This window comes from Salmo salar, chromosome 03, assembly GCF_965601325.2.
Source record: "Salmo salar chromosome 03, fSalSal1, whole genome shotgun sequence".
NCBI classification, from domain to species: domain Eukaryota; kingdom Metazoa; phylum Chordata; class Actinopteri; order Salmoniformes; family Salmonidae; genus Salmo; species Salmo salar.
This window is the reverse complement of record NC_138293.1, coordinates 75,733,938-75,876,040: the sequence shown is the minus strand read 5'-3', so window position 1 is coordinate 75,876,040 and position 142,103 is coordinate 75,733,938. Positions and strand designations below refer to the sequence as shown.

Below are 142,103 nucleotides of genomic sequence, written 5' to 3'. Positions count from 1 at the left end.
GTCCCTCTGCACCAAGCCTTACACAGTGACCTCCAGACTGGCATGGGTCCCTCTGCACCAAGCCTTACACGGTGACCTCCGACTGGCATGAGTCCCTCTGAACCAAGCCTTACACAGTGACCTCCAGACTGGCATGGGTCCCTCTCAACCAAGCCTTACACAGTGACCTCTGACTGGCAAGAGTCCCTCTGAACCAAGCCTTACACAGTGACCTCCAGACTGGCATGGGTCCCTCTGAACCAAGCCTTACACAGTGACCTCCGACTGGCATGGGTCCCTCTGAACCAAGCCTTACACAGTGGCCTCCAGACTGGCATGGGTCCCTCTGCACCAAGCCTTACACAGTGACCTCTGACTGGCAAGAGTCCCTCTGAACCAAGCCTTACACAGTGACCTCCAGACTGGCATGGGTCCCTCTGCACCAAGCCTTACACAGTGACCTCTGACTGGCAAGAGTCCCTCTGAACCAAGCCTTACACAGTGACCTCCAGACTGGCATGGGTCCCTCTCAACCAAGCCTTACACAGTGACCTCTGACTGGCAAGAGTCCCTCTGAACCAAGCCTTACACAGTGACCTCCAGACTGGCATGGGTCCCTCTGCACCAAGCCTTACACAGTGACCTCCAGACTGGCATGGGTCCCTCTGAACCAAGCCTTACACAGTGACCTGGGTCTGTCAGCACCAAACCTCCCAGCCCAAGGACAGGGTCTCTTTATTGTAGCATCTCAATGTCCTAAAACCAAGGCTGTGAAAGAGCATGAAAGAGCTAATAAAATGACTCTCTATCCTTCCTTCCCCCCATCCCTCACCTCTCCTGCTCTCCCTCCCTCTCCTCTCCAGTTTTACAGACAAACTCTCAGACAGACAGATATCGCTCTCCCTGGAGCCCCTCACAATCATATAAAATCTGGTCACACTAGGATACTACACTCTCCTTCCCTCTCCCCTCATCACTGTTCCCTCATATAGCATCTGATCACACTAGGATACTACACTCTCCTTCCCTCTCCCCTCATCACTGTTCCCTCATATAGCATCTGATCACACTAGGATACTACACTCTCCTTCCCTCTCCCCTCATCACTGTTCCCTCATATAGCATCTGATCACACTAGGATACTACACTCTCCTTCCCTCTCCCCTCATCACTGTTTACTTTGATTGTCTCGCTCTGTTTCTTTGTATTCTCTCTTTCCTCCTCTCTTGCTCTCTCTCCCTCTCTTAGGGCTATCCCTTTCTCCATCTCTTTCCTTCTCTCTCGCTCTCTCTCCCTCTCTCAGGGCAGTCCCTTTCTCCATCTCTTTCCTTCTCTTTCCCCCTCTCTTAGGGCTATCCCTTTCTCCATCTCTTTTCTTCTCAATTTCCTTTTTTTCTATTTAAGGGGCTTTATTGTCATGGGAAACATATGTTAACATTGCCAAAGCATGTGAAATAGATAATAAACACTTAGTGAAATAAACAATACAAAATGAACAGTAAACATTACACTTCCAAAAGTTCCAAAATAATAAAGACATTTCAAATGTCATATTATGTATATATACAGTGCTGTAATGATGGGCAAATATTTAAAGTACAAAATGGAAAATAAATAAACATAAATATAGGTTGTATTTACAATGGTGTTTGTTCTTCACTGGTTGCCCTTTTGTTGTGGAAACAGGTCACACATCTTGCTGCTGTGATGGCACATTGTGGTATTTCACCCAATAGATATGGGAGTTTATCAAAAATGGATTTGTTTTCGAATACTTTGTGGGGCTTTGTGTGTAATCTGAGGAAAATATATCTCTAATATGGTCATACACTTGGCAGGAGGTTAGGAAGTGCAGCTCAGTTTCCACCTCATTTTGTGGGCAGTGTGCACATAGCCTGTCTTCTCTTGAGAGCCAGGTCTGCCTACGGAGGCCTTTCTCAATAGCAAGGCTATGCTCACTGAGTCTGTACATAGTCAAAGCTTTCCTTAAATTTGGGTCAGTCACAGTGGTCAGTTATCCTGCCACTGTGTACTCTCTGTTTAGGGACAAATAGCATTCTAGTTTGCTCTGTTTTTTGTTAATTCTTTCCAATGTGTAAAGTAATTATCTTTTTGTTTTCTCATGATTTGGTTGGGTCTAATTGTGTTGCTGTCCTGGGGCTCTGTGAGGTGTGTTTGTGAACAGAGCCACAGGACCAGCTTGCTTAGGGGACTCTTCTTCTCTCTTTCGCCGTCTCTCTCCCTCTCGTAGGGGTGGCACCATTACCGTTTAACCGTGAGACCAACGGTTACGGATGAAGCCCGTCATTAAAATAAAATAACCGTCAAAACCATTATTTTCTATTCAAACGATAATAACAGTGACCGTGGTCATTTGGCTGACCAATAACTCATCCAAAATTCCATGACCGTCACAGCCCTACACTCTCTGTCTCTTGTATCTCTCTGTGTGTCTCTCTCACCCTCTCTTTATCTATCGCTCAGTGCCAGAGACATGCTACTGTACCAGCCATAATGACTGTCTCCTCTCTCTCTCTGTGTCAGATACATGCTACTGTACCAGCCATAATGACTGTCTCCTCTCTCTCTCTGTGTAAGATACATGCTACTGTACCAGCCATAATGACTGTCTCCTCTCTCTCTCTGTGTCAGATACATGCTACTGTACCAGCCATAATGACTGTCTCCTCTCTCTCTCTCTCTCTGTGTCAGATACATGCTACTGTACCAGACATAATGACTGTCTCCTCTCTCTCTCTCTCTCTCTCGCTCTCTCTCTGTGTCAGTTACATGCTACTGTACCAGCCATAATGACTGTCTCCTCTCTCTCTCTGTGTCAGAGACATGCTACTGTACCAGCCATAATGACTGTCTCCTCTCTCTCTCTGTGTCAGATACATGCTACTGTACCAGACATAATGACTGTCTCCTCTCTCTCTCTGTGTCAGATACATGCTACTGTACCAGCCATAATGACTGTCTCCTCTCTCTCTCTGTGTCAGAGACATGCTACTGTACCAGCCATAATGACTGTCTCCTCTCTCTCTCTGTGTCAGATACATGCTACTGTACCAGCCATAATGACTGTCTCCTCTCTCTCTCTGTGTCAGAGACATGCTACTGTACCAGACATAATGACTGTCTCCTCTCTCTCTCTCTCTCTCTCGCTCTCTCTCTGTGTCAGTTACATGCTACTGTACCAGCCATAATGACTGTCTCCTCTCTCTCTCTCTCTGTGTGTCAGATACATGCTACTGTACCAGCCATAATGACTGTCTCCTCTCTCTCTCTGTGTCAGATACATGCTACTGTACCAGCCATAATGACTGTCTCCTCTCTCTCTCTCTCTCTCTCTCTCTCTCTCTCTCTCTCTCTCTCTGTGCCAGAGACATGCTACTGTACCAGCCATAATGACTGTCTCCTCTCTCTCTCTGTGTCAGATACATGCTACTGTACCAGCCATAATGACTGTCTCCTCTCTCTCTCTCTCTCTCTCTCTCTCTCTCTCTCTCTCTCTCTGTGTCAGATACATGCTACTGTACCAGCCATAATGACTGTCTCCTCTCTCTCTCTGTGTCAGATACATGCTACTGTACCAGCCATAATGACTGTCTCCTCTCTCTCTCTCTCTCTCTGTGCCAGATACATGCTACTGTACCAGCCATAATGACTGTCTCCTCTCTTTCTCTCTGTGTCAGATACATGCTACTGTACCAGCCATAATGACTGTCTCCTCTCTCTCTCTGTGTCAGATACATGCTACTGTACCAGCCATAATGACTGTCTCCTCTCTCTCTCTGTGTCAGATACATGCTACTGTACCAGCCATAATGACTGTCTCCTCTCTCTCTCTGTGTCAGATACATGCTACTGTACCAGCCATAATGACTGTCTCCTCTCTCTCTCTGTGTCAGATACATGCTACTGTACCAGCCATAATGACTGTCTCCTCTCTCTCTCTGTGTCAGATACATGCTACTGTACCAGCCATAATGACTGTCTCCTCTCTCTCTCTGTGTCAGATACATGCTACTGTACCAGCCATAATGACTGTCTCCTCTCTCTCTCTCTGTGTCAGATACATGCTACTGTACCAGCCATAATGACTGTCTCCTCTCTCTCTCTGTGTCAGATACATGCTACTGTACCAGCCATAATGACTGTCTCCTCTCTCTCTCTCTGTGTCAGATACATGCTACTGTACCAGCCATAATGACTGTCTCCTCTCTCTCTCTGTGTCAGATACATGCTACTGTACCAGCCATAATGACTGTCTCCTCTCTCTCTCTCTGTGCCAGAGACATGCTACTGTACCAGCCATAATGACTGTCTCCTCTCTCTCTCCGTCAGATACATGCTACTGTACCAGCTATAATGACTGTCTCCTCTCTCTCTCTCTCTCTGTGCCAGAAACATGCTACTGTACCAGCCATAATGACTGTCTCCTCTCTCTCTCTGTGTCAGATACATGCTACTGTACCAGCCATAATGACTGTCTCCTCTCTCTCTCTGTACCAGAGACATGCTACTGTACCAGCCATAATGACTGTCTCCTCTCTCTCTCTCTCTGTGTGTCAGATACATGCTACTGTACCAGCCATAATGACTGTCTCCTCTCTTTCTCTCTGTGTCAACCTTCGACCCTCAAAAGACAGGGGGAGCAGAAACCTGCTGCCATCAAAACAGAAACCTTGGAGACAGTGCAATCACTTAAATTATAATTTGTCTCTCTTATGGTCTCTCTGTCGTTCTTTCTTTTCATCTCACTAAAGATGTTTTACAAGAAAGCGAAACAGATAGAAGTGGGGAAAGAGATGACTTGCTAGATTTCCTTTACTGTTGGACAGAACAGAGTAAACAGGCATCACTGAACAATGACCCAGCATGTATCCAAACACAGCTAGACACAGACACACACACAAACTTGACAGTCAAAATAGAAGAATGAATACACATTTAAATAAGAACGGAGCTTTCAAAACAGAATAATGAAAACAGCAAGCATTCAAATAAAGCCAAGAGAACATTCACAACATTTCTTCTTCTTTGCTAAAACAGAACAACTAAAATTGAGTCATTTCACCACAGCTGGCCGCAATGCTGTGTTTGCATAGTGTTAGCAAACCTTCATTCATATTAATGCACACAGTGAAGTGTTTGGGGCTTTGTAATTGAACGAATTTGATTACATTAAGAGTATTAAACGGGTCCCCATAACTGAGCCGCTGTCTGAGAGCTGGGGATGGATCCATTATACTCTGTATTTGTAGGAGGAGAAACTGCTGGCAGTGGGGTAGCCATTACGGCTCACCCTCCACAGCCATGATGTTCTCAGGCCTGAGGCAGGGATAGATGGATATGGCTGTTTCTCTCTACATAGTGACTTTTGACCTCTGACCTAAAGCCTACATATCCTCACAGAGTCAGCATAAGACCTATGGCAGCTAAAGTGGGCAAGTGGAATACAGGGAAAGTTACACAATATGGAGAAAATTCAGAAAATATATGATACTGTTTCACACGAATGGTAAAGAAGAAAAAATTATCAGCAGGAGAGAGAAGGGGTACGGGAGAGAGAGAGAGAGAGAGAGAGAGAGAGAGAGAGAGAGAGAGAGAGAGAGAGGGGCACAGGAGAGAGAGAGAAGGGGCACAGGAGAGATAGAGAAGGGGTACACGGGAGAGAGAGAGAGAGAAGGAAGGGGTACGGGAGAGAGAGAGAGGGAAGGGGTACAGGAGAGAGAGAGGGATATAGGAGAGTGAGAGAAGAGGTATGGGAGAGAGAGATAGGGATGCACAATATATCTGTGAACATATCGGAATCAGACGATATTAGCTAAAAATGCCAACATCGGCACGATGTCTAGTTTAACGCCGATGTGCAAAACCGATGTTAAAGCTGACGAGCATACCTAGATAACCTAGGTAGATGACGTAATGACACCATGAAAAATACAGCGCTACACAGAACAAAAGCAGAAAAATACAGCGCTACACAGAACAAAAGCAGAAAAATACAGCGCTACACAGAACAAAAGCAGAAAAATACTAAGCGCACACTTCAAACAACTAAACAAGTTCAAGTCCAGCAGTAATTTGAAAGAGTAAGACAATTTCAGCTAGACAACTCAAAGACGAAATCTATTAACGCCAAGATAATGGAATTCATTGCCCTTGACAATCAACCCTTCTCTGTTGTGGATGATGTTGGCTTTTGCCAACTGGTTGAGCACCTCGAGCCCCGGTACACACTACCAAGTAGGCACTATTTTTCAGATGTTGCCCTACCGGAGTTACACAGTATTGTTGAAATGTACATCTATGAGCTCACTGCTATTAGCTTCCCGACTGACATTTGGACAAGCGATGTCAGCCCCATGAGCATGCTGAGTCTGACAGCACAGTGGGTCGACAAGGATTTCGTACTGAGGAAAGCGGTATTGCATGCTCAAGAATGTGCTGGTTCTCATATCGCTGCTGCCATTTCAATGGCATTTGAGAACATGTTTGAAACTTGGAAACATGAACACACTCCTAGCGCCATTCAAACAGCTGACTGGAGAAATAAGCTAATCAACTGTGTCTGCAGCAGACGTGATGCCCTCTGTCATGGCATTGAAACGCTGCTCAACAGCTGCCGACAGACCGTGGGGTTAAAACTTACAAAAGTACTCAAGGCTGTGAACAAGCAATTCGGTGGCATTCTCTCTGAGCCTCTTTACTGTGTCGCCATCAATCTTGATGCTAGGTACAAGGACCGCTACTTCGATGCAGACAAGAAACAGGGTTTACGTGAAATGTTACATACACAGCTGGACAAGATGGAAACGGACACAGTGACAGTGCGCACCGAGGAAGAGAAGCCACGGACAGATAGAGCTGAAACTTCACTGCTTGACATGTATGATGAAATCCTGGTTGAGACTGAACAAATGAACAATGAAACAGCACAGCAAGCAAGTGAAAGAAATAGGTTGTGATTATGTTTTACTAGTAATGGGGACATACGTAAATGCCAACAAAATAACTTTTTGGTCATTGTGTGTATGGTTTGTGTGTGTGTGTGTGTGTGTGTGTGTGTGTGTGTGTGTGTGTGTGTGTGTGTGTGTGTGTGTGTGTGTGTGTGTGTGTGTGTGTGTGTGTGTGTGTGTGTGTCACATGCTGTCCCTCTGCTAGTGTTTCGATGTTACATAAGAAGGGATGCAATGTGAATATTCTAACACAGACTTCCATCGCCAGCTGAGAGCCCAGACACTCACACACTATCTTTATCTCTCTCGCTCACACACACACACACACACACACACACAAACAAACCCCGCAAACACACTCACTCTCCATCGTTCTCATTCGCCCTCTCCTCCACTATTCTCTCTCTTATCATGCAGTCAGCCAGGCGTGAGACGGCACCGCTTTGGGTGTCAGGGGCTTCCTGCCAGCCTGCTGTAGCGTTAACACACGTCCAGACACAGCATGCGCTGCACTGCTGCCCGCCTGGCCTCTCATACAGCTGGTACATCCACATAGACCCAACACATCCTACTACAGCAACCCAGACATCCCAGCCAGAGATCATCACTGTTAACACCATCACTAAACACTAACAGCAGACAGGCACACACGTCTACAGCACCAACAGGAAAGCTAAGGATAGCATTAGGCCGTCATTGTAAATAAGAATTTGTTCTTAACTGACTTTCCTGGTTAAATAAAGGTTAAAAAAATACATACAAAAATAAATATTAATAATAGTAATTAGGTCAGAGCACTTAACTCTGGCTAGTGCAGCACCGCTAGCATTAGCATCAGTAGCATGACCAGAAACACCAGTGTCTCCAGTAGGCTAATCTAGACATGGCCGCTAACCTAGACATGGCTGCTAACCTAGACATGGCCGCTAACCTAGACATGGCTGCTAACCTAGACATGGCCGCTAACCTAGACATGGCCGCTAACCTAGACATGGCCGCTAACCTAGACATGGCCGCTAACCTAGACATGGCCGCTAGCCCAACGGTGCTGCCTGTGGGTATTTTGGGACTTGTTTGGATCCAGGTCCATGGATCTCACAGCCACACAGCCTTGAATAATGGATGGGAGGGGAAACGATGCCACGACTCACAGACGAGGGATGAGTGTGAATGCTAAACAGAGGAACTGGGGGGGGGGGGGGGTTAATCTTTTTGAATATGTTTGCCTGTATAGTGTGCATATATGTAAACTTAAGGCTGTTGCCTTAGCAACCCCAATGCATTCATGTATTGATTTCTGACGGCTCTCAACAGTTTTAATGAACACAATGTGCAGTTGTAATACTAATCATTTGAATAACTTATGCAGCATACTATCTGCCAAGGTGGGATACCATACATACTAAAGGATTCATAAAGTCTCTCTCTCTTTTGCCTCTTAGGTACACAGACTATGGAGTACGACAGCAAGAAAGTAACTAGAAGGTAATTAACATCACATTTGTCAGAAACCCTATTGGAAGCAGAATAAAAGCCTATGGGCGTGTTTACCTCACCAGAGTGGTCTTTACAAGAGAGGACCTCTAAGAAACATCAGTGAATTGATCAGAGTAGGCATTACATCCCACACTCACACTACCAATTCAATGCAGTGCCACCGCCGCCCAAACTACTTTTCTCCAGACTGAAACACCAGTAGCAGTAGTGCCCTTATGGATTTACTGGTGTTGTTTAGTCCAGCTGTCCCAATGACGACAGGCTTTGAGCTGGTATTGAGTCAGTCAGATGTCTGGGGGGGCTCTGTCTGGATACAAACCCCAGGGGAAGGAGAGAGGGAGGAACAGAGATCGAGAGAGAGAGAGAGAGAAAGATATATATATATATATATATATATATATATATATATATATATATATATATACACAGTGAGGGGAAAAAGTATTTGATCCCCTGCTGATTTTGTACGTTTGCCCACTGACAAAGAAATGATCAGTCTATAATTTTAATGGTAGGTTTATTTGAACAGTGAGACACAGAATAACAACAAAAAAATCCAGAAAAACGCATGTCAAAAATTGTAGAAATTGATTTGCATTTTAATGAGGGAAATAAGTATTTGACCCCTCTGCAAAACATGACTTAGTACTTGGTGGCAAAACCCTTGTTGGCAATCACAGAGGTCAGACGTTTCTTGTAGTTGGCCACCAGGTTTGCACACATCTCAGGAGGGATTTTGTCCCACTCCTCTTTGCAGATCTTCTCCAAGTCATTAAGGTTTCGAGGTTGACGTTTGGCAACTCGAACCTTCAGCTCCCTCCACAGATTTTCTATGGGATTAAGGTCTGGAGACTGGCTAGGCCACTCCAGGACCTTAATGTGCTTCTTCTTGAGCCACTCCTTTGTTGCCTTGGCCGTGTGTTTTGGGTCATTGTCATGCTGGAATACCCATCCACGACCCATTTTCAATGCCCTGGCTGAGGGAAGGAGGTTCTCACCCAAGATTTGACGGTACATGGCCCCGTCCATCATCCCTTTGATGCGGTGAAGTTGTCCTGTCCCCTTAGCAGAAAAACACACCCAAAGCATAATGTTTCCATCTCCATGTTTGACGGTGGGTATGGTGTTCTTGGGGTCATAGGCAGCATTCCTCCTCCTCCAAACACGGCAAGTTGAGTTGATGCCAAAGAGCTCCCTTTTGGTCTCATCTGACCACAACACTTTCACCCAGCTGTCCTCTGAATCATTCAGATGTTCATTGGCAAACTTCAGACGGGCATGTATATGTGCTTTCTTGAGCAGGGGGACCTTGCGGGCGCTACAGGATTTCAGTCCTTCACGGCATAGTGCGTTACCAATTGTTTTCTTGGTGACTATGGTCCCAGCTGCCTTGAGATCATTGACAAGATGCTCCCGTGTAGTTCTGGGCTGATTCCTCACCGTTCTCATGATCATTGCAACTCCACGAGGTGATCTCTTGCATGGAGCCCCAGGCCGAGGGAGATTGACAGTTCTTTTGTGTTTCTTCCATTTGCGAATAATCGCACCAACTGTTGTCACCTTCTCACCAAGCTGCTTGGCGATGGTCTTGTAGCCCATTCCAGCCTTGTGTAGGTCTACAATCTTGTCACTGACATCCTTGGAGAGCTCTTTGGTCTTGGCCATGGTGGAGAGTTTGGAATCTGATTGATTGATTGCTTCTGTGGACAGGTGTCTTTTATACAGGTAACAAGCTGAGATTAGGAGCACTCCCTTTAAGAGTGTGCTCCTAATCTCAGTTTGTTACCTGTATAAAAGACACCTGGGAGCCAGAATTCTTTCTGATTGAGAGGGGGTCAAATACTTATTTCCCTCATTAAAATGCAAATCAATTTATAACATTTTTGAAATGCGTTTTTCTGGATTTTTTTGTTGTTATTCTGTCTCTCACTGTTCAAATAAACCTACCATTAAAATTATAGACTAATCATTTCTTTGTCAGTGGGCAAACGTACAAAATCAGCAGGGGATCAAATACTTTTTTCCCTCACTGTGTATATATATATATACACAGCTCTGGAAAAAATGAAGAGACCACTGCAAAATGATCAGTTTCTCTGTTTTACTATTTATAGGTATGTGTTTGGGTAAAATTAAATTTTTTGTTTTATTCTATAAACTACAGACAACATTTCTCTCAAAATAAAAATATTGTCATTTAGAGCATTTATTTGCAGAAAATGACAAATGGTCAAAATAACAAAAAGATGCAGTGTTGTCAGACCTCTAATATATTTTTTTTGTTTTTATTTCATCTTTACTTAACCAGGTCGGCCAGTTGAGAACAAGTTCTCATTTACAACTGCGACCTGGCCAAGATAAAGCAAAGCAGTGCGACACAAACAACAACACAGAGTTACACATGGGATAAACAAAAGTACAGTCAATAACACAATAGAAAAATCTATATACAGTGTGTGCAAATGGAGTAAGGAGGTAAGTCAATAAATAGACCATAGTAGCAAAGTAATTACAATTTAGCAAATTAACACGGGAGTGATAGATGTGCAGATGATGATGTGCAAGTAGAAATACTGGTGTGCGAAAGAGCAGGAAAAAAGTAAATAAAAACAATATGGGGATGAGGTAGGTAGTTGGATGGGCTATTTACAGATGGGCAGTGTACAGCTGTAGCAATCGGTAAGCTGCTCAGATAGCTAATGCTTAAAGTTAGTGAGGGAGATATGTCTCCAACTTAAGCAATTTTTGCAATTCGTTCCAGTCACTGGCAGCAGAGAACTGGAAGGAAATGCGGCCAAAGGGGATGTTGGCTTTGGGGGAGACCAATGAGATATACCTGCTGGAGCACGAGCCAGTGGGTTTGGCGACGAATTTGTAGCGAGGGCCAGCTGATGAGAGCATACAGGTCGCAGTGGTGGGTGGTATATGGGGCTTTGGTGACAAAACGGATGGCACTGTGATAGACTGCATCCTATTTGCTGAGTAGAGGATATTTTGTGAATGACATCGCCGAAGTCGAGAATCGGTAGGATGGTCAGTTTTACGAGGGTATGTTTGGCAGCATGAGTGAATGAGGCTTTGTTGCGAAATAGGAAGCCAATTCTAGATTTAATTTTGGATTGGAGATGCTTAATATGTGTAATATATTGAAGGAGAGTTTACAGTCTAGCCAGAGACCTAGGTATTTGTAGTTGTCCACATATTCTAAGTCAGAACCGTCCAGAGTAGTGATGCTAGACGGGCGGGCAGGTGTGGGCAGCGATCGGTTGAAGAGCATGCATTTAGTTTTACTAGCATTTAAGAGCAGTTGGAGGCCACGGAAGGAGTGTTGTATGGCATTGAAGCTTGTTCGGAGGTTTGTTAACACAGTTTCCAAAGAAGGGCCAGATGTATACAAAATGGTGTCATCTGCGTAGAGGTGGATCAAGGAATCACCTGCAGCAAGAGCGACATCGTTGATGTATACAGAAAAGAGTCGCCCCGAGAATTGAACCCTGTGGTACCCCCATTGAGACTGCCAGAGGTCCGGACAACAGGCCCTCTGATTTGACACACTGAACTCTATCTGAGAAGTAGTTGGTGAACCAGGCGAGTCAGTCATTTGAGAAACCAAGGCTATTGAGTCTGCCGATAAGAATACGGTGATTGACAGAGTCGAAAGCCTTGGCCAGGTCGATGAAGACGGGTGCACAGTACTGTCTTTTATCGATGGCGGTTATGATATCGTTTAGTACCTTGAGCGTGGCTGAGGTGCACCCGTGACCAGCTCGGAAACCGGATTGCACAGTGGAGAAGGTACGGTGGGATTCGAAATGGTCAGTGATCTGTTAGTTAACTTTGCTTTCGAAGACTTTACAAAGGCAGGGCAGGATGGATATAGGTCTGTAACAGTTTGGGTCTAGAGTGTCTCCCCTTTGAAGAGGGGGATGACCGTGGCAGATTTCCAATCTTTAGGAATCTCGGACGATACGAAAGAGAGGTTGAACAGACCAGTAATAGGGGTTTCAACAATGGCAGCGGATAATTTTAGAAAGAGAGGGTCCGGATTGTCTAGCCCAGCTGATTTGTACGGGTCCAGGTTTTGCAGCTCTTTCATAACATCAGCTATCTAGATTTGGGTGAAGGAGAAGCTGGGGAGGCTTGGGCAAGTAGCTGCGAGGGGTGCAGAGCTGTTGGCCGGGTTGGGGTAGCCAGGAGGAAAGCATGGCCAGCCGTAGAGAAATGCTTATTGAAATTCTCGATTATCATGGATTTATCGGTGTTGCCAAGAAAATAAGTTCATATTCATTTTTTAACAACACAATACTAATGTTTTAAATTAGGAAGAGTTCAGAAATCAATATTTGGTGGAATAACCCTGATTTTCAACACACACACACACACACACACACACACACACACACACACACACACACACACACACACACACACACACACACATACATACATACATACATACATACATACATACATACATACATACATACATACATACATACATACATATACAGTACCAATCAAAAGTTTGGACACACCTACTCATGCAAGGGTTTATCTTAATTTTTGCTATTTTCTGCATTGTAGAATAATAGTGAAGACATCACAACTATGAAATAACACGGACTCATGTAGTAACCAAAAAAAAGAGTTAAACAAATCAAAATATATTTCATATGTTAGATTCTTCAAAGTAGCCACCCTTCGCCTTGATGACAGCTTTGCACACTCTTGGCATTCTCTCAACCAGCTAAATGAGGAATGCTTTTCCAACAGTCTTGAAGGAGTTCCCACATGTGTTGAGCACTTGTTGGCTGCATTTCCTTCACTCTACCTAGTGGTTAGAGCGTTGGGCCAGTAACCGAAAGGTTGCTAGATCGAATCCCCGAGCTGACGTGGTAAAAATCTGTCGTTCAGCCCCTGAAAAAGGCAGTTAACCCACTGTTCCTAGGCCATCATTGTAAATAAGAATTTGTTCTTAACTGACTTGCCTAGTTAAATAAATGTAAAAAATAAAAAAATAAACTCTGTGGTCTAACTCATCCCAAACCATCTCAATTGGGTTGAGGTCGGGTAATTGTGGAGGCCAGGTCATCTGATGCAGCACTCCATCACTCTCCTTGGTCAAATAGCCCTTACACAGCCTGTTGAATATCAAATTATAGTCCGACTAAAGAGCAAACCAGATGGGATGGCGTATTGCTGCAGAATGCTGTGGTAGCCATGCTGCTTAAGTGTGCCTTGAATTCTAAATGAATCACTGACAGTGTCTCCAGTAACAAAAAAAACACACCATCACACCTCCTCCTCCATGCTTCACGGTGGGAACTACACATGCAGAGATCATCCGTTCACCTACTCTGCATCTCACAAAGACATGGCGGTTGGAACCAAAAATCAAAAATGTTGACTCATCAGACCAAAGGACAAATTTCCACAGGTCTAATGTCCATTGATCATGTTTCTTGGCCCAAGCAAGTCTCTTCTTCTTATTGGTGTCCTTTAGTAGTGGTTTCTTTGCAGCAATTCGACCATGAAGGCCTGATTAACAGTCTCCTCTGAACAGTTGATGTTGAGATGTGTCTGTTACTTGAACTCTGTGAAGCATTTATTTGAGGTGCAGTTAATTCTAATGAACTTATGCTCTGCCACAGCAGTAACTCTGGGTCTTCCTTTCCTGTGGCGGTCCTCATGAAAGCTAGTTTCATCATAGCACTTGATGGTTTTTGGAGCTGCACTTACCCTTCAAGCATTTACCCTTCAAATGTAGATCAATATCAGCTAATCTAACACTTTCAATACATGGTGAATTTTAGGTTTGAGGACTCATATTTCTTCCCCAAAGTACAAAATATATTATAAATTATTGACTTTCTTGACCACCTATCACCCGCTGTAATGGATTAGTTGAAAAACCAGTCACTGAATAAAGAGTTTAGCTACAAACTCAATATGGGTGTTTACCAGAATGGTGTGACTTAGATGTGGTCCTGTTGGGAGGCTATAGTGTTTACAGTGAGCTGGGATGGCCTCAGCCCACTGAACTCCAGTTAACAGCAGTTTAAAGCAGCTAAAGACCCTAACCAAGGAGAACAGGCCCACAAGGCCCAGAGCATGCAGCAGCCCAGGTGAGGACCAGCAGCGAGATCAAAAGAGCGGCTGGCTGCCATACAGAGATTAAAGAGAGGGTGTGTAGGTGTTGTAGTGTCTGTGTGTCTGTAGTGTGCATGTGTTTATGTCAGTCGGCCTGTATGTGTACATGTGCGTGTGTATCCGTGTGTGTATGTATGTGGTCAGATGAAAGTTGGCAGGGTAACAAAGGGAAAGAGAAGGCCATGATAGAAAAGGGGGTAGTGGGAGAGAGAAAAAAGGGAGATAGAGGTAGAGAGGTGAAAGATAAGGCATCAGCAGCTACTGCACACAGGAAGGAAATGTTACGCATCCAATATGCTAATAAAGAAGAAGACATCTACATGTTATGATACAGAGGCAGCACTATTTACAGTTTAGCATCCATCTGGCTATATATATCACATTAGTGGAAACCAAGACTGTTCTCAGGGCAGGTCTGCCGGTTTTGACTTGCAGAAGTGACTTTTCGTAGCAGGTTAGGAGATCTTATGCAGCAGGTTAGGATAATTAACGTGGCAAGTTATAAGAGTTAGGTTAAGGTTAGGAAAGGGGTTATCAAAAATTGTCCATGACGCATATCTAGCTACAACCAGGCATGCCCTGAGAACAGTCTTGGTTTCTACTAATGCGATGCACTAATGCAATGCTGCATCCATCTGTGTCTATATAGGAAGAGTGAGAAACATCAACCAAAGCTGTGAGGTAGTACTAGCACCCTTGGTCATAAAGGCTGAAAAAGGACAAATTGACTAAACTGCTTACGTGGGTAACAGATGCAGCCCTGAGTACTGGATTACTGATTTTAAAAAATAAGCCATTTTTAGAACAAGGGCATCACTGAGAAAAAAATGTGTGCATTTACATATATGCCAACAGTAAGCAACAATGCCAAATGTATCATAACCGTTACAGATAACGAATCCTAATTGCTAAATTGACTCATATATTCAGTCAATGTAAAAACAAGTGCAATTTAAGATGAATGTATTGAACCTGTAATATCAACTGGTTATATTATATATTGGAACCTAATCTTCAAAAAGGTAGTAACCTCAGCTGTGTGAGGTTTACCTGTAGAAGCCTATGGCTGTGTAACGGCACAGCCTTCTTTTGTTCATTTAGCAGACAAGAAGCTCGTATTTCCAGAGCCCTTGTCACAGTCTAGACAACTATTGTATAGTAAAAAACATGATGTAATATAACATAATAAAATAGAACAGAATAGTGCGAAGTAATTCACATCTCGCGTCTGGAACAGTTATTCTCAGAGTGATCATTTGAAATGGGGCTCAATTTAGCAAGTTGAAAGAAACATTTTTCATGGTTACAAACCAAAATCTGTCTTCTTTTCGATATACAGACGTTCTATTTAGTTTATTATGCCAGTTCCTTGGAATTTTCGAAAATGATCAACATTTCTACATTGAACACTGCATAGGGATGAGTTATGGCCAGGGCATCTGTTTGGTGAGTAGGGCTAGGTTTAAAGATTCTGATGAAAATATGGTCTTTGTCTTCATCAAACTAATGTTTTTGCATGTTTTCAGTGTGGAACCTGTCTATTTTTAGGGGAGGTAATAGCCTAGACCAGGTATTCCCAAACTGGGGTACGGGCAATGCCGTCTGGGGTACGCCAAATATATATATTTTTTTATAATACTATTGTAAAGTGGTTGTTCCACTGGATATCATAAGGTGAATGCACCAATTTGTAAGTCGCTCTGGATAAGAGCGTCTGCTAAATGACGTAAATGTAAATAATATATTATTTTTTAAATAATATAATTTTAGATAGATTTTTGTAAAAAAAAAAAAAAAAAAACATTTTCAAACAGTCCATGTATATTTTTCATCGGGGCTATACATTTGGGTGAGGTTTTTTTTCTCGCCTGAGAACCCTCGTTACACTGCCAAAGATAAAATTAAACCATCTAGTGTTCCGCGAAATAACAACACAATGTCAAATACAGGTAGCCTAGTCAAATAATTAACATCCAATCACATTAACCGTTACTCTCTCGCGTGAATTCCACTAACGGTCCGTATGTAGCCAAACGTAGCTGCTGCTCATATTGGTATCTGTACTGATGGTGCAAAAGCCATGACAGGGAGACATTGGGCTGTACTCAGAGTATCCTGCCTTGGCAAATCGTGGTGTTAAGACACTGATGCCCTTTGCAACCACATACCTATGTGAAAGTGGATTCTCGGCCCTCACTAGCATGAAAACTAAACAGACTGTGTGTGGAAAATGATTTAAGACTGAGACTCTCTCCAACACAGCCCAACATTGCAGAGTTATTTGCATCCTTTCAAGCACACCCTTCTCATTAACCTGTGGTGAGTTACTCACAATTGTCGATGAACACATAAGGTTTTATATGTGAGATGGTTAAATAAAGAGCAAAATTATTGAATATTATTATATTATTATTTGTGCCCTGGTCCAATAAGAGCTCTGTCACTTCCCACGAGCCGGGTTGTGACAAAAACTCACACTCATTCTTATGTTTAATAAATGTATTGTATCGTGTGAGGCAGGCTTACAATGATGGCAAAAAACAACATTTGAGAGTGCGCTGACCCTGGTGCTAGAGGGGGTATGTAGCTGGTGGTTGAACGTTTGAAGGGGTAGGGGACTATTTAAAGTTTGGGAACCACTGGCCAAGACCAACCAATTCTAAATGCCACTAGCAGTTCGATAAGTAGGATCATCACTAACATTAGTTACCACAGCCACAAAGTCCTAAACCATGCCTGTTTCTGCAATTACTCTTCTTATAATCAGATCAAAATAACCCTAACATTAACCCCTGTTAACCTAAATTAAGATCAAAAAGTTAATTTTTGTTTTAATGCATTATGACTTTGTGGATGTGGTAACTAATGAAACCCGCAAAGTAGCCTAGACGGAAAATTACCCAATTATTCCAAAACTGCAGCTCATTGTTGGAACACACATTTATTTCTCGACATCAATCAACCAGTCTATTTTGAATTTGTGCTAAAACTGTTGTCGTTTTGTCAAGGAATGTAGCTTGTATATCCCATCAGTTAGATACGTGTTTCTAGTTTTATAGGTCTGTATCTGTAGGTGCACACAGCACGCTTGTGTAGATGGAGCGGCCGGAACGCAATTGAGTGACTGAGACAAGGTGGGTTTATTTTCTGCTGTGTCCCACAAATGAACATGTACTAATGGAACCCTGGAGTCAAAGCAAATTAACGTTGTCTTCAAGACAACATTTTGATCAAATAGTTTTACAGTATTTGAATAAACATTGATCTCTGGTTAAAGATGGAGTTTTAAAGACAGTTTGAGTACTCATGTCCATCCCGAGCTGTGATCAGTCACTCAGAGCACACACAAATATACAGTACGTGTTAGTAATGTGCAAACTAGCACACTCGCATGCATGCACACACACATTGACACAAACACACACACACACACACACACACACACACACACACACACACACACACACACACACACACACACACACACACACACACACACACACACACACACACACACACACACACACACACACACACACACACACGTCTTGAATAAGTAACTCTGTGGGGACACCCAATTCAGTCCCATTCACAATCCTATTTTCCCTAACCCTTACCCTAACCTTAACCCCATTTACTATTATTGTGGGGACTTCTGGTCCCCACAAGTATAGTTAAACACGTCCATGCTTACAGCAACAGGAGCCAACCTCTTAAGGATCGGCCACTTTTTTTCAATTTTTACCTAAAATGACATACCCAAATCTAACTGCCTGTAGCTCAGGACCTGAAGCAAGGTTAACCCATTAGGGCTAGGGGGCAGTGTTTACACGGCCGGATAAAAAAACGTACCCGATTTAATCTGGTTACTACTCCTACCCAGTAACTAGAATATGCATATACTTATTAGATATGGATAGAAAACACCCTAAAGTTTCTAAAACTGTTTGAATGGTGTCTGTGAGTATAACAGAACTCATATGGCAGGCAAAAACCTGAGAGATTCCTTTACAGGAAGTGGCCTGTCTGACCATTTATTGGCATTCTTTGACATCTCTTTCCAAAACAAAGGATCTCTGCGGTAACGTGACACTTCCCACGGCTCCTATAGGCTCTCAGAGCCCGGGAAAAAGCTGAATGTTGTCATTCCAGCTCCAGGCTGAAACACATTATCGCCTTTGTCAAGTGGCCGATCAGAGGACAATGGGCTTAGGCGCGTGCACTGGTCGCCCCCGTCTTTCTTTTTTTTCCTCTATTTACCGAAACGCAGATTCCCGGTCGGAATATTATCGCTTTTTTACGAGATAAATTGCATAAAAATTGATTTTAAACAGCGGTTGACATGCTTCGAAGTACGGTAATGGAATATTTAGAATTTTTTTGTCACGAAATGCGCCATGCTCGTAACCCTGATTTACCATTTCGGATAGTTTCTTGAACGCACGAACAAAACGACGCTGTTTGGATATAACGATGGATTATTTGGGACCAAACCAACATTTGTTATTGAAGTAGAAGTCCTGGGAGTGCATTCTGACGAAGAACAGCAAAGGTAATAACATTTTTGTTATAGTAAATCTGATTTTGGTGAAGGCTAAACTTGCTGGGTGTCTAAATAGCTAGCCCATGATGGCTGGGCTATGTACTTAGAATATTGCAAAATGTGCTTTCACCAAAAAGCTATTTTAAAATCGGACATATCGAGTGCATAGAGGAGTTCTGTATCTATAATTCTTAAAATAATTGTTATGCTTTTTGTGAACGTTTATCGTGAGTAATTTAGTAAATTGTTAGTAAATTCCCCGGAAGTTTGCGGGGGGTATGCTAGTTCTGAACGTCACATGCTAATGTAAAAAGCTGGTTTTTGATATAAATATGAACTTGATTGAACAAAACATGCATGTATTGTATAACATAATGTCCTAGGGTTGTCATCTGATGAAGATCATCAAAGGTTAGTGCTACATTTAGCTGTGGTTTGGGTTTATGTGACATATGCTAGCTTGAAAAATGGGTGTCTGATTATTTCTGGCTGGGTACTCTGCTGACATAATCTAATGTTTTGCTTTCGTTGTAAAGCCTTTTTGAAATCGGACAGTGTGGATAGATAAAGGAGAGTCTTGTCTTTAAAATGGTGTAAAATAGTCATATGTTTGAGAAATTGAAGTAATAGCATTTCTAAGGTATTTGAATATCGCACCACGGGATTAGACTGGCTGCTGCGTAGGTGGGACGATTTGGTGCCACCTACCCTAGAGAGGATATGCATATTCTTGATACCATTTGAAAGGAAACACTTTGAAGTTTGTGTAAATGTGAAAGGAATGTAGGAGAATATAACACATTAGATCTGGTAAAAGATAATACAAAGAAAAAACCAACCGTTTTTTGGTAATTTTTTGTACCATCAATTTTGAAATGTAAGTGAAAGGCCATAATGTATTATTCCAGCCCAGGTGCAATTGAGATATTGGCCACTAGACAGCAGCAGTGTATGTGCAATGTTTTAGGCTGATCCAATGAACCATTGCATTTCTGTTCAAAATTTTGTGTCAAGACTGCCCAAATATGCCTAATTTGTTTATTAATAACTTTTCATGTTCAAAACTGTGCACTCTCCTCAAACAATAGCATGTGATTCTTTCACTGTAATAGCTACTGTAAATTGGACAGTGCAGTTAGATTAGCAAGAATTTAAGCTTTCTGCCAATATCAGATATGTCTTTGTCCTGGGAAATGTTGTTGTTACTTACAACCTCATGCTAATCGCATTAGCCTACATTAGCTCAACCGTCCCGCAGGGGACGACCAATTAATATAAAGCACACATACATGTATTATGTGAACAGTACAGAAACACACACTCTGTCCCATACTTCTGTGTCCATGATGAAGCACGTCTCCAGGCAGGCTGCTGAGGTAATGGGCCATATTCATCTTCTCTCTCTCTCTCCTCTCTCTCTCTCTCGCTCTTCCTGCTGGCTTTACCACCTAGTCCAGCTCTCTCTATTCCTGCTGGCTTTACCACCTAGTCCAGCTCTCTCTTTCTCCCTGCTGGCTTTACCACCTAGTCCAGCTCTCTCTTTCTCCCTGCTGGCTTTACCACCTAGTCCAGCTCTCTCTTTCTCGATGCTGGCTTTACCACCTAGTCCAGCTCTCTCTTTCTCGATGCTGGCTTTACCACCTAGTCCAGCTCTCTCTCTCTCCCTGCTGGCTTTACCACCTAGTCCAGCTCTCTCTTTCTCCCTGCTGGCTTTACCACCTAGTCCAGCTCTCTCTTTCTCGATGCTGGCTTTACCACCTAGTCTAGCTCTCTCTTTCTCGATGCTGGCTTTACCACCTAGTCTAGCTCTCTCTTTCTCGATGCTGGCTTTACCACCTAGTCTAGCTCTCTATCTCTCTCTCTCTCTCTCTCTCCCTGCTGGCTTTACCACCTAGTCCAGCTCTCTCTTTCTCCCTGCTGGCTTTACCACCTAGTCCAGCTCTCTCTCTCTCCCTGCTGGCTTTACCACCTAGTCCAGCTCTCTCTCTCTCCCTGCTGGCTTTACCACCTAGTCCAGCTCTCTCTCTCTCTCTCTCTCTCCCTGCTGGCTTTACCACCTAGTCCAGCTCTCCATCTCTCCATGCTGGCTTTACCACCTAGTCCAGCTCTCTCTCTCTCCCTGCTGGCTTTACCACCTAGTCCAGCTCTCTCTCTCTCTCTCTCTCTCTCTCTCCCTGCTGGCTTTACCACCTAGTCCAGCTCTCCATCTCTCCATGCTGGCTTTACCACCTAGTCCAGCTCTCCATCTCTCCATGCTGGCTTTACCACTTAGTCCATCTCTCCATGCCTTGACATCCCATTTTCTCTCACCCTCTCTTTACTGACTGACTGGGGCTTCATCACGTTCTCTTTTTCGCTCACACCCCTCCATCTTCACTGACTCAAGTGCTCCCCTTCTCTCTCTCTCTCTCTCTTCGAAAACCGCACCACTATCCAGAGACCACCATAATTCACTACTTCACATTATCCACACTATTGCAGTGTCTTTTAAATAAACAGCAGGACATGCACATTTCAAGCCAGGCCTCACCCCAGGTTTATTCTGCTGAACAGGTTGCTTTCCTGTCTCTGGGGTGTTTTAGAGGGGCGGACCAGGGAGAGTGAGTTAGCAGTGGTTCCCGTGCCCTTTAACAGACTGAGCGGTGCCCTGTAGGGAACGTAAAATGGCTTCGTAATGGCACATTAACGATGAATGGATCCATTCACATTAAGGATGTAATATGATGCATGGGGATTTCAAATGGAGTGAAATGCACAATTTTAAAACAAATTCCATTTTTAGTGAGAGGGAACATAATGTAGCCTACCCCCTACCTGTTGGTGTTCTGTGCTGCTCTGATGGTGGGACATTTTTACATTTTAGTCATTTAGCAGACACTCTTATCCAGAGCGACTAGGGTTAAGTGTCTTGCTCAAGGGCACATCGACACATTTTTCAGTCGGCTCAGGGATTCGAACCAGCGACCTTTCGGTTACTGGCCCAACACTCTTAACCTCTAGGCTATCTGACACCCAATAAACTTACTTCAAGTGAATATATCCCTTCATAGGGATCAAGGTTAAACTAAACACAGACACAACAATGTAGACATAGGCAATTGGCCATGTAGCTAGACTAATCTATTACAGCCAACCAGTCACATGAGGCCACAGGTAGTGTAGTGCATAAATGCGGTGCTGAAAATACACCATTGTGGTTGTAATCCTTGGCCTGGCTGGGTCAGATGTATTGCTAATTAGCATCGGTGTGATACAGAGCACCTAGTCTGGCTGCTATCATCAGGCCATGCTGGCTGGCTCTCATTAAGGTTGAGTGTGTGATAGGGCCCACCCTGGCATCAATCTGAGGGGATGCTACTGTAGAACTATCACATTGAGCTGCATTCAGTCTGGCAGACACTGATGTAGCCTGTCACTGTGATCAATCAGCGTTTAATCAGGGCTGTAATAATCACACAGAGGGAGCATTACTTAACACAATCAGAATCACATTCACACATTATAAACACACACACACACACACACACACACACACACACACACACACACACACACACACACACACACACACACACACACACACACACACACACACACACACACACACACACACACACACACACACACACACACACACACACACACACACACACGGCTCCAGCCTCACATATAGGCTACACAGACTTTTCAATTATTCAAATGTATTTACATTTAGAATCTAACACTCACACAAGAGCAATCTGTTATTCACATGCGTAAATACATTTGAAATGTACACAAATACACTTTCACTACAATGGAAAAACACATTTGTGCCTTCTCTTTTGTGTAGTATTCTATTCTGTTCCAGTTCCATCCGTCACATCACGCTGACGCCCATGTTCCCACAATCCTCCCTGCGGTCATTCGTCACAATGTCACTCAAACTCTGGTCCCTGGAGTGTCATGGTAATGCTCCAGTGTGTGTGTGTGTTTCTATTTCTGTGAATCTTTTTGCCTTGGTAGAAGGATATATATTTTTTGTGACAAAGGCAGGGGGAGAGTGGAAAGAGAAAGAGAGAGAGACCAAGGAAACAGGCAGTGGGCAGAGATTATGACAGTGCATTCTCTTGTAGACTGCCAACATGATTCAGATTCAGAGTGTTTAACAGTCACATGTACAGGGTTGTAGGTGTGATTGCAGGGTACAATGAAAATCTTAGGCTCCAAGCTCCAACATTCTCCCTGACACAGGTCAACTGCGAGTCACAAGACAAGAATAACTCAAAAGCCACTGAGAGTATATTACTCGCTAATGTTCAGTCTCTGGACAATAAAGTAGACAAGCTCAGGGCAAGGATCTCCTTCCAGAGAGACATCAGGGACTGTAACATACTCTGTTTCACGGAATCATGGCTCTTTCCAGATATACTGTCCCCGTCCATACAGCCAGCTGGGTTCTCAGTTCATTGAGCAGACAGGAATAAAGAACTCTCCGGGAAGAAGAAAGGTGTGGTTGTATATTTCATGATTAACTACACACGGTGTGATTGTGATAACGTACAGAAACTCAAGTCCTTTTGTTCCCCCGACCTAGAATACCTCAGAATCAAATGCCAACCGTATTACCACCCAAGATAATTATCTTTGGTTATAGTCACAGCCAAACTGGAACCCATATATCCTGAGGCTGCATTTATTGTAGCTGGGGATTTTAACAAAGCAAATTTGAGGAAAACACTTCCAAAGTTCTATCAACACATTGACTGTAGCACTCGCGCTGCTAAAACACTAATGACTCCATTTTGCTCATCCCTTCCTATAGGCAGAAATTCAAACAGGAAGTACCCGTGCTAAGGTCTATTCAATGCTGGTCTGACCAATCAGAATCCATGCTTCAAGATTGTTTTGATCATGCGGACTGGGATATGTTCCGGGTAGCCTCTGAGAATAACATTGATGTATACACTGACACGGTGACTGAGTTCATCAGGAAGTGTATAGCAGATGTTGTTCCCACTGTGACCATTAAAACCTACCCAAATCAGAAACTGTGGATAGATGGCAGCATTCGCGCAAAACTGAAAGCGCAGATCACTGCATTTAACCATGGCAAGGTGACTGGGAATATGGTCAAATACAAACAGAGTAGTTATTCCCTCCGTAAGGCAATTAAACAGTCAAAACGTCAGTACAGAGAGAAAGTGGGGTCGCAATTCAATGGCTCAGAGACAAGACGTATGTGGCCGGGTCTACAGACAATCACGGATTACAAAGGGAAAACCAGCCACGTTGCGGACACCTACGTCTTCCTCCTGGACAAGCTAAACACCTTATTTACCCGCTTTGAGGATAACACGGTGCCACCGACGCGGCACACTCCTAAGGACTGTGGTCTCTCCTTCTCCGTGGCTGACGTGAGCAAGACATTTCAACTTGTTAACCCTTCTTAAGGCTGCTGGCCCAGATGACCTCCTTAGCTGTGTCCTCAGAGCATGTGCAGACCAGCTGGCTAGAGTGTTTACGGATATATTCAATCTCTCCCTATCCCAGACTGCTGTACCCACTTGCTTCAAGATGTCCACCATTGTTCCTGTACCCAAGAAAGTAAAGGTAACTTAACTAAATGACTATCGCCCCGTAACTCTCCCTTCTATCATCATGAAGTGCTTTGAGAGGCTAGTTAAGATTAATTTCACCTCTAACTTACCTGACACCCTAGACCCACTTCAATTTGCATACATCCCCAATAGATCCACAGACGATGCAATCGCCATCGCACTGCACACTGCCCTATCCCGCCCCCAGGTGGTGAAGGTAGGAAACAACACCTCCACATCACTGATCCTCAACGAAGGGGCCCCACAAGGGTGCGTGCTCAGCCCCCTCCTGTACTCCCTCTTCACCCATGACTGCGTGGCCACGCATGCCTCCAACTCAATCATCAAGTTTGCAGACGACACAACAGTTGTAGGCCTGATTACCAACAATGACGAGACAGCCTACAGAGAGGAGGTGAGGGCCCTGTCAGAGTGGTGCGAGGAAAATAACTTCTCCCTCAATGTCAACAAAACGCAGTGGAGAAGGTGAAAAGCTTCAAGTTCCTTGGCGTACACATCACAACCATCTGAAATGGTCCATCCACACAGACAGTGTAGTGAAGAAGGCGCAACAGCATCTCTTCAACCTTAGGAGGCTGAAGAAATGTGTCTTGGTCCCTAAAACCCTCACAAAGTTTTACAGATGCACAATCTGCACAATCTGCTCTCCAGAGAGTGGTGCAGTCTGCCCAACGCATCACCAGGGGCACACGGTCTGCCCTCCAGCACACCTACAGCACCCGATGTCACAGGAAGGCCAAAAGGATCATCAAGGACATCAACTACCCGAGCCAGGGCCTGTTCATCCCGCTATCATCCAGAAGGCGAGATCAGTACAGGTGCATCAAAGCTGGGACCGAGAGACTGAAAAACAGCTTCTATCTCAAAGTCATCAGACTGTTAAATAGCCATCACTTGCCGGCAACCACTCTTTTACTCAACCCTGCACCTTAGAGGCTGCTGCCATATATACATAGACATGGAATCACTGGTCACTATAATAATGGAACATTAGTCACTTTAATAATGTTTACATCCTGCCTTACTCAATTCATATGTATATACTGAATTCTATTCTACTGTATATTAGTCAATGCTACTCCGACATTGTTCGTCCAAATATTTCTATACAGTACCTGTCAAAAGTTCGGACACACCTATTCATTCAAGGTTTTTTCTTTATTTTTACTATTTTCTACATTTTAGAATAATAGTGAAGACATCAACACTTTGAAATAACACATATGGAATCATGTCGTAACTAAAAAAGTGTTAAACAAATCAAAATATTTTTCAACAATGACCCAACACACCTCCAGGCTGTGTAAGGGCTATTTGACCAATATGGAGAGTGATGGAGTGCTGCATCAGATGACCTGGCCTCCACAATCACCTGACCTTAACCCATTTGAGATGGTTTGGGATGAGTTGGACTGCATAGTGAAGGAAAAGCAGCCAACAAGTGCTCAGCATATGTGGGAACTCCTTCAAGACTGTGCAAGGTTGTCATCAAGGCAAAGGGTGGCTACTTTGAAGAAACTCAAATCTAAAATGTATTTTGATTTGTTTAACACTTTTTTGGTTACTACATGATTCCATATGTGTTATTTTATAGTTTTGATGTCTTCACTATTATTCTACAATGTAAACAACAGTAAAAATAAAGAAAAACCCAAGAATGAGTAGGTGTGTCCAAACTTTTGACTGGTACTGTATTTCTTAACTCCTATCTTTTACTTTAGATTTGTGTGCATTGTTATGAATTGTTAGATATTACTGCACTGTTGGAGCTAGGAACACAAGCATTTTGCTACATCTGCAATAACATCTGCTAAATATGTGTATGTAACCAATACAATTTGATTTGAAGAAACGTCACCAGTACATAAATCACTACAGGGACTAGCAAGTATGACTACAGAGCATTCTTAGGTCAATATTTACACCCAAAGGATCCAACAGAGTTAACAGGAAATTACATATTGTCCAAACAGAGATTCCCAAAAGATTACTAGGTTACAGATTCACCATTGAAGAATGACTAATTCCTGACAGAATTATAAATGAGTCACTGAGACCACCCCAATAAAACCAGTGAAGCTATTACATTACACATCACTGTTGCCTTGCCAGTTAGTCTTTGTGCAGTGACAGTGAGTGTGTCCCGAGATGAAAAACCAAGATATGAATCCATCTGTGACTACAAAACTGGGCGACCTGGAAGCCTCAACTCAGACAATCTACAAGCTGCCAGTATGCTAGTTTAGACAGAGAGTGATGTCTTTGATATTCTCCTTTAATGATAAGAATGATTACACTCCTCAAAGGGAACCTCATCAAAGCAGATCAGAGCCTAAAGGCATGTCTACAGCAGGGCCTATGTGTGTGCTATGGCTCTATGGCTACAAGACAAAAAGCACTGAGGAAAACTCATTAGCAGCAACCTGTACATATACTACAGCCTGTGCATGGTCTGGAGAACTTGTGGGCTACAAACTGTAGCTGGGTAAGAGTTGTAACTGGGCAAGAGCTGTAACTGGCCAACAAGACCTGTACGTGGACAAGGGCCGTAACTGGCCAACAAGACCTTTACGTGGACAAGAGCAGTAACTGGTCAACAAGAGCTATTACTGGGCTACTAGAGATGTCCCTGGGCAACTAGAGATGTCCCTGGGCAACTAGAGATGTACGTGGACAAGAGCTGTAACTGGGCAACAAGAGCTGTAACTGGGCAACTAGAGATGTCCCTGGGCAACTAGAGATGTACGTGGACAAGAGCTGTAACTGGGCAACAAGAGCTGTAACTGGGCAACAAGAGCTGTAACTGGGCAACAAGAGCTGTAAATGGCCAACAAGAAATGTAACTGGCCAACAAGAGCTGTAACTGGCCAATAAGAGCTGTATGTGGACAAGACCAATAACTGGGCAACAACAGCTGTAACTGGGCAACAACAGCTGTAACTGGGCAACAACAGCTGTAACTAGGCAACAACAGCTGTAACTGGCCAATAAGAGATGTAACTGGCCAACTAGAGCTGTATGTGGACAAGAGCTGTAACTGGGCAACAACAGCTGTAACTGGGCAACAAAAGCTGTAACTGGGCAACAACAGCTGTAACTGGGCAACAGGAGATGTAACTGGCCAACTAGAGCTGTATGTGGACAAGAGCAGTAACTGGGCAACAACAGCTGTAACTGGGTAACAAGAGCTGTAACTGGGCAAATACAGCTGTAACTGGCCAACTAGAGCTGTAACTGGGCAAATACAGCTGTAACTGGCCAACTAGAGCTGTAACTGGGCAACAACAGCTGTAACTGGCCAACTAGAGCTGTAACTGGCCAACTAGAGCTGTAACTGGGCAACAACAGCTGTAACTGGCCAACTAGAGCTGTAACTGGGCAACAACAGCTGTAACTGGCCAACTAGAGCTGTAACTGGGCAACAACAGCTGTAACTGGCCAACTAGAGCTGTAACTGGCCAACTAGAGCTGTAACTGGCCAACTAGAGCTGTAACTTGGTAACAAGAGCTGTAACTGGCCAACTAAAGCTGTAACTGGCCAACTAGAGCTGTAACTGGGTAACAAGAGCTGTAACTGGGTAACAAGAGCTGTAACTGGCCAACAACAGCTGTAACTGGCCAACTAGAGCTGTAACTGGGCAACAACAGCTGTAACTGGCCAACTAGAGCTGTAACTGGGCAACAACAGCTGTAACTGGGCAACAACAGCTGTAACTGGGCAACAAGAGCTGTAACTGGGCAACAAGAGCTGTAACTGGGCAACAAGAGCTGTAACTGGGCAACAACAGCTGTAACTTGCCAACTAGAGCTGTAACTGGGTAACAACAGCTGTCATTCCATGAAATCTGAAATGATATCACATGTGTTCAGCCCAAAGACAAACTACTTATTCCATATTTATGGGGACTATCAAGAGACTTGTAGCACAGACTGTCAAAACCCCAAGAGCTCTCCTGTGGATGAAATAAAGAAGATAATAGCAGGACAGCTGCAGAGTGTGTGCTTGCAGTACACAATCACTCAAAAACAACCTGTAGATGGAAGCACAAAAATATCAAGAGAAATACACAGCAGGGGACCCAGTGCACAGTAGCATGGGAGGAAACAGCCTCAGCTACCAACATACATCAAGACAACTCAGAGGGAAAAAACCTCTACCAGTCTTTGAAAACTTGTAGACCATATCACAGAACACACATTAACACTTGACAGACAAAGCCTTCTGAGTGAGAGACTCAACTGCGCTGCAGTAGCAGCAGATCTGACCCATGCCAGACCTGAGCAAAGACAGGGAGACTATGAGTAGACTTACGATTTTGAAGTCTTTGTGGCTGCACTCCTGGCCTTGGTATCGGCAGTAGAGCATCATCTCCTTAAGGTCGTGGCCCACCCTCTCGGTGAACTCACGCATGCTGAAGGGCTTGGGCCTGTAGGCGGTGAAGTTGGCCTTGTCTGTGAGGAAGGCCAGGACGTGGGGCTCGGCCAGCTGGGGCTCAGGGATCCTCAGGTGGACGTCCAGCAGGGCCAGCAGCTCCCCAGCGTGGTACAGGTCATTGCGGGACAGGCGGCTGAAGCGGTAGGCATTGAGGTTGCACACGGTGACGGCAGGGAACACCAAGCTGCCCGACATCACGGCATCCACGCTCGTCACATGGGGGTAGGAAAGGAAGTAGGCCAGGCGCTCGGCACTCTCCAGGGCCAGGAGGCCCAGGCAGGCCAGCAGAGCGGCGGCCCAGAGCAGGCGGCGAGGTGTTGGTCGGCCGTAGGGGAAGATGAAGCGCAGGCCGTGGAGCGTGCTGGTGTGGGAGAAGGCCTGCCAGGAGGACGGGTGCAGACTGGAGCTCTCATGGCTCCCCTCACTGCCACAACTCTCCTTTAGGTCCATCATGACCCCTCCGGTCCCACAGCCAAGGACGCCCCAATACACAGACACCTACAGAGACACACACACATACACAGAGAGAGAGAGAGAGAGAGGCAATGCAATGAGAGCCCTGAACTACCACCTAGAATAGGAACACATAATCACACGTTCAGTTCACACAGAGAAAGAGAGAAAGGTGAGAGGGGGAGTGTCCCAAACATACACACCTGCAGCACAGAAAGAGCGACAAACACAGAGACACAGAGCAAAATAAAGCAACCCAGAGAATCAAGCCAAAGACAGACCTACAGACAGAGAGAGAGGAAGAGCACATGAGGCAGAGATCTTCACAACCCCCAAGTCCTTACTCCAGATAGAAAAGAGAGAGCGTGAAGAATAGAAAGATGCACACCCAGGGCATCCCTTCCTTCCGTGCCTCCACTCTTTCTCTGTCCCTAGTTACTCTGGATGCCAGCCTCTCTGTGCCTGAACCCTCCCCCCTCCGCTCCTCCAACATCCCCCCGCCCTCTCTCCTTCTCTCAGTGACCGTTTTCGTTGTCAGGATCCCAGAGGTAAGTCCACTGTGACACAGAATGAGAGAGTCATTTAAGCCACGAGCCAATCAAAGCCGCCTCTGTGTATTCAGTGTCCCCACTTCACACACACACACACACACACACACACACACACACACACACACACACACACACACACACACACACACACACACACACACACACACACACACTCAACTCTCTGGATCTCCCTGTGCAACTAATGACAAGCCTAAGCACCTCTCGTTCAGCCTAGCGAGATGACATCCAGCCTGTGTGTGAGTGTGTGTGAGTCTGAGAGTGTGTGTGCACGTGAGAGAGAAAGGGAGAGAGGGGGAGAGAGAGGGGGAAGGGAGGGATGGAGATAGAGCCACTGATGATCAGCGCCGCCAGTTTGTCGCGCATGCCGATCCAAACTCCTCCCGTTCTCCTCTGGCCAGACGCATCCGCTGATTCCGCTCTCCCTCCTCTTCCCAGCTCATCCATGGAGCCAGTGAACAACAGTGGAGCCAGAAGAGACGCGCAAGCTTACACACGCTCGCGCAGAGAGAGAGAGAGAGAGAGAGAGAGAGAGAGAGAGAGAGAGAGAGAGAGAGAGAGAGAGAGAGAGAGAGAGAGAGAGAGAGAGAGAGAGAGAGAGAGGGGGGGGGGGATAGAGCACACACAAACACACTCCTCTCCACAGTGAAGTCTCTAATTGAATCTGCTTCTGTTTTTCTTTCCCTCTTGCTCTCATTTTTCTTTTCCGCCCGCCTGTTTTCATATTCCCCATCTCACCACTAACTGACTGATGGATGGATGCAGGACGCAGATTGTCAGGGAGACGGATGGTTAGGGAAAGGTGGAGGAGAGAGATCACGCATGAGGAGTGGTGGAGAGGGATGGAGAGAGACAGAAGGAGGGGGGGGGGGTGGCAAGGAGAGGGGAAGCAAGAGAAAGAGAGAAAGTCTCCACTCCCCCACTGATAATAAACACTGCATTTTGTGCCCAGCGGGCAAGGATTGCACAGAGATATCACACAGGGAGGTATGCAGAGACATAACCCCAAATGTGTGTGTTCTGTGTATCCCTGTGTATGTGTGTTAGCGTGAGTGAGATATCACAAAAAGTCTGTATGAGAGAACTTGTGTGTTGAAGCTACATTTGACCCAGAGATATGTAACAGTGTGTGTCGGTAGAGGGGGTGGCAGGGGTATAGCGTGGAGAGAGCAGGGCTGCATGTGCCAAGTAATACAAGGAGACAAGTGGAGACCGAGGGGGACTGAGAAGAGAAAGGAGTGTGGCAATGTGTGCAAAAAGAGAAGAAGAGACAATCGAGGGAGAGGAAGAGCATAGTAAATGGAGAGGGCTACTAATTTGATGAAATAGAAACAGACATGGAGTTAGGAGCTGGGGAGTGGTGAGAGCATGTACGTGGCTAGCCAATAAGAAGATAATTATAAACTGGTTGGTTCGAGCCCTGAATGCTGATTGGCTGACAGCCGTGGTATATCAGACCATGTACCACGGGTATGACAAAACTTTTATTTTTACTGCTCTAATTACGTTGGAAACCAGTTTATAATAGCAATAAGGCACCTCAGGTTTTTTTTGTATATGGCCAATATACCACGGCTAAGGGCTGTATCCAGGCACTCTGCATTGTATCGTGAATAAGAACAGTCCTTAGCTGTGGTATATTGGCCATATACCACACCCCCTCAGGCCTTATTTCTTAAATATAGTCCTCTACACAGGGCCGGTTCCAGGCATAAGCAACATAAGCAGGTTTTGGGAACTAAGTTGGTGTCTCAACTTACTGTTGAGAATTAGAACAGTAAAAGTTTGAAACTTGGTCGTGCATCATCAGTTTGTCTCTTGTTTTGTCAGTCACACAATTAGCAATGTGAGCTAACAATTTTTACATTTTAATGTCCAGAGAGACTTACAGTTAGTGCATTCACATTAAGATAGCTAGGTGGGACAACCACATATCACAGTCATAGTAAGCACAGTTTTTATCAATAAAGTAGCTGTCAGCAAAGTCAGAGCTTGTAAGAGGGGGAAAAAAGTCAAGTGCGAGTGTTAGTTCATGAAAGTTTTTGTTGTTGTTGTTGATGTTTTCGGAAGATGGGCCGGGAATCTGCTGTCCTAGCTTCAGGGGGGAGCTGGTTCCACTATTGGGGTGCCAGGACAGAGGGGAGCTTGGACTGGGCTGAGCGGGAGCTGCCCTCCCACCCAAGAGATGAGAGGTGACAGAACAGAGTGCACGGGTTGGGGTGTAGGGTTTGAGCATAGCCTGAAGGTAGGGAGGGGCATTTACTCTAGTTGCTCCATAGGCAAGTACCATGGTCTTCAAATGGAAGCTTCATATGGAAGCCAGTGGAGAGTGTGAAGGAACGGGGTGACATGGGAGAACTTTTTAGATTGGTAAGTTAATCTAGCCAGTTATCATGTCCAAAAACCAACCGGGCACGCATTCCCAGGGGTCTTGACCTCCAGGGGACCCCCATTGATTTTGTTAGTCACGTTCACTCAGATATCATTAACATGGCATAAGTCATGGCTGAAAACATTTCTCTCCGCCCCATGGCAAAATGTGTAGAACTGCAGAAAACTTGCATTAAAACGGCAACATTTACTCTAGACCCCATGGCAAAATGTGTAGGACTGCAGAAAACTTGCATTAAAACGGCAACATTTACTCTAGACCTCATGGCAAAATGTGTAGAATTGCAGGAAATGTACTTTAAAACATACATTTCTCTCTCCACCGTCTCCACCGCCACTGCAATGTTTTGCGTTGGGGTCCCAACCAAATCTTGCTTAGGGCCCCAGAATGCAATGTTACATTCACAGTTTTAATACCTCAATTTTCCTGTTGCCCTCCCACTAAACTAACTAGCCTACTGCTTACATGATCACTATATGGGTGGACAAGGAAGCATTCAATTATCTTTATCTAGAAATCAATAGTCTGTTTAAACATAGGCTAGGCTATAAAATGTGAGAGAGCATGGCAAAACTGGCCAACCCCTGAATGCTACAGCAGCAGCATTGTTTGTGAACAATGTAGTTGGCACCAGAGCTAATTTTGACCAATGGGTAGGCAATTTAGATATCCATTGGCTGTAGGCCAGACTTTTGCTCTTCATTTCTAAACAGAAAAATTAGGACTTGCCTGTAGACCACCCCAGGCCTGAATTAGCCTAGGTTGACTCGATTTGGTTTGTAAATCTGGGAATGAGGCAGCAGTAGACCACCCCAGGCCTGAATTAGCCTAGGTTGACTAGATTTGGTTTGTAAATCTGGGAATGAGGCAGCAGTAGACCACCCCAGGCCTGAATTAGCCTAGGTTGACTAGATTTGGTTTGTAAATCTGGGAATGAGGCAGCAGTAGACCACCCCAGGCCTGAATTAGCCTAGGTTGACTAGATTTGGTTTGTAAATCTGGCAATGAGGCAGCAGTCATTTAGACAGAGATATTAGAGACCCACTTAGCATATTATATACTAATAAAAGCCGAAGGCGTTTTATCCAAATTAACATCTATAGAGACTTACCAAAAAGTTGTGATTGTGGTGTGCTTTTTGCAAATTCCTTCCAGCTCTTAACTCTTTCCCTATTGAGACAAAATTTTGCATCCCTCTTTCTTTTTAAACCCAACATAATTATTTTTATATACATTCATCGTCAACTGTGGGACCACCACGGTTGAGACATGTAAAGTAGATATGTCGGCTCAAGCTCTGTAGGCCTATGCAGCGAAAGCGGTTTGGCTTGTGGCAAATGATGTGTTTACACACCTGAACCAAAAATGACAGAGGCAGTTACTGTAGTCATAATCTTTGCCTGAACAGAGCATCCTTGAACAACACAACTTGCATGCCTGTGTGATTCATTCTACCGCTAGGACTTTTTATGCCTATTCGCTACAGATACCTGGAACATTGACCTACCTTTGCGCTAGTGCTTTGATGATCGGTCCTTGCGTGGAGCATAAAGTGAGTCCCATCACCCCTTGTGGGGTCTGTGTCAGTAACCACGTTTCCATCCACCCATTTCATGCGGATGAATTACCTGACATTTGATGGAAACATGACATTCCAGTACAATTTTAGAAATGCCAACAGACAATGTTCGTTCATGTTGGGATCTTTTTGTGTCGGTAAAATTAATTATGCGAATAATGTCGGTGGAAGCGCCTTTATGAGCAAATATTGATAGAATAACTATCATATCGAAGTAAACTTAGAGTCAAGTGATGATGCACTATATATACAAAGGTATGTGGACACCCCTTCAAATGAGTGGATTCGGCTATTTCAGCCACACCGTTGTTGAAAGGTGTATAAAATCGAGCACACAGCCATTGAATCTCCATAGACAAACATTGGCAGTAGAATGGCCTTACTGAAGAGTTCAGTGACTTTCAACGTGGCACCGTCATAGGACGCTACCTTTCCAACAAGTCCGTTCATCACATTTCTGCCCTGCTAGAGCTGCCCCTGTCAACTGTAAGTGCTGTTATTGTGAAGTGGAAACGGAGCAACAACGGCTCAGCTGCAAAGTGATAGACCACACAACCTCAAAGAACAAGACCGCCGAGTGCTGAAGCGCATAAAAATCGTCTGTCATCGGTTGCAACACTCACTACCGAGCTCCAAACTGTCTCTGGAAGCAACATCAGCACAATAACTGTTCATGAAATGGGTTTCCATTGCCGAGCAGCCGCACATAAGCCTAAGATCACCATACACATGCCAAGCGTCGGCTGGAGTGGTGTAAAGCTCACCACAATTTGACTCTGGAGTGATGAATAACGCTTCACCATCTGGCAGTCCAAAACACGAATCTGGGTTTGTCGGATGGAAGGACAACACTACTACAAAGTGCCAACTGTAAAGTTTGGTGGATGAGGAATAATGGTCTGGGGCTGTTTTTCATGGTTCGGGCTAGGCCCCTTAGTTCCAGTGAAGGGAAAGCTTAACGCTACAGCATACAATGACAATTCTGTGCTTCCAACTTTGTGGCAACAGTTTGGGGAAGGCCATATCCTGTTTCAGCATGACAATTCCCCCGTGCATAAAGCAAAACGGTTTGTCGACATCGGTGTGGAAGAACTTGACTAGCCTGCACAGAGCCCTGACCTCAACCCCATCGAACAGCTTTGGGATGAATTGGAACTCCGACTGCGAGCCAGGCCTAATCGCCCAACATCAGTTCCCGACCTCTCTAATGCTGTTGTGGCTGAATGGAAGCAAGTCCCCGCAGCAGTGTTCCAGCTGATGAAACTGTGGGTTTGCACAACTGAAGAACTTCTGCACAAACTGTCAGAAACCGTCTCAGGGAAGCTCATCTGCGTGCTCGTCGTCCTCACCAGGTTCTTGACCTAACTGCAGTTTAACCGACTTCAGTGGGCAAATGCTCGCCTTCGATGGCCACTGGCACGCTGGAGAAGTGTGCTCTACACAGATGAATCCCGGTTAACTGTACCGGGCAGATGGCAGACATGTGGGCGAGCAGTTTGCTGATGTCAGTGTTGTGAACAGAGTGCAGCATGGTGGCGGTGGGGTTATGGTATGGGTAGGCATAAGCTATGGACAAGGAACACAATTGCATTTTATCGATGGCAATTTGACGTGATGAGATCCTGAGGCCCATTGTCGTGCTGCCATTCATCCACCGCCATCACCTCATGTTTCAGCATGATAATGCACGGCCTCTTGCCGCAAGGATCTGTACACAATTATTGGAATCTGAAAATGTCCCAGTTCTTCCATAGCCTGCATACTCACCAGACATGTCACCCATTGAGCATATGTGGGGTGCTCTGGATCAACATGTACGACGACGTGTTCCAGTTCACACCAATATCCAGAAACTCCACAGAGCCATTGAAGAGGAGTGGGACAACATTCCACAGGCCACAATCAACAACCTGATCAACTCTATGTGAAGGAGATGTCACGTTGCATGAGGTAAATGATGGTCACACCAGGCACGGACTGGTTTTTTGATCCACGCCCCTACCTTTTTTTAAAGGTATCTGTGACCAACAGATGCATATCTGCATTCCCAGTCATGTGAAATCCATAGATAATGGCCTAATTTATTTACTTAAATTGACTGATTTCCTTATATGAACTGAAACTCAGTAAAATATTTGAAATGATTGAATGTTGCATTTATATTTTTGTTCAGTGTAAAAATGTAAGTCTGTGAGCACTTGGGATACACACACAACCTGACACACTGACACAAATATCAGTGGAGGACTGGCCATCTGGAATTTCAGGCAAATGCCAGTTGGGCTGGTCCATATATAGCCCAGTGGGCCTGTTTAACTGCGCAAAATTATCATTCTCTTGCTAATACTGGGGGCCTCAAGAAAGAAAATGATCCTGTGTGTTAACAATGCCAAGGCCAATTTCTGGTCCCAGTCCTCCCCTGTATCAGTCAATCACATTTCTCTCAAATGAAATTTGCAGTGGTCCCAAACAGCTGTGGGGTTGCTGGCTCCTTAACGACTTAATTAAGCAAATCTCCCCTTTCCCATTGAAGTAATGAGCATAGTTTTACAGGGATTAGCCGTCTCCTGGGTTGGAGATGTCTTTATTTTTACCACCTTTTCTGTACAAAGCAAATGCTATCCATCTTGAGTGGATTCATTTTTCTCCATTTAGCCAACTACAAGGGATATTCTAGAGGATGCAGCAGCAGTTTCCTTACCCAAAGTCATATACTAATGCAATTACATAAAACCAACCACTCAGCCAGGATATTGTAGTCTTCCTACAGTATGCATTGTTAAATTTGCACTGCATAATGGCATTCATTTCATCCTCTTGCAGCTGTCTAACTCCTCACACTGGAAAGCATTGACATCTACCTGAAGGTGTTCATAACCTGCTAATTTAGTGATGAAAATATATTAAAAAGTTACTATCACACTATCATTTCACTCCAAGTATCAATGTATACAACAAAAAAAAATGTATGCATTCACTACTGTAAGTCGCTCTGGATAAGAGCGTCTGCTAAATGACTAAAATGTAATGTAAAAAATGTATTACTTTATTTGCTAGGTTGCATTAGCTAGGGCTAGTCGGCTGTACCGGCGCTAAAACTTCTGTATTTTTCATCCTATAGCTTGTTCTCCATCTTCTTTTTAATTAGTGAGCCATCATGATTTCAGCACTTTTATTCCATGACTGATCAACACTTTTCTCATGGCTCTCTCATCTCTCTGCAGCAGACGTGGCAATATGTTTAGAACATCGAATCGCAATATCAAATCACAATATATATATAGAGAGAATTGTGTGAATCGCAATATATATCGTATCGGGATGTCCCTGGCACTTCTCAGCCCTACCTGCCATGGAATGCGAAATACTCTGTCATCCATTTTCACTCAGAAGGCAGTGGATAAGTCCCTAAACCTCTGAGTTATGTTATTAATGTGAATCACAATCATGATGAGTCACCCTGCAAATTATAGAAAGTTAACTTCCTTTTCCACCAGAGATAAAAGGCCTCCTCTACCCCAGGGTTCGAGTGAAAAGAAAACGACCACAGAGGAGAGTATTGTGTTGATATTTTATCAAATAATTAATGAAAGAGTCCCTGATACGCTTGTGGAGATTGAACAAGTAAGTTAATTACTCTTTCATAACATAATGGCTTATGAAAAATAATACGCTCTTAGTAGAAGATAATTAGGGAGTATTAAACATGGGGAGTGTGAGGGAGTAGGAGAGTGGCACTGGTTCAATTCTACAGCAGGGTTGGGGTGATGAAGTTAAAGGGCGGATGTTTCAGCCAATGACAGATAGAGATATATCTATATATTACATACACAGTGCATTCAGAAAGTATTCAGACCCCTTGACTTTTTCCACATTTTGTTATGTTACAGCCTTATTCTAAAATGGTTTAAATAGGTTTTTTTCCCCTCATCAATCTACACACAATACCACATAATGACAATGTAAAATCTGAAATATCACATTAGTACTTTGTTGAAGCACCTTTGGCAGCGATTACAGCCTCAAGTCTTCTTGGCACACCTGTATTTGGGGAGTTTCTCCCGTTCTCTCTGCAGATCCTCTCAAGCTCTTTCAGGTTGGATGGGGAGTGTCGCTGCACAGCTATTTTCAGGTCTCTCCAGAGATATTCGATCAGGTTCGAGTCCTGGCTTTGGCTGGGCCACTCAAGGACGTTCAGAGACTTGTCCCGAAGCCACTCCTGCATTGTCTTGGTTGCGTGCTTAGGGTCGTTTATTAAGGATCTCTCTTTACTTTTCTCCGTTCATTTTTCCCTCAAACCTGACTAGTCTCCCAGTCCCTGCTACTTAAAAACATCCCGACAGCATGCACCATCATGCTTCACCGTAAGGATGGTGCCAGGTTTCCTCCAGACGTGATGCTTGGCATTCAGGCCAAAGAGTTCAATCTTGTTTCTCATGGTTTGAGAGTCTTTAGGTGTCTTTTGGCAAACTCCAAGCGTGCTGTCATGTGCCTTTTACTGAGGAGTGGCTTCCATCTGGCCACTCTACCATAAAGGCCTGATTGGTCGAGTGCTGCATTGATGGTTGTTCTTCTGGAAGGTTCTCCCATCTCCACAGAGGAACTCTGGAGCTCTGTCAGAGTGACAATCGGGTTCTTGGTCACCTCCCTGTCTTGGTGGTTCCAAACTTCTTCCATTTAAGAATGATGAAGTCACTGTGTTCTTGGGGACCTTCAATGCTGCAGAAATGTTTTGGTACCCTTCCCCAGATCTGTGCTTCGACACAATCCTTTCTCAGAGCTCAACGGACAATTCCTTTGACCTCATGGCTTGGTTTTGCTCTGACATGCACTGTCAACTGTGGGATCTTATAAAAGACAGGTGTGTACCTTTCCAAATCATGTCCAATCAATTGAATTTGCCACAGGTGGACTCCAATTAAGTTGTAGAAACATCAAGGGGTCTGAATACTTATGTAAATAAGGTATTTCAGTTTCAATTTGCAAACATTTCTAAAAACCTGTTTACACTTTGTCATTATGGGGTATTGTGTGTAGATTGATGCGGGGGGGAAAAAGAATTTAACACATTTTAGAACAAGACTGTCTGAATACTTTCCGAATGCACTGAACAAAAAAACGCAACATGTGAAGTGTTGGTCCCATATTACATAAGCTTAGATAAAAGAACCCAGAAATGTTCCATATGCACAAAAAGCTTATTTCTCTGAAATTTTGTGCACAAATTTGTTAATATCCCTGTTAGTGAGCATTTCTTTGCCAAAATAATCCATCCACCTGACAGGTATGGCATATCAAGAAGCTGATTAAACAGCATGATCATTACACAGGTGAACCTTGTGCTGGGGACAATAAAAGGCCACTAAAAACCATGCCAGCACAGTACCTCCACATCCGGCTTCTTCAGCTGCAGATTAATTTGCTGATGAAACTGAGGAGTATTTCTGTCTGCAGTAAAGCCCTTTTGTGGGAAAAACCCATTATAATTGGCAGAATCTGGTTCCCCAGTGGGTGGGCCTACGCCCTCCCAGGCCCACCCATGGCTGTGCCCCTACCCAGTCATGTGAAATCCATAGATTAGGGGCTAACAAAATTATTTCAATTGACTGATTTCCTTATATGAACTGTAACTCAGTAAAATCGTTAATTGTTGCGCTTATATTTTTGTTCAGTATATACACTACCATTCAAAAGTTTGGGGTCACTTAGAAATATCCTTGTTTTTGAAAGAAAAGCTAATTTTTTGTCCATTAAAATAGCATCATATTGATCAGAAATACAGTATAGACATTGTTAATGTTGTTAATGACAATTTTTTATGGAATATCTACATAGGCGTACAGAGACCCATTATCAGCAACCATCACTCCTGTGTTCCAATGGCACGTTGTGTTAGCTAATCCAAGTTTATAATTTTAAAAGGCTAATTGATCATTAAAAAAAACATTTGCAATTATGTTAGCACAGCTGAAAACTGTTGTCGTGATTAAAGAAGCAATAAAACTGGCCTTCTTTAGACTAGTTGAGTATCTTGAGCATCAGCATTTGTGGGTTCGATTACAGGCTCAAAATGGCCAGAAACAAATAACTTTCTTCTGAAACTCGCAGTCTATTCTTGTTCTGAGAAATGAAGGCTATTCAAATCAAATTGTATTAGTCACATGCGCCGAATACAGGTGTAGACCTTACAGTGAAATGCTTACTTACAAGCCCCTAACCAACAATGCAGTTTAAAAAAATACAGACAAGAATAAGAAATAAAAGTAACAAGTAATTAAGAGCAGCAGTAAAATAACAATAGTGAGAGTATATACAGGGGGTACCGGTACAGAGTCAATGTGCGGGGGCACCGGTTAGTCAAGGTAATATGTACATGTGGGTAGAGCTATTAAAGTAAATATGCATAGATGATAACAACAGAGAGTAGCAGCGGTGTAAAAGAGTGGGAGAGGGAGGGCCAATGCAAATAGTCTGGGTAGCCATTTTATTTTTTTGGAGGATCTGAGGACCCATGCCAAATATTTTCAGTCTCCTGAGGGGGAATAGGTTTTGTCATGCCCTCTTCACGACTGCCTTGGTGTGCTTGGACCATGTTAGTTTGTTGGTGATGTGGACACCAAGGAATGTGAAGCTCTCAACCTGCTCCACTGCAGCCCCGTCAATGAGAATGGGGGCGTGCTCGGTCCTCTTTTTCCTGTAGTGCACAATCATCTCCTTTGTCTTGATCACGTTGAGGGAGAGGTTGTTGTCCTGGCACCACACGGCCAGGTCTCTGACCTCTCTATAGGCTGTCTCATCGTTGTCGGTGATAAGGCCTACCACTGTTGTGTCATCAGCAAATTTAATGATGGTGTTGGAGTCATGCCTGGCCGTGCAGTCATGAGTGAACAGGGAGTACAGGAGGGGACTGAGCACGCACCCCTGAGGGGCACCTGGGTTGAGGATCAGCGTAGCGGATGTGTTGTTACCTACCCTTACCACCTGGGGGCGGCCCGTCAGGAAGTCCAGGATCCAGTTGCAGAGGGAGTGTTTAGTCCCAGGGTCCTTAGCTTGTTGATGAGCTTTGAGAGCACTATGGTGTTGAACGCTGAGCTGTAGTCAATGAATAGCATTCTCACATGGGTGCTGGAAAGGGCAGTGTGGAGTGCAATAGAGATTGCATCATCTGTGGATCTGTTGGGGCGGTATGCAAATTGGAGTGGCTCTAGGGTTTCTGGGATAATGGTGTTGATGTGAGCCATGTCCAGACTTTCAAAGAACTTCATGGCTACAGACGTGAGTGCTACGGGTCGGTAGTCATTTAGGCAGGTTACCTTAATGTTCTTGGGCACAGGCACTATGCTGGTCTGCTTAAAACATGTTGGTATTACAGACTCGGACAGGGAGAGAGGTTAGAAATGTCAATGAAGACACTTGCTAGTTGCTCAGCGTATGCTCGCAGTACACGTCTTGGTAATCCGTCTGGCCCTGCGGCCTTGTGAATGTTGACTTTTTTAAAGGTCTTACTCACATCGGCTGCGGAGAGCATGATCACACAGCTGGTGCTACCATGCATGTTTCAGTGTTATTTGCCTCAAAGCAAGCGTAAGTAGCTTAGCTCGTCTGGTAGGCTCGTGTCACTGGGCAGCTCGCGCCTGTGCTTCCCTTTGTAATGGTTTGCAAGTCCTGCCACATTTGTCAAACGCCAGAGCTGGTGTAGTACGATTCGATCTTAGTCCCATATTGAAGCTTTGCCTGTTTGATGGTTTGTCGGAGGGCATAGCGGGATTTCTTATAAGCTTCCAGGTTAGAGTCCCACTCCTTGAAAGCAGCAGCTTTAGCCTTTAGCTCAGTGCGGATGCTGCCTGTAATCCATGGCTTCTGGTTGGGTATGTATGTACGGTCACTGTGGGGCCGACGTTATCGATGCACTTATTGATGAAGCCAATGACTGATGTGGTGCACTCCTCAATGCCATCGGAGGAATCCCGGAACATATTCCAGTCTGTGCTAGCAAAACAGTCCTGTAGCTTAGCATGTGCTTCATCTAACCACTTTTTAATTGATCTAGTCACCGGTGCTTCCTGCTTTAATTTTTGGTTGTAAGCAGAAATCAGGAGGATAGAATTATGGTCAGATTTGCCAAATGGAGGGCGAGGGAGAGCTTTGTATGCGTCCCTGTGTGTGGAGTAGAGCTGGTCCAGAATTATTTTCTCCTCTGGTTGCACATTTAACATGCTGATAGAAATTTGGTAAAACGGATTTAAGTTTCCCTGCATTAATGTCCCCGGCTACTAGGAGCGCCGCCTCTGGGTGAGCGTTTTCCTGTTTGCTTATGGTGGATTACAGCTCATTCAATGCTGTCTTAGTGCCAGCCTCTGACTGTGGTGGTATGTAAACAGCTACGGTAGTGTGGTCTACAGCTTATCATAAGATACTCTACCTCAGGCGAGCAATAGCTCGAGACTTCCTTAGATATCGTGCACCAGCTGTTATTTACAAAAATACATAGTCCGCCGCCCCTTGTCTTACCAGATGCCACTGTTCTATCCTGCCGGTACAGCGTATAACCAGCCAGCTGTATGTTGACAGTGTCGTCGTTCAGCCACGACTCCGTGAAGCATAAGATATTCGTTTTTAATGTCCAGTTGGTTGTTTAATCTTTTGCGTAGGTCAACGATTTAATTCTCCAAAGACTGCACGTTTGCTAGCAGAATGGAGGGAAGTGGTGGTTTATTTGATCGCCTACGAATTCTCAGAAGGCAGCCCGCCCTTCAGCCCCTTTTCCTCCACCTCCTCTTCACCCAAATCACAGGGATCTGGGCCTGTTCCCGAGGAAGCACTATATCCTTCGTGTCAGGCTCGTCAGACTGGTGAATGAAAAAAAAGGATTCTGCTAGTCCGTGGTGAGTAATCGCAGTCCTGATGTCTAGAAGTTATTTTCGATTATAAGAGACGTTAGTGGCGACATTATGTACAAAATAAGTAGAAAAATAAGTTAAACGCAAATAAATGAACAAAAAAACAATCGGTTGGGGACATGTAAAACATCTGCCTTCCTCACATTTTACATGCGAGAAATTGCCAAGAAACTGAAGATCTCGTACAATGCTGTATACTACTCCCTTCACAGAACAGCACAAATTGGCTCTAAACAGAATAGAAAGAGGAGTGGGAGGCCCCGGTGCACAACTGAGCAAGAGGACAAGTGCATTAGAGTGTCTAGTTTGACAAACAGACACCTCACAAGTCCTCAACTGGCAGCTCCTTAAATAGTACCCGCAAAACACCAGTCCCAACGTCAACAGTGAAGACGCGACTCCGGGATGCTGGCCTTCTAGGCAGAGTTGCAAAGAAAAAGCCATATTTCAGACTGGCCAATTAAAAGAAAAGAATAAGATGGGCAAAAGAACACAGACACTGGACAGAGGAAGATTGGCCATAACACTTTTTTCCAGACAATTCTAAGTTTGAGGTGTTCGGATCAAAGAAGAACATTCGTGAGAAGCAGAAAAAATGTAAAGATGCTGGAGGAGTGCTTGACGCCATCTGTCAAGCACGGTGGAGGCAATGTGATGGTCTGGGGGTGCTTTGGTGGTGGTAAAGTGGGATATTTGTACAGAGTAAAAGGGATCTTGAAGAAGGAAGGCTATCACTCCATTTTCCAACACCATGCCAACAGGATAATGACCCAAAGCACAGCTCCAAACTATGCAATAACTATTTAGGGAAGAAGCAGTCAGCTGATATTCTGTCTATAATGGAGCGGCCAGCACAGTCACCGGATCTCAGCCCCATGGAGCTGTTGTGGGAGCAGCTTGACCGTATGGTACGTAAGAAGTGCCCATCAAGCCAATCCAACTTGTGGGAAGTGCTTCAGGAAGCACGGGGTGAAATCTCTAAAGATTACCTCAACAAATTGACAACAAGAATGCCAAAGGTTTGCAAGGCTGTAATTTCTGTAAATGGAGGATTCTTTGACGAAAGCAAAGTTGGAAGGACACAATTATTATAAAAAATTTTAAAAAATATATATTTATAACCTTGTCAATATCTTGACTATATTTCCTCTTCATTTTGCAACTCATTTCATGTATGTTTTCATGGAAAACAAGGACATTTCTAAGGGACCCCAAACTTTTGAACGGCAGTATGCATACACACATCTGGTTTCAGCATGGGAATACAAGGTACAGCACTGGACCTGAGCCGGCTAGACCCACCTTGTTACACCTATATATAATTGGAACATGCAGACGACAGTAGAGTTTACCCTCCAACAGCTCAGATCTTACCAGCTGAGACTTTAATAAGTCTTACAGACACACCGACACTGCCTGTAAGGCAAAACACAGCAGTGGGGGGTGAGCCACTGCCCCCTACTGGTAGTACATGTTCAGGTAAGGAAAATGGGATATATGACCAAAAGTTCCACAGGTAAAAGACCATGGTCGTGTTCGAGAGCATCAAAACAGTGATGTATCATGGGAAAATGTTGACTGACTGGTCAATATTGAGTAGTTAATTAGGATGCAAGGTGATATGATTTGTAGGTCAGTCTGTCTACAAGTGAAGTTTGGAGGGGTGGGTGGGGTAGTACAGAAAGTAAGGCTGATCTGGATATTTAGTGATGCCTCTGAGGGGTTGGTGGTGGTGAAGTTTTGGCATGGGCCTCCCATCCTGCTGTTTTAGCCCAGATAAGACCCCATTTGTCAGGCTGTGACTGTCCCAGCCGCCCAGGGCACCCACCAGACAGAGCTGGATGAATATATTTGGCCATGCAGGAAAGAAGGATTTAACTCCACAGAGACTAAAACCCCAGGAAATCCCTCCCCTAAAGTCTCTACACAATTGTAATGCATGGTAAACAGGCTGGACCAGAACAGATCATAGCCAGAGGATAGGAGAGACAGAGGAGATAGTAATAAGACAGAAATGGAGATAGAATAGCATGGTACAGATTGACAGTCAGAAGGCTCCAGGAGACAATGTTGAAGGTCCTTCACTTCAGGCTGATACTTTAGTTCACACCACGTTTCATCAGCGCCATCAATGTTTAAAATAGTGTTAGTTGACTGAAAGACAAGAAAACCGTTTAAAAACTTTAAATTGAAAAAAAGATTTGCAGTTCCAATTAATGGCTATGAACAGCAGGATACTCTGCCTCTGCAATGAAATCTTGCAACACCGGTGCCTAATTACAGCACACCACCACGATGCAATTAAACCAGAAGTGTAGATCAATCAAGCCAGGGTTTAAATGGACATTTAATTGTAATGTTTGATTTTCCATATACTGTTCCTATTAGTAAGAGCATTCTCATGCATTTTAATTCTCAATCACTCCAAAGACCGCAAATTAGAGAGACAAGAAAATCAGAGACCATTTCAGTTGTGTATAGTGTATTATTGAACAGTCTTTAATATATACATGTTTTACAAGACATTATGTGCACATACAGTAGTTAGCTATGATTTAGAGGAGTCTGCACTGTGACGTAAAAAAATATACAAAACATCAGTCAGCAGGTCTTCAAACAGGGGGATGACTGTCTATGGGATGTACCCGTAACAGTAGGGGTAGTGAAGCTTCATTCAAATTGGGGAGACGCGGGAGGGACAGTCTCTCCTCTCCCCCCCCCCACACAGCCGACATGCAATTTATACCGGTAAGATTAATGGTCACAGCACACCAAACACAAAATGATAGCACTTCAGGCGACAAGATTCTCCGGGGGAATCAGGTAGAAAGGCATCCAACGTGCAGTCAGAATGCGCCAAACTCAAATTCACATGTAAGTGACGGTTTAGTTGTCCCACATCTCCCCTGTACAAAGGTACCTTATCTGTAAGGGGTAGGTGGGCAGGTGTCAGAGGCAGTAGGACTCAACAGGCAACTCCCCAAGAAGCTCATCAAGGTCATCTGCACAACACACAGAGACAAATTCAATCAAACAAACACACAGGGTGGAGCTGCTGATTGGTTTACCAAGAACATACACTCATATGCATATCCAAGTCCCACCTGCGTCCCAGGACAGGTCCAGTGGTGCAGCAGGGGGGCCCTGTGGAACACTAGAGGAGCCAGCTCCAGAGTCTGCAGAGACCAGTGGGGCCCGAACATCCTCGTCATCATCATCATCATAGAACAACTCCATCTGAGACACAGGGACTCCTGGGACACTGGAGGACTGATCAGGTGATTCCAACATTGGCTCCTACATTCAACAGTGGAGTTAGACAAACAAATACAAAACATCTGTCAAGACACCAAGTTTTACTCATCAATGATTTGTCATTGTTAGATCAAACTCCCAACAGCCTAGGATAACAACAAGATGTCCTCCAGGCCTTGGTAGTGGTCTCTCACCAGGTGGAGTGGGAGCAGCTGGGTCTGTGTGGAGGACAGGGTCGAGCCGTCAGGAGGGTAGATTCTCAGGAGGTTGTTGGGTGTCACGTTCAGGTAGTGGTTACGGTGGGACGGAGAGAACACACCCACCTTCATGAAGAGACAACTAATTATGGGTCTACATCTAACATAGTGCAAAAATGATCAACTTTACACACACACACACTTTGTTTTTGAGATTTTATTGTGAGTGGCTCATCAATCATTTTGAAGAATCCAACAAATGATTTGCAATGAAACACCAGTAAATAGTGAGGTGTGTGGCCTGTGGAAGTCCTACCTGTTTGAGCAGCAGTACAGCCCCTGTCTTGAGCTCCCCTAGTCTGTCCTCTAGGAGGTGCCGGTGCACTGTGCCCTGCATCTCTCCTACAGTCAGTCAGACACACACATATTACTACTGTGCTCTACCGGTGCAGTCAGAGCAAAACAGCACACCTAGCCACTGTGCTTCTGCATTGCTTGCTTTTTAGGGTTTTAGGCTGGGTATCTGTATAGCGCTCTGTGACCACTGTGGATGTAAGAATGGCTTTATAAAATACATGTGATTGATTCATACCACATGGAGCACACTGATCACATTATTCCTACTAATGACAACAGTTAGTGTAGTAATCAGTGCATCCCCCTCCGGTGGTAATCTGTTGACAGGTAGCACCATGGGACACACTTCAGGAGGGAAATGCACAGATGACTGAGACTTAGTAGTCCGTGGTGATCAGCGTGTAGCTAATACCCGTTCATTTGACGCTGATCCATGATGATAGAATCACTAATAAGCACAACACTAAGGTTAAGTATCTACTATAATAGATGTGCTCAGGAGTCCTCACACTGGCTCTCCTGAGGCCATGATGACCTGCAAGGTTCAAGCAGTACTCACAGAGAAAGAGAGGAACTGCAAGAAAATGAGAGAAAGAGACAGAAAAATGGAGGAAAGAGGGCCCTAGGGGCGATGAAACAAACCAGATGTCTTCTACTGAATCACATGGTGTGTGAAGCGAATTCAGGTGAATTCTCAGTGGCGTACACACAAACCGCCAGCCACACACTCACTACAATGGCTGTGTGACCAGTTCTACCTACAAGCACAACCTTACCACCAGTAGGCCTTACCTGTGGGATCCCTGAACACAGCCTTGGCATCAGCGTGTGTGTGGAGGATGCTCTTTAGTACCACAGCCATGTTGGGGACCTTGTTCTTCGCCAGCTGTTTCAGGGCCGCCTGAGTGAGTGAGTGAGTGAGTGAGTGAGTGAGTGAGTGAGTGAGTGAGTGAGTGAGTGAGTGAGTGAGTGAATGAGTGAATGAGTGAGTGAGAGACAGAGACCTTCGTATTAGAGCACTACAAAACAAGTTCAAACAACTGCCAATCATTAACTTTAATTAATTAAACAGTTCAATTACTCATGCAGAGTTGCCATTAGCAGTGGCACATTAAGACTGTGGAAAACAACAGAATAACCATTAAGATGATTCATGTGTGATCATGATTGGGATAATAACTACTAACACCACAGGAACAGGCCTGTCATTTGTCCTGATTATACTGATAGACCGCCACCACAGAGACAAGGGCCATTAACATAGAGAAAAACTCCCCATCAACTTCTATCAGGGAGGCTGCCCTGGGTGCAAAAAAACATGCTCATGAAGTCAAATTATGCAAACGGTGTTACGCAAGTGTTACATTTTTGCACCAGTTGATATGGCATTTAAAGCTTCTAACATTAAATATGCTATGTTAAATTCTGCATATTGTTGAAGGGTACATGGCCACGCACAGCCTGAACACGGTTAGCCTTTCAGTCACCTTTCATGCCATTTACGCTACCGTAGGCTGTGTAAATTGAAGAACGCTAAATGTGCTGGTCACCTTGCGGAGGACCATGGCCACGCTGTAAGAGTGCAGAAAACAGGAGGAGTTCCTTTCGTCCAATCCCATCTCTGCCTTCATTGCTGCCCACGGACCTCCACTGAAATCCTCTTCCTCATTCTGAGAGCTGGGAACCTGGACAAGTTTTTTGTTACACACACAAACCCAGACACATCACAACACATGTTCATAAAGCAACATGATATAATAAATAATGGATAAGAAGGTTCATTAATATCATGACACATGATACATTCTGTAAATGTATAGGCTACACATCAGTGTGATAGTACCTGACTGGGCAGTCGAGCCACGGCCCCATGTGCAGGTGTCTGAGGAATGGCCACCACAATGTCATCCAGGCTCTGCCCACGGAGCTGCTTTAAGGAGAGAGAATGGAAACCCGCAGTAGCTTAGTATCACAACCAAGCACATTGCTGACTGCTGAGATTAGTTAGACTACAAATAAACAGATAGAGAGGCAGGTAGGGATAGAAGCAGAAAGAGACACCTGTTGTGGTAGGATTCCTGCAGGCCCGGGGAAGCGGCGGGTATTGGGCCGGATGTGGTCAGAACTGGGTCTCTGGGGGGTCTTGTTGGAGTTGGACACCAGCTGAATCAAGTGGTTAGTGAAGATGGGCGTGTGGAGGGAACGGGGGGTGAGACTGGGGGAAGGCATGGGTCCACCAAACCTACTAGAGGGGGCTGGGGAGATGGGGTCAAAAAGGCTGCGTCCCTGAGCCAGAGGTGTAGCCCAGGGCCTCTGTACCTGGGAAGGAAGCCCTCTGACTGGCCTGGGGGTCACAGGCCTGGGGAAGGGGCTGGAGGCCATGGTGAGGCCAGGAAACACTGGGCTCTGGGGTGGAGCTAGGAGGAAAGTAGCACTAGGATCAGGGCGGGGAGAGGCGAAGGGGCCAGGGAATGAGGACCTGTGGAGTATATTACTACTGGGAAGACCAGAAGTTTGATTAGAGGTACTGAATCCTCTCAGACCCACATTGGGCCTTGTTTGAGCACCACCACAGGCTGTGGGCCGTAGTCTTTTGGCTGGGGATACAAAGTCATCACTGGGCTTGGTTAGATCTGCAGCTGGAGCAGTTTCTCGGACCTGAGCCCAAGTGCTCATCTGTGGATCACTTTCATCTAGGTCTGCCAGGTCAACATCCCAATCATCAAAGTCATCCTGTGGCGAGGGGGCCTCTTGCTGTCCTGTTGTGTTTGACTTCATCTGTTGAGCTGGTGAGGAGCTCTGTTGGGTAACTGTACACGGTCCCCTACTCAGTGTAGGAAGGTGGAGAGGGGGAAGAGGGAACGAGGGCAGTGGTTTAGATGTAGAGAGATGTCTCAAACCCAAAGCAGCAGACTGCCCTACACTGCTCGGTGTTGCATTCTCTGACCCTGGGCCATTCGACAGGCCCCTATGGGCAAGTATGCCTTCTGTGGATGGTTGATGTGAGTTATTCTGGCCATAGGAGGCAGCAGGAGTTGATGCTGCAGTTGAAGGGAGGAAACAGGACTGTGCTGCAGAGGACACTGTGCTAGCAGACACTGATGGAGCAGACCAGTCCATCTCAAGGAGATCCTAAGACACACACACACACACACACACACACACACACACACACACACACACACACACACACACACACACACACACACACACACACACACACACACACACACAATTGTATAACTCATATTCAAAGAAAGGCAGAGGTGTTCAGACTAAATAGTTTCACAACAGTACTCTACATTACTTGTGATTTCAATCTGAGAATTTATACAGAGGGCTATAATCTGTCATAACTATCATATCAGCAGGTGATAATCACTGACTGTGTAAATCAGTTTGCAGCACCTCATCATCGAAGTCCTCCCCAACGTTAAATAATCCATTCCACTTGCAAGTCTGTCGAAAAAGAGAGACATCTTCAAATATAGCTTCGTCAACTAAGAAAGTGCTAGATGTAAATTACATTTCGCCAACTAGATGGCTGGCTAACACTGTTAGCTACGTGCCAAGCTAGCTAGAAGCTTCTCTTATTTGTAAACTTGTGGCAGCTACCGACCAAGGCGACCAAAACTAGCAAACAAACATGACTGATTCTTACCATAGCAGTCATGCGATCTCGTGTCGAATGTCTTTTCTGTCTATTTACATTGATACATAAGATCAATCGAAAGTGTAGATGTCATTTCATTCAGCCATCCAGTACTTGCTGCCGTAAAGAAAGGTATAACTTTTCAAGCAAAGAAAGGTGTTGTAAATGGGAAATTTCGTGAAATTGGCACCACCACGTTCAAGTAGAACGTAATTACGTAATCAATGTTCACGTTGCGTGACGTGACGTTCGCGAGATGGGTCGTCACTTGTCGCCACCTGCTGACTATCTCAGTTAATGCAGTTCCCCGTCTATTTATAACAGGCACTAAACTTGTATTGGGCCAACAATTTCTTGCGAAAGGACATTGGAGGTGTCTGTAAAACACGCCATGAAGTAGTCGAAAGCAAATTACATTATCCACAACAGAAAATGTACTATATTTTGTATAGTAACTTACCTGAGTTCACATGAAAACATTCTGAATTCACAGCGGTTACAAGTTCAAGGTGAGTAGAATTCTATATTCACACAACATTGATACTATGTAAATGCAATCTTCAAAGACCAGAGACAAAATAAATTGTCGTCTCTGTTGTCTCTGACTTGATTTTCGTTTAGTATTGGCCATAACAGTAGGTTTTTGTCAGTGTCTAAGTCAAATTTGCTGCACTGAGTCATGTTGTGTCCACTGTAAGCAACTAAAATTGGAACTGTTTCAAATGTGTTGCTCAAAGACCTCAGTGGGTTGCTTGAGATTCTGCTCCAGCTTTGGGTGTCATGTCCAGGGACACATTTACCTTCAACTCAGCCGCCTTGCATTCTCTGAAAGTGGATCAGGAGCTCCAGGAGTGGGAGGATAAGCGGCAGGCATTGGCTCACAGGAGGGCCATGAGCCGGCCACCTGTGTCCCGGGCCTCCAGACCCCCTCCCAGACAGCAGCGGGGCCTCCAGGAGATCCGGGTCTATGAGGCCCGATGCAGAGACACCACAATCCACAACACATTCATGTGTGGGGACATGAAGGGAGTGCACACTGTGTTAAAGGACCCCTGCATGGTCAACGCACTGATGGAAACAGTACATGAGGAGATGGTGTGGGCTCCAGAGCTGGGTAGGTGTCAAACGCAGAGAATATAAACTCACTTTTACTGTATGCTTCACTGTTGTCTTTTTGTTAGACCTATCTGTGCCTTTCTTATAGATCTTCCAATCATTCCCCAATCACTGCTCATCGACTCTCTTTTTATTCTATCCTCTAAACATTCCTAAGCCTCTCTGGCTATGAGCATCTGCTAGGTAAATAATGTACATACTCTCTGTCCCTCTGACAGGGATGTGGACCATGAGCTCCAAGATCAAGCAGACATCTGCATTGCGTCTGGCAGCCAGCAAGGGACACTCAGGCTGTGTGGAGGAGCTGCTGTTTCGAGGGGCGGAGGTGGATGCTGACCCTGGTGGCAGCACAGCCCTGCATGATGCCTGTATAGGTGGCCATGACAGCTGTGTCCAGCTGCTGCTATCCCACGGAGCAGACCCTGACCTGCTGGCAGAAGACGGCAGTGCACCCCTTCACCTCTGCAACACAGCCCAGACATTTCAGTGAGTTACAGCGCTCTTAGCCATACTGACACTATGCCTGGTGATCATTTCTATTATTTATAGATAGCGGAATGTTTCAAAAGTTATATGGCAGGTGGGTCTGTTGATGCGGGTGCTAATGAACGATAAGATTATAAGGTTGTGTCTACTCTCTTCAGGTGTGCTGAGCTGCTGGTTACGGGTGGGGCAGAGGTCAATGTGTTGACCAGTGAAACAAAGCTAATGCCCCTCCATGTGGTGGCTCGTCGGGGTCTGGAGGAGCATGTGAAGCTCTTTCTGTCCCATGGAGCTGACGTGTCAGCCAGGAACCGTGAGGGGGAGACCCCCCTCAATGCAGCCTGTGGTGGGGCTGAGAGGCCTGCCGAGGCTGGGCGGTACCTCCGCGTGGTCCAGATGCTGCTGGGAGCTGGGGCTGACCCCTGCACTGCAGGCAGGAAACACCACACACCTCTACACAACGCCTGTAGTAACTGCAGCCCACGCATTGCAGAAATTTTACTACAACATGGAGCCAAAGCAGATGTGCAGAACTGTGCTGGATACACACCCATGGACTGTCTGTTACAGGTGGGATTAAGGGTGGGTCATATGGGGGGGGGGGGGGGGGGGGGGGGCTGCTAAGGAGAGTTCTGTGGTCATAGTGTAAGATCCATTTGGACGTAAGGTTATTTAATTATATTTATAATTTTCATAATCAGTCAGTGGTAGATAAGACAGACTTATTCTCCTGTCTGCAGGTGGTGGAGGACTATCCAGACCAGCATCCTGAGGCTGTAGCACGCTCCCTCCTAAACCACGGGGCCAAGGCCGGTAAAAGCTTGGTATGTCAGGGTGGTCAATTGGAAAAGTGAGTTGGGCCAAGCTGGGTGTAAAAATGCCAGTTGGAGGCTGCATTTGGGCCGATTTAATTATATTTTATTGGGATGAAATATGTGCACCAGCAAAAGCTTGATTTTATTTCATTTAGGGGTGCAATGAAATTGTTTTAAAGCTAATTCCCTGCAATTCTACGTAGACAATATATTTTGGAGGGCATGATAATAATAACCCACAGATTTCCTCCATATAGATGCTGAAACTCTGCCTCCTCTCCCCTGCCACTCTGGAGGTAATGCTGAACTGCTATGCTGTTGTCCCTTCCTGTGAGGAATGGATGCAGTCTATCCCTCTTGAGATACATGAGGTTTGTCTTTCCTCTGTTTTCAGCTCTCTCCTTCACTGCCTGAACCATCTAATGTCCTTCTTCCCTTTCCCCCACCATCTCTCTGTCCCCAGACGCACCAGGGTTTCTTTGACTCTGTGAGGCAGATGACTAGCCAGCCCCGCTCCCTGCAGCACCTGTGCCGCTGTGCTCTGCGCCGCCACTTAGGAAAAGGTATCGACGCAGCTATCAGTAGATTGGACATCCCCAGCTCTCTGATGGAGTATCTACTACTTCGGAATGACGGGGAGATCCGGTGAATAAAGTGGAACACATGGGACAGAAGCCAAGAGGGAGAAGGATTTGCATTTACAATAACTAAAAGAATGGTTGCAATAATTTGTGTTTTCTGTATTAATAAATCAACTTTCAATTTTGCATATGAAAATGTGATACTATTTTTCTGAACTAATTTATGTTCTTGTATGAATTGTATTTGTATGGACGATTGGTAGGAATGAAAAGACATCTCAGAATGTATTGACAACAACTCAGACTGTATGACTCTTAACTACTTCCCAGGCTGCTTCATCTGCACAGGTGAAAGCAACCACCCACCACAGGTACACTATTGCTTTCATCTGTACTCTATTTTCAGCACATGAAGGAGAGAGAATGCGAGGAGAGGAAGCCACTTTTTAGTATTTTAGATTTATACCATTATTTGTTTCCTTGCTTGTGCCCGTTTGCGTGCCAGCTACACAATAGTTGGACGTCCCAAGGATCCCTGAAAGCACTAACCGACCTACGTGCTGGTGGCTTAACGTCATCTGTGTTTATGTGGCCCTCTACTCCAGTTTTATTATCGGGGCTGTGGCTAAATTAGCATGGTAGCATGTCGTCAAACATGATTTGACTACATAGCAGGTAAGCGCACCTCTTATATTCAAATGCGTATATAACTGGTGTGTGCATTTAATTAGAACATCTATAGAAAGCATTTTGACAATTTAGTGGAAGTTAGCAAACGAAGGTCGTCCTTGTTGCTATTACTAGCTAGCTAGCTTACCTAATACCTAGCTAGTTAACCTCCAATATGTCTTCTAACGTTAGCATAAACATTGAAAAACATTTTTCTTCTGTATCTAGCTAGTTCTCCAACGGATGCACAATGTAGTAGTAAACACATTAGTGACGTGTTTTAACTGGGTTGACATTAGTTAGATGGTTAGCTACGGTTTGCTAGCTAACTTTTGTGACAACATTGCCAGGCCATCACTTTAGAAACTATAGACGGTTGCTTTGAAGTAGCACTTCACCTCTGTCCCTGACAGTTGTAATACAGGTCTCTGTCCCTGACAGTTGTAATACAGGTCTCTGTCCCTGACAGTTGTAATACAGGTCTCTGTCCCTGACAGTTATAATACAGGTCTCTGTCCCTGACAGTTGTAATACAGGTCTCTGTCCCTGACAGTTGTAGTACAGGTCTCTGTCCCTGACAGTTGTAGTACAGGTCTCTGTCCCTGACAGTTGTAGTACAGGTCTCTGTCCCTGACAGTTGTAGTACAGGTCTCTGTCCCTGACAGTTGTAGTACAGGTCTCTGTCCCTGACAGTTGTAGTACAGGTCTCTGTCCCTGACAGTTGTAGTACAGGTCTCTGTCCCTGACAGTTGTAATACAGGTCTCTGTCCCTGACAGATGTAATACAGGTCTCTGTCCCTGACAGATGTAATACAGGTCTCTGTCCCTGACAGTTGTAATACAGGTCTCTGTCCCTGACAGTTGTAATACAGGTCTCTGTCCCTGACAGTTGTAATACAGGTCTCTGTCCCTGACAGTTGTAGTACAGGTCTCTGTCCCTGACAGTTGTAGTACAGGTCTCTGTCCCTGACAGTTGTAATACAGGTCTCTGTCCCTGACAGTTGTAATACAGGTCTTTGCTCATAGGCTTTCTACTCATATGTATCTATGCACTATTTTCACTTCTCTTTTTTGCTTTACCACAGACACTAAGGACAGAGATGGCGGTGTGTGCACTGACAATGGATGGGATGGGAGGCGAGGTGGCTGCAGTAAGCGGTGTGTTACTCCTGGTCTTGGCCTTGGTCCTGGCTTGGCTCTCCACGCAAGTGGCAGATCGGGGAGACCACATCCTGAGCACCATACTTACAGTCGGGGCCCACGCCTCCCTAATCGGGCTGGGGGGCCATGACAGTTACAGTGGAGGGCCACCCAGTGCAGACACTCCAGAGCAGCAAACACCTCCACCCTCCCAGGAGAACAAGCCAGAGGAGGGGGAGCCTGGGTCTGAGAGGGAAGATGGTGAGGGAACAGGAGAGGGGACTGCAGGGGCTGGAGTTGACCTGCTATTGAATATCCAGGGGAAGAAACCTCAGACATACCAGCCTGATGATGATGAGGAAGATGATGAGGATGACTATGAGGAAGAAGAGAAGGTTCAGAAGCTGAGCCCAGTGGTCTCCTGCACCAGCATCACGGTTCGTTTGAAGTTCCTGAATGACACAGAAGAGGTGGCAGTCCTGAGTCCCCAGGATACAGTGGGTCTACTGAAGAGGTTAGTATTGTAATGAAACAGCAGGGAGAAGATCTCGAACCCTCGACCTTCTAGCCGGAAGTCCAGCGTGATATCGACTGTGCCGCAAAAGCATGCTTGTGCGGCAGAGTCGATTTCCTCGCTTATAAACCCAGGGTCATTACAGTATGCTATGGCAGCTCTCATTATACATTTTCTGTGTTTAACCTTCTTTTTTGATTTATTGAACATGCATATCTCTCCCATACAGTCTTACAGAGACATTTGTTTCTCCCCTCTAGTAAGTACTTCTCGGGGCGGGAGCGTCAGATCAAGTTGATCTACCAGGGCCAGCTGCTTCAGGATCCCAAACGGACTCTGCTCTCCCTCAACATCTCTCACAACAGTGTGATCCACTGCCACGTGTCCCAGGTGCTGCGGGAGGCCAGCCCAGAGGAGGCAGCTCACTCTGGGGCTAGTGGGGGAATCAGGGCTGCAGGCCTGGCTCTGAGCACCAGCAGCCTGGTGGTGCCTGTGTTTGTGGTGATGTTAGCCGTGGTCTGGTACTTCCGCATCAACTACCGTCAGTTCTTCACCGCCCCTGCTACCATCTCCCTGGTGGGAGTCACTGTGTTCTTCAGCTTCCTCATCTTTGGAATGCACAGCCGGTGAGCGGGAGAGGAGGCAGGATGGAAGGTCCCTCATCTGGGCAGGAGAATGAGAAGGAATAACAACTGTGTCAGGAGGATGAATGGAGTCAGGGGGCCTCTGCCTCAGACACCATAGAGCTCAACTGGAATCCTTAGAGTGGGTGTGGCTGTGTTTGTGCATGCACCAGCAAATAGCATAATGTGAGATTGATTGTATGTGCAGAGATTCAAGTTATCTGGAATGTGTGTTTGTTAGTATGAAGCAGAGATAATACTGAGCTGTAATTTTGCTTCTCAGAAAAACATTGAGTGGGTCCAGCTCCTGTTGGTCCTTATAGGGCAGAACCATCAGCATCACACCCAGGACCACAGGCTGCTTTGTCCACTGTCAGCAATATCTTCTGGCCAGTTTGGCTTCACATAGCCTGTTCTGTGTTAGGTTGCTCTCAGAAATTAGGGTCTCTATTCAATCAGATCCGCTTTAGCCGACATCCGTATAGAAGTTGTGTGGGAGGTGGAACTGTGTTAGTGCTGTCAAATCCACTGAGGTATAATAAGAACTGGAGACTGTGTCCAAGATGTCCGCCTTTTGTTTTCAAGGTTATCTACTCACGTTCGCATACGCAAATTCATGTCTATATCCGGGTTGAATCCGGTTTATACAGACCAACATCACATGCACACTAGCACTCAGTGCGCACAGGGAGCAGCGCAGACGTCATCCAAAAACATGGCAGACAGATGAATATAAAATGTTGGCATCAGCTACAAATATTTGAGTAATTAAATGGATGTTTTGTGCACAAAGGTGATGACCTAAGTGTCTTATTAGGAATTTTGAAATCTGACTTATCTATGTGGTCGTGTATGAGCGTCAGTTAAACTGTAGCAGTCAAAACCGTGCTTTGCTTTAAGTGAATACCACGGAGCCTTGTTTACAAGTTCGAACAATGGAATGTGAGATGTAATCTACACCTCGATTAGGCTGATTAGAAATCTTTATTTTAATTATTTTCAATTTGAGTGTAATTTCTATCTAGCCTACACTTTCTCGTTCTGAACTTCTAATGCAAGTAGGACAGGTGTGGCTTCGTGATAATGATGAAGAGCAGCCACTCACTGATTTGACAGCTCCAACGCAGTTACACTGCCAAAAATCAGCTATGCGGGTGTCAGCTATCACCGGTTAACACTTGATCTGATTGAATCTAGACCTAGGATAATGCATTTCTTCACATCATGGCCACATACATACTCTTTTCATTATATACATGTTAACGTTCCAGAAATGTTTTGTCTTTTTGTAGTACGTGTTTGAACGAGCAATTCATTTCCTCATTTGCAACGGAAACAAAATGAAGATTATACAACTAAAGACTTGACTCTAGAGCAACTTTGAAACCACTCGCTATGTATGGAGTGCTGGTTATATTTCTACTTTCATTCCAGTTCTTTGGGAATGAGCTTTCACCTTAGTTATTGTGGACTGTAACAACTGCCTTATTGCAAGGTAAAACAGTTTGTAAGGATTTTTGTTGCTTTAATTACTTTACGCTAATATCTTAGTTATTTTAAACCATATAAGTTAATGCATGAAAATAAGCAACATGTTTGGTTTAGAAAATACTGTAAATATGTATTTACTGTACATAGAATGAATGGGATAAAACCGCATCGGACACATCAGGATTTCTGTTGGGGAATGTGACACATGACAGGGAAAATCTCTTTATCCCTTAAGTTCGATTGTTTTCCTCTGGCTTCAGTGCTGTGATTCAGATTTAAAGACATTCAAACCAATCAGTCCCTGTGTAAAGAGGGAGTATGTTAGATATTGGACAAAATGACAGAACGCAATAAATCTGAATGACACTTCATTTTACTCAGACAAAGAAACTTCTGTACACATGGGGAACTGGGATATAAAGAGAACCTAGCTGTGCATCACATTAATATACAATTGACATATTTGCACATGCACACACACGTGCATGAAAAAAGTTGTTTTTGTTTTGTGAAGACACTTTTTCTATTGCGTCATTTGTCCACACTCATATTGTTCAGAGACACACTGATACACACAAATAAACAGTTACGCAGCATTAGTAATACAGGCCATTCTTTACCCTGTCCGTAAAGAGGGACAAATGAAATCAGCCATACCCAAAATGTGTTTTTTCACTTGAAGGTTGATTCTTTTAGTGCACATCAAAGTGATGTCATACTTAATCACTGGCTGAATGTTCTAAATGAAAACTCAGGGTATATAAGATTCTCCCTAGCAAGTATAGTCTGGTGGGCCTCTCAAACAGGAATGAATAACAATATATATATCAAACTTAACTCGTTAGCTAGAGTAAAACTGAAAAGGGCAAGAATAACAGTTTGAAATATCCCATGCAACAAGTGGCGGCGGATTTGAATTCCTACAAGTGCATAGACACTGCACATAAGCAGAGACAGACTTTGAAAGCAAGTCAAGTGATGCAGATTGACCTAGAGTATTATTGAGAAAAAAGCAGGTTGACTCCACTATACTATAGCATTATTCAACAGGAAGCAATGCGAGATCTACAACTTGTATAGAGTGATATTATGATTTGCAGCAGAAGCAGGTTGGAGAAACTTCAGACTGAGTATGAAACAGTAAAGATAGACAGGGAAGAAGCATTGTTTAGCATGAAACTGTATGTATACAGTATCCAATTAAATCATGATTATTTTACATAGGTCATCATACCACATGTATCGGTATACAAAAACGCACTGGCTCACTCCATGATACATGTCAACATCTGCATTTACAATTTACTGAGTGCAGACATTAAATACAGATTCTCACTTGACATAGTCAATGTAAACCAAAAAAGTTAAATATTCAAAATAACACATATACTGACTCAACCACAATGGCACATTCAGAGATGCATAGTAATCTGAAAACAAATGAAATCACACACACAGGCCCACAACATGGAAAACAGTCAACTTTACACAACAAACATTCATACACACATGCACCCACACATACACCACTGTGCAATACAATGCTAGTACGGATAAAGCCACCATCAAGTACCCCAATACTGGTGAAACAACAAGATGTCACTGACATCCCCCACCACAATAACAAAGCTGTAGTCGTAAGGTGATGCAATTAGTCTACAAGTCCCCTCCTAAACAGAGTCAAAAATAAAGCAATGTTTTGTTTTCAGGAAAAAAACAGATCAGAGTGCAAAAAAGCGGAGTGTGATTGGTCCATGTCTGAAGCCGAAATCACTGATTAACAAAAACATAATTAAAGTGAACAATCAATGACCCATGTTTCTTTATAACTGGAATTGCTAAATATTGTCTTCAACAACAAACAAATAAGAATGGCGTTCAAATGAAGGGGTGCTGTGTCCAGTTATGAATAAAGAGAAGTTACAACCCCTGGGCTAATCAGGGCTGATATTAATGTGTGTGTGAGTGGATGTGAGTTAATGGGTTATCATCTTTGCCACTGAGAGGACATTGGTATCTGTACCTCTGTTAGGTATGAGACCATGACTTGACAGGCTGGGGAGCTGGATGAGTGGATGAAGCTCGGTTCAGAATTCCATGTCACCCTCCAGTCACCTTCCTGGGTACGGTGTGGGGGGGGGGGCAGACTGGGACTACCCTAGTTTAGGTTGTCATAGATACTGGGGGCAGGGGGAACAGGAAGCTTGGGCTTCTTCTTTCTGTTGGATAGGCCTACTAGACTACTCTGGGAGCTGCTGCCCCCTCCACTCCCACTGCCGCCCCCTCCTCCTCCTGTGCTGTTTAGGCCAAGAGACGTCTTCTTCTTCTTCTTGGGCTTCTTAGAGTCTGAGTTGTTGGTGCCTGGGAGAGAGATCGAGAGCGGTGGATGAGATGAGACCGACTTCCACTGTAATGAACGTACAGAATGTGGACCTGAATTCGGTTCTCTTACTGGCTTTGGAGGAGCCTGAATCGGAGGGGGAGATGTCTGAGGATCCGTCCCACTGTAGGCGACTCATGAGAACCTGTCCGTCTGAGGCGTCGTAGCAGTCACTCTCCACCATTGTGTCTGCATCGGGCAGAGACGACCTGACAGAGACAACAGCCGCTCAGATCAGACACTGAGACAGCAGCAGTACACATGGTGGAGCCATTCAATCTGCCATACAGCACACCTACTGTAGTACACATCCAGGCCATACAGTTGGCCCCATGAGTGCTCATACAGTAGCAAACTAACATAGTCCACCCTCAATGATAAGGCCTGTCCATCTAACTGGCACAAAACATCCACAATAAATACATAGTCATTCAATACAACTCCTCAAGCAAACACCTGTACATTTAGGGACACCACAGGTACCAATCAAGGTCGAATATATCAGTTCTAGGAATAAACCAGTCAGAACCAATGGAGGTCTGAGGGGCGGGGGAGGGGCACACTCACGCGGACGGCCCCAGGAGGAACACCCTGACGGCCCTCCTCTGTTCGTCCGTGTGCTGGGGGCACCGCTGGGACCTGGCAGGGACACAACGTGGCATTACAAACACCTGAGAAACACCTGCCCACAATGCACAGTGGCCCCGCCTACCCAGGGCCACGGCAGAGACAAGAGTGGGAGAGAGACAGAAAGACACTGCCAGTGACCAATCAGATGAAGGGTCAGGTGTCAGAGTTTGGAGGTTAGAGATTAATGTTTGCTCACTGACAGTGTCCAGTTAGTCTCTCACCACGTAAGGCAGGCAGTGTCCAATCAGGGTCTTACATAGTCCAATTGGAAAATATCTGTTGTCCAATCAAATATGAATTGATTCACTAATTTTACACAATTTGGTATTATACTGAACAAAAATATAAACGCAACATGCAACAACTTCAAAGGTTTTACTGAGTTACAGTTCATAGTAGGAAATCAGGCCCTAATCTATGGATTTCACATGACTGGGCAGGGGAGCAGCCATGGGTGGGCATACTGTAGGTCCACCCACTGGGGAGCCAGAATGAGTTTTTTTCCCCACAAAAGGGTTTTATTATAGACAGAAATACTTTTCATTACCTACCCCCCCCCCCCCCCCTCCTCAGATTATCCCACAGGTGAAGAAGCCAGATGTGGAGGTCCTGGGCTGCGGTTGTGAGGCCGGTTGGATGTACTGCCAAATTCTCTAAAATGACGTTGGGAGGTAGCTTATTGTAGAGAAATAAACATTCAATTCTCTGGCAATTGCACACTCCCTCAAAACTAGAGACATCTGTAGAATTGTGTTGTGTGACTAATCTTTTATTGTCCCCGGCACAAGGTGCACCTGTGTAATGATCATGCTGTTTAATCAGCTTCTTGATATGCCACACCTGTCAGGTGGATGGATTATCTTGGCAAAGGAGAAATGCCCACTAACAGGGACGTAAACACATTAATACACACAATAAGCTTTTTGTGCGTATGGAACATTTAAGAGATTTTATTTCACCTCATAAAAAATGGGACCAACACTTTACATGTTTAGTTTATATTTCTGTTCAGTATACATTTTCTTTAAAGAAAATTAGCCAATAACTGACCCCAATCATCTAAATACTGTATGTTATAAAGGAAATGGAAAATAATTGAGAATCATATAGAGTTGCCACTTGTGTACCCCAAAAATCAGTCCCAACTACACATGATCACAACACACCAATGAAAATGATCATGTTAAAGGTCTCACAGAAACAACATGCAGAACAGTAACCATGAGTGTCTGTTGGCAGCCTCCATAATGGAGTTGGGCCACAGGTTCACCACTTGTCCGGAACACACGTCATTCAAGTCACAGAAGACCTTCCTTACTAGCTAGTTTAACAAACACCTCTGAGAACCTGGTAAGGTCCATACTAAGGGGCAGGCTGAGGATGGACACAGGACGTCCTGACATTGACATCAAACTTCCAGGAAGATGTCTGTCTGGCACAGTACAACCCTGAATGGCTCATCATGATCATAATCAGCAACTTTGACTCAAGCTAACATCTAGTGCCAGCGCTTGAGAAACAAAAAGTATTCATGAGTTTGTGTGATAAAGGTATGTGTGTGCACTCCGTGTAGCTGAAATGACAAGACTATTAAGAGGTGCATGAGCTGTGTCTGCGTGCAGAGTAATCCCTACCTGGTGCACATCTTCTTGGTGTGCTCCGAGATCACTCCACATTGCTGCAGACAGGGGGCAGTGTAGTTAGAGACAAGCCAGTCATACACACTGCTGATAAATGTCTTGAGATTTTAGATATGATCTGATATACAGTTAGACTTGTGGATGGATGGTAGAATGGATAAATGAAAATGACTCACTGTTGTTAACAGAGACCTCAGTTCGTCAGGGCCTAAAGTTTCGTAATTGATGCCAGTGTTATAGTTGTACTGCAGTGAGGGAGAGAGAACGATAACAGACATCAACACACTAATAGATATGTAGGTGTGAACCATCAGAAAAATGGATTCTGGTTACCTTGTATGGATCTGCATTGACACTATTACTAAGCTCCCCTGAAAAAGAGAACAGCATATGATCTATCAGTCTACTTGCCACTGACTCCCAAAGACACAGATGATGCACACAACCACCACCAACCATGAAATACAGCAGTGATTACATTTAGTGCAATATCCACAATATTACCTGTCACAAACAATTGATTCCTATGTCTGAGAAAACATACGTAAAATGTACAGTTTATGACGGGATGAAGCAAAGGTCTCTCTAGCTATTGACCAGTGAGGTAAGAGAACATGATTGATTATTATGTACGTGCTGCAATTGCAAGTATATTTATGCATAAGGCAAAATATATTTCAATGGTTTAATCAATCTGTGATAGAAATTGAGCAGCACTTTAAGGGCCAAAGCAACAAATGACAGGTCGGTCAAACTGGTGTGGATTGAGTTCAGGTCATTTATTACATAGGAACATCCTTGATGCTCCATAGAAGATAGCAGCACCGTTTCATTTCAGTTCCATTTAAAGAAACATGGACAATCAGGAAATCAAGAATCAATGAAGACATGATACAAAACGACAAAAACAAAAATGCAAACAAAAGCATGAATATGTCAAGTAGATAATGGATAGGATAATGCACAGAGGACTTGTTGAGTCACCTGAGAAACTAAGATAAGCAGCTGGTCTGCTTTAGAGACATGACTGTAGTCTATCATTACTGGGACCAGACTATCATCGGACATGATTTTTTCACTCAAGTGTTGAACTAGTTAAACATATATAACACAATACAGAAAATAAATTGGATATATTACATACAAAGAACTGAAAACTGGAGGCTGAACTGTGATTTATTGCACACAATTGTCAGCTTCCTGTAAGTCATTCTCAGCTCACTAGCTTTGCACCATGATCCATGTGAAATTAAAATCATCAAGCAAACAGAAGATTGTGGAGCACGAAGAGTCGGCCTTTGCCTTATATCTTAATTGCTTATCCTCAATGCAGTTTCTGATCCTTTTCATACTGTACTACATCTGTATTCTGCTAACATTGTGCATTTGACCTGGATTTAAGCAGCAGACTCCTTCAATGGCCATCTATCATGAACAATCCAGAAGGCCACATTAACATTTTCAATAGAGGATTTTGGAGACACCCTGGGTGTTAATTTCCTTAGGAACGAAAGTTCAAACTCCAGGCACTCTTTTCCTGATATACTATCCCTAAAACGGCAGGGTTCTTTCCCAGATTCTTCTCCAGTTGACCTTTGACCCTACATTGCTGTGGGGGAGGGCATTATAGAGCTGGCCTGGCAGTAATCAGCCCCTTCCGATCACTGAGGAAATGCATCATCTCTCAACAGCACGCATGGAGCTTCCTGATCTGCAACAAGGCTTTGGCCCCAGCAATGCTGAAACGACCAGAGTGTAAAACATCCCCAACCATTCAACCAACTACTCTAAAACTTTCACGCACACAAACACACAAAGTAGGGCCATAAATTGGGTGTATTCAGGAGTGAGCTCTATGTTAGACTTCACCTACACACTTCCATTTCAAGGCTACAGAGAGTCTGGACTCTAGAACATTCCCACATTCTAATTCCTGACAAACAAAACACCATGAGACCATACACATATAATATTCTGTATATCAGAATGCATTATATAAACAAATGTATGCAATTTAGCATGAATATCAGTGTGAATTTCAGTAAAATAAATGCTGATTGAGAACTGATAGACAAATTTCATTAAAAAAAAAGGGGGCAATCTGCAGTTGCTACATCCATTTTAGGATTTATAAATTAATGATATGTACCCATTGATTCTTGAAGAATAGAACTTAAACTGTCATACCCCATCAGAACTTGTTGTACTCCAATGTTTGTTAACAAAACACTATACAGCCTCAAAACTATAACTTTGATATCACAATGGTGAGTCCTTGCATCCATAGCTCTTTCTATTAATTTGAGTGGTAAAGAACTTCTAGCACAATCCCTCCGCTTTTTATAGAATAAGGGGCGAGGACGATGCCTTGTTATTGTTTTAACTGCTGATTGCCACTAAGATTAAAAAAGAAAAATTGCATTCTAATCATGTGTTTCAATTGGAAAATCTTTACATTCCAGATGGGAAATGCATTATGCAGTCAGTATTCAGGAAATGTAAATGACACACAGCTTCTAGTTTGTCACTTCACCTGGGTTCTAAGAGGTAACGTTATACTCACCATTTTTATGCTTTACAGATTTTGATCTTCTGGGTGAATTTGGATTCTAAGGAAATAATACACAACAAGAGAAGAACTGTCAATTTAGATTCACACTGATCTACAACTAGCGAAGCATGCAACAGGAAAAGTGAAGCACACACCCCTTGATCCAATTGAATTTGTAAAAAACAAATAAAATGCTCATCCTTGCAAGCAGAAAATTAGGGCTGGGACAATATCAGTATGGCAAAAAAAATTCCATGAGAAAAATTCCAACACAATGCAGAGCAAACTATTTGGTCCTTTAAAAAGCTGCTGTTTGTAAAATGTGCACTATAGCTTGTAAAATAAATAAATGTGACTGGATAACAGCTTAATGATGTTTGCTTCCAACATTGGGGCTGTTTTCCTAAAGAAGTTTCCTTGCCACGATACTAACGAGTAACGCGATACTGGTATCATCCCGGCCCTAGCAGAATGGACAGAGGGATACCAGAAATCCTTATTTTTTTATCTATTGGCCCCCTTGCAATTACATGTGGACAAAAACAACATACAAAACATGAATAAATATCCCCACGGCAACAAAACTTACCAAAGGTACATGTTGTTTCAAAGAATGTAAAAATACCTTATCTGACTTTCTCTTCTTAGCTGTAGAGGGAAAATAGATGGGTGTAAGACAAGCATAGATGTGCTTGTTCAGCTAAAGCCACAAAAAAAAAAAATTCTGACAGGGATTCACACTTGTTTTATTCTCACCTTTTTTTTCTGAGCCATACGACCAGTCATTGTCATTGACGTCATCATTGTCTTCCTGATCACTCTCCGATTTGTTGTTCATGTTGTTACTGCTTGCTATTCTGTAGACCAATATCAAGAAAATGATCAGAATTGCCCATTCACTTGAGGAATGTATTGGTTTGTTTTCTATGTCACATTGTAGTGTAGTGCCCACTGTCCATGTCCAGTGCCCCTTGCTGACCTGCGGTTGGCGATGCGGCTGCTGTTGCGCCCCATGCCCAGGCATTTCTCCAGATGAGGGGCAAAGCGGGACGCAGCAATGCTCCGGTTGCAGTTGGGACACACACACTCCTTGTTCTTCCACTGATTGTACACTTGCCCGAAAATGTCCACTCCTGGTTGGTCAACAATTTCTACGGAGCAAGGCAAGAACATGCATGAAAGAAACTAACAAATTAAAGGCAGAGAGATGAACCAGATAACCAGACCCAGGAGAAAGCACTCTGGTCCTAACCGAAGTCCTTCATGCTTTCTTGGTCCGTGTCATCCAGGAAGAAGTAGCCCTGTTTGACAGCACGATGCACCTCGAAACACAAGCCCAAACAGGCGTCCTCCACCAGGTCCGAGTAGATGTCCTGAGCCAAGGCCTGTGAGGGCAGCAAAAAACAAAGCAGATTCACAAAGGAAAGGAAACTACATGAGCAACTTCCTGTTTTAAAGCAGGACAACTACCACCAAACATGATAGGATGGTAAAAGTGTAGTCCACTACTCACCTCTAGCTTGGTGTTGTCCAGGCCCGACAGAGACATATCCTCCATTTTCATTTGCAAACGTTTATGGGCGAATCACTGCCTTCTACATGGCACAGATATGGGGGACAACAGAGCTGAAAACAGGAAATACACACATTTAGTGATTTAAAATAACTCTGTCATTCAAACAATAAGTGATGAGACAAGAGATTATCCATTTGTTGGACAAAACCCAACAAAAGTCCCAGAGTGAGACTGAATCAACACTTACAAAGGAGCACCGACACTCAGTTGAGACCTCTTCTTCGCTAATAGTTGGCAGAGGTGACTGCCTGATATTGTTTTGGTTAGCTGTTGAAACAAATACATTTCACTGAATTAGTAAATTTGGTGTTGCGGCTACACAATACAAGACAGAACCAGAACAAAAACGAAAGTACAGCCAGAACAGTTGTATTGTCTAGAGACTAGAGTGAGCATTGAGACACGGCTAGCTACTACGTGCTAGCTAGCGCTAACGTTCGATATTAGCTAGGATAGAACGCAGTAACAACTGATAGACAGCTAGTTAGCAAACCAAATATTTTCCTAATATCTGCTACCGATAGCAAAAACATAGCTAGCTAACAAATCAGCTCATTGCACATAATCTTACTAAGACGGGTACGTTCAATGATTTCTTTACAGAGAATATCATACTGGTCAGCTCGCACTCACCATCAACGACCAATCTATGATGTAACAGTTAGCCGTTACAGTTTAGCTGGACATTGACAAGAGATTATTTTGCTACATTGTATCTAGATAGGATGATACATGTTGTTGTAGCTATTAACTAGTCATTTAAATGTGATCCAGCAAAGTCAAAGGGAAATGATAAGAAAATGTAAAAAGAGGCTGCCATTTTCCTTCCTAACAGACCTCACTAAACGATCAGCGAGGTTCTCCGTGCCGTTTTACTTGGCCTAAAGTAGGGAAAAAATGGCAGAGAAAGGAAATTAACTTCTAATCAACTCAAGTGACTGTACTTAAGTGCATACATTTAATTTATAATTGGATATGCAATAATTAAATAGAAAAAACATCGGATGTCTGGATCCGCCCCCTCTCGCGAGTGGCCATTTATGTTATTGACGGAAAGGGAAGAGGTGAAATAATCACGGTTATCGTTTATCGATTAGTTCTCACGAAACAACTAAATCATAGATTAGGGTATAGCTAGTTGTAAGTATCTGACAATTCTAATTTATCCATTTATTTAAGACACTATTGTTTGGTCGGCATTTCGAACATATTATTTGAAGTGGTCCATTATCCATTTTCAGGAGGCAATTGTCTTCAACATCCATCACATATCACCTACAACCATTTGTAAAAAATAATGAATGCAATATGTATACTTTAAAGACCAAGTTTATTTGCCAAATGCTTAAATAGCAGGGACATAACACCCTCCGCTATAAAAAACATCAAAAATGTGTCAAATGATCAGCAGTACAAATCTGTAAAGCCGTTCTCATTTAGTCATTTATACAAAGAAACCAACATGGGGAGAGATAATAACTAAAACGGACAAATACAATCAAAAAAACGTTTCCCCTGCAAGCAATGGACTCACGCCTCAGATGAAGCCACTGACAAGACTTGGCCAAATAAATCCAACTACAAATCAAAGTAATTCCACACAATACAAAAAAGCAATATTTACAAATACCATACAACAGTATGTTGTATCCCCATTGGCAACACCTTTCCCCAAATCCCTTTTCCCGAATCCAGTATGCCACCCTCCATAACATTTCCCACATTCCCTTCACCAAATCATATATAGCCCACCATGCTGGTGTTATTCAGTCAACAATTATGAGATTTAGAAATGGACTAACTCAGTCCCATTTAAAACTGGGGCCATTGTTAACCCATTGTACTGTCCTGGAAACAAGTTAAACTTATGACATAACCTGTCCAGTGGGTCATCTATCACATCTGTCCTTGCGCTGGTAACCAACAGGACAACACATGACTCGGCTTCAATAATTTTGAGAAAAGGGCATTAAAAAAATCTACATCAAGGTGTTTGTGTGGTAATGGGATGAGAAGTGCCTTCTACACCACGCAGGCACATACATCCTTCACAGGTTGCAGTCGGGTTCTGTACTCTTCTCTCCTAAGTGCAAACTCGTTCACTGCCCCACAAGGATTTAAAAGCATGTGACTAGTGTAAGAAACATTTTTAGGACCTCCGTCTAGCCCATTCTCTCACCAAGCAAATGTTTTTGAATCCTTGGGGAGTGGAGAAGTACACACATGGAGAAGGGTAGATATTCGAAGCCACAGTCAAACACAGGATGCAGACAGCACACACCAATGCAGTCGCTCTCACACAAACACATGAAGGGGCTGAACAGTTGACTGTTGACCACAGGAAGTATGGGACAGGCTTACATTAAGTGCAAAGCTTTTTTGGGATACTTCGACTAAAAGAATATCGGGGTTGGGGTCAATTTTATTTTATTTAAAAATAACTAAATGGATCCATTTCAATCTATCCCTGATTTCAAATGGAACTGACCACAGCCCTCAACATTATTAAAACAAATTCATTAAATCAGCTTTAGATCAAATAGAAGTGTAAAACAGTGGTTCAAGGAAGAAATCAAAACCAATATTAAATTGTACAACATAGACTGTTTGGAATTAAATCTCATATCTGCAGTCTGGGCAAAAATAACTACTCTGTAAGAGTAGCAAGCAAAAACTCTTAATCGATAAACGATATATTCCTTTGATACCACTAAGAAACATTCATTATTTATTCTGTTCAACAGGCCAGTGGATGAACAAATCTAAACTGAAAAATCAACATGAGAACCAACATGAGTCAAACAGAATTGTCTTGGACTTGCTCCACAAAGACCCTTGAAATTGTCCCCCAAAAAAGCTTGGACGCATTTCTATGTAGCATAAATAAATAGACTGTCAGTCACCTTTGAACTTGAACACCTGTCGAAGACAGGTAAAAGCCATTTTTCTAAATGCATCCAAATCTAACTAAAACTGTGGATGAATACATCTCCTCTAAATTTCCAGCAACAACAAGAGACATTCATAATGGCTTAATTTTTCCTGAAGATACCACCTCGTTAAGAACCTAATAATTAAAACATACACATTGAGAGCAGGAAGAAAGTTGAGAGGCGCTGAAGAACAAAAGACTAAAGGAAACATTCTCAAGAGTGCAATTATTTGGTCCCCTGCACCCCCCACCCCAAAATAATCCCCCAGACAAATAGGTTCTTTGGCTCTAGGAGGCCTGTTCACAACTCCCCGCTCCCCCCTTTGTAACCGTGGCCTCTAGCATCTGACAGACACTGACAAAGCAGGATGGGGCCAAAATCAACAGTCACCCAAAAAAAGCTAATAGAAACCTATTAGCCACAGAATATAGAAAGGAAGCCAAATGTCCCCACCTGAACCCAGCGTTGTGTGGGCTGGACAGGGGAGCAGGTCAAGGCAGGGTTGGAGGAATAACAGATGAAGGGCATGATGTGGTGGTGGTAGGGTCTTCACCCTCCTTATACAGAACACCAATGAAGAAACACAGAAGAGAGAAAGTGAGTGAGAAATGGACATGGTGGGGCAGGGGCTCCCTCTGGTGGTGGGTTGTGAGGAAAGCAGGGCCGGCACAGTGGCAGCGCTCCCTGAACTCTTGGCTCAGCGCTGCTCAGTCTCTCTTGGGTCACAACGGACCAGTGTTTCAGTCTGAATCAGAGTCCGACGTCTCCACTGAGCTTGAATCACTGCTGCTACTTCCCTCTGACTTGTTCTCTTTATCCTCCGCCTCCTCATCATCGTCGTCATCATCGTCGTCTTCCTCATTCTGCAAGAGGTGTCGCACAACAACATTAGCCTCATGTCATGTCAGTCAAGGGCACCATTATAATTTCCAACAGCAATGATGAATTTCACACAAGTCTGAAAACTAACATCGTCATCATCATCTTCCTCCTCACTGTCCTCTGCACTGGACGAATCGTTATCTGATGAGGCAGCCTCCTTCTCTTCCTCCTCGTCATCATCATCATCCTCGTCCTCTGTGTCCTGGGGGAAGATTGATTGTCAGAGATGAATGATGTTTAACTTAGAGCAGAGTAGTAAAAGTAGAGTGGTAATGATAAACTGAACAGAGCTGGGACTTACCGACTTCTTGGTTACCTTGGCCTTAACTTTGGCTGCAGTGCCTCCTGGTTTCACTGGGGTTTTTCTTTTCTGAGGAAGACAATAGGAGATTAAGATTAACACTCAGTTTGTTTACATGTTAATTTGCCAGCAACTACAGGGAGAGTTTGTGATAACTCTCACTCTAAGACATAATAGAATAGCACGGATGACTTACTTGTGAGTTGTACTCCTTGTACACATTTCTTTCTTGTGAGGACAAGCTCTGTGAAAGCAGGGACATTTTAAATTGTCAGGTCATTACAGGCACACAATTGATAGGATGTTCAATGCACTTAGTCTGTTATATCTGGAGTATTTCTCTGTCTTGTCCGGTGTCTTGTGTGAATTTAAGTATGCTCTCCCTAATTCTCTCTTTCTTTCTCTCTCTCTCGGAGGACCTGAGCCCTAGGACCATGCCTCAGGACTACCTGGCATGATGACTCCTTGCTGTCCCCAGTCCACCTGGCCGTGCTGACCTGTTGCACCCTCGACAACCACTGTGATTATTATTATTTGACCCTGCTGGTCATTTATGAATATTTGAACATCTTGGCCATGTTCTGTTATAATCTCCACCCGGCACAGCCAGAAGAGGACTGGCCATCCCTCATAGCCTGGTTCCTCTCTAGGTTTCTTCCTAGGTTTTGGCCTTTCTAGGAAGTTTTTCCTAGCCACTGTGCTTCTACACCTGCATTGCTTGCTGTTTGGGGTTTTAGGCTGGGTTTCTGTACAGCACGTTGAGATATCAGCTGATGTAAGAAGGGCTATATAAATACATTTGATTTTGACTTCGTGTCTGCAACAAATAAAAGACGGCGTACCGCCAGCCACCGCTCCAGCTCTACTTTGTACAGCTTCTGTTTCTCCTCAGCGATCTTTTTGTAGCGGTCCTTCTCCTTCTGGGGCTGCCTCTGCCAGCGGCCCCCGATCTCCCCCATGCGCTCCTTCATAGGGAGGTGGTTCAGCTCTCCGTTGGACAACATCTCCTGAGAGAACTTCTGGTAGCCATTCCTGAAAGGTACGTTTACATATCCTACATCAATATAGTTATAGGTGAACACAGTGAAGTAAGTTTATCAAAAACACAGACAGAAGCATTCCATCAGAAATACTCACGATGGGGGTTTCTTGGGTTCACCGTCAAATTTCATCTTCTTCCCTGAGGCAATAATGGTTGCAGGAGAGCGCATCTCACTTAGTTCCCTCTGTCAGCAAAAAGAGTGCCAGTAAGTCTCAAAGGGCACTTAAATCTCTGGGGCCTCTGCCTTTTAGACACACTGGATTCCACTTACCTCGTATCGTTTCTGGTCCTCAGCTGCCTTCTTGATCCACATGATCTTCTCCTTCTTCTCCATGGTGTTCCAAGTGGCTTCCATGGCTTTCTGGGCTTTTGGCCGGTCGTTCTGTAAAGCACAGGAGGAATGAGGTAGATAGTCAGGACAAGGGTGGAAGGAGGAGTTGACATGCTTTAAAAGGCAGTCCTGATCCAAGGCCATAGTTGTGTCACCCACCTTGAACCTGGCCAGGTAGTCTCCTATGACGCTCTGCTGCCAGATGTCCTGTGCAGTCTTGGGGGTGTCTGGCAGCCGGCTGCGCTCCTCGTGTCCCTTCTTCACAGACTCTGCCTTCAGGACCGTCTCAAGGCGCTTGTACTTCTCCTACAGGGGGAAGACAACGTCAGTTAGTTAGCTAACAATCACAGGTAGAGGCTGAAACCAGAAATCCCCTTTCATCGACACAAGCCGATGCCATTTAATTGATGCGGTCATGCATTGTACTGCATTTATTCTGTACCATAGATATTTATATACTGCATCTTACTGCTCAGAACCCTCCCTCAGCTGCACTATGGTAGTGTTTATTAAACTGGGGTGTGTACCTTTTTCTTATCTGAGAGCTCGTTCCACATGCGTGCCAGCAGCCTGGTGAGCTCACTGTCAGACAGGTCTGGTCGCTCTTGCTGCAGCTTGGGACGTTTCTCTTCAGAGAAGATGAACATGGCCGAGATGGGCCTTTTGGGCTTCTCTGGGCTAGGCTGCAATTTAAGCGATGGGAGCTTTTTTCAATTCAATACAACTTTATTGATCCCCTCTGAGATAATGCATACTACAGTCAATATCTATTTTGTCTGAGATTGACAAAATTTGTCATCTCCATTTCATACTTCCTTATGATTTTAATTGTGAAATATGTGGAGCTGATGAGGTGAGTGATACTGACGCATTGTGGGACTTACCTTTGCTCTGCTCTTCTTTTTGCTGCCCCCGCTGCCCTTCTTAAAGCCAATCATCTTCTGCTCCCCCAGCACACGCTGCTGCTCCTCCTCTGATATACTCTGCAGACAGACAGACACTGAGTAAATAACATACATACTGCCTCTGCTCTCATTCCCTAGATAGAGTTGAAGTCAGATGTTTACATACACCTTAGCCAAATACATTTAAACTCAGTTTTTCACAATTCCTGACATTTAATCCTAGTAACAATTCCCTGTCTTAGGTCAGTTAGGATCACCACTTAATTTTAAGAATGTGAAATATCAGAATAATAGTAGAGAGAATGAATAGCCTTCCCTGTAGCTCAGTTGGTAGAGCATGGTGTTTGCAACGCCAGGGTTGTGGGTTCGATTCCCACGGGGGGCCAGCAAAAAAAAAATGTATGAAATGTATGCATTCACTACTGTAAGTCGCTCTGGATAAGAGCGTCTGCTAAATGACTAAAATGTAAATGTAAAAATGTAATTATTTCAAATGTTATTTCATTCATCACATTCCCAGTGGGTCTGAAGTTTACATACACTCAATTAGTATTTGGTAGCGTCGCCATTAAATTGTTTAACTTGGGTCAAACGTTTCGGGTAGCCTTCCATAAGCTTCCCACAATAAGTTGGGTGAATTTTGGCCCATTCCTCCTGACAGAGCTGGTGTAACTGAGTCAGGTTTGTAGACCTCCTTGCTCGCACACGCTTTTTCAGTTCTACCCACAAATTCTATAGGATTGAGGTCAGGGCTTTGTGATGGCCACTCCAATACCTTGACTTTGTTGTCCTTAAGCCATTTTTTCACAACTTTGGAAGTATGCTTGGTGTCATTGTCGATTTGGAAGGCCCATTTGCAACCAAGCTTTAACTTCCTGACTGATGTCCTGAGATGTTGCTTCAATATATATCCACATAATTTTCCATCCTCATGATTCCATCTATTTTGTGAAGTGCACCAGTCCCTCCTGCAGAAAAGCACCCCCACAAAATCATGCTGCCACCCCCATGCTTCACGGTTGGGATGGCGTTCTTCGGCTTGCAAACCTCCTCCTTTTTCCTCCAAACATAACGATGGTCATTATGGCCAAACAGTTCTATTTTTGTTTCATCAGACCAGAGGACATTTCTCCAAAAAGTACGATCTTTGTCCCCATGTGCAGTTGCAAACCGTAGTCTGGCTTTTTTATAGCGGTTTTGGAACAGTGGCTTCTTCCTTGCTGAGCGGCCTTTCAGCTTATGTCGATATAGGACTTTTTTTTACTGTGGATATAGATACATTTGTACCAGTTTCCTCCAGCATCTTCACAAGGTCCATTGCTGTTGTTCTAGAATTGATTTGCATTTTTCGCACCAAAGTATGTTCATCTCTAGGAAACAGAACGCGTCTCCTTCCTGAGCGGTTTGATGGCTGCGTGGTCCCATGGTGTTTATACTTGCGTACTATTGTTTGTACAGATGAATGTGGTACCTTCAGGCATTTGGAAATTGCTCCCAAGGATGAACCAGACTTGTGGAGGTCTACACATTTTTTTCTGAGGTCTTGGCTGATTTCTTTTGATATTCCGATGATGTCAAGCAAAGAGGCACTGAGTTTGAAGGTAGGCCTTGAAATACATCCACAGGTACACCTCCAATTGACTCAAATGAGGTCAATTAGCCTATCAGAAGCTTCTAAAGCCATGACATCATTTTCTGGAATTCTCCAAGCTGTTTAAAGGCACAATCAACTTAGTGTATGTAAACTTCTGACCCACTGGAATTGTGATACAGTGAATTATAAGTGAAATAATCTGTCTGTAAACAATTGTTGGAAAATGACTTGTGTCATGCACAAAGTAGATGTCCTAACCGACTTGCCAAAACTATAGTTTGTTAACAAATTTGTGGAGTGGTTGAAAAACGAGTTTTATTGACTCCAACCTAATACCCTGACTACACCGCAAGCATCGCGTGCGCGAGCGTTGCAAAATAAATTTAGAAATCTATGTTATACAATTATTGCACCCACACTGCTCACGCGCGTCTGCGTTGCCCAAAGGCTAAAATAGAAGTCCTTTCTATTTCTGACGCAAATCACGCTGCAAGTCCTGCATCTCCCATCTCCTCGTTGGTTTATAGAAGCAGGTACCCAAGTGCCTTCTCCTCATTGGTTACACCCACGTGGGTGATTGAAAGACGAACTGTGTTGCCGGTCGTCGTGGTAATACTATGAAAGTTTAGATGCCAATCAACATATAAGTTCAAAGATGAAAAAGCCTGGAAGGAGGAGAGATGACTAGAAACGATTCGGTTGACCATTTTATGTGTGGATTAATTGTCGCAGTAGAGGACCTTGTGCATTTCTGGTAAAATAACAACTCAATGTTTATATCCCAGGACAAATTAGCTAGTAACAGCAAGCTAGCTAAAGAGGACAAATTAGCTAGAAAGTGCAAGCTAGCTAAATTGCCATACATGTTTAATGCTTTTTGACCTGTCCCCAAATTAATGTAATTGGTTCAGAGTTTGTTTTGATATTTTAACCTGCGTGTCGTGATCACGTTTGGTGTGGGGGGACAAAATAAATGTATGCACGATGGCACACGCTCGCAGCGGGTTTGGGTTCCGTATATGTAAACTTCCGACTTCAACTGTATATAGACACACATACATGTAGAAAAACAAACTTACACAAAGAAACCGGTTCATCTCGACTTCGTATTCTTTCTTTCTCTGAAAAACAGAATTGTGAAAACTTGAGCGCTTAAGACTTCTGACAGTATGTCTAAAAGTCAACATTGGAGTGAACAGTCCATCTGCTAGTGAAGTACAGACCTGCTCGCAGCGTTTCTGGTAGCCGTCCTTCTCATTCTGTTTCAGCAGCTTCCACTGCTGGCTGCACATGACCATGCGCTCTGTACTGGGCACGTCCTTCATACTGGACATCAACTCAGCACAGAACATGGAGTAACCATTCCTAAAACACACACAGAATACACAACACGGTCACAACCCTCGTCACCATGTCCAGTTAACAGTGTGATCACCCAGTGGTGAGATTAAAAGTGTGCTTGTGGGGATTAGTACTCACGGGGGTGGTTTGTCTGGCCTGCCATCAGATTTGTCCTTCAGATGTCTCTCAGCCTTGGTGAGGGTGGACTTGACGATGTCCTCGTTGCTCATGTTGAGCTCTGGGTGAGTCTCAATGAAGCCCTTCATCACCTCCTGTGGAAAACAAACAGTGGTCACGGGTTAAAAATCAATTAACCCTCTTGGAAATACCCAAGTCAGGCAGTAATTTGGCCATCTTCAGAGTCTTGTGCCTCATATTTGAGGATGCTCTCACCTCATATGCTTTGTGCATCTCCAGGGACTTGGCAATCCACTTGAGTCTCTTTTTGTCTGACAGCTGTGTCCACTGCTTCCCAAGACTGTCTTTAATGTCTTTGGTGGTCGCCTAGTAACAGATATTATAGATTCAAGAACATATACGTTGCTTCAGATGGACATAGTTCAACTTTAGCATGTTAGCATTGAGTGTGAACATTGTGTTTTTGTAGGTGCTAACAAACGGTCCTGAAAAGCGTAACTCACGTCTGCGTGTGTTTTGAGGAAGGCCTTCTTCTCGTGACTGTACCATAGCTGCTGAGGCGTCCTGGGTTTCTCTGGCACATTAGAACCTTTCTTTGCCATGCTCTCCACCAGGTCGGGATGGTCCTCCCTATAGTCACACAGAAACCCAATGACTACTGTGAGAGAGAGAGACAGCTGCATGTGAGCTCTCACATTTTTCAACATGTTTTTTTTAACAAAAGGATAGACTTTGATTTATCGGCAGGGACATAATGCAGGATACTACCCTCCACAGCATGGTCTTCGAACCTAAAACCTAATTTTGACCAAAATTAACCGGAGAGATTACTGCTACCAAGGTTTCCTTTTTCCAAGCTATACGGAGGGTACTCTAGCAAACAAACAGCAGAGACCTGAGGATACCGTCCAACCTGGAACTGAGTGAGTGGTGTTTGGTCTGATGCCATTTTGAAAGCCAAGAAGAAAAAAAAAAGATTAAAAAAGTACATTACAATGATATTTTACTTTATGGGGACTGAATGCTGAGTTAGGGCTGCCAGGCTTACAAGGACAGACCAAATACAACTTCAATTAGCACTGAGGTGTGAAGTAAAGGGTGTCAAGGCCTTTGGGCCCAACAAGTGGTAGGAATCTTTGAAGCGCCCTTTGAAGCCCCCTCCTGCTGTCCAAAGACCATTCACTGGCACACAGGCGTGCCGTTCATTCTTTTTCCTCTGTAATGAATACGCTATTGTCCGGTTGGAATATTATTGAAGATTTATGTTAAAAGGACCCTAAGGATTGATTGTAAACATCGTTTGACATGTTTCTACGAATGGTAATGGAACTATTTGACTTTTTGTCTCGGGTTTTGCGCTCGCGCATTATGCCTTTGGAATAGTGATCTGAATGCGCGAACAAAACGGAGGTATTTGGACATAAATATGGAGTTTATCGAACAAAACTAACATTTCTTGTGGAAGTGGGAGTCCTGGGAGTGCATTCCGACGAAGATCAGCAAAGGTAAGTGAAGATTTATAATACTATTTCTGAGTTTTGTTGTGTCATGACATTGGCCTGTGGGTAAGGTTTATGACCCCCCATAGATACCTTTCTCCCTTCCCCTCTCTTTCTGACCCTACTGAAGGACTGTTGAATAGCCTTTGTTAAATATATAGAGTCTGGGAACATCAAACAAATGGGGTAAAGGAACCATATTTTGGTAATAGAACCAGTTGGAAATATGCATTGGAACTTAATGAGTATGGATGTCAGTTCGGTTGTCATCTGAGACATTATGACTGATGACAGGACGACATAAACTGTACCTGGGAAAGTCTACACACTCTAGTTATCAGAGTCACATGGAATTGTTAAGCAATTGAAATGTTTGATAATTAAAATTGTTTGTTAGGAGATTAAATGTAATTTTAGCTTCCAATTGAGAGAATTGGGTTTTCATAAGGAAAGTGCCCTGCTTGATCAGTGACCCGCCCCTGTGAAGAGACGGGTTATAAACGATGAAACACACCCTCCTCCCCTCGCCACTATATAAGACAATGACACAATGTAGCCGTTGGGTTCCACTACGTGAGGTCTGCAGCCTCTGCGTTACAAGGACACACATCAAGTACAGAACTAAGCCAACCTCGGCGTGAGCTTTGGTTGTGAATGGTATGAACTTTGAACTTATTCACTACAGAAGTGATACTTCCTAGCCGTTGAGTTAGCAGCGGCCGCTGTAGACGTGGGCTAGGAAAGGACGGACGATGGATCCAGTCTACCACAGACAAAGATACCACCACGTATCCAATTTACCACCATTGACATTCTTCTGAGGACCGGAAGATCTGTTGGCCAACCCGGCCAGCATCTACAACCAATCTACCGAAGCGCAGCTCAGAGTAAATATTTATAGCATTTTCCTTTTCCAAATGGGCGGTAATTTAGAATGCATAAGATTCTGTATTTACGATAGCATAGCTGCTGTTTCTTTGTTCCTAAGTCTTCCCGCTCTTTCATTCAAGCCCAACCCCCTTTCGTTGTGTAACAAGCCGCCATGTCGGCTCCGTCCACCAGGGACGTTTTCTGTATGACATCATTTGTATTCTGTGTATATGTAATTCTGTGTGATTAGTTAGGTATTTAGTAAATAAATAATTAAACCCAATTTTGTATTGCTGATTCAACTTGTTAGCCAGGGTTCGTGAAGATAACCAAGAATTACCACTTTCATTATGAGACTGAAAATAAGGTGACGATTAAGATGACGGCTATCGATGTAAAATATTACTAAGTCTTTTAAGAGTTTATTCGGAAGATAACGGCTCTATAAACACGGCTCTATAAAGTCGTGGTGTCCCGACTTTCTAGTTAATTACATTTACATGATTAGCTAATCAGGTGATATTAATTACAGAGAAAGGATTTTATAGAATAGCATATCATATCACTTAATCCGGCATAGCCAAAGACACGACAGTTGACTCCAGAACTTGGGGGGTAACTCTATAGCTTGCTTTGATGGCTGAGCTCTGTACTCAGAATATTGAACAATGTGCTTTCGCCGTAAAGCTATTTTGAAATCTGACACGGCGGTTGCATTAAGGAGAAGTGTATCTATAATTCTTTCAATAACTGTTATAATAATATAATAATTTTATCAATGTTTATGATGAGTATTTTTGTAAATTGATGTGCTCATTCACCGGAAGATTTGGAGGCAATACATTTTCTGAACATCATGCGCCAATGTAAAATGGAGTTTATGGATATAAATATGAACTTTATCGAACAAAACATACATGTATTGTGTAACATTGAGTCCTGGGAGTGTCATCTGATGAAGATCAAAGGTTAGTGATTAATTTTTGCTGTATTTCTGGTTTTTGTGACACCTCTCCTTGCTTGGAAAATGGCTGTGTGGTTTTTCTTGTTTAGGCGCTGTCCTAACATAATCTAATGTTACGCTTTCGCCGTAAAGCCTTTTTGAAATCGGACAATGTGGTTGGATTAACGAGAAGTGTATCTTTAAAATGGGATATAATAGTTGTATGTTTGAGAAATTTGAATTATGAGATTTTTGTTGTTTTGAATTTGCCGCCCTGCTATTTCACTGGCTGTTGAATAGTGTGTCCCGCGGGTGGGACACTAGCGTCCCACATGTCCCAGAGAGGTTAACACTAGAAGCTTATTACCTAAAATTGATCAATTGAAAGTGTGGGTTCACAGCTCCAGGTGTGTTGGTCATTACTAAGACATGCCTAAGGAAGAGTGTTTTGAATACTGATGTTAACCTTTCTGGTTATAACCTTTTTTGGCAAGACAGATCTTCCAAAGGTGGGGGAGTGGCAATCTTTACCAAGGATCACCTTCAGTGCTTGGTTGTCTCCGCCAAGTCTGTCTCCAAACAATTTGATTTGCTGGTTTTAAGCATTAAAACTTTCTAATAGCTTTTGTTGACTGTTGCTGGGTGCTATCGTCCTCCATCAGCACCGGCCTGTACCCTACTAACTGCCCTAAGACATGCTTAAACCACCTGACCATGTCCCAAAGCAATGAGACTCCCTAAATCTTTCTCAGATTATTACCAATCCCACAAAGTATGACTCCAAACACCCAGAAAAGGCTACTCTCCTCAATGTTATCCTCACAAATAATCCTGATCGGTATCAATCTGGTGTTTTCTGTAATGACCTTAATGAACACTGTTTTACAGCCTGTGTTCGTAATGGCTGGTCAGTGAAACAACCTGTCCTGATGTGTCATAGACGCTTGCAAAAAAAAAAAAAAAACTTTAAATGAGCAAGTCTTCCTTCATGAACTAGCCTCTAAAATGGTATAGAATCAGCTTTATCCTCTGTCGAAGACACTTGGACCTTCTTTTTTTATATTTTCAGTGGTATTGTTAAACACGCACACAAAAAAATTAGAATTAAAAACAGGTTCAGCCCCTGGTTCGACCGTGATCTTGCAGTTACTCCACCTCAAGAATTGCATTAGGCGAAAGGCTCGACACACGCATACTCAGGCTGACGGGCTCTCGTTCAGGCAAATGAGAAATAAGTGCACTCAGGCTATCCGGAAGGCCAAAGTTAGTTACTTTAAGGAGCAGTTCTCTCTCTGTGGGTCTAACCCCAATAAGCTCTGGAAAACAGTTAGACATGGAGAATAAACCCTCCTCCTCACAGCTGCCCATGTCCCTTAATGTTGATGATGTGGTTGTTACTGACAAGAAGCACATGGCTGAGCTCTTTAATCACCACTTCAGTAAGTCAGGATTCCTATGACTCAGCCATGCCTCATTGCCTGTCCAACATTTCCTCATCTCCCACCCCTTCTAATGTGACTATCTCTGATGCTTCTCCCTCTTTTTCCTCTGCCCCGCTTCAAAGTTTCTCCATGCAGGCAGTCACGGAGTCCGAGGTGCTAAAGGAGCTCCTTAAACTTGACTCCAAAAAAACATCTGGGTCAGATGGTTTTGACCCTTTATTCTTTAAGGCTGCTGCCCCTATCATCGCCAAGCCCATCTCTGAACTTTTAAGCAGTCTCTCCTTTCTGGGGAGGTTCGCATTGCTTGGAAGGCAGCCACGGTTCATCCTTTATTTAAAGGGGTAGATCAATCTGATCCGAACTGTTATAGGCCGATTTCTATTTTGCCCTGTTTATCAAAAGTGTTGGAAAAACTATAATAATCAACTGACTGGCTTTCTTTTTTTTATACTTTGTTTTTATTGTAGGAACACAAAGAAAGTACAAATAAAGTAAAATAAAAGAACAATAAAAAAGATCTGGCAGTTATAGTGCACGTCATACCTTAATCATATTAGTTACATTGACATCTTTGAATTAGACCTTTTCCAAGTACGAAACCCATTTTCCCAGTATTCCTGACCTCTCTCCTATTGTGTTCTTAAAGCAAAGGTCATTCGCTCCATCTGTTGTATTTCTCTTTCAATGTCTATCCATTGTGTCACTGTGGGAGGGTCTTTTTGTAGCCATTTCCTAGTGATAGCCTTTTTACTGGCTGCCAGTAGGACTTTCAAGAGGTACTTTTCTCTATTGTGTAAGTTATCAGGTATTTCACCCAAGTACAAAGAAATGAATGTTTGTTCTATGTCAAATCCCATTATTTTTCCAATGTTAGATCTTATTTCTCCCCAGTAGGTTTCAATTGCGGTTCAAGTCCAAAATATATGAGAGTGATCCACCCTTGATAGGCCGCATTCTCTCCAGCAAGGATGTAGGGAGCCAGTCTGTTTTGATTTCAGTTTAGGTGTTATGAAGAAACGTACAGCATTCTTCCAACAGAATTCTCTCCATGACCTTGAGTTGGTGGCGCTTTGTTGAGTCTAATATGTTCAACCATGTTTCATCAGTTATTTCAATGTTAAGTTCCTCCTCCCATTTCTTTTTTATATAGTTTGTAGAATATTTCTTTGAGGATTGAATACCCAAGTAGAGATTTGAGATAGTTTTTTTTGTTACTCCCCAAGTTGTATGCATTAGTGAATACTTGGATTAATTTTGGAGGTGCTCGAGGGTCAGTCACTTTTATCTCCCTTAAGAAATAGTGTCGAAGTTGTAGGTATCTGTAAAAATCTTGTTTATCGAAGCCATGTTTTTTTACTTAGGTCCTGGAAGTGATCTAGGTCCTGAGTTGCAGGGATGAAGCTGGGGTCGTATGCGGGCCAACTCAGCAGTTTGATCTCTCTGTCTAATTTATTTTGCTTAACTACCCTAAACCATGTCTTCAGAGAGAAATTAATCTATTACCATGTCCTTATTTCCCAAAACTGACTGTATGGGTGTCTCTGTCAAAGTAGTCTCAATGTCTTTCCATATGGATTTGTATTCTGAATTGCACCAACACAGACAATTGGGCGGACACATAAATCATCTTTTAGGTTTGGTAAGGCCATACCCCCACAGTTGTTTGGTAATTGTAATGTTGTATATCTAATTCTTGGTCTCTTACTGTTCCCGATAAACCTTGATATCCGTTTATCCCATTCTCTAAACTGTTTAGGCGGGATTTCTATGGGCAGTGATTGGAACAAATACAGTAACCTCGGCAGGATGTTCATTTTGATTGTTTCAATTCTACTACTAAGATCTAAGGGAAGTGAATTCCACCTGTCTAGGTCATCATTTATTTTCTTGTTGATGTGATCGTAATTCATGCAATAAAGTTTGGGTGTATCTTTTGGTAGATATAGTCCAAGATATTTAATGGATGAAGAAGTCCAGTGGAAGTTATACCTACTCTTCAGCTCTTCCTGTGGGGTATAATTATATACTAGGGCTTGGGTCTTGTGTAAGTTAAGCACATACCCTGAATATGTTCCAAATGTTTGTAAAACATCCATCAATCTAGGTACACTTGAGCCTGGGTCTTTAACCTGTTGGGGGTAGGGGGCAGTATTTACACGGCCGGATAAAAAACATACCCGATTTAATCTGGTTATTACTACTGCCCAGAAACTAGAATATGCATATAATTATTGGCTTTGGATAGAAAACACCCTAAAGTTTCTAAAACTGTTTGAATGGTGTCTGAGTATAACAGAACTCATATGGCAGGCAAAAACCTGAGAAGATTCCTTACAGGAAGTGCCCTCTCTGACCATTCCTTGAGCTTCTTGTCTCTTTTTATTGAAGACTGAGGATCTTTGCTGTAACGTGACACTTCCTATGGCTCCCATAGGCTCTCAGAACCCGGGAAAAAGCTGAATGATATCGAGGCAGCCCCTGGCTGAAACACATTATCGCCTTTGGCAAGTGGCCGATCAGAGGACAATGGGCTTAGGCGCATGCACGAGTCGACCCCATGCTTTATTTTCTTTCGTCTTTTTACCTAAACGCAGATTCCCAGTCGGAATATTATCGCTTTTTTATGAGAAAAATGGCATAAAAATGGATTTTAAACAGCGGTTGACATGCTTCGAAGTACGGTAATGGAATATTTAGAAATGTTTTGTCACGAAATGCGTCGTGCTCGTCACCCTTCTTTACCATTCGGATAGTGTCTTGAACGCACGAACAAAACGCCGCTATTTGGATATAACTATGGATTATTTTGAACCAAACCAACATTTGTTATTGAAGTAGAAGTCCTGGGAGTGCATTCTGACGAAGACAGCAAAGGTAATAACATTTTTCTTATAGTAAATCGGACTTTGGTGAGGGCTAAACTTGCTGGGTGTCTAAATAGCTAGCCCTGTGATGCCGGGCTATCTACTGAGAATATTGCAAAATGTGCTTTCACCGAAAAGCTATTTTAAAATCGGACATATCGAGTGCATAGAGGAGTTCTGTATCTATAATTCTTAAAATAATTGTTATGCTTTTTGTGAACGTTTATCGTGAGTAATTTAGTAAATTATTAGTAAATTCACCGGAAGTTTGCGGGGGGTATGCTAGTTCTGAACGTCACATGCTAATGTAAAAAGCTGGTTTTTGATATAAATATGAACTTGATTGAACAAAACATGCATGTATTGTATAACATAATGTCCTAGGGTTGTCATCTGATGAAGATCATCAAAGGTTAGTGCTGCATTTAGCTGTGGTTTGGGTTTATGTGACATTATATGCTAGCTTGAAAAATGGGTGTCTGATTATTTCTGGCTGGGTACTCTGCTGACATAATCTAATGTTTTGCTTTCGTTGTAAAGCCTTTTTGAAATCGGACAGTGTGGTTAGATTAACAAGAGTCTTGTCTTTAAAATGGTGTAAAATAGTCATATGTTTGAGAAATTGAAGTAATAGCATTTCTAAGGTATTTGAATGACGCGCCACATGATTCCACTGGCTGTTACGTAGGTGGGACGATTTCGTCCCGCCGACCCTAGAGAGGTTAAGGAATAACAGAATGTCATCTTATGTTCACTGCTTGTTATTGTTATTCCCTCTAATATTGGGTCCGGTCTTATTGCCTGTGCTAAAAGTTGAGGTACAAGGAGAAGAGCGTGGGTGAAAGATTACAGCCTTGTCTTGCCCCTCGCTCTAATTTTATCGTTCGTGACAAATGTCCATTTATCTTTATTCTAGCGGTCGGACACGAATACAGTGTTTTGATGCACTGTATCACTTCTTTGTTGAAACCAAATCTTTCCATAACTTGGAATAGGTAATCCCATCCCACTGAATCAAATGCTTTTTCTGCATCTAGACTGATTAATATTGCACTTGTCTTATTCTGAGTAATGTGGTCCATGACATGTAGTGTTCTCCTTATATTGTCCTGTGTCTGCCTATTTTGTATGAAACCAGTTTGATCTCCGTTAATCAATTCTGGGATTATGTTCTCCATTCTTTTGGCTATTATTGATGCATATAGTTTATAATCTGTGTTAAGAATTGCGATAGGTCTATATGAACTGCATTCCTTTTTATCTTTACCCTCTTTTGGGATTACAGATATGATGGCCTCTCTCCATGATGGTGGGAGACCCCCCTGCCGCAGAGTCCAGTTAAAACAGGCCTGAAGTAGAGGTGTTAGTTGTTCTCTGAAGGTCTTGAACCATTCTGAAGGGAAGCCATCAGTGCCTGGAGACTTGTTTACTTTTAGTTGAGATATTGCTTTATTAATTTCTTCGGTGGATATTTCTAAAGTTAGTCTATCATTTTGCTCTGTCCCAATTGAGGGGAGATCAAGTGAGTTCAAAAAATGCTCTATTGTCTGTGCATCTGCCTTCTCTGGTTGCTTGTACAGATGTGTGTAATATGATTCAAATGCATTCTGTATTTCATCTAATTTGCATGTGATCTTCTTTGTTTTGGGGTCTTTTATTTTGAAAATGGTATTCTGTGCTTGTTGTTTCCTGAGTCTCCAGGCTAGTAATTTGGTTGCCTTTGAGCCTGCTTCATAATATCGTTATTTCAGGAACCTGAGCTTTTTCCTATACTTCTTCTCTAAGTCAATTTCCTGTTTTACCTTTTGTATCTCTCGTAATATAAAAGGATCTTTGTATTGACTATGAGATCGTTCTAAGTTTCTTAGTGTTTCCTGTAATTTCAGCAGTTTCTGTGCTTTAATATTTTTCTTGAGAGATGATGTGGCTATGATCTTTCCTCTAATAACCACCTTAGCTGCATCCCACAATGTAGCAGGAGATACTTCCCCGTTATCGTTATTCTCCAGATAGATGTTCAATTCTGTCTTTATTGATTCCTTGAATGCTGGATCATTCAGCATGCTTGTATTAAGTCTCCACAGAGTATTTCTTGGTTTGCTATCAAGGTGTAGAGTAAGGTAAACTCCATTATGATCTGATAAGTCGCTCTGCCCGATCCTACAATCCTTAAGCCTGTGTCTATCTACACTGTACATGAAAAAAATAGTCTAACCTGGAGTATTCAGTGTGGCGGGCTGAGTAAAAAGTATATTCCTTATCGGTCTTGTGGGTGTCACGTCATACATCGAGCACTCCTAGATCCTGCAATATCCTATTGATCTTTTTCGCAACTAGACTCATTTTCCTATTTTGATTTGTGCTGTCCAAGTTTGAGTTTAAAATTGTGTTAAAATCCCCTCCACAGATAAGAGTGCCAGAGGATTCTGTGGCAATTAAATCAAACACCATCCCGTAGAAGACCATGTCACTCCCTGGGGGTGCGTATACATTAAATAATGTAACTTCCTTGTTATCCAGTTTACATTTAACAAGTATAAATCTACCCTCCTTGTCTTTTATTTCTGACATAAACTCAAAATTAACTGAATTTGGGATCAAGATTGCAACTCTCCTTCTACCCATTTTGTAATAAAAAAAAAGTATTCCTATATCCCATTTTCTTGAGTTTCTCGTGTTCAGGTGTGGATAAGTGAGTTTCCTGCCAGAATAGTATGTCAACTCTCTCCCATTTCATCTTTGCTATTACCTTACTTCTCTTGATGGCACTCCCCAGTCCGTTTACATTGAGACTTATGACCTTAAATTCCCGATGATGCGTCGATATAAATTTTAAAAACTGTGCACCATATCTGCCTGCTTATCTTGAGCCTAAAAATCAAGAACGATAATAAAGTAAACCAAAGTGGGAAAATACTTAGGTATTTGGACTCCCATGTCAGAGGACTCTCTTGCCTCTGGGGTTTGAGGGGATGAGCCTGTCCGCAGGAGGGGCCCCTCACTTAGATATGAAAATGCGTGACGTAGTCACAAACAAGACCTGTTGGAAATTAAAATAATAAGGGCGCCTATTTCGTCACTTATACACATTGGTTAATTACAAGTGAAAACTATATCGGTCATGCGTGCATATCATGAATCCTCCCCTTGATATGCCCTTCTGTCACCCCGTTGTCAATGTGTAATTAATCCTTAGCTAACATATGTTATTAACGTGACGCTACTTAGTGTGTTCATAAAGAACACATACTTTTGGCTACTCACCCTTGTTCAGCATTGGGGGAAAATAGGGGAGATATTTAACCTATTGCAATGTCAACCGTAAAAACCCAACGTTTTAACAGCTCGCGGTAACTATTAATTCTGTTAAATCCGGTTCAGTGTCTTCCATCTTCCCGTTGGAAATGCCTGAGTCTCTCTTGGATGTGAACGTCCTCTCGCCGAGGTGGTTTCCCTCTTTCTCCATGGCTCTGCTTGTCGATAACGATCCATGGGAGAGCCTGCTTGAGTATTTCCGCCGGTGATGTCACCTTTCTCCTGGCGGTATACTCCACTGGGATGCCTCTCGACTTCAGATCCTCAGCCACCTCGTCTGCATGCTCGTATGTAACCGGGCCATTTTCCAGAAATACCTGCATTTTTGTCGGGAATGGTGTTTGGAAGCGTATACCCTTCTCTTTAAGCGCTTTCTTAATAGGGGTGTATTCTTTCCTTCTTTTCAGTATCTCTCCCGCGTAGTCATGATCAAAGAACACTCGTTGGCCTTGGAAGCTAACAGGCTTTTTCCAGCTTGCATGTAAGACTTTCTCTTTGACTGAGAATTTTAGGAACTGTACTACTTTTGATCTCGGTGGGGTGCCGCTGGGGGTTTTGAGGCCAGAGCTTGGTGTGCTCTCTCAATTCCCAGGTCAGTGTCGTCTTCAAGTATGTCTTTGAATAGACCCTCCACGAATTTGGGCATAGTCTTTTTCTGCGCCCTCTACTACGTTATAAAGTCTAATGTTGTTTCGACGTGAGAAACCTTAGAGTTCTGTCACTTTTGCCTGTAGTACGTGTTGGTTTTTCAGTGACTGTTCAAGTATTTCCTTGACTGCGGAGTTCCATGTGTCCGTTTCCCCAATGCGCTGCTCTGCGTCCCCCATTCTTATAGATATGCTGAAGTTCTAATTTGTTTTCTTCAGGTTTCTGGTTAATGTCTTTCTTGAACTCATTTAGTTCCTTTCTTACAACTTCTCGAAGTTCCTCTCGTAAGCCTGTGAGCGCCTCGCGCAATTCCTCCTTTATCACCTCAGGAAATGAGGGTTCTTATTTGCGCTAGCATTAGCCATCTCAGGTTCATCGACGATTATATCTTCTTCGGTCTTGTTACGGGCTGTTGTTGTAGCTCCGCGACCTTTTCCTATTTCCCCCTTTTCCATTTTGCTTAAGTTATTACAATGCTCTGAGTAAATACTTGAATTTAGGGGGGGAAATACCCAACCGATGTGCAGTACAAAAAAACTAGGCAGCCATTTCTTAAGTTGCGTCACCGGAAGCCCCAACTGACTGGCTTTCTTGATGTCTATAGTATTCTCTCGGGTATGCAATCTGGTTTCAGCTCAGGTTATGGATGTGTCACTGCAATCTTAAAAGGTCCTCAATGATGTCACAATTGCCCTTGATTCTAAGCAATGTTGTGCTGCGATTTTTATTGACTTGGCCAAAGCTTTGATACGGTAGACCATTCCATTCTTGTGGGATGGCTAAGGAGTATTGGTGACCCTGAGGGGTCTTTGCACTCTTTGAGAGAGGAAGTTAGCAAACCAGGCCAGTGTATAAAAGTCAGAAAATCTGCTGTCTCAGCCACTGCCTGTCACCAAGGGAGTACCCCAAGGCTCGATCCTAGGCCCCATGCTCTTCTCAATTTACATCAACATAGCTCAGGCAGTAGGAAGCTCTCTCATCCATTTATATGCAGATGATAGACTTATACCTACCGCAAACTCTGAACATTTTCATCTGGATCTTCGCAACTAGCTAACCGCAATCCCGGGTGACTACTCCTGGCTAGCGTCTCCATCCCGGAGCAAGCACCAATTAGCCTGAAGCTAGCCCGGACAGGGCTCCTGTGCTACCACCGAAGCCCACTCCTGGGCTACAATATCCGGACCCCTTCTACTGCCGGTACGGGGCACGGAACCCCGCCGATCCTCTACGACTGGAATACCGACATAATCTTCCCTGTCGATTCCAACAGGACCCTCAGGTGCGATGTCCGCTGAAGGCCCATTCTGATAACTGCGGCCTACTAGCTACCTAGAGCTACTTGGAACCCTACTAATTCCACGACTGGTCTATCGACGTCACCGCACGAAGAGGCAAAAACAGACTTACCCCCATCGCGACGTCTCCCAAAGGCTAACTTGCCTGCCCCGGTCTGCCAACTGCTAGCCCCGGTCTGCCAACCCGGTCTGCTAACTGCTAGCTTGCCAGCCCCAGTCTGCTAACTGCTAGCTTGCCAGCCCCAGTCTGCTAACTGCTAGCTTGCCAGCCCCAGTCTGCTAACTGCTAGCTTGCCAGCCCCAGTCTGCTAACTGCTAGCTTGCCAGCCCCAGTCTGCTAACTGCTAGCTTGCCAGCCCCGGTCTAACTGCTAGCTTGTTTAGCCACGGCCTACTAAATGTTAGCATCGGCCTGCTAACTGTCTAAATCGCCATGTCCCCAGTCAGCCCAACCACTCACTGGACCCATATGTTCACCTGGCTACGCATGCCTCTCTCTAATATCAATATGCCTTGTCCATTACTGTCCTGGTTAGTGATTACTGTGTTATTTCACTGTAGAGCCTCTAGCCCTGCTCAATATGCCTTAACCAACCATGTTGTTCCACCTCCTACGTATGCGATGATCATGATCATCATTACTCAATGCCTAGGTTTACCTCCAATGTACACACATCCTACCTTACCTTTGTCTGTACACTATGCCTTGAATCTATGCTATCATGCCCAGAAACCTGCTCCTTTTACTCTCTGTTCCGAACGTGCTAGACGGCCAGTTCGTATAGCCTTTAGCCGTACCCTTATCCTACTTCTCCTCTGGTGATATGGAGGTTAATCCAGGTCCTGCAGTGCCTAGCTCCACTCCCACTCCCCAGGTGCTCTCATTTGTTGACTTATGTAACCGTAAAAGCCTTGGTTTCATGCATGTTAACATTAGAAGCCTACTCCCCAAGTTTGTTTTACTCAGTGCTTTAGCACACTCTGCCAACCCAGATGTCTTAGCCGTGTCTGAATCCTGGCTTAGGAAAACCACCAAAAACCCTCAAATCTCCATCGCTAACTATAACATTTTCCGCCAAGATAGAACTGCCAAAGGGGGCGGTGTTGCAATCTACTGGAAAGATAGCCTGCAGAGTTCTGTATTACTATCCAAGTCTGTACCCAAACAATTCGAGCTTCTACTTCTAAAAATTCACCTTTCCAGAAACAAGTCTCTCACTGTTGCCGCTTGCTATAGACCTCCCTCTGCCCCCAGCTGTGCCCTCGATACCATATGTGAATTGATTGCCCCCCATCTATCTTCTGAGCTCGTGCTACTAAGTGACCTAAACTGGGACATGCTTAACACCCCGGCCATCCTACAATCTAAGCTTGATGCCCTCAATCTCACACAAATGATCAATGAACCTACCAGGTACAACTCCAAATCCGTAAACACAGGCACCCTCATAGATGTCATCCTAACTAACTCGCCGTCCAAATACACCGCTGCTGTTTTCAATCAAGATCTCAGTGATCACTGCCTCATTGTCTGCATCCGTAATGGGTCTGCGACCAAACGACCACCCCTCATCACTGTCAAACACTCCCTAAAACATTTCTGCGAGCAGGCCTTTCTAAATCGACCTGGCCAGGGTTTCCTGGAATGACATTGACCTCATCCCGTCAGATCATGCCTAGCTATTCTTTAAAAGTGCCTTCCTCACCATCTTAAATAAGCATGCCCCACTCAAAAAATGTTGAACTAGGAATAGATATAGTCCTTGGTTCACTCCAGACCTGTCTGCCCTTGACCAGCACAAAAACATCCTGTGGCGTTCTGCATTAGCATCGAATAGCCCCTGTGATATGCAACTTTTCAGGGAAGTTAGGAACAAATATACACAGGCAGTTAGAAAAGCTAAGGCTAGCTTTTTCAAACAGAAATTTGCAGCCTGTAGTAGTAACTCAAAGTTCTGGGACACTGTAAAGTCCATGGATAATAAGAGCACCTCCTCCCAGCTGCCCACTGCTCTGAGGCTAGTAAGCACTGTTACCACCAATAAATCCACTATAATTGAGAATTTCAATAAGCATTTCTCTACGGCTGGCCATGCTTTCCACCTGGCTACCCCTACCCCGGTCAACTGCCCGGCACCCTCCACAGCAACCCGACAAAGCCCCCACCATTTCTTAACCCAAATCCAGATAGCCGATGTTCTGAAAGAGCTGCAAAATCTGGACCCATACAAATCAGCCGAGCTAGACAATCTGGACCCTCTCTTTCTAAAATTATCTGCAGAAATTGTTGCAACCCCTATTACTAGCCTGTTCAACCTCTCTTATCGTCTGAGATTCCCAAAGATTGGAAAGCTGCCGCGGTCATCCCCCTCTTCAAAGGGGGTGACACTCTAGACCCAAACTGCTACAGACCTATATCTTTCCTGCCCCGTCTTTCTAAGGTCTTCGAAAGCCAAGTTAACAAACAGATTAGCGACCATTTCAAATCCCACCGTACCTTCTCCGCTATGCAATCTGGTTTCAGAGCTGGTCATGGGTGCAGCTCAGCCATGCTCAAGGTCCTAAACGACATCATAACCGCCATCGATAAGAGACATTACTGTGCAGCCGTATTCATCGACCTGGCCAAGGCTTTCGACTCTGTCAATCACCACATTCTTATTGGCAGACTCGACAGCCGTGGTTTCTCAAATGATTGCCTCGCCTGGTTTACCAACTACTTCCCTGATAGAGTTCAGTGTGTCAAATCGGAGGGCCTGTGGTCCGGACCTCTGGCGGTCTCTATGGGTGTGCCACAGGGTTCAATTCTCAGGCCGACTCTCTTCTCTGTATATATCAATGATGTTGCTCTTGCTGCTGGTGATTCTCTGATCCACCTCTATGCAGACGACCCCATTCTGTATACTTCTGGCCCCTCTTTGGACACTGTGGTAACTAACCTCCAGACGAGCTTCAATGCTATACAACTCTCCTTCCGTGGCCTCCAACTGCTCTTAAACGCAAGTAAAACGAAATGCATGCTATTCAATCGATCACTGCCCGCACCTGCTCGCCCGTCCAGCATCACTACTCTGGACGGCTAAGAGTTAGAATATGTGGACAACTACAAATACCTGGGTGTCTGGTTAGACTGTAAACTCTCCTTCCAGACTCACATTAAGCATCTCCAATCCAAAATGAAATCTAGAATCGGCTTCCTATATCGCAACAAAGCATCCTTCACTCATGCTGCCAAACATACCCTCGTAAAACTGACCATCCTACCGATCCTCGACTTCGGTGATGTCATCTATAAAATAGCCTCCAACACTCTACTCAACAAACTGGATGCAGTCTATCACAGTGCCATCCGTTTTGTCACCAAAGCCCCATACACTACCCACCATTGCGACCTGCAAACTCTCGTTGGTTGGCCCTCGCTTCATACTCATCGCCAAACCCACCGGCTACAGGTTATCTACAAGACTCTGCTAGGTAAAGCCCCGCCTTATCTCAGCTCACTGGTCACCATAGCAGCACCCACTCGTAGCATGCGCTCCAGCAGTTATATCTCACTGGTCACCCCCAAAGCCAATTCCTCCTTTGGTCGTCTTTCCTTCCAGTTCTCTGCTGCCAATGACTGGAACAAACTGCAAAAATATCTGAAGCTGGAGACTCATATCTCCCTCACTAGCTTTAAGCACCAGCTGTCAGAGCAGCTGACAGATCACTGCACCTGTACATAGCCCATCTGTAAACAGCCCATCTATCTACCTACCTCATCCCCATACTGTATTTATTTATCTTGTTACTTTGCACCCCAGTATCTCTACTTGCACATTCATCTTGTGCACATCTACCATTCCAGTGTTTAATTGCTATATTGTAATTACTTCGCCACCATGGCGTATTTATTGCCTTAACTTACCTCATTTGCACTCACTGTATATAGACTTTTGTTTTCTTTGGTTCTACTGTATTATTGACTGTATGTTTTGTTTATTCCATGTGTAACTGTTGTTGTATGTGTCGAATTGCTATGCTTTATCTTGGCCAGGTCGCAGTTGGAAATGAGAACTTGTTCTCAACTAGCCTACCTGGTTAAATAAAGGTGAAATAAAAATAAATATACTCAGCTGGCCCCTCCCCAGATTTTGTGTTAAATGCTCTACGACAAAGCTTTTAGTGTCCAACAAGCTCTCTACTAGAGGTCGACCGATTATGATTTTTCAACGCCGATACCGATTATTGGAGGACCCCAAAAAAAAGCCGATACCAATTACATCGGCCGATATGCATGTATGCATGTATGTATATATATTTGTAATAATGACAATTACAACAATACTGAATGAACACTTATTTTAACTTAATATAACACATCAATAAAATCAATTTTGTCTCAAATAAATAATGAAATATGTTCAATTTGGTTTAAATAATGCAAAAACAAAGAGTTGGAGAAGAAAGTAAAAGTGCAATATGTGCCATGTAAAAAAGCTAACGTTTAAGTTCCTTGCTCAGAACATGAGAACATATGAAAGCTGGAGGTTCCTTTTAACATGAGTCTTCAATATTCCCAGGTAAGAAGTTTTAGGTTGAGGTTATTATATGAATTATAGGACTATTTCTCTCTATACCATTTGTATTTCATATACCTTTGACTATTGGATGTTCTAACAGGTACTTTAGTATTGTCAGCCTAATCTCGGGAGTTGATAGGCTTGAAGTCATAAACAGCGCAATGCTTGAAGCACAGCGAAGAGCTTCTGGCAAATGCAGGAAAGTGCTGTTTGAATGAATGCTTACGAGCTTGCTGCTGCCTACCACCGCTCAGTCAGACTGCTCTATCAAATCATAGACTTAATTATAATATAATAACACACAGAAATACGAGCCTTAGGTCATTAATATGGTCAAATCCAGAAACTATAATTACGAAAACAAAACGTTTATTCTTTCAGTGAAATACAGAACCATTCCATATTTTATCTAAATGGGTGGCATCCCTAAGTCTAAATATTGCTGTTACATTGCACAACCTTCAATGTTATGTCATAATTATGTATAATTCTGGCAAATTAATGACGGTCGTTGTTAGGAAGAAATGGTCTTCACACAGTTCGCAATGAGCCAGGCGGCCCAAACTGCTGCATATACTCTGACTCTGCTGCACAGAACGCAAGAGAAGTGACACAATTTCACTAGTTAAAAGAAATTCATGTTAGCAGGCAATATTAACTAAATATGCAGGTTTAAAAATTATATAGTTGTGTATTGAGTTTAAGGCATTGATGTTTATGGTTAGGTACACATTGGTGCAACGACAGAGCTTTTTTCACAAATGCGCTTGTTAAATCACCCGTTTGGAGAAGTAGGCTGTGATTCAATGATAAATTAACAGGCACTGCATCAATTATATGCAACGCAGGACAAGCTAGATAAACTAGTAATATCATCAACCATGTGTAGTTAACTAGTGATTATGTTAAGATTGATTGTTTTTTATAAGACAAGTTTAATGCTAGCTAGCACCTTACCGTGGCTCCTTGCTGCAGTCGCATAACAGGTAGTCAGCCTGCCATGCAGTCTTCTCGTGGAGTGCAATGTAATCGGCCATAATCGGTGTCCAAAAATGCTGATTACCGATTGTTATGAAAACTTGAAATTGGCCCTAATTAAAATCGGCAATTCCGATTAATCGGTTGACCTCTACTCTCTACCCTTAACCTTGTTCTGAACACCTCCAAAACAAAGGTCATGTGGTTTGGTAAGAAGAATGCCACTCTTCCCACAGGTGTGATTACTACCTATGAGGGTTTAGAGCTTGAGGTAGCCACCTCATACAAGTACTTGGGAGTATGGCTAGACGGTACACTGTCCTCTCAGCACATATCAAATCTGCAGGCTAAAGTTAAATCTAGACTTGGTTTCCTCTATCGTAATCGCTCCTCATAAATTGTTCCTCTTTCACCCCAGCTGCCAAACTAACCCTGATTCAGATGACCATCCTACCCATGCTAGATTACAGAGACATCATTTATAGATCGGCAGGTAAGGGTGCTCTCGAGCGGCTAGATGTTTTTTATCATTCGGCCATTAGATTTGCCACCAATGCTCCTTATTTAACTAGGCAAGTCAGTTAAGAACAAATTGTTATTTACAATGACAGCCTAGGAACAGTGGGTTAACTGCCTTGTTCAGGGGCAGAACGACAGATTTTTACCAGCTCGAGGATTCGATCTATAAACCTTTCGGTTACTGGCCCAACGCTCTAACCAATAGGCTATCTTCCCCCAACACCACTTTCCATCAATTTGTATAGCAGACCCTCATGCCAAAATGAGTGGAAGGCTTTTTTGAAATTAACAAAGCATGAGAAGACTTTGCCTTTGTTTTGGTTTGTTTGTCAATTAGGATGTGCAGGGTGAATACGTGGTCTGTCGTACGATAATATGGTAAGAAGCCGATTTGACATTTGCTCAGTACATTGTTTTCACTGAGGAAATGTACGAGTCTGCTGTTAATGATAACGCAGAGGATTTTCCCAAGGTTTCTGTTGACGCATATCCCACGGTAGTTATTGGGGTGAAATTGGTCTCTACTTTTGTGGATTGAGGTGATCAGTAGAACACATCACTGCACTCTATACTTCTCTGTAAACTGGTCATCTCTGTATACCCATCGCAAGACCCACTGGTTGATGCTTATTTATTAAACCCTCTTAAGCCTCACTCCCCCTTATCTGAGATATCTACTTCAGCCCTCATCCTCCACATAGAACACCCGTTCTGCCAGTCACATTCTGTTAAAGGTCCCCAAAGCACACACATCCCTTGGTTGCTCCTCTTTTCAGTTCGCTGCAACTAGCGACTGGAACGAGCTGCAACAAACACTCAAACTGGACAGTTTATTCTCAATCTCTTCATTCAAAGACTCAATCATGGACACTCTTACTGACAGTTGTGGCTGCTTTGTGTGATGTATTATTGCCTCTACCTTCATGCCGTTTGTGCTGTTGTCTGTGCCCAATGTTTGTACCATGTTGTGTTGCTACCATGTTGTTCTTATGTTGTGTTGCTACCATGCTGTGTTGTCATGTGTTGCTGCTTTGCCATGTTGTGGTCTTAGGTCTCTCTTTATGTAGTGTTGTTTTGTCTCTTGTCGTGATGTGTGTTTTGTCCTATATTTATATTTTATTTTTAATCCCAGCAGGAGGCCTTTTGCCTTTTGGTAGGCCGTCATTGTAAATAAGAATTTGTTCTTGACTGACTTGCCTAGTTAAATAAAGGTTAAATAAAAATACTCAACAAGCAAATTAAAACACATTCAACACAATGGAGAAATCCACCCTTGAAATATATATTTACTGCAGTTGCAGATAACCTACATTTGAACCTTACCTGAACTTTGACATGCTGTGGCCAAACGTTTCTTTGTCTTTCTGGAAGTCTTCTAGATATTTTTTCTGTTGTCAAAAAACAAGTCAGTCGACCATGAGCAACGTCAGCAAATTACTCAGTTCAAATAAATTGTATCTACCAGGGAGGACATATTTACCCCCCATCCCAAACGTCACTATATCCCTCCCTTTAATTGCATCTCTTCCTTCCCACTCTCTCCCTGCTTCTGACCTTCTTTTTGTCGGGCAGCCCTCTGTACTTCATGGAGAGGATCTTGGTGAGGTCTAGGTTGCTCATCTCAGGGTGCAGCTTGGCATACTTGGCCCTCTTCTCAATGAAGAAGCGGAAATATGGCGTCAGGGGCTTTTTAGGGAAATCTGGATGCTTCTGTTCAGTGAAAAAAACAGAAGAACATTCGAAAGAACAATACCAAATATGAGTAAAATTACACACAAAAAGACAGTCAAATCAGTCACCAGATAACTGAATTTGCTAAGAAAATAATGTGTCACCTGTGAAAGTATCAACTGATAGTGTCTATCATAAAAAGAGGACATGCAGCTCACCTTCAGCTTCTTGCCCTTATACGGGTTCTTGATGAAGTCTTGGGCATCGAAAATCAGCTCTGTTAATGTGCGAAATTTACGGATCTGAACCAAAGACACGGAACAACATAAAACGCATTGCAGAGGCAAGATGCAGTATGTACATATTGAACTGACAAGAATTGGAAATCCACTTTTATTCTCAAATACACAATACCCCAGTCCACAGTAGAGCATAATAGAGACATGGCGTACCACTTTGGAGACCTCGTTCCACTTCTGTTTGCACATCTCTCCTGTGAATGAGTTGAAGGCCACCTTCTCCCAGTCCAGATGGGATTCCGATGTCTTGTACTTGGCCAGGTCCTTCTGGGGAAGATTGACTTTCATGGCCTCTAGCAGATTCAGAAGGTCGTCCTGCGTCCACACTATAGCCACACAAGGACACACACATCAGCTTACCTGTCCTGCAACCATTATCCTGGCTGAAGTGAAAATAAATCATGAATCTCTCCATTTTGCAAAATATTCTGAAGGGGATGGAAGGAAGAAGTTCCATGTTGTGACTATATCTCACCTTGATTGACTACTATGATCTCACGTTGATTGACTATGATCTCACCTTGGTCTTTAGTGGACGCATCCATTTCTCCATTCATCTGTACTTTCTTTAACCTGCACATAAACAAAACAGATCCTAATAAAACACTATCCCTTTCTTTTAATGGCTGTGAATAATATACAAGGTGCAGTGAGTCATTGTTAATCTTACCAACAATTTACTCTCACTACTGTGCCACCAAAAAAAAAATCTACACAGGATACATAATAGCCAAGTTACCTATGCATCCACCTAATGCGTGCAAATGTGAGAAAGTAACAGAAAACGACTTTGGCCAATGCTATGCCTTGTGATATTAGGAAATATGTGGAAAAATAATGTTTGGAGGTTAAACACATTTGAAATGACATAGGTTAGAGGTTAAAAATGTATATCATTCTACTAGTATATTGACTTGCATATTAAAATAAGTGTGTAAAATGTGATACTGAAAACAAGATTTATTGGACAGAGATTATTCAACTGCTTTTAATCATTCCAAACAAGCTATTGGATAAGAAATTCCAGCCTTTTAAAATCCTGGAAATTAAAATCGACTTCGACATGATGGTTATTAATGTTTATTACACCGCCCCTAAACGTTTACGCTACACGGTGAGACAGGCTATAGCTTGTGACGGTTTCGCATCTCAAATAACACCGCAGAAGGATACGACTAGTAATGTTCTCTGTATGTCGATTTGGAAAATAGGCTAGCTTATTCTACATTAAAGTAGCAACTCATTTTGCTTTCTGTCGACCATGTCTTCTGTCGATCGGTAATGGAGGATTTTCTCGGAGTGGTGGTGGGGAGGTTCCACAGAAGGAGGAAGCGAACGTTTAGAGGCAGCTGTAGGCAACCAGCTGACTATGGACGGGAGATCTGCTTTCGGTCTCCAACGAAGGGGAATGGTGGCCAGGGAACATTACTACCAAATGAACCACTCGACAAAACCACACTAGCAACATTGAGCTGGAATTGAAACCTGCCTCCGCCTTGAATCTCTATCGGCCGACTCTTGTGAGGGGCCAAAGAGGGATACATATTACGCTTTATAATAAATTAAATTGTTGGGCATAGTCCTCAGTGACCCGTTTCTATGCTTTAATCGTTTTAGTATCGCAGCGGGCAACCATAAACCGAAAAAGACTCGAAGAAGCAGGACATTCTTGCGCGAGGCGTAACCGATTTGGGATATGTGATGGCGACTCTGCAGTCAGCACCCCGCCTGTTGTTTACCCGTTCTTGGTGATACGAGCTTGTGTTGGACTGCCAGTGCGTTTAAGGGGGGATACAATTATCGCTGGTCTAATGATGCGTTTAAAACAGTGGTTGGACATAGTTAGCTAGTGTCCCAATAAATCAATGCAGTTTATGGGAAATTTAAAAGTAATATCCTGGTATGATAAGATGGTTTGGGGGGGTCCACATACTCCAACCGAGCCAACGACCGACCGCGCTAGCTAGTTACAACCGCACTACGCTGGTTCAATGCAATGGTTAGCTAGCTGCTAACTCGCTAGCTATATTGTGTTAGCAACCATCAGATTTACATTAATTTACAGCAATATGTTAGCCAACACGGTGGTCACCTGCGAAAATAATCAAATGACAATAATCTATACATTTTAAGGTTTAAAAGGGTATAGTAGCTAGCTAGCTACTGTAAATGTAAAATATGAAAACCACCACCAAGACCAGTCAACTGTTATGCTAGCTAGCTAAAGCTTCGCTAACTTCAGGGGATTCACCATGGATAATGATTTACGTTTTTATTTTGTATATACATTTAGGGTGCAATCAATATTGCAGGGAACGTTAACTAGATAAATGCATTTGTAATTGGTCGTTCAAAATATTACGTATTGGCCTAACGTTACTAGTTTTGCATTAACCCATAGGAAAAAATCCAGTTCCAAACGACTGCGACCCGAACACTGACCTCGTCTCCATGAAAGAGAATCATGTTTAGAAAATCATTAATCTGAGACAGACAAATTCACTGTTGTGTTTCTTGAAAACAACGATTTAAATGAACAAACTCACCGTGAAACGGTTCTATCCACCCCGACTTTTCTTTCAGCTGTTGTTGAACACGGTGTAAACCAGGTTTTGTAGCCGTGTGGCGAGGATGGGTCATGAAGACTGAGGCACACGAATGAAGAAAAAAGGAAATAAATTGTAACAATCTGTGCTAATCTTCCGAATTGAAATGAGGATACATAACTACAATCTATCATCATTCACAAGGTTTCAATCCGCGGTTACATTGTATCAAATTGACACCACACAGAATGAAATATTTGTACATCCGAGATTGCAAATGGTTCACTGGCGCGAGGATGGTTCCAGAGCCGCCATACTACAGGCAAAGCGCGAGTCAGTTAGGATACCGACCGTGACAAGCTCATATGGCGCACTACATGCTTAGCAAGAAATGGGGTTTAAAGTAAGCCTGGGTGTGCAACTAACCTGCCCCGCACCAGGATCATAGGCAACTATAACAGTACCAAAGACTGGTTTTCGCAGGTTGGCAATGATGGTTGTCAAGCGAGATAGAGGGCGAGCCCACACGGTGAGATATTAAACTGAGATCCATGATGGCTAACCAGAGAGGCGGCTGGTTCTGTCAACAACCGCATGGAGGTCTCGGCGCGGAAATAGTCAATTCTTAGCAGAAAATAAGATACATTGGTGAATTAAATTCCAAATTGACGGTGGTCCATAATCAATGCAAATGTTATCAATTTATACCATATAGCTCGCATTTCCTACCCGTGGTAAAGGAGAGGAAATTCGGGTATGGCGACCTCGGAATGGTCTACCCTACAGTAGTGTTTTGCTAACACAAGGCATTCAAGATGAGGTGTTCTTTTAAAATTACTCAAGGGAGAAAATAAACCATATTGAGCGTAAATTGTTTGTGGAAATCATTTTGTTTATATATTTTTTGAGCAGTCGAATTGACGGAGGTGGCTGTGAGCCTTACCTGTCTCAGCGTGAGTAGAGCTCGTTGTGGAACAAGGGTTGGGTTGAATGTTAGCCAGCACTGCGCCGCCGGTCCAGGGCACAGGCGCTCCAGTCCCCGCAGAGATGGGAACTTCCCCCGCCTCCATCTCACTTGCTTTCTCCTTCCACTCAACGCGTAGCTCTCTCGATCCGACCATTTCTCTTAGCAAAGACATCCGCATTTTCGATCTCTCCCCCGCTACCGAACGCATCACCCACAGCCATACTATTTTTCCACATTTAGCTCCCCGACCCGCCGTTGCCAACCGAGGACAATGAGCGAGTGCAAATCTTTTAGACTACTGATACTTTTGTAAAAGTTATTTGTCCCAGACAAATATGCATATATCTAAGCGGAACTTTAGTCAGCTGTTGTTACATTAAAGTAATTTAACAAATTATAACATTTAATAACAATCTGCAGTGTTAAGGCCTACTGAACATTTTGAGAAAAAAAGTGTCATAAACATATATTCATGCCAGCGCTAACTGTTGACAGATTGCGAAAACGATACTGGAATTGTATTCCATGGATAGGCCTATACTTTTAGTGGTGCTCCTATTTGCAAAGTCTAGAAGCCTATTTGACGGTTTCATTTTCTCACTCATGCAATTTCTTCCAACTCCACCTTGTCAGTTTGTGGGCGTAATCCAGCCATCCAATCCAGACAGCCAGATCCATTGGAAACAAATGACTTTCCAATGAGCGCACAGCCTCGTTAAACCGTGTTGGAGTGGCGCCCTTCTCAGTGCTCCTGTGGACCAGCACTGTCAGTCCTCCTACCATTGATGAATAAAGTGATGGAATGTCTCAAATTAAGAAATTAAAGGGTTTAAAATGTCTTTAATTGGTTGGGTGAAAATCAAAACAGCAGTTGTACAGTGATTCAAACACACATCCACATACAATAAACCAAATATACAGCTGTCCTTTTACACCTGTCCCTGATCAATGAAAAAATAGTGCAATAGGCCTATAGTCAGATCTTATTGCTGTGATTCATTTGTCATATTTACACATTTCTCTCCCACATCATCATTATATTGTTACAATTCATTCAGTGATTAATCAATAATTTTCCTATATGTATCCCTCTCACCTTTGCCATCCCGAAAGCATTACATCCTGAAGTAAATATGTATTTAGGTATAAGAACTGAATGAGTGACACCACTTGACACCCAAAAATAGAACTAAGATGATTTTAACTCCATACTCACACTTTAGCTTGCAACTAAACAAAACAGCAAGAACAAAAGGTAATCTACAAAATACTTTCATTCAATAAGCACACAATTAATCACAATGAAGCATAAAACCAAACTGTAACAAAGGAGAGTAATGTAACTAGGGTATAAAATAGGCTATAGAACCAAGGCTAAAATAACAGTCCCATAGAAAAGCATTTTCGTGTGACTTATAATATTGCATTTATCTATTTATCTGCCTAATACTGATGGGATTATATTTTTGGCATTATTTGGGTATGTGAGAGATAAATGTTAATTGTCATATTAATAGTGTAGAATATTAGGCTACCTGTCATTAAAAAGGTTTGAATGCTTACCCGAGACCTTCATTTTAGCTTGGCACACAAACATACCCAATTGCAATGAGGTTTCAGGACAGTTGGCTAAAATACATTTTCCTAAAGAATATTTTTTGATGGCATATACTAATAAATGTGTTAGACACCGGTCCCTATTAAAGCATTGTTTGAGTTCACTGGGTCCTCGCAGTGAGTTGAGAAGTGAAAGGTTGTGTTCATGGCAACGGGGACTCGTTGTACATATCCTCTCCTGGCTCCTCTTCGAACTTCACCTTGCCGTCAGAGGCATCCAGCTACAACAGATCACACAGTCTCATTAGAGAAACACACACAGTTTAGTTGAGTCACACTGATTTATTAGAGGCAGAATTTATTCTAAACCTCCTAAAATGATTTGAAAGATAGCATTTCCAATAGAAATGAAACTGAACCCAATAGGAAGAAAATGAATAGCTATACTGACATTCTATTGATCAATAGCTGAATGGGTATTTTGAAAATGTTCTCTGCAGATTCTATCAGGTCCATTCTGTTCTCATGTGTATGTGATTTAGCTAAATCTTCTGACCACTCATCGGCATGACAACAAGGTACTGACCTGGGACCAGGCTCCTACCCCCAATGTGGGGATTGTAGTTAACCACATTAAAACATTTGTGTGCCACTTACACATTTCATTTCCTTGTCAGTGAAGAGTGTTCCAGTGATGGCCATGCGCAGGGGGATGGTGAGGATGAGGACAAAGGGCAGAGCCAGGGAGAAGGCACTCATCTTCACCATCCAGAGAGCTCCCAAACACACCAACTGGATCAGAGTGAACAAGTGCATCTTCATAGTAGTTACCTGCAGTAAGGAGATGAGAGAAGGAGGGTTAAGACAGGGGCAACACATTGGATATATACTTATGTTTACCAGGGGCATAACCTTCACTGGGGACGGGCACATTCTGAAATAGCATTTTTGTCCCCCCCAGTTTTATCTTTGGAATGTGATACAAAACAAGCAATGGTGTGCTTTAGGACCATGCCTACCTCCGAGCGGTCAGGTAGGCTGCTTGGAGTGTTTATTCGATTGTATAAAAATTCAATACAAAATTATGTCTCCCCCACTTCTAAAACCAAAGTTGCACTCCTGATATTTACTATGGTGTAAAACTTGTAAGTGCAAAGGTAATTTATGATTTTTCAGATAATTACGTTGTGATTGCCACAGTGTGTTATTGTGTAGGAATTGTCTGGTATGTTTCATAAATTAAATAATGATAAAAAACGCTGAAACAGAAAGGAGGACAATTGGGGGGTGTAGAGAGGCAGTGTACCCTTTGTGCGTAGGCGTCAGCAGGATAGTATTTCCTGGGTACAATAAGCAGAAGCATTCGGTCCCACATCTGGATCCCACTGAGTGAGGTTATACCCATGTAGAGGAAGATTCCAAACAGAGCCGTCATGGGAATCATCTTCAGGATAGGCTCCAAGAGAATAGACACACCTGGGAATACAGGAACAACAAACATTTCTCAGACATTTTTAGGAGCTCAACAAAGGACTGTGCTGACCTTTCCTTTAGACACCCAGTGTTCTGTCTGTTCGTCGGGATCGACTGCATCAGCTAAATCTCAGTTGCCTATATGGTAGCACTTACCGACCATGGCGGCCACAAGCATGCCGCTGATCCTTTGCTCCAGCACCTTCTCGATCTCAGGCTTGGGTCCCTTGCTCATGACAGTGAGGGCGTTGGCATGGGTGACAGAACGCACGGTGGCGGCACTCAGCCAGGGCACCCCAAACAGGGAGGCGATGCCACCCATGGTGACAAGGATGAGCAGGTCCAGATGGAAACCAGAGCCCTTCACCATCTTCCTTTCTGGTTTGCTCACAATCAGCCTAGAAAGGTCAGAGGTCAAACAATGAGAGGAGGCTTGGCGGTTGTGGAGGGACTATGGACATAAAGACGATTTTACTAACGTAGTGATCTGGGACTCGAGGAAGATGAGGATGAAGACCAGCAGGGCTGGCACGCAACACGCCCCCATCATCCAGGCGGGGAAAGGCTTCTTCTCTCCCAGGGGGTTGATGAACCAGCCTCTGGCATCGGGGTTGGACACCATAAGACCCTTGGGCACCACAAGTTTCTGCCAGGGGACACACAAAATACATATGCTGTATTTAATCTATTAATAGATATCACTTTTTACATGAAACAGTTTAAGGATAGAGTAATATGTTATACACCGAGATCACCTTTTAGTCAAGGCAACACAAACCTATACATCACTAACCTGAGTGTAGGCATCCTCAATGGTGATATCCACAGCGATCATGAAGAAAATGGCGATGGGAACACCAAAATCTCCAATCATCCGACGAATCTGGTGATAGGGAAAACATATGAAGTGAAGGCTATCACACACAGAACACAGAGGGGGCTCTCCAGCCCTAAAAGACCCTATCCTGATTCATCTCTCTTCAATACTGTCCAGCAGTAAAATACTGTGTAAGCACCAGGTTGTTAAAAGTTCGCTTTGCTCACAGACATACAGTAGTCATCACTGTTGAAAACAGCTGTAGCTCTTACCGGTCCAGGGAGGAAGTGGCCATTTTTGAACTGACGGAGGAAGTATGCGATGAAGAAACACCCGAACATAAGACACATGGAAAGCAGGGCGGTGTTGGGGTAGGCCCTCTCAATTAAGATCTCTTGCACTGTAATGTTGCCATCATCAAGATGCTTTACTTCCTCCTTGACCACCGGGTGGAAAGGGTTGTCCAGGGTGTCGTTCAAGTGCTCATAGTTCAGAACCAGAGGGTGAGCTTTGAAGATCTGAATAACAAGAGAAGAAAAGTAGGTATGTAGATGAATTAGCAGCAGAGGACAGGAGGGGTGTGAAGGAAAGGAGAAAGACAGGTTTTATTTTTGTATTTACAGTTGAGGTATAAAAAAGTGCTTAGGATAGTGGATGGATGTAAATGTTGGGATGGATGTGAGGAGATGAGGTAGAGTGATGTGTGGTACCTTGCCGAGCTTGCTGAAGGTCTCGTAGATGAAGATGAGGGAGATGAGGATGGAGAAGATCTCCTGCGTGAAGCGGGAGATGAATTTGACCAGGAAGCTGCCCTCCACGGCCACGATAACCACCACGATGATCACCAGCCACAGGCCTACCCAGATACGGCCCACAATGTACTCAATCTCCTGGGACTTGCAGAACTAGACAATGGGATTTATAAAAATAAGTTGTTTATGTTAATGATGTACTTGCATTGTAACTTTGAAATTCATAGTTATCATAATAGCCAATGCAAATCATGTTTAATATGATTGACATCCTGAGGACATGAAGCAGTGATGGCTCAGCATACTGTCATCAGGGGTCAGAGCTAGGGCTCACTGAGCTGTTATGTGAAAGTTCTATGATACATACCGCAAAGAAGGCCTCCTCAAACACCAGCAGTGGTCCAGAGAAGCCGATGACCAGTGTAGGCTGGGCTGCGATGAAGGCGAAGATGATGCCCTGGACGCAGGTGGAGATCATCAGCTCAGACACGCCCATCATGTGCTCCGTCTTATCGGCTGGAGGCAGAGGTCAGGGGGATGAAGGTCATGATTATAACTGCTGTTATGTAGGCCTACCCACAAATCCTATATAGAGTCAGTCAGTGCTCCTGTCCTCTATGATACTAGGTGGGTCCCTCCTTCAGACATGAACTCACCCAGCAGGCCTCCGAAGGTGATGGCAGGGGACAGGGCAGCGAAGTAGATGAAGATGACAGCAGCCAGGACCTGGGGGTTGAGGGCGTCTGTGAAGTCACTGATGTAATGGCGGTACCGCCGCTTCATGTCCTTTATCATCCCGCCGAAGGGAATGCCTGTCCGGGCCAGCGGGTCTTCTCTTGGCTCCTCATCGGCCTCATCAGCTGGATACAAAAACAAAACAAATAATGACTCAAAATGAGCACAGACAGAGCAAGTATTTTGGATGGGTTTAGACTAGAATCTCCAAAATCTCTGCATTTTCTAAACATCAATTTTATTTGGAAAATCATATTAGAAGGAAATGTAGGCCAAACGTAAACAATCCCTAATTTTGGAAATTGAATTTTCAAGTTATATGTAGATTTAGATTAGTTGTAACTACAGGATTAGTCTGTGTGACTGACCTTTGGCCCCACCACCAAATATGATTCGGGTGTCAGAGGGGCGGAGTCTGTCCTTCAGCATCTTCTTCTGGAAGTCAATGATTGGCTGGAGCATGCCCTCGTCCTGGATCTCAGTGGGCGGGATGACGATGCTGCAGTCCATGAAATCAGCGATGGCATTGGTCAATTCCTTGTTAGTCTGGGCTAGGTAAGCCTCCAGACTAAAGACCTGTAGGACCGGAGATGTGGGGAGAGCATGGTTAGCTATTGTAAAACACTGAAAAGATTCATCTAGATACTATGAAGCATCTCCTCATTCTTCCCCTCCCCCCTTGCGCTCCTTGGCCTTAATAAGTCCCATCCCTCCTTCCACTCCTATTTTCTCACCCAGTCAGCCATAAGGGCAGCCATGGCACGGCCACTCTCATGGTAATCCACTCCTCCCTGGCTGGGGCCCACCAGCACAAAGACGAAGCGCACCGGCACAGGGGCCTCCAGGGCCCCCTCTATCACCACAGAGTCCCCCAGCCTGACGAAGGCCACGGCAGGCTTCTCCAGGGAGTCCATCACCCCTGGAACAAACACACACATATAGAGCTTAGATTACAGTCTCCATATTCTTTAGAATAAATGGTTGAATAGGCAAATCAGGCAGAATATCCAGTTGGGCTCCCGAGTGGCGCAGCGGTCTAAGGCACTGCATCTCAGTACTAGAGGTGTCACTACAGACACCCTGGTTCGATTCCAGGCGGTATCACAACCGGCCGTGATTGGAAGTCCCATAGGGCGGTGCACAATTGGCCCAGTGTCGTCCGGGTTTGGCCAGTGTAGGCCGCCATTGTAAATAAGAATTTGTTCTTAACTGACTTGCCTAGTTAAATAAAATACATTTAAAAAGTACATTTTTCACACACGACTTACCTGAGAGGACAATGGATGCTTCCACGCTATCAGTTGTATCTCTCTGAAAAGCAAAGGGAGGAAGGTCAGTTAGTGAGATATTGGGAGAGAAAGGTAGATTTATCAAAGAAAGAGGAAGAGAGGTTGACAGAAGTCATGAAGTGCTGGAATGATATTTAGATTTAGCGGTGCGATATAGATCCTAAGCCTAGTGTTACCTGCTTGGTGACAGAGAATGTCTGCATCTCGATGTCTCCTCCCAGGGGTCGAGCTCCAGCTCCCTCAGACTGACTGCGTCTCTGCAGTAGAGCCCTCAGCAGGCCATCTCTATCAGTGGCACGGATCTCACCCTTGCTCCGCAATTCATCCACCACCTTCTCAGCCACAGCAGACAGACTGCTGGCCTGCAGGTCCAGAATGATCGCACCTGAACACACACAGACAGAGTTTTGGGAAAGGTCAAACATGGCCTGTTGCTGCCTGTCATCTATTGTTGGAAATACGGTTTCATATGGTGGTTCTGAGAAAAGATTCATTTGCTAATAACCTCATGAAATGAACCAGATTATGTCAAGAAATTAATATAGATTGAGTGATAAACACAGTGAATTTGTTCCAGATAGTCACCTGTGCTCATGATCTTGCGAAGCTGGATCAGACTCTTGAAGGTGAGGTAGGAGACGTGGGAGGGGCCCCACTTGCCCGTTGCTGGGTTCAAATTCTCCTCATAGCCCACCCAGCGGCCAGTCTCCTGCCAGCTGTTGCCCATGAGCTCATTCAGCTCCACATAGGCCTGAGACACACACACACAACATCATGCTCAGGTTCAAAATGGCAACTTCCTTGTCAATATACTAGGTATCCGTTTATTTGAAGCTATACCCCAAATGGGGCTTACCTGAGCATCCCCTCTGGTGTTGGCGTTGGTGTTCAGGTTCAGATAGGCTGAAATACAGAGAGGTAGTATTCAGTCCTAGCACTCCATTGGAGGTGTACTTGTGTAGGAGAGACATACAGAGGGGAGTAGAGAGAATGTGTTGATGGGCGTTTAGTGCTCACCCTCTGGGTCGGTGTGAATGACGATGCTCTGGATGGCCTGGTCGCTGTCCTCTTCCTGCCTGCTCTGCTCCAGGTCATAGTTGCCACTGTGGCCCGGTGGGGTCCTGGGGAGGGAGGGGGAGGGGGGAGAACCAGGTTAGTGAGGGGGGGCACGGGACGCAGGTGTGCTGCTCCTCAACACCTGTCCATGTCTCACCAGATCTTACAGACAACAGGCCAGGTTGTGCTCCTTTCTTTCATGAAGTACCTGCAGCTCCTGGTGTTTGGCGTTCTGGCCAAAAGGGGCAGCAAAAGCCTGTATGATGTCTGTATATTCTGTAGCCTCAGAACCATTCGCTTGCTGTGTTACCAGAGATTGGTGACTTCAGTGAGAGACTTGGGCAAGCTCTGCATTATCAGTCCTGCCTTCTCAGATAAGGATGTCATGCTGGCTTAGACCAGTGGGGGGTGGTGTTGTATAATCATTTACAGTAGCCCTACTTCTGATCACTCTCACTGACAACCTAGGCAACCACTTGATGTAGCTGCATTCACAATATCTTGTTTTAGACTCTTTCACCCATTAATTGAATTCCTTCTAATATTGTTCAGGTTGGACTTCTTTTATGAGGAAATGCTAATTAGACTTAAAAAATAAACTTTTAAGAGGGGAGAGCACTCACGGTCTGATCGGAGATGGGAAAGCAGAGTCACTCTCCTCCTCATAGGACATGACATCCTGGATGGAATCAGAGAGCGAGAGAGAGAGAGAGAGGGGGGGGGGTCAAAGTAAAATATGTAAATAAAATGTTACAAATACTTTGAATTGACAATTCATATTTCCCCATCCCATTTACTGCATTACTGCAATAAAAATGTGTTTTATCCACCTCTCCAAAAGACAGATCGTTCTCCATTGGAGTGTGTCAGTGCTTGCTTCGTCTGTCCTTAAACTTTCAGCAACGTTTGTGCATACCCTGTAATGTGAATGCACATTGACATAAATTAATAAACACAAACACACTAGAATTAGACACATGAAATACAGACTTGCATTTAACCTTTATTTTACCATTGAAATGAACAATCTCTTACAAGAGAGACCTGGCCAAAAAAGCAAAACACTACAGTTAAAAAAAAAAATGTACACATTGAGCAACAACATGGTTTAGGGAAGTGTCGTGCAACTATGGGTCAAAACACTGACAGCCCCTCACTTCATTGTATATCATAGTGTTTACCTTTGCTTTAAACACATTTAAACGTAGGGGCTCTTGTAATTTCCAGGACTTCTTGAAGCTTGTTCCAAATGGAAGGGGCAGAGAACCCTCCCTGGATTTTAAATGCTCTACAACAAAGATTCCTTAGTGTCCAACAATCTTTCTCTACCCTTACCCTGTTCTGAACACCTCCAAAACAAAGGTCATGTGGTTTGGTAAGAAGAATGCCCCTCTTCCCACAGGTGTGATTACTACCTCTGAGGGTTCAGAGCTTGATGTAGTCACCTCATACAAGTACTTGGGAGTATGGCTAGACGGTGCACTGTCCTTCTCTCAGCACATATCAAAGCTGCAGGCTAAAGTTAAATCTAGACTTGGTTTCCTCTATCGTAATTGCTCCTCTTTCACCCCAGCTGCCAAACTAACCCTGATTCAGATGACCATCCTACCCATGCTAGATTACGGAGACATAATTTATAGATCAGCAGGTAAGGGTGCTCTCGAGCGGCTAGATGTTCTTTACCATTCGGCCATCAGATTTGCCACCAATGCTCCTTATAGGACACATCACTGCACTCTATACTCCTTTGTAAACTGGTCATCTCTGTATACCCGTCGCAAGACCCACTGGTTGATGCTTATTTACAAAACCCTCTTAGGCCTCACTCTCCCCTATCTGAGATATCTACTGCAGCCCTCATTCTCCACATACAACACCCGTTCTGCCAGTCACATTCTGTTAAAGGTCCCCAAAGCACACACATCCCTGGGTCGCTCCTCTTTTCAGTTCGCTGCAGCTAGCGACTGGAACGAGCTGCAACAAACACTCAAACTGGACAGTTTTTCTCAATCTCTTCATTCAAAGACTCAATCATGGACACTCTTACTGACAGTTGTGGCTGCTTTGTATGATGTATTGTTGTCTCTACCTTCTTGACCTTTGTGCTGTTGACTTTGCCCAATAATGTTTCTACCATGTTTTTGTGCTGCTACCATGTTGTGTTGCTCCCATGTTGTTGTCATGTAATGTTGCTACCATGCTGTGTTGTCATGTTTTGCTGCCTTGTTATGTTGTTGTCTTAGGTCTCTCTTTATGTAGTGTTGTGTTGTCTCTCTTGCTGTGATATGTGTTTTGTCCTATATTTCTATTGTATTTAAAAAATATATATAATAATTATCCCAGGCCCCCGTCCCAGCAGGAGGCCTTTTGCCTTTTGGTAGGCCATCATTGTAAATAAGAATTTGTTCTTAACTGACTTGCCTAGTTAAATAAAGGTTAAATAAAAAAATATTCAAAAAACCATGAACCTTTTTCCTCTAGCTCTGTACGGGCCTTAGGCACAGTCAACAATGCACATGTGAGCGCAGGCGATAGTTGTCATTCTTCTGCTGGACAATGTAGGTACACAGGTGAAAAGGGAGCTGTCTCAGTGTGGCCTTATAAATAGAAACGTACCAATGACTTAGTTTCCGAAGAGCTAATGAATGCCAGCCCGCTCTCATATGGGGGGGGGGGGGGGGGGGGGGTATTTGGGGATTTCCTCTAATGTCACAATCAATGGTTCAACAGTGACATCGAATAAGACCTTGCTCTAGTCTAGACCTCTCAGCTCTATCGTGACCATTTTGGGGGAGGGGGAGGGGTTTATGGCCCTGGGCCTGAAGAATAATTCTGGGAATACCTGAGACTCAACTGCCCCTGCATCAGTTCTATAACTGTGTTAATCTGGGGTAAACTCTGACTGGGGTAATCTGGAGTAAAGTCTAATTGGGGTAATCTGGGGTAACCTCTAATTGGGTTAATCTGGGGTAAACTCTGACTGGGTTAATCTGGGGTAAACTCTGACTGGGGTAATCTGTGGTAAACTCTGACTGGGGTAATCTGTGGTAAACTCTGACTGGGTTAATCTGGGGTAAACTCTAACTGGGCTAATCTGGGGTAAAATTTATCTGGGGTAATCTGGTGTAAACTCTAAATGGACTGTTTTGTCATGTTTTCATGGGTTACTCATTCACACAGTGAACCCAAATTGGTCACAATGTGTCACAGGCCCAACCAACAGGGCATATGAACCTCTACACAAGTAAGCCTTATAAACACACTTATGACACATTTTGAGGCCCATTTAATCAAGATACCACCAGCTCATGTCACAGCCCCTATGAGCTGTGCTCCTAACCATGAGTCAGCTGTTGAGACAGTGTGGCCCTTGCAGTGGTTTGAGTAGGAGACTCACAGAGTCTTATCTCTGGGTTACGCCCTCCTCAGGATAGACAGACACCCTAGTGCTCTAGTCATCCATTACAGTAACTTACAATATTACAACTCATACTGTAACAACTATTTTGTACAGTAACTTGTAATTTAACAGATTTACTCTACTCCAAAAACAGTAAAGGAAAAAAAAGGCTGGTGGTAACTCGTGGTACAATGACAGGCAATACAAATCTTTAAGTGTACAGTGAGAAGTAGAATATTTTAATGTGTATTAACTTAAAATTGTGTCTTCATATATCTGGTTACACAATGAATATGTAGTACTCCAAATACACATAAAACAATGTTGATTAGAAATACTATGCAAATGTGTATAACATTGGAACAACAGAGGCTGATGGACAGATAAGACACTGTTCACTACCGCCATAGTCTCTCAAACCTTGTGACCCTGAGCTTTTTAAACCTCCGTCGACCACTAAATTAAGGTGATCGGGAAAACAAAAAAAAGTCAACTTTCTTCACATATACCATCACTAATTAAACTGATGAAGAGAAGTGTGATGTTAGCTGTTATTTGAAACATCACAGGCCACAATCAAACACTACAGACCGTAAATTGTACTATACAACTCACACATAATGCTGGTTAGATTTTACAGTCATTTTTGTACCAATTACAAACAAGAAATTAAGCACCTGGGTCATTGTACGGTTAGTTAGCAATAGATTAATTGAGAGACTTGGGTTGTAGAAAGACAAACTCCAACTTGCAGCTATGTCATTCTAAAAATGTATTCTCACTAATAGGCATATATAATACAATTTTAGTATAAACCTCAGATACATGGAAAGTTAGATAAAGTTGTCTGTCACATGTTTCATTCAAATCCCCACCTTTTCTCACCTGTACTCCACTCAATACCACTGACCCCCAAGCCCCCTCAATGACAGACCCCAGTAAAGGACCCCCGGCCTGGGAGGCCACACCCTTACCTGCACCAAGGTAATCCAGCCTAGTCTGTGGCAGTAGAAATAGGTTGATCGCCACGATGCTAACGTAAACGTACCCAATGATAGAGTGACCTGGGGCTGATGGAGAGGCACAGAGAGAGAAAGAGAGAAAATGGAGGGAACACCCATTTGAAAGTACGCCGGGGCAAGAAACGCTGTACTACGTTCAGCACCAAAGGGGATAGAGAGATAAGGCCTGTGTGACAGACTAACAGCCCTATCGATGTGGCCCACCTTGGGCCAGGGATATCCCAACCCTCCTCTCTCCCCTCCGCCCTCTCTGTTTGGAATGCTGCCAAGTCAGGACACAGGGTGCCAGAGAGACCAAACCTGTATGGACCAACAGGACCAGCTTCACCCTGCATGGAGGGGAAAGGGGGTATGCAAGGGGGGCACTCTATCAGGACGTGAGCATCTTGACTTCTGACGTCATCTTGTTTACGTACTAGGGATTCCCTTCTATGAAAGGAGGGATTCCCCCTCATGATGACCTTGAGTGGGTTTTATTATTAAATTAAACTTTTTTCCATTAAGAGCTGCCAAACTTATAAGCAGACCTCAGTCACACTTTATTTGGATAGTCCGGATTTTCCATCAGTAGATGGTCTACAGATGGTCATACTATCAACAATCTGTTAATAAGCAACTCCTTGCTAATATTACAGTTAGGGTTAGGGTTAGGTTAAGAATAAGGGTTAGAGTAAGGTTAGGGTTAGAGTTAAGTTTAGGGTTAGGATAACGGTTAAGGTTAGGGTTAGAGCTAGGGTCAGTAGATAGTTAGTTGAAATGTTACTGATAGTCTGTAGATAGTCCGTATAGCATCTACAAATGGACTATCCAAATAAAGTGTTACCTAGGCCCCCACTGACACATGTCATACTGTATGACCTACTGTAGCTCCCCCATCACCATGTGGCTTAACGTTCAGACCATCAGATCAACCTTGATCCATTTAGGGCCTTGATTGGGTCTTGGTTCTCAAACACTAGAAACTCATGACAGCAACATACGTAGAAACAAGTAAATATATCTTGTATATCCAAATATAGAGAGTGCCTGATGGTGGTGGTCTGTTGGTGACCTGTACCATAGCTCTATGAGACAGGAGAGGGACATCCATCCTGGCTTTTAATGAGATGAACAGAGATTGAAATATTTAACTATATTTCCATTTGCTCTGATTCTACAAAACACACAGCATACTGTATCTGTATCTGAATACCTGTATGAACAACCTCTCCAGCTTTGCGTAAGGAACTTTCTCTATTTTGTGCACCTCTTGTAAGGGAAATAAGAAAATGTTTATACTACTGTAAATGCCGGCCCTTGTAATTGAAAACCGTATAGCCCGGTATGAAATGCATTTTTAATAACTGGCTCAATGCTTGTTGGATCTTTCTTTGTTTTGGCGAGGTAACCTTGAGGAAATCAATAACATCCCCTGTTACCACTCAACAACTGTTGTTAATTTAAACGCAAATGTTATTGATGCACCACCACCATTCTTGCCAGTAGTCAATTAATGCTGAATCAATCTGTGAAAAGCATGAATTGGAAATTAGAAATATGACAGTGTGTTCATCCATGCTCATGACAGAGGGGTCACTAGATAAGCAGTGGACCACACCCATGTGTTTACTTTAGAGCAGGGGTACTCAACTCTTACCCTATGAGGTCCGGAGCATGATGGTTTTCTGTTCTACCTGATAATTAATTGCACCCACCTGGTGTCCCAGGTCTAAATCGGTCCCTTATTAGAGGGGAACAATGAAAAAATGGTGTGGAACTGTCTTCAAGGCTTCAAGTTGAATTTCAGGGCTCTAGATGTTCACTGCACTTGGGCTTTTGCATTCACAATTTGTCCCCATTTACTATAGCGCCTATGCTATTTACCATTCAATTTATGGCACCTGTCTCAGAGCTAAATGGTATTGTAATGTACTCATTGTGATGTACTCATATGTAAATTAAATGTTATAAGCAGGAACTGAATAGTGTGTCTTGTTGAGGGAGTATCAAAGGTATTGAATTACTGAGAAAACAATAAATAATAGGACAAATCAAAAGGGGAGAAGCCTGAGAGAGAGAGAGAGAGAGAGAGAGAGAGAGAGAGAGCGCGAGACGGACAGACGGACAGGGATAGAGAAAATAGCAATTTTGCTGTGGCACAGGGCGGTAATCATTAATAGTGGAGGTCCATCTGCTGTGTCCATATGCCTCTGTACTGTACCTCTTTAGCATTATCGTACGTAATATGCAGAACATAGATGAGGACATTATTCTCTTGGGGTTGTTTGTCTTGGGAGTCATGGTGTTCTCGGTTCAATCCCCGCAAGGAACAATGTATTCCCGGCCATTAACTACAATATTGAAAAACTAAAGAGGCTGTTGGTTGCATCCTTCTTGTGACATACAGTCACTTACCCGCTTCATAATTGATAGCAACCGATGCAGGAGGGAATGTCCTCTAACAAATCATATGACAAACCAATAACACTATAAAAATTCATACTTCACAGAGTTCAGAAGTTACTGTTGACTGGTATGGAGGGGTCTCTTGCAAAAATGATCATGGCAACCCCATCATATATGAATTACACAATGCTAATTTTGAATGCTTCAATTCATAAAGTTCTGATGGGGGAATTGTGTGGCACAAAATGGGCGGCAGAGACGGTGACAGTACTATGGAGCTCATAGACTGAGATGATAGGCTCTATCAGGCATAGAGCAAGCAGGCTTGCATGAATTATCACTCCTTACCAGAGCCTGTAGCCTGGACCCACCTAGCCAGTGTCAGCCACTTACCGCCCAAGGAGCAGAAACTCATAAAGGGCCAAAGTGCAAAACCATCAACCAAGCAAAAGGAATTCAACATACAGTACACTACGCAGATCATTCTGTAGAAGTCAGATAAATGTGAAAACTAATTCAGCAAATATCACTTTACAGAATAGGACTTTTTAACAATGAGTTGAGCTTGGCAAGTAATAGAAAACTGTAGGCAAAGGATGTTGCATGTGTCACCCTCTAGTGTACAAATGTGCATCAGTAAAAACAAGTGTCTGTATGGGTTGCGGTCTCCTCCTTCCTACTGTGTTGCCAGTAAAGCCTGGGTTCTGAACATGACAACAATTAGGAAGAAAACAAACAATGTCATTTTATTTTGTTTCGAGATTGAAGTCCTCCCAGTGGGTATCAAACATTGTCATCAGCAATCAATAACAGTATTCAGCGATGATAATTGAAATGGCGTGTGATGAACATGGGCTGATGTCTCGTTAGTGTAGCAGACAGACCAGTGGGTGGTGGCCTTCATTACCATAACTAGCAATTCATCTACTCAACTGACCAGTTCTACTTAAAGCTAATTTCAAAGCATCAGTTGCAATATGGGAGATCAATACACAGTAACACAACGCGAGACAGGCTTCAGCAGCTCAAATTGATCGTTTATCTGGCTGATGATGGTGCTGTAAGCAGATAGGCATAGAAGATCTGGAATAAGGAAGTTCCACCCAACCAGTCTTCCCATGTCCTCCCTTTCTCTGATCCCATAACATAGGAGCTGCCAGCACTGGGGTCATCATACTATAAACCTTTCAGCTTTGGTCTACAGTAATCATATAAAGTCCTGGAACACTGCAATGGGAGCAGAGAGAGAGAAGGAACAGAAAATATTCTCTGCTGTGTGAGTGGTGACAGACATCAGCATTGGTCTGAGTGATAACTGTTGGAGGATAGAGGGAATTGAGATCTACAGGATGACACAAGGTGGGCGATTTCTGGTCCACTTTTCCACTTGCTTGCCATCATAGGTGTTCTGGAGAGCATCCCTGACCTGAAGGGGCATACACATTGTTGAGACCATTTGTGTCAATTTCAAAACATTTGTGTCAATTTCAGTGATGTAAACAAACTGGCTGAAGTTGACAGTTCTGCAACTTCAGAGGAGAAAGCTTCCAGTACTCACATCCTTTTCCATGGGGAAGCCACCTGTTTCCAGCTTGGAGAAGACCAACTCCCCGTTGATCTCCAACTCAAAGCTCCCTGCAGAAACAACAGCATCACACTTCTCTTCAAAACAATATGTAGGTTTAACCTTGATGGACACATACACAAAACAGGTGTGAAAACTGGTATTTTACCAAAAGAATAGGTAAATATTACAACATATTTTACAACAATACTACAACAATACATTTCACTGTAGCCACTGTGCTTCTGTATCTGCATTGCTTTCTCTTTGGGGAATAAGGCTGGGTTTCTGTATAGCACTTTGTGACAACTGATGATGTGAAAAGGGCTTTATAAAATAAATGTGATTGATTGGTTATCCAGCTGACCTTTTCGTCCTACAAAGCCTGACACCTCCGCCTCAGGAAACTCCACAGCGACAGCCTGCTGAAGTTTCTTGTAGCGGGGCTCGTACCCTCATTGGCCACTGAAACAGTGATAGAAAACCAAAACTGTGATGAATAATTAAAACGGCATAAAAACATACAACATACAGACTCAACCTGAGTGTTAAAAGCTATGGCAGTTGCCATATGTTCCATGACTTCCATAGTTTCCGGCCTCTTTGTTAAACAAACGCATCCTCCCAAATATAAATGAATATAAACCTACCAGTACTCCACTCTGATATGCACCACACCCATGGCTTTTGACCCAGATTCTTCTTCTCACTCCTTTCTTCTTGATTGTGCTTCGCTGATGTAAAGGTGTTTTGCCTGAATGACTGATGTAGGAGGAGTAAGAATCCTCAATATGTAAATACAATAGGAGCAATCGTAACCTGCCTCCTTAGTCATGAGTAAGTCTAAAAGGGTATACTGGATTACAGGTTTACTGTCCCAGGTAGGGTTGGGCCAGTGATCAACTGAAACAGGCAAGTTACTACATGATAGTTAACTGTTTTTTCAAGTAAAACAATAAAACATTGCAAAAACAAAAACCATTGACAATGGAGACTCCAAAGGCTCATCATCCTGAGTTATTTGACATTTCTATTCTGTTCTTTAGTAATGGATAAGTTCTAGAAAAACATTGAAATGTGTATTGAGACAATAATATAGCTGGGCAGGGTATTTGATTCCATGTGTGTAGTGTCAAGACCATAACATGCAGGAACAACACCTCCACAAAATGTCATATCTGAGAGGATCTATTCCTACTCAGAGTGAGTTGGAAACATTTCAGTTAACAGAAGTACATAGCTAGCTTGATGGCAGTGGTATTTTGAGCTGAACACCAGTTAATTCAGGAAGAAAACTGAAATTTAAATTCCAATTGCCCTCAACTTCTATTCAATGTGGAATTATAATTTGTTTACTTCCTGAATTCAATTAATTAAAATTGACCACAACCCTGCTTAACACATTCAATACAGGAAAAAAACACTCGGAAACACTATACTGTAGCCAGTCAGCAGGGTTTGATCAATGCAGGCGCAATGTATGAAACGTACCAAGATGCTTCTTGCTCCAAAGGCTTTTCTCTTCCTACTGCAGTTGTCATGGCTGGCTCTGTGTTGACATTACAGCGTGGGTGTAGCCTACAGCTGTTCCCCCTATAGAATGATCACATGACAGTGGCATTCGATATCTGAATGTGAGTATCAACAAGAGAGTAATTACTGAGACCTGAGTAACACACCTGAGGTGCTATGTTGCCATGGGGATGTACTGTATAGAGTTCAGACCTGTGAATGAGCCAATACTGTAATAATATGGTAATATGTTGTTACATAGCCCTTTAGAACTGACATGTTCTCCATTCTAATGGAGTTGAGTAGTTATTACAGAAGTGAAACAAAGAGAAGAAAAACATGTTAAGTAGTTTTGAGCATGACACGTTAAGACAATACTAACATATTTATACAGTTAAATAATCCATAACTTTATTTTGTGATAGAAGTTCTCCCAAATGGATATCATACTTGACAGCCCTGGGCAACAAAAACAAATTGTATTCAGAGATGATATTCAATAAACTGTGCGCATAAACAGTGGCTGATGAGGTGTCGTCAGTTATAGACAGAGCAGTGAGAGATGGCTTTCAAAACATCTGAGGATTTATCTACTTGCAACGTCAGCTCTACTAATAGTAAAGCTGATCATATATAAAAACCACAGAGTCAATGAAAATGCATCATCTATGATTCAGTGGCAGTATACAATTGCAAATTTACAAGAGGTTTGGCTACTACGGTGTTCCTCACATTTCAGCTAAAGAGAACAGTTCAAAACAGAGATATAGTTCACTGTTAAAGACACTGCCTGGAATGCTCCAGGCTATAAGATAGCCAAAACTGAAGAAAAAAACCCTGATTACATCCAAGTTCCGACATTGAGATACACTAGTTTAAAGATAAATAAAAGTTGCAGTGACAGAACTGAACACAAAAACAACGTTAAAGGTCTAAGCTTCAACCTTGTTTAAAGTGTCTCCACTTTAGAACACATCTTATTAAATAAATTGACAAACATTGCATTGACAGGTTCAAACAGCACGTTCATCATCATAGTAGGGTACAGGATACAAGTTGTGAAACAGGGCTTATGATGCTTGGTGATAGAATTATTTTCACAGAGGGCTGAAAATAATTGAGCTCCTTCCCTTCTTGCTTTTGGTACTCGATAACATTTATCTTTTACATTCATCAAAACTTTGTTTATGTCTGGCCAATGATGGTGCTGTATTTGAGAGGAATTAGAACAAATCAGGCAGTAACTGTCTGCTAGGCAATGAGGCTTTTGGAATATAATAGGGTGCTCCCCCCAACCCGTCTGCCCCTCGATCTTACGGTCTCCTCCATTTCTCTGATCCCATAACATAGGAGCTGCCAGGACTGGGGTCATCATACTATAAACCTTTCAGCTTTGGTCTACAGTAATCATATAAGTCCTGGAACACCTCAATGGGAGCAGAGAGAGAGGGGAGAGAGAAGGCACAACAAAACCTTATGACAGGTTGTACTCTAAATCAAAGACAGTGGTCTTAGTCCAACTCTGCTAGTGTAGTTTCAACGTAGAGTTGTGTGTCACCCTCATGCCCGGTTAGTGCAAAGGCTGAGTGAGTAATGACAGTGGCAGTGATGGATGCGCACTGTCCTGTCTTCAGCATGCTGCTGTCAGGAGAGGGCAGGGTTGGAGAATAGAGGGAGAGGAGATCTACAGGATGACACAAGGCGGGCGGCTCTTGGTGATCTTCTCCACTGGCTTGCCATCATGGGCTTTCTGTATAGCGTCCATGATCTGCAGGGGGACAAGACATCTTGTGTCATTGGCAGTAGTCATTGGCAGTTGACACACATACAGTGTGTCAGACAATAAAATGACAGCCTTGTAAGAAGTTAACAACTTACGTCGTCTTCATATGGGAAGCCACTTGTTTCGAGCTTGGAGAAAACTACTTGCCCATTGATCTCAATCTCAAAACTGCCTGCAGAAACAAAAGCATCAAATCAAGGAAAACAATGTAGTCTGAGAATATAGTAGAGACATACACTCACCAGCCAGTTTATTAGGTACAAGAAAATGGTTCACTCCTACAGTGAGTCATGTGGCCATGGATAGCTGTATAAAGCAGGCAGACTGGCAGAGGCATTCAGTTGCTGTGCAATTGAATGTTAGAAGAATGGGAAAAAACGAGTGACCTAAGTGACTTTTAGTGTGGTATGATCGTTGGTGCCAAGTACATCAGATCGAGCATCTCAGAAACAGCCGCCCTCCTGGGCTTTTCAACGACAACAGTGTCTAGGGTTTCCCGAGAATGTTGCCACAAACCAAAACAATCCAGTCAGCGGCAGTCCTGTGGGCAAAAACAGCTCATTGATGAGAGGTCAAAGGAAAATATCAAGAATCGTGCAAGCTAACAGGCGGGCCACAAACAGACAAATAACGGCCCAGTACAACAGTGGTGTGCAGAATGGCATTTTAGAATGCACATCTCATCGATCCTTGTCACGGAGGGGCTGTTGCAGCAGACATCCACACCAGGTTCCACTCCTATCTCACAAGAAAAACGTATCCAGTGGGCACGCGATCGCCAACACTGGACAATTGAGAAGTGGAAAAACATTGCCTGGTCCGACAAATCCCGGTTCCTGTTGCGTCATGCTGACGACAGACTCAGGATTTGGCGTAAGCAGCATGAGTCCATGGACCCATTCTGCCTGGTGTCAATGGTACAGGCTGATGACGGTGGTGTACCACGATCCAATCTGCAGCAACTGCATGATGCCATCGCATCAGTGTAGACCAACATCCCTTTGGAATGTGTCCGACTTAAAGAATCCATTCCACCAAATAATTCAGGACGTTCTGGAGGCAAAGGGGGGTCCGTGTGGCAACTGTCATTACTCACTCAGCCTTTGCACTAACCTTGCATGAGGGTGACACACACCTCTCTAATAAACTGTCCAGTGAATATATAGCTACACAGAAGAACATGTAGCGATGTCAAAATACTTCACATTATTAGTGTACTTACCAACACTGTACGTACCTGTATTGTCTGTAGTAGGCTATGTAGAAAGGACCAACTTACCTTGCCTTCCTACGAAGCCCGACACTTCCGCTTCAGTGAATTCCGCGGTGACAACCCGCGCGAGCTCCTGATAGCGGGGCTCGTACCCTCATCCACCGCTAAAGACAACGACAAAACAAAAACATGGCTTAGTGATGAATAATTAACACTAAAGTAGTTGGGGGAAAATGTCCAAGCAATGTCTAAGGTAAACATTCATCAACTAACGTTAGCTAGCATAAAACATAGCCCGTTTCATAATAAAAGAGTGGGTATTCTGCGCTATGAAGGTGGCTGGTTCGAGCTACTAGCTACAGTAGCTACCAAAAACGCATGGGAGCCGCTTAAAAAAAACGGCGAACAATCCAATAAAAGGAAAATAAACATACCAGTATTCGACTTTGACTTGCACACCCATGGCTGTTGAAGAAACTAGCTAGTTTGCTAGTTCCTTCTCGATAAGCTGATTCAGGTTTGACCTCAAGACACGATTGTGTAACACAGATGCTAGAAAGGCTAACTAGCTAGCTTAAGCGTATGAGCAGAGAAATGCTTTTGATTGGTGTAACTAGAGGTGGGAGGAGCGAGAAAAAGCAGGAAGAAAATACTAGCAGGGACATGTTCCAATACTTTTGAAATGCATCCATCATTTCCCTTTCTTCTTCCCTTCTTTGAGATTATTGATCATCTGTTTGAATGGCAAATACTATAGATATATAGGTGAGGTTTTGGTCGTTATTGACCTGTTCCTGTTCACCAGACGTGCTACCTGTCCCAGACCTGCTGTTTTCAACTCTCTAGAGACAGCAGGAGTGGTAGAGATACATGAGGTGCTGACCTGTTGCACCCTCGACATCTACTGTGATTATTATTATTTGACCATGCTGGTCATCTATGAACATTTGGACATCTTGGCCATGTTCTGTTATAATCTCCACCCGGCACAACCAGAAGAGGACTGGCCATCCCTCATAGCCTGGTTCCTCTCTAGGTGTCTTCCTAGGTTCTGGCCTTTCTAGGGAGTTTTTCCTAGCCACCGTGCTTCCACACCTGCATTGCTTGCTGTTTGGGGTTTTAGGCTGGATTTCTGTACAACACTTTGAGATATCAGCTGATGTAAGAAGGGCTATATAAATACATTTGATTTGATTTTGATTTGATTATTGGTGACACTGCAATGAACAATCCAACTTTGTAGCAAAAAACAATTGCAGTAGCATAGTAGCATAGTTTGCCATTTCTTTTCTAGGAATGCTGTCAAAATTAATGTTTGGGATGCAAGATTGCAGTTTTTACCTACCGGAATCAGACTTCACCAATTCATTAAGACATGCTTACAGTTTTTTCCAATTGCTAACACATTAAAATGACATGCACAGCACCATTATTTAAACTGACACACAGAGAGCAAAACCTCTTCTCAAGTCTCCAAAAGTCTAAACACATTTTCTGCTTTACACACATTTTACAATTCAAAATGGCACTTTTTAAATGCACTGCACACGGTTCTCTGCATCAGACACAACAAGTTTGCTATTTCAAAACACTGCCATTCAAAATGACACTACATGAGCTAATTGGCCAATACATGTGCCACCTGGCCAAACACCTCAATGGTTAATTGTTACCACTTCAATCAGGAAGTAAGCACTATGAAAAGACCACAGGTGAGCACCTTTTATTTTACAACAACAATGGAAGCCATTGCAGAGAGAGGAAGAGGGAGGGGGAGAATGAGAGGGGGAGGAAGAGTGCGAGGTAGGGGTAGAGCTGGTAGAGGAGTTCATGGCCAAAGAAGACAACAATTTTCAAATGAAATCAGAGCAACCTTAGTTGATCATGTCATCAACCATGGGCTGACAATGCGAGAGGCTGGACAGAGAGTACAGCCCAACTTGAGCCGTTTTACTGTCGCCTGTGTCATCCGGACATTTAGACTGGAGTACAGGTATGTAACCAAAATGTCTTTCACACTATGTAGTACACCCCATGTCATACTGTATCAGTTGGGTGACACCTGTTTACTTCATGAATGGCTGATGTCATACACTAACTGCACAAATTTCCAGTAGAATTTACTCTACTGTGGGGGAAATATCTTTAGGCTGCATTGTCCAAGCCCTATATTTTTGTTTTTCTAAAGGACTGAGAGACGCAACCATGGTGGAGGAAGGGGCCAAATGTTCACCGGGGTACAGGAAGCTGCCATTGTAAACTTGGTTTTGGAAAATAATGAAATCAGATTACGAGAAATTCAAAGCCACATCATCCAAGACAACACCATATTCAATAACATTCAACGAGTCAGTCTGTCCACATTGGCTCGCATTCTCAAGCGAAACCAAATCAGAATGAAACAACTTTATAAGGTGCCGTTTGAGAGAAACTCTCAAAGAAACAAAGAGGTCAGACGAGCATATGTGGATGTAAGTACAATATTGACTGCAGTACACTACATGAAACATTGTTTCCCAGTGTAATGGATAACACCATATTGACTGCTTTTTTGTTTTCAGGGAGTACTGGAAATGGATGTTCATGCAATCCCACATGAGTTCATCTTTATGGATGTGGATGAGGCTGGGTTCAACCTAGCAAAGACCAGAAGAAGGGGGAGAAACGTCATTGGCCACAGAGCCATTACAGATGTTCCTGGCCAACGTGGTGGGAACATCACAATGTGCGCTGCCATCTCCAATACGCATGGTGTCCTCCACCGTCATGCCAACCTTGGACCATACAACACAGCCCATATTCTCACATTTCTGGACAGACTCCACAACATTCTCATACCACCAGAGTGTATGAATGATGCAGACCATCAAAGAACCCGGTACGTTGTAGTATGGGACAACGTGAGCTTTCATCGTGCAGCCCCAGTCCAAAACTGGTGTGCTGACCACCCACCATTTCTCGTGCAATACCTCCCACCATACTCACCATTTCTGAACCCCATAGAAGAGTTCTTTTCGGCATGGCGGTGGAAGGTATACGACCGGCAGCCCTTTGAGTGCATGCCTCTTGTGCAGGCTATGGAAGAGGCATGTGATGAGATTGATGTGGGTGCGATTCAGGGATGGATAAGGCACTCAAGGCGCTTCTTCCCTCGATGTCTGTCAAGGGAAGATATTGCCTGTGATGTGGACGAGGCGTTGTGGCCAGACCCAGCTGTGCGGCAAGATGCTGCCTAATTATTTTTCTTGCCTCTTTTTTTTTTCTATATATTATTTCAGCTAATTTTTTTCAGCAATTTTCTTTTTCAGTTTACTGTTTTTTTGTGAGCATATTTTTGTTCAGTCCAATGTAAATATATCTGCTGTGCATATGTTGCACTGACTTGTGTTTCAACAGCATGTGTGTGTATCTGCAAATATTTCTGTGCCTCTGAAGAATTTTCTACAATTTGAACTATTTTAGTATTATGGCAATGCATAGAGAGGAAGAGGGAGGGGGAGAATGGTAATATGAATGAAGTGTGTGCCATTTCGTGCAAATGTTTGATTTTGATAATGCTATATGTAGTTTTGGTTGCAGTGCTTCATTTTGCAGGATATATGAGGTATTTTGTAGTTTGGGTGTGTGGTTTTGTGAATTGTGTTAAGTATTTTGATAAAACCAGCCTAGTTTGCAAAATTGTGTTTTAGCAATTGTGAAAAACTGTAACAACATGATGTATATACTGCCTCTCAGTCATGGGCAAGTCAACATAAGATAATAACTGTACAGATGTACTGCATCAATGACAAAGGTGGGCTGGGCAGATGACAAACTCAGACAGATGAGTCATGTCATAAAGTTGGGTCAATAAAGTCCAGCCTAACTATTTTTCTTCCTTATCTTTTACTTTTGCAAGGCATGCTGACTCTGAGGAGTGGCTTGTTGATGTCTCTTCAACTGAAATAAATGGCTGGCTCCTTATTTATGCTCCATTCATAACCAAGTGGGAAGGTAGTATTTACCACATATACGACTGGTAAAAATCCAGTTGAATGGCCCTCCAACTGGTAATTACTATTGGGAAGCTTGTCTGTCATCCCTGAGCTCCATCTTCTCCCACATGCTGAACTCTGACATCACCTAATAAGGAAATTACCTTCATACCAGCATTTGCGGAAGTACATTTTTAATTTAACCTTTATTTTATCAGTGAGTCATACTGAGACCAAGGTTTATTTTACAGATTAGCCCTGAATTACATAAATTACAGAAAATACACACATCAAAATATAAATACAATATGCGAGCAGAAAGAAAAACACGGTCATAAAAAACAAACACATTCATCAGTAATAAGGTCCTCAATCAGCTTTCTGAATTGGCCTAGGGGCCAATTGTTACACAATTAAGGTGCAAGAAAACACAGAGACCAAAGGAATTTCCAGAGTTAGCCATCCCTGAGACCGGGTGTGGTAGCTCGTATGTCTAAAGTTAATTAATGATGTTAAGTACAGTGGGTCTTTTTGTAAAAGGGCTTTATAACTTAAAACATAGCAATATATCAACCTACGTGACATCAAAGAGGGCCAACCAACATTCTTGTAGAGAATGCAGTGATGAGTACTAAAATTGTCGCCCGTAATAAATCTCAGTGCACTATTATAAACTGCAACTAACAGCTTTAATGAAGTGGCAGCTGCATTTATATAGATGATGTCGCCATAGTCTAGGACCGATAGGAATGTCTACTGAATAATCTGTTTACTACTAAACCCATTTTTATTCTCAATTTAGTCTCATGCATTCAATTCATATTTACAACTTCACAACTCGTTATTACCAACTTCCCATGTGGTTATAAACATAACATTATTACTGCTTATTACTGCCTAACTTCAGACTCATAAAGACATCACAAGTCATCAAGGCAAGTGTCCATTCCCTTCAGAGTAAAAGCTACACCCCAGTCTTTCAGGAAGTTGTTGTAAGCCAGAAGGGAAAGGACTGTTATTGGGCATTGACATGATGACTAAAATGAGTTGGATTGTAACAATTTTGGGGAGAAACTAAGCACAGATAAAGCTTAAGATCAAGAGAAATGGCAACCAGAGAATCATCAACATGTGGTACGTTTTTTAATCTCAATTGTCTTACATATCAACTTGAGAAAAAGGTTGTACTGTATATAAAGGACAATTTACACATGGCTTGTGAAGTTGTTTTTAATAACTTTAGCATCAATCAGTGTAAAAGTATTACTCTAACCCTAACATGGCCAGTTTAATGTAAGTTAAGATGATGAACTGCCCTCTTCTATCAATGTGGTGTGTGTACTGATATTTGTAGGCAACATTACCATTACTTATAGCAACTATTCATGTTTTTATAATATCCCCATGTACTGTATGTATACTGTGTGTAGCAGGTACATACTGTGTGTAGCAGGTACATACTGTGTGTAGCAGGTACATATTGTGTGTAGGAGGTACATATTGTGTGTAGCAGGTACATACTGTGGGTAGCAGGTACATACTGTGTGTAGCAGGTACATACTGTGGGTAGCAGGTACATACTGTGTGTAGCAGGTACATACTGTGTGTAGCAGGTACATACTGTATGTAGCAGGTACATACTGTGTGTAGCAGGTACATACTGTGTGCAGCAGGTACATACTGTGTGTAGCAGGTACATACTGTGTGCAGCAGGTACATACTGTGTGTAGCAGGTACATACTGTGTGTAGCAGGTACATACTGTGTGTAGCAGGTACATACTGTGTGCGATAAAGCAACATGTGACAGACATCTGATCAAGTTGTCAATACACCACGTTATCAGTAGTTTCATAGTGGCGTAATACACACACAGGTGTATGCTATCTGTGTCTGTTTGTGTATGTACTGTACTTGTGACTGTACATGTGTGTGTTTATATATGTACTTGTGACTGTACGTGTGTGTTTATATATGTACTTGTGACTGTACATGTTTATGTTTGTGTGTGTACCTGTGACTGTACGTGTGGGTTTTTTAAAATTTCTTTGTTAATCATTGTGGGAATGACAGTCTCTTTAAAATGGAAGCTTAATGTCAGACAGTATAACACAAAATGTGCATTAGCATGAACAGTAACTCTGTCTCTCACGTCTCTTGTTTGTGTCTTTCTCAGACCTGAAAGTTGTCCTTCTTGGCGTCAGAAACTCTGGGAAGAGCGAAGTGGGCAATGTGCTGCTGGACAGGGAGGAGTTTGTCATCAAGGAGCGGACCACGTGCTCTAGGAGGGTGGGAGAGGTGGCAGGTGGGTGGGTTACTGTGGTGGACACACCTGGCTGGTGGTGTGACTTCAAGGTGCAGGACACACCTCAGCTGGTGAAAAGGGAGATAGTGTGCAGTGTCTCTCTGTGCACCCCGGGACCCCATATTTTCCTTATCGTCATTAAGGCACACTCAGTGTTCTGTGAGAAGCGTCACAGGGCTGTAGAGGAGCACCTGGCCCTCCTCAGTGAGAGAGTGTGGAGTCACTGTATGGTCGTCTTCACCTGCAGTGACTGGCCTGGACACATGCACATGGAACAGCAAGTCAAGAGAGGAGGCACGGCCCCCCTGTGGCTGGTGGAGAAATGCAGTCATAGGTATCACTGCCTCAACTTGAAGAGTGGACCAGGTGGAAATCAGGTCACAGAGCTGTTCAGGAAGATGCAGAGACTGGTGACAGAAAATAGTGACAACTATTTTAAAATGGATGGACTGCTTTTACAAGAGGTGGAGGAAAAGAAGCGGATAGTGGAGCAAAGGGCTCAGCAGAGATTGATGAAGACACAGAAACAGAGATCTCTGCTCAATGGTGAGTAATCACTGAGATGGTTCTTAGGACACAATGCTTTGCCATATTGCCAACAGTAGATTTTAGAATATTTCTGTTCTATCAGGGCTCTACAGTGCGACCATTTTACTCGCATATGTGCCAAAATATTTTGCTGTGAGACCTGGAATTCAAAAACGAAGGATTCTAGCTTTATTACCTCAAATGTGGACAAATACAAATACCTAGGTGTCTGGCTAGACTGTAAACTCTCCTTCCAGATTCATATCATACATCTCCAATCCAAAATTGATCTTGAATCGTCTTCCTATTTCACAACCAAGCATCCTTCACTCATGCTGCCAAACATACCCTCGTAAAATTGGCTATCCTACCGATCGACAACTTCGGCGATGTCGTTTACAAAATAGCCTCCAACACTCTACTCAGAAAACTGGATGCAGTCTATCACAGTGCCATCCGTTTTGTTACCAAAGCCCCATACACTACCCACCATTGCGACCTGTAAACTCTCGTCGGCTGGCCCTCGCTACATATTCGTCGCCTGACCCACTGGCTCCAGGTCATCTATAAGTCTTTGCTAGGTAAAGCTCCACCTTATCTCAGCTCACTGGTCACCATAACAACACCCACGCGTAGCATGCGCTCCAGCAGGTATATCTCACTGGTCACCCCCAAAGCCAATTCCTCCTTTGGCCGCCTTTCCTTCCAGTTCTCTGCTGCCAGTGACTGGAACGAATTGAAAAAATCGCTGAAGTTGGAGACTTATATCTCCCTCACTAACTTTAAGCATCAGCTATCTGAGCAGCTTACCGATCGCTGCAGGTGTACACAGCCCATCTGTAAATAGCCCATCCAACTACCTACCTCATCCCCATATTGTTTTTATTTACTTTTTTGCTCTTTTGCACACCAGTATTTCTACTTGCACATCATCATCTGCACATCTATCACTCCAGTGTTAATTTGCTAAATTGTAATTACTTCGCCATTATGGCCTATTTATTGCCTTATCTCCTTACGCCATTTGCACACACTGTATATAGACTTTTTCTATTATGTTATTGACTGTACTTTTGTTTATTCCATGCGTAACTCTGTGTTGTTGTTTGTGTCGCACTGCTTTGATTTATCTTGAACTGATGTCATGCAACAGCCGTTGTTACTGTAAGATTGAGGCTGGCGTTCTGCAGGAGTTGGAGGAGAAGAGGAGGGAAGAACAGAAAAGAGCAGGGGAGAGACTGGCGAGGAGGCAGAAACAAAGACAGTCTGCCAGATCTCTATTCGGTGAGTTAAATCAATCTCTCTCAAAATGCACTTTAGGTGTCTGTTTCTATTCATATTGGTGTGAAATATTTAGGATGAACATTTTCCATTCGCTCATAGAGCTTTAAATCTGACAATGTGAATGAAACACTTTGTATTCATACATTTTATGTCCACAGTAGACATGTTATACATGACAGTATTCTTATTTGTTTGTGACAGGGGAGCTCTACTGTCCCTCAGAGCTGAGAATAATGCTGCTGAGTGGCCGCAACACAGGCAGGAGCTCTGCTGGAAACACCATCCTGGGCAAAGAGCACTTTAAAGTAGGGTGCCATGCCACTGACTGTGTGGAAGGACAAGGAAAGGTCAGGGGTAAGACTGTGACAGTTCTGGACCCACCAGGCTGGTTGTCAGTGGTTCCTGGCTCCCTGATGTCTCTCTCAGCCTCTGTGGTAACTGTGGTCCTGGTGGTTATGAATGTGAGCTCCTCCTTCAGCCACACTGTCTGTAGAACAGCAGAAAAACACCTGGAGGCGCTCGGAGAGAAAGTATGGAATAGAACCATGGTCCTATTCACCTTTGGGGACTGGCTGGGGGACACGACCATCGAGCAGCGCATTGAGAGTGAGGAAGAGCCCCTCCAGAGGCTTGTTGAGAAGTGTGGCAACAGATATCACGTGTTGGACAGTAAGAGCCAGGGGACTGGTGCACAGGTCACTGAGCTGCTACAGAAGATAGAGGAGATGCTGGTGGAGGAGAGGCTGGAGGTTCTACAGAGAGGAGAACAGGTTGGGAAGAGTCTTATATTGATGCAGGAGCCAGAGATGGATGGAGTGATGGGAGAGGGCATAGAGGTCCTTGTAGCAAACCACACAGACACTCCCTTTCATGATGGTAAGCAAGACTGATGCACATTAGATAGAACTTACAGTGCATCATTTCATGATGTATTTACTATTTCTTCTGACAGAGCTCTCTTGTGTTGCAACGTGTGAGGTGGCTAGTTCAGAGGACCTTCTAACCTCAGATGACTCAGGAGCCCCAGACTTTGGTGGACAGGAGTTGGCACTACCAGAGGCCAGCGGAGGATGGTGGACTGAAGCAAATCACTCCATCCTGGATGTGGTGGGGTTTCTGTCCAGCATGGCCAGCGTGCTTCAGGGGAATCAGGAGGGGCTGATGTGGAACATGGGGGGCAGATAGACGCTAGTGGTGAACCTCCCAGACTGTCTCCACACTGGATCTACTCAGAGCCATCATCTGAGATGGAATGGACAGAATGGTAGAAAACCAGTCACCCTGTTCTCTCCAGGACACCAAGCTCTCCTCCTGGTCCAGCAACCCAAAGAACCAGAAAGAATGCTGGTGAAGAAACAGGAAGATATTGTGGATATACAGTCCCTTGGACACCCCAGGCTGAGGGACAGGACCCTCAAGGAGATTGCCAGAACAGGAGGCCTGCAGGCCTTGATTGACTAATGGGGGAACAGTAATTTGGAGGAGCTTGAATCCTTCATTGACTCCTATTCTGAAATGGTGTGGAAGAAAACCATGGGGTCTTTCATAGTAGAGGAGGAGGACTGTCTCACCAGCAACAGCCCAGAGATGAATGATGTTGGGGAGGATCTTGTAAATAATGGTGGCCAGGAGGTGCGTCATCCATTGACAAGAAGCTGTCTAAGCTGGATATCCTGGAAGGCATGCAGAGAGACTTGCTGGACCTCAGACAGAGTCTGGATCGCAGCTGTGCCATCATACAGGAACTCAGTGACAGAAGTAAAGCAACACAGAAGCCTGCTGTTCCCTCTGATGCAGGGGAGGCAGAAGTGGAGGAAAGTTGCTAGAGGAGAGATGTTCAACAATAACATAAATGATAAGTTATAGATTGGTTTGTTTTATCTAAATATGCCCTAACATCATTGTTCAGGTAACAACTAATTAACAGTATTGATTTACTGATGGAGTTAATGCTAATGGTGAGGCAGTATATTAACTTCATAATGTCATGTGTTTCCACAAGAGGGAGCCCTCTGATAAGAAATTGTGGGGGGTTGGTCTCCTGCATACTCCTGTTACTGTATCCATTCACTACATTAAATATTTCACTACATTATTATGCAAGATACCAGACATTTTAATTCAGTTATTGTTGATCATTTCCTAGATGATTATTTGATTTATCTTATGAGCCTTGTATAAAGACAGACATATCAGGGTCCAGATGACAGCACGTGTCATGCCATAAAAGTAACATATTAAATCATGAAACATATCATACCATCCAAGGGGCGACTCTTTTTTTTGTGTTTGCTCATGGGATGACTTGTTCGAGTCAATGTAAATAGAATTGACAGCAACAAAGACTGAGAGCCGTGACCCTCTTAGGTGGTGGGTAAGTTGAGGATGAAAAACTGTCTGACTGCTGTGGTGTTGTGACTGTCTGCAGGTGCTGCAGCCCCAGCCTCAGCCCACTGGCTGATGACTCATCTCTCTACAGCAGAAGCAGAACATGTACAGTAGAACTGGGCTGATTCACAACTGGAAGGGAAATACTGTAGGTCTTCACATTGGGTAGCTACTGTTCATAAATAAGGGCATGGAGTTTTTCCTCTTCAGGTCATATGGTTAGGAAACACTTCAGGTGCTATTCACAGTTGCTCTCCATCTTGCAACATGCTGAGGTGTGTGAGAGGGAGAGAGAGAGAGAGAAAGGGGGAGGAATAGGGAGAGAGAGAGAGACTGCACAAGAGAGAGTGAGGGGGAGAGAGGGAGAGCAAGAGAGAGAGAGAGAGAGATGCAGAAACAGAGCATGTCCTAAATTACCTTCAATCTCCAGTTAATGAAAAACAGGAAGTTGGTTCAGGCAGACCAGACATTGTGTTAGCTGAGAATACCATAAAGCTGGAAGGCTACATTTCTAAACCCTTTCAGAATTTGCCCAAGAGCCAGAGAGATGAGTCACACAGACACATACAGCGGCTAATAGATTTCTGGCTGGGTAAGTAAACACTTTGCAAAGCCTGGTGCAGTCAAGGTCAATCTCTATCTACTTTTAAAGCCAACATGTAAGAATCTCAAAGTAAAGTGTTTTTATAGGGCAATTTTGTTGAAATCCGGAAATGGGAAGACATTAAAAAATAATGTTTTTGCCAGCTATTATTTTTTTGACCCTCTAGTTTTTGCTGACCCTCTGAACAAGGTTACAACGTTGACAGATTGATGAAAACATATATGTTTTATTGTCACATACACCAGATAGGCAGTACTGTAAAAAATATTGACACTCAGACATTGCAGAATTACTGAAACTTAGGCCAAAAACCAGCCAGACAATTGTACTTTCCTCTCAATACTGTTTTTTGTCAACCTCTAGTTTAACTCTCTACATCCAATATTCAGCTTTGTTAATAGCAACACTGGGTTATTTTTAGAGTAAAGAAATCCCACAGCCACAAAGTGAGGCTCTTGGGGCATAAATGCACATGTTTTATTTTTGACACATAGCCTCGGCATCCAGTCTCTTCCCTGGCCTGGTGTGTTTTTCCCTACTCAGACTATAAGTTCCATTCTAGGAGCATGCATTATGCAGCGATCCCCAGAGTGCTTGGAGAGAGTGAGGAGGGTCCCACCTGGTGGGTTCAGAGTGCATCTCCCCACCGCCCACCTTACTGGCCAATGGGAGAGAGGGTTGTGACTGCCATCCCAGCATAGCCTGGACTGGAGAGAAAGGAGAGTAAGTACAACATGGTAAACAGAGAGGGTATGGGATGTTTTAATATGTTGTAATATGAACCATGGCTCTTAAACAACAGATGTAAACTCCACTCTTAGGAAAAAAAGGGTTCCAAAAGGGTTCTTCGGCTGTCCCCAAAGGAGAACCCTTTTGGGTTCCATATAGAACCCTCTGTGGAAAAGTTATCCTATTGGCACAGCCGGAGAACCCTTTTAGGTTCCAGATAGCACCTTTTCTTCTAAGAGTGTACAAGGGAGGAGGAAGGGAAAGAGTGGTGATGAGCAGATTTGGTGTTTGCAAGACTTCCTCCCACGGTGAGCCAAAGAGGTGACTTGTTTGCAATCATGATCTCTTTATCTCTGTCAGTCTGTCTCTGTATCTCTCACTGCATTATTCCCCCATTAATATCAATCCCCCTTTTATCCACTCCTCCCTCTCTTTCTCGCTCTCTTGCTTTATCATCCATCCTCCTTTATCTTACGTCAGTCCTCCAATAGCCTAACGTAGGAGGCATAAAAAGACGTCTGAGCGAAGTTCCCACTTCCGATTTTCAGCGGAAACGGAAGTTAGGTTGAAAATACTCCATCCCTGAAAAGCAGATGTTAGCGTGTTCTGGCGAGTCAGCATAGGATAGTCCTCCAATCATAATTTTTCTCTTTCTCTCTCTATTCCCCCCCTCAATCTTCCAGCTCCAGTTGTGAGTCTCAGCCCTCCCCACTCATTAAAAAAGATTTGCAGCTCGTACGGAAGCTGGAGAGAAATGGATCTCTCAGCGTGATGGCGGTGCAGTGGCCGTTTGGCCCAGGAGACAGTCCTGAGCCCACATTCATCTCCATTAGTAGGACAGCCCAGCGCCCAGCCCAGCGACCAGCCCAGCGCCCCCCCACACACACACACATACGGGATCACGTTTCACCACCTGCTATTTTTCCAGGTGGAGAGAGAGGATGGGAAAAGGAGGTAGGGAGAGAAGCAGGCATGGAGGGAGGGAGAGAGAGGGATGATTTAGACTTCATGAAAAATAATCAGCCATCCTTCACTTCTCCACGCTCCAATGTCATGACCCCCCAAGGGGTCGATGTCTGTCTGAGGTGGTACACTGTAGATCAGGGGGAGGCCTGAACTTCTATACCCCATAAAGAGTGCATCTTAATATGCATAGGGCCATATGCTCTCTGATTTCATTTGAATAAAAACAAGCTGTTATTAAAAACCTGCTGGACCCAACTGACATAATGTTTATCTACTAAAAGTTAATTTAGATCGATATAATAACAAACAATAGTGAAGCTTTCAAAATATGCCATGGGACCCAGAAGGATTCAGAAGGATTCTATTGGGGGAACAGGATAAGGCTTGTGGTCAGGCCCAGTTCCTAAAATTAATTATTATTATCCATAAAATTATCCCTGTGGGACTAAATTTGCTGGTCCAGGGAAAGTCCATCAGGTCCACTTAAGTGGGGTGGTGGGGGGGAGGGGGGGGGGGGCTGTGATTGGTTGGCACCTGGCCTGAAACAGAGACCGCTTGGCTTACCCAAGAATGCAAAGGTAACTGAACTAAATGACTATCGCCCAGCAGCACTCACTTCTGTCATAATGAAGTGCTTTGAGAGACTAGTCAAGGATCATAACACCTCCACCTTACCTGTCACCCTAGATCCACTTCAATTTGCTTACCACCCCAATAGGTCCACAGATGATGCAATCGCCATCACACTGCACACTGTCCTATCCCATCTGGACAAGGGAAATACCTATGTAAGAATGCTGTTCATTGACTATAGCTCAGCATTCAACACCATAGTACCCTCCAAGCTCATCATTAAGCTTGAGTGTTCTCAGCCCCCTCCAGTGCTCCCTGTTCACCCATGACTGCGTGGCCATGCACGCCTCCAACTCAATCATCAAGTTTGCAGACGACACAACAGTAGTAGGCTTGATTACCAACAACAAGACAGCCTACAGGGAGGAAGTGAGGGCACTCGGAGTGTGGTGTCAGGATAACAGCCACTCACTCAACGTCAACAAAACAAAGGAGATGATCGTGGACTTCAGGAAACAGCAGAGGGGGCACCCCCCTATCCACATCGACGGGACAGCAGTGGAGAAGGTGGAACGTTTTAAGTTCCTTGGCGTACACATCATGGACAAACTGAAATGGTCCATCCACACAGACAGTGTGGTGAAGAAGACGCGACAGCACCTCTTCAACCTCAGGAGGCTGAAGAAATTTGGCTTGTCACCTAAAACCCTGACAAACTTTTACAGATGCACAGTTGAGAGTATCCTGTCGGGCTGTATCACCACCTGGTACGGCAACTGCACAGCTCACAACCGCAGGGCTCTCCAGAGGGTGGTGCGGTCTGCACAACACATCACCGGAGGCAAACTTCCTGCCCTCCAGGACACCTACAGCACCCAATGTCACAGGAAGGCCAAAAAGATCATCAAGGACAACAACAACTCGAGCCACTGCCTGTTCACCCCACTACCATCCAGAAGGCGAGGTCAGTACAGGTGCATCAAAGCTGAGACAGAGAGACTGAAAAACAGCTTCTATCTCAAGGCCATAAGACTGTTATTAAACAGCCATCACTAACACAGAGAGGCTGCTGCCTACATACACAGACTTGAAATCATTGGCCACTTTAATAAATGGATCACTCGTCACTTTAATAATGCCACTTTAATAATGTTTACATATCTTGCAATACTCATCTCATATGTACAGTTGAAGTCGGAAGTTTAAATACACTTAGGTTGGAGTCATTAAAACTCATTTTTCAACCCCTCCACAAATTTCTTGTTAACAAGTCAGTTAGGACATCTACTTTGTGCATGACACAAGTAATTTTTCCAACAATTGTTTACAGACAGATTATTTCACTTATAATTCACTGTATCACAATTCCAGTGGGTCAGAAGTTTACATACACTGTGCCTTTAAACAGCTTGGAAAATTCCAGAAAATTATGTCATGGCTTTAGAAGCTTCTGATAGGCTAATTGACATCATTTGAGTCAATTGGAGGTGTACCTGTGGATGTATTTCAAGGCCTACCTTCAAACTCAGTGCCTCTTTGTTTGACATCATGGGAAAATCAAAAGAAATCAGCCAAGACCTCAGAAAAACAATTTTAGACCTCCACAAGTCTGGTTCATCCTTGGGAGCAATTTCCAAACGCCTGAAGGTACCACGTTCATCTGTACAAACAATAGTACGCAAGTATAAACTCCACTGGACCACGCAGCCATCGTACCGCTCATCAACATAATTTAGGCCTACATTTGTGTTTGGATGTTTTGGATTGATAAGTAAGCATTCTTTGGATTGCCATTTCACAATTGGTGTATTGTTTATTTATTTATATGGTTTATTTCATTGTCTCAGGCACACACTTTGATTATCCTATTAAATGTAATAATTCATTACTAAATATTATTCAATAGAAGTGAGCTGAGGAAGTCCAGTGCCTGCAGAGTTCAATGAGAGCCTGAGCTCAGATCACATTGTGGAAGGGAAGGAAGCAGGGAGGAAGAGAGAGATCAGGTTATCACTGATGGTTATTCAATACCAGGCCACCAACCAATCAGATTAGTCCCTCTCTGTGCCTGGCTGTCAATACTCATCACTAAGATTGTCTGTGTTAACACTTCTCCTTTCCTCCTTCCCTCGTTTGCTCTTTCTTTCAGTTCCACTCCTCTTTCTCTGCTACACTCATCTCTTCCCCTTCTCATCCCCCTCTCTCACCCATTTTCTCCCCCCTCTATTATCTTGAACCCAGTAACCCTCTCCTCTCCTCCCTGGTGCTGTCCATTTAACAGATAAGAAGACATCCAGTGGAGGTCTTGGTCTCAGTGGTTGTTAAGGATCCCAGGACACTCATACAGAGGATGAGAGGTTTAAACGATGGTCTCCTGGCTTAGTTCCCATGCACTCTCACATACACTAAGACACTTTGATCATTCCACTGTTTGATATGCTGAATACATGACTAGCTGCGTGTGTCCAGAACAAAATAGCTGCGACGCCTTAACCCCCCCTCCCCTCAATACATATTGTATGTATTGAGAGATACAAATGAAACCATATCATAGTGCAAATATCAAACCACTGATAATAATATACTCATAATAAAATGCATAACTGATATGTTCTTGAAATGTTATACACACCATTTTACACAATACAATAATAACAGTATTGTTGTGGAAAATTCTAATTCTGCCACAACAATATGCAATAATAATCTCCCTCCCCCAGAGAAGTCCCCAGGGGAGGTTAAGGTCCCCACCTCCCAACATCATCAATATTCACCCAGAGCAGACCATCCATTTAGCTGATTAGAGCTAGTAGCTCAACCAGACTGATTAGAATGGGAGAGGAGAGCAGGAGGGAGTTTAAGACAATCACTCCTCTCTTTTCTGTTGCCAGTATGTGGTGGTGAGTGTCCAGTTGCAAAATACTGCTATGCATCCATCCACCAGGTTGGGTTCCTACATGTGTGCCCATGTGCTCTACGACACTCTGTACAATCAGTAGGAGAAGGGAGGCAGGACCCACTGGGCACAGACGTCAATTCAACATCTATTCCACGTTGGTTCAAAGTAATTCCATTTAAATGACATGGAAACAACGTTGATTTCCATTCTAGTCTACCCACACAACTTGAACAACCTAGCATCTATCCCACAAATGGAAACGGGATGCTGTGTTTATTAGCTGACCTGCCTGTTTACAGACAACATCTTTCTCACATCTGGGGGATGTCAGGGGCACACTGGACTTCCATCCTGTTTGCTGAATTCTCAGACCACATCCTCAGGGCCAACAGAGGACCACCATGTCTGTATTTGTCTGACACCCTCTCACTCCTCAACGCTCTAATGGCCAGATAGAGACAGACCTGTCTATTACAGTATGGTCTATCACCTGTACAAACACAGGGAGCCATGGCCACTTCCCTGTGATATCCTCAGGATCATACCCTCTAACAGGTCAGGTGCTTTACAACTTGGTCTCCCCAGCCTCAGTGCACCTTACCACAACCCTGACCACTGATTCTGTTTGGCTTCGTGCTGCTGCCTTACGAGATAACAGCAGGGGAGCGGGTGTGAGCCGGAAGGGCGACATGGGCCTGTCGCCAGGCTTGTAACCAGGAACAGGGTCGAGGGACTTTACAACTACTCAGAACCATTACATAACACCTGCCCATTGCTTATGTTAGTATTGTTTTTAGATGTTGGGCTTTTCTGTAACCATTCTCAGGTGATAGCCTATTCCCTTCTTAACAATAGATACACACATGTGATGGCCACTCTCTCCACTCCATGCTGAAATGCACACCAGGCTGTGACCTCATAGGGAACAGTCCACCTCTTAGATCAGCCTCTATCTGCCTGGTCCCAGCCTCAGTGCACACTGTGCTGATTGGCCCTAACTGATCATTTGTCTGTTAATGTTCTGTATTATGTCATGTTTTGTGTGGACCCCAGGAAGAGTAGCTGCTGCTTTCTCAACAGCTAATGGGGGATCCAAATAAAATACACTGCTCAAAAAAATAAAGGGAACACTTAAACAACACAATGTAACTCCAAGTCAATCACACTTCTGTGAAATCAAACTGTCCACTTAGGAAGCAACACTGATTGACAAATTTCACATGCTGTTGTGCAAATGGAATAGACAACAGGTGGAAATTATAGGCAATTAGCAAGACACCCCCAATAAAGGAGTGGTTCTGCAAGTGGTGACCACAGACCACTTCTCAGTTCCTATGCTTCCTGGCTGATGTTTTGGTCACTTTTGAATGCTGGAGGTACTTTCACTCTAGTGGTAGCATGAGACGGAGTCTACAACCCACACAAGTGGCTCAGGTAGTGCAGCTCATCCAGGATGGCACATCAATGCGAGCTGTGGCAAGAAGGTTTGCTGTGTCTGTCAGCGTAGTGTCCAGAGCATGGAGGAGCTACCAGGAGACAGGCCAGTACATCAGGAGACGTGGAGGAGGCCGTAGGAGGGCAACAACCCAGCAGCAGGACCGCTACCTCCGCCTTTGTGCAAGGAGGAGCAGGAGGAGCACTGCCAGAGCCCTGCAAAATGACCTCCAGCAGGCCACAAATGTGCATGTGTCTGCTCAAACGGTCAGAAACAGACTCCATGAGGGTGGTATGAGGGCCCGACGTCCACAGGTGGGGGTTGTGCTTACAGATGAAAGCAGGTTCACACTGAGCACGTGACAGACGTGAGAGTCTGGAGATGCCGTGGAGAACGTTCTGCTGCCTGCAACATCCTCCAGCATGACCGGTTTGGCGGTGGGTCAGTCATGGTGTGGGGTGGCATTTCTTTGGGGGGCCGCACAGCCCTCCATGTGCTCGCCAGAGGTAGCCTGACTGCCATTAGGTACCGAGATGAGATCCTCAGACCCCTTGTGAGACCATATGCTGGTGCGGTTGGCCCTGGGTTCCTCCTAATGCAAGACAATGCTAGACCTCATGTGGCTGGAGGGTGTCAGCAGTTCCTGCAAGAGGAAGGCATTGATGCTATGGACTGGCCCGCCCGTTCCCCAGACCTGAATCCAATTGAGCACATCTGGGACATCATGTCTCACTCCATCCACCAATGCCACGTTGCACCACAGACTGTCCAGAAGTTGGCAGATGCTTTAGTCCAGGTCTGGGAGGAGATCCCTCAGGAGACCATCCGCCACCTCATCAGGAGCATGGCCAGGCGTTGTAGGGAGGTCATACAGGCACGTGGAGGCCACACACACTACTGAGCCTCATTTTTACTTGTTTTAAGGACATTACATCAAAGTTGGATCAGCCTGTAGTGTGGTTTTCCACTTTAATTTTGAGTGTGACTCCAAATCCAGACATCCATGGGTTGATAAATTAGATTTCCATTGACTATTTTTGTGTGATTTTGTTGTCAGCACATTCAACTATGTAAAGAAAAAAGTATTTAATAAGATTATTTCATTCATTCAGATCTAGGATGTGTTATTTTAGTGTTCCCTTTATTTTTTTGAGCAGTGTATAACAAAATACCAAATACTGTGCTGATAGGCCATAACTCCAGTACACTGTGCCGATAGGCTCTAACTCCAGTACACTGTGCCGATAGGCTCTAACTCCAGTACACTGTGCCGATAGGCTCTAACTCCAGTACACTGTGCCGATAGGCTCTAACTCCAGTGCACTGTGCCGATAGGCTCTAACTCCAGTACACTGTGCCGATAGGCTCTAACTCCAGTACACTGGGCAGATAGGCTCTAACTCTAGTACACTGGGCCGATAGGCTCTAACTCCAGTACACTGTGCCGATAGGCTCTAACTCCAGTACACTGTGCCGATAGGCTCTAACTCCAGTACACTGTGCCGATAGGCTCTAACTCCAGTACACTGGGCAGGTAGGCTCTAACTCCAGTACAATGTGCTGATAAGCTCTAACTCCACTAGATGTTGGAACTTTGCCATGGGGACTTGCTTCCATTCAGCCACAAGACCATTAGTGAGGTCAGTCACTGATGTTGGGCGATTAGGCCTGGCTCACAGTCGGCATTCCAATTCATTCCAAAGTTGCTCGATGGGGTTGAGGTCAGTGCTCTGCGCAGGCCAGTCAAGATCTTCCACACTGATCTCTTCAAGCCCTTTCTACACGGGGGCATTGTCAGGCTGAAACAGGATAGGGCCTTCCCCAAACTGTTGCCACAAAGTTGGAAGCACAGAATTGTCTAGAATGCCATTGTATTCTGTAGCATTACGGGGCCTAGCCCGAACCATGATAAACAGCCCCAGACCATTATTCCTTCTCCACCATTGTCACGTCCTGACCCTTGGAAGAGGTAATTTTCCATAGTAGAGTGGTCAGGGCGTGACAGGTAGTTGTTTTGGGTGGTTTTGGGTTTTCTGTTTATATGTGGGCTTTTTCTAGATTTCTATTTCTATGTTTTGTTTTCTATGTTTTGGCCGGGTATGGTTTCCAATCAGAGGCAGGTGTCTATCGTTGTCGCTGATTGGAAGCCATACTTAGGCAGCCTGTTTTTCCTTTGGTTTTTGTGGGTAGTTGTTTTTGATTTTGTCAGTGTACCTCACGGAACTGTTGGCTGTTGTTTTTGTTATTTTGGTTTAAGTGTTTTCATTAATAAAGGAAATATGAGCACTTTACACGCTGCGCCTTGGTCCCCTTTCGACGACCCTTGTGACAACCATATTTTACAGTTGGCACTACGCATTGGGGCAGGTAGCGTTCTCCTAGCATCCGCCTATGCCAGATTCGTCTGTCTGACTGCCAGATGTGAAGCGGGATATATCACTCCACAGAACACGTTTCCACGGCTCCAGAGTCCAATGGCGGCAAGCTTTACACCACTCCAGCCAACGCTTGGCATAGCGCATGGTGATCTTAGGCTTGTGTGCGGATGCTCGGACATGGGAACCCACTTCATGAAGTTCCCGACGAACAGTTATTGTGCTGATGTTGCTGCCAGTGGCAGTTTGGAATGCGGTAGTGAGTGTTGCAACCGAGGACAGGCGATTTTTATGAGTTACGCGCTTCAGCATTCGTGGGTCCTGTTCTGTGAGCTTGTGTGGCCTACCACTTCACAGCTGAGCCATTGTTGCTCCTAGATGTTTCCACTTCACAATAACAGCACTTACAGTTGACTGGGGCAGCTCTAGCAGGGCAGAAATTTGATAAACTGACTTGTTGGAAAGGTCCCATCCTATGACGGTGCCACGTTGAAAGTCACTGAGCTCTTCAGTACCGGCCATCCTACTGCCACTGTCTTTTTATGGAGATTGCATGGCTGTGTGCTCGATGTTATGCATCTGTCAGCAACAGGTGTGGCTGAAATAGGTGAATCCACTAACTTGAAGGGGTGTCCACATACCTTTGGCCATCTAGTGTAGCTCTATATTATCGAAGGGAGTTCAATGTTCTGACTGCTGTGGGAAAAACACTGTTTTTAAAACGTTCAGTTTCGGTGGTCAATGACCTGTAGCGCCAACCAGAGGGGAGGGGCTGAAAGAGGTAATTGGATGGATGGGAGGGGTCGTTGATTATTTTTTCTGCACATTTGGAGGTGCGCTTGGTGTACAGAAAGCTCACAGAGGG

The 142,103-nt window shown here is 43.7% G+C and overlaps 9 protein-coding genes and 2 pseudogenes across 28 annotated transcripts in view; 4 read left to right on the top strand and 7 right to left on the bottom strand.

Moving 5' to 3' along the window:
- LOC106600659 (acid-sensing ion channel 2) overlaps positions 1-30,676 on the bottom strand; it is a 418,168-nt gene extending 387,492 nt beyond the window's left edge. Inside the window, exons 1-2 of the mRNA XM_045715389.2 lie at positions 30,396-30,676; positions 29,050-29,670 (exon numbers count right to left, since the gene is read on the bottom strand). Coding sequence (XP_045571345.1) covers positions 29,050-29,625 — 576 coding nt within the window. The 5' untranslated portion in view covers positions 29,626-29,670; positions 30,396-30,676. The remainder of the gene's footprint in view (positions 1-29,049; positions 29,671-30,395) is intronic.
- A 14,854-nt stretch (positions 30,677-45,530) lies between these two features.
- On the bottom strand, positions 45,531-50,751 carry hrob (homologous recombination factor with OB-fold). Of its 3 annotated transcripts, none has more exons than XM_045715387.2 (10): positions 50,536-50,751; positions 50,261-50,333; positions 48,936-50,006; positions 48,718-48,804; positions 48,425-48,559; positions 47,667-47,775; positions 46,834-46,919; positions 46,515-46,643; positions 46,170-46,362; positions 45,531-46,067 (listed from the first exon to the last, which is right to left on the bottom strand). In XM_045715387.2, exons 2-10 carry the CDS (start codon positions 50,318-50,320, stop codon positions 46,015-46,017), a joined length of 1,923 nt encoding a protein of 640 aa, XP_045571343.2. In that variant the 5' UTR covers positions 50,321-50,333; positions 50,536-50,751; the 3' UTR covers positions 45,531-46,014. The 3 variants fall into 3 exon arrangements, with proteins under 3 accessions (XP_045571343.2, XP_045571341.2, XP_045571342.2); XM_045715385.2 differs by having other exon boundaries at positions 50,283-50,333; XM_045715386.2 differs by having other exon boundaries at positions 48,718-48,801; positions 50,283-50,333.
- Positions 50,752-50,834: 83 nt separating this feature from the next.
- On the top strand, positions 50,835-53,824 carry LOC106601655 (ankyrin repeat and SOCS box protein 16). Of its 5 annotated transcripts, none has more exons than XM_014194006.3 (7): positions 50,835-51,035; positions 51,367-51,640; positions 51,861-52,128; positions 52,287-52,695; positions 52,866-52,949; positions 53,198-53,311; positions 53,404-53,824. In XM_014194006.3, exons 2-7 carry the CDS (start codon positions 51,418-51,420, stop codon positions 53,587-53,589), a joined length of 1,284 nt encoding a protein of 427 aa, XP_014049481.1. In that variant the 5' UTR covers positions 50,835-51,035; positions 51,367-51,417; the 3' UTR covers positions 53,590-53,824. The 5 variants fall into 5 exon arrangements, with proteins under 5 accessions (XP_014049481.1, XP_014049480.1, XP_014049479.1 ...); XM_014194005.3 differs by having other exon boundaries at positions 51,359-51,640; XM_014194004.3 differs by having other exon boundaries at positions 51,264-51,640; positions 53,198-53,236.
- Positions 53,825-53,893: 69 nt separating this feature from the next.
- LOC106601657 (transmembrane and ubiquitin-like domain-containing protein 2) lies at positions 53,894-58,334 on the top strand. The gene is made up of 3 exons (XM_014194008.3): positions 53,894-54,196; positions 55,276-55,844; positions 56,105-58,334. Exons 2-3 carry the CDS (start codon positions 55,291-55,293, stop codon positions 56,472-56,474), a joined length of 924 nt encoding a protein of 307 aa, XP_014049483.3. The 5' UTR covers positions 53,894-54,196; positions 55,276-55,290; the 3' UTR covers positions 56,475-58,334.
- On the bottom strand, positions 58,312-67,808 carry at7l3 (Ataxin-7-like protein 3). Of its 8 annotated transcripts, none has more exons than XM_045714279.2 (14): positions 67,573-67,808; positions 66,923-67,002; positions 66,673-66,785; positions 66,412-66,544; positions 66,139-66,310; positions 65,916-66,016; positions 65,749-65,807; positions 65,172-65,217; positions 62,942-62,979; positions 62,785-62,853; positions 62,603-62,646; positions 60,906-60,977; positions 60,411-60,547; positions 58,314-60,319 (listed from the first exon to the last, which is right to left on the bottom strand). In XM_045714279.2, the coding sequence occupies exons 3-14, from the start codon at positions 66,721-66,723 to the stop codon at positions 60,117-60,119; spliced, it is 1,125 nt and encodes a 374-aa protein (XP_045570235.1). In that variant the 5' UTR covers positions 66,724-66,785; positions 66,923-67,002; positions 67,573-67,808; the 3' UTR covers positions 58,314-60,116.
- Positions 67,809-68,046: 238 nt separating this feature from the next.
- LOC106606818 (nucleolar transcription factor 1) lies at positions 68,047-101,192 on the bottom strand. Of its 4 annotated transcripts, none has more exons than XM_045715383.2 (22): positions 100,599-101,192; positions 99,656-99,754; positions 97,585-97,682; positions 97,263-97,435; positions 97,029-97,112; positions 96,694-96,849; positions 96,463-96,527; positions 76,706-76,832; positions 76,458-76,568; positions 76,203-76,336; positions 75,947-76,088; positions 75,803-75,844; positions 73,109-73,207; positions 72,752-72,907; positions 72,384-72,530; positions 72,165-72,275; positions 71,989-72,077; positions 71,694-71,883; positions 71,048-71,095; positions 70,852-70,920; positions 70,639-70,752; positions 68,047-70,531 (listed from the first exon to the last, which is right to left on the bottom strand). In XM_045715383.2, the coding sequence occupies exons 3-22, from the start codon at positions 97,664-97,666 to the stop codon at positions 70,409-70,411; spliced, it is 2,262 nt and encodes a 753-aa protein (XP_045571339.1). In that variant the 5' UTR covers positions 97,667-97,682; positions 99,656-99,754; positions 100,599-101,192; the 3' UTR covers positions 68,047-70,408. The 4 variants fall into 4 exon arrangements, with proteins under 4 accessions (XP_045571339.1, XP_045571340.1, XP_082828332.1 ...); XM_045715384.2 differs by having other exon boundaries at positions 97,630-97,682; XM_082972206.1 differs by lacking the exon at positions 100,599-101,192 and adding an exon at positions 100,082-100,100.
- A 250-nt stretch (positions 101,193-101,442) lies between these two features.
- Positions 101,443-112,861, bottom strand: LOC100380859 (band 3 anion exchange protein). 2 transcript variants are annotated; one of them, XM_045715382.2, is made up of 20 exons: positions 112,676-112,861; positions 109,132-109,218; positions 108,925-108,980; positions 108,263-108,366; positions 108,102-108,148; positions 107,831-107,996; positions 107,422-107,630; positions 107,225-107,267; positions 106,691-106,875; positions 106,325-106,532; positions 105,878-106,081; positions 105,589-105,737; positions 105,180-105,374; positions 104,742-104,987; positions 104,446-104,535; positions 104,132-104,298; positions 103,809-104,050; positions 103,486-103,655; positions 102,837-103,010; positions 101,443-102,460 (listed from the first exon to the last, which is right to left on the bottom strand). In XM_045715382.2, the coding sequence occupies exons 2-20, from the start codon at positions 109,156-109,158 to the stop codon at positions 102,383-102,385; spliced, it is 2,760 nt and encodes a 919-aa protein (XP_045571338.2). In that variant the 5' UTR covers positions 109,159-109,218; positions 112,676-112,861; the 3' UTR covers positions 101,443-102,382. The 2 variants fall into 2 exon arrangements, with proteins under 2 accessions (XP_045571338.2, XP_082828331.1); XM_082972205.1 differs by having other exon boundaries at positions 112,750-112,773.
- Positions 112,862-115,828: 2,967 nt separating this feature from the next.
- On the bottom strand, positions 115,829-118,345 carry LOC106606820 (migration and invasion enhancer 1-like; annotated as a pseudogene). Its single transcript, XR_006769229.2, has 5 exons — positions 118,164-118,345; positions 117,323-117,434; positions 117,040-117,137; positions 116,667-116,743; positions 115,829-116,534 (listed from the first exon to the last, which is right to left on the bottom strand). The product of XR_006769229.2 is annotated as a migration and invasion enhancer 1-like (transcript).
- Positions 118,346-118,569: 224 nt separating this feature from the next.
- On the bottom strand, positions 118,570-121,792 carry LOC106606821 (migration and invasion enhancer 1; annotated as a pseudogene). Its single transcript, XR_001329129.3, has 4 exons — positions 121,615-121,792; positions 121,247-121,344; positions 120,063-120,139; positions 118,570-119,952 (listed from the first exon to the last, which is right to left on the bottom strand). The product of XR_001329129.3 is annotated as a migration and invasion enhancer 1 (transcript).
- Positions 121,793-126,083: 4,291 nt separating this feature from the next.
- LOC145877508 (GTPase IMAP family member 4-like) lies at positions 126,084-128,011 on the top strand. The gene is made up of 2 exons (XM_082973123.1): positions 126,084-126,288; positions 127,329-128,011. The coding sequence occupies exons 1-2, from the start codon at positions 126,261-126,263 to the stop codon at positions 128,009-128,011; spliced, it is 711 nt and encodes a 236-aa protein (XP_082829249.1). The 5' UTR covers positions 126,084-126,260.
- Positions 128,012-128,096: 85 nt separating this feature from the next.
- Positions 128,097-131,494, top strand: LOC106606817 (uncharacterized). The gene is made up of 2 exons (XM_045715381.2): positions 128,097-129,269; positions 129,471-131,494. The coding sequence occupies exons 1-2, from the start codon at positions 129,041-129,043 to the stop codon at positions 130,157-130,159; spliced, it is 918 nt and encodes a 305-aa protein (XP_045571337.2). The 5' UTR covers positions 128,097-129,040; the 3' UTR covers positions 130,160-131,494.
- Positions 131,495-142,103: the final 10,609 nt, after the last annotated feature.

What these genes read in the sequence shown, in the direction of transcription:
- hrob (XM_045715385.2), bottom strand. An exon ending in GGGAGGACTTCGATGATGAG is followed by an intron (nt 50,007 to 50,282) that starts GTGCTGCAAACT and finishes TGTGTGTCTTAG; the next exon opens with GATCTCCTTGAGATGGACTG. An exon ending in GGACCTGTCCTGGGACGCAG is followed by an intron (nt 46,068 to 46,169) that starts GTGGGACTTGGA and finishes TGTGTTGTGCAG; the next exon opens with ATGACCTTGATGAGCTTCTT.
- LOC106601655 (XM_014194003.3), top strand. Translation starts at nt 51,307, where the DNA reads ATGTCCAGGGACACATTTACCTTCAACTCAGCCGCCTTGCATTCTCTG. An exon ending in GGTGTGGGCTCCAGAGCTGG is followed by an intron (nt 51,641 to 51,860) that starts GTAGGTGTCAAA and finishes TCCCTCTGACAG; the next exon opens with GGATGTGGACCATGAGCTCC. An exon ending in CCAAGGCCGGTAAAAGCTTG is followed by an intron (nt 52,950 to 53,197) that starts GTATGTCAGGGT and finishes TCCTCCATATAG; the next exon opens with ATGCTGAAACTCTGCCTCCT.
- LOC106601657 (XM_014194008.3), top strand. Translation starts at nt 55,291, where the DNA reads ATGGCGGTGTGTGCACTGACAATGGATGGGATGGGAGGCGAGGTGGCT. An exon ending in ACAGTGGGTCTACTGAAGAG is followed by an intron (nt 55,845 to 56,104) that starts GTTAGTATTGTA and finishes TCTCCCCTCTAG; the next exon opens with TAAGTACTTCTCGGGGCGGG.
- at7l3 (XM_045714279.2), bottom strand. Translation starts at nt 66,723, where the DNA reads ATGAAAATGGAGGATATGTCTCTGTCGGGCCTGGACAACACCAAGCTA. An exon ending in TGGACAACACCAAGCTAGAG is followed by an intron (nt 66,545 to 66,672) that starts GTGAGTAGTGGA and finishes CTGCCCTCACAG; the next exon opens with GCCTTGGCTCAGGACATCTA. An exon ending in AGAAAGCATGAAGGACTTCG is followed by an intron (nt 66,311 to 66,411) that starts GTTAGGACCAGA and finishes CTTGCTCCGTAG; the next exon opens with AAATTGTTGACCAACCAGGA.
- LOC106606818 (XM_045715383.2), bottom strand. Translation starts at nt 97,666, where the DNA reads ATGAATGGAGAAATGGATGCGTCCACTAAAGACCAAGGTGAGATCATA. An exon ending in ATAAGGGCAAGAAGCTGAAG is followed by an intron (nt 96,850 to 97,028) that starts GTGAGCTGCATG and finishes TTCACTGAACAG; the next exon opens with AAGCATCCAGATTTCCCTAA. An exon ending in AGGAAGATGATGATGACGAT is followed by an intron (nt 70,532 to 70,638) that starts GTTAGTTTTCAG and finishes CACCTCTTGCAG; the next exon opens with AATGAGGAAGACGACGATGA.
- LOC100380859 (XM_045715382.2), bottom strand. Translation starts at nt 109,158, where the DNA reads ATGGAGAACGATCTGTCTTTTGGAGAG. An exon ending in TTCCCATCTCCGATCAGACC is followed by an intron (nt 108,367 to 108,924) that starts GTGAGTGCTCTC and finishes CTCCCTCCCCAG; the next exon opens with GACCCCACCGGGCCACAGTG. An exon ending in CTGCCCTTATGGCTGACTGG is followed by an intron (nt 106,533 to 106,690) that starts GTGAGAAAATAG and finishes CCGGTCCTACAG; the next exon opens with GTCTTTAGTCTGGAGGCTTA.
- LOC145877508 (XM_082973123.1), top strand. Translation starts at nt 126,261, where the DNA reads ATGGCAACCAGAGAATCATCAACATGTG. An exon ending in CAGAGAATCATCAACATGTG is followed by an intron (nt 126,289 to 127,328) that starts GTACGTTTTTTA and finishes TGTCTTTCTCAG; the next exon opens with ACCTGAAAGTTGTCCTTCTT.
- LOC106606817 (XM_045715381.2), top strand. Translation starts at nt 129,041, where the DNA reads ATGTTATTGACTGTACTTTTGTTTATTCCATGCGTAACTCTGTGTTGT. An exon ending in GTCTGCCAGATCTCTATTCG is followed by an intron (nt 129,270 to 129,470) that starts GTGAGTTAAATC and finishes TGTTTGTGACAG; the next exon opens with GGGAGCTCTACTGTCCCTCA.